General features: G+C 42.5%; 5 protein-coding genes across 6 annotated transcripts; all 5 read left to right on the top strand.

Annotated features, from left to right (window-relative positions):
• The first annotated feature begins 344 nt into the window (after positions 1–344).
• Positions 345–16453, top strand: LOC139288411 (interleukin-17 receptor D-like). Its single transcript, XM_070909696.1, has 11 exons — positions 345–543; positions 7334–7492; positions 8014–8132; positions 10522–10645; positions 10923–10961; positions 11697–11842; positions 11959–12033; positions 12526–12592; positions 13020–13166; positions 13356–13528; positions 14986–16453. The coding sequence occupies exons 1-11, from the start codon at positions 345–347 to the stop codon at positions 15529–15531; spliced, it is 1794 nt and encodes a 597-aa protein (XP_070765797.1). The 3' UTR covers positions 15532–16453.
• Positions 16454–22619: 6166 nt separating this feature from the next.
• On the top strand, positions 22620–38268 carry LOC139288409 (interleukin-17 receptor D-like). The gene is made up of 11 exons (XM_070909691.1): positions 22620–22860; positions 29149–29307; positions 29829–29947; positions 32337–32460; positions 32738–32776; positions 33512–33657; positions 33774–33848; positions 34341–34407; positions 34835–34981; positions 35171–35343; positions 36801–38268. The coding sequence occupies exons 1-11, from the start codon at positions 22620–22622 to the stop codon at positions 37344–37346; spliced, it is 1836 nt and encodes a 611-aa protein (XP_070765792.1). The 3' UTR covers positions 37347–38268.
• A 12758-nt stretch (positions 38269–51026) lies between these two features.
• On the top strand, positions 51027–82582 carry LOC139288629 (uncharacterized). The gene is given in 20 exon segments (XM_070909969.1): positions 51027–51187; positions 52134–52204; positions 52351–52431; positions 52590–52748; positions 53546–53689; positions 53779–53934; positions 56715–56936; positions 57236–57365; positions 60549–60706; positions 60781–61000; positions 73463–73621; positions 74143–74261; positions 76651–76774; positions 77052–77090; positions 77826–77971; positions 78088–78162; positions 78655–78721; positions 79149–79295; positions 79485–79657; positions 81115–82582. Coding segments are annotated over 20 exon segments (3072 nt in total). The 5' UTR covers positions 51027–51051; the 3' UTR covers positions 81661–82582.
• A 12758-nt stretch (positions 82583–95340) lies between these two features.
• On the top strand, positions 95341–108492 carry LOC139288641 (serine--tRNA ligase, cytoplasmic). The gene is made up of 11 exons (XM_070909990.1): positions 95341–95501; positions 96448–96518; positions 96665–96745; positions 96904–97062; positions 97860–98003; positions 98093–98248; positions 101029–101250; positions 101550–101679; positions 104863–105020; positions 105185–105314; positions 107600–108492. Exons 1-11 carry the CDS (start codon positions 95366–95368, stop codon positions 107755–107757), a joined length of 1545 nt encoding a protein of 514 aa, XP_070766091.1. The 5' UTR covers positions 95341–95365; the 3' UTR covers positions 107758–108492.
• A 3736-nt stretch (positions 108493–112228) lies between these two features.
• LOC139289073 (kin of IRRE-like protein 3) lies at positions 112229–121777 on the top strand. 2 transcript variants are annotated; one of them, XM_070910578.1, is made up of 3 exons: positions 112229–112458; positions 115871–115941; positions 119776–121777. In XM_070910578.1, the coding sequence occupies exons 2-3, from the start codon at positions 115894–115896 to the stop codon at positions 120250–120252; spliced, it is 525 nt and encodes a 174-aa protein (XP_070766679.1). In that variant the 5' UTR covers positions 112229–112458; positions 115871–115893; the 3' UTR covers positions 120253–121777. The 2 variants fall into 2 exon arrangements, with proteins under 2 accessions (XP_070766679.1, XP_070766678.1); XM_070910577.1 differs by having other exon boundaries at positions 112229–112751.
• The last annotated feature ends 119 nt before the right edge of the window (positions 121778–121896 follow it).

The following is a 121896-nucleotide window of genomic DNA, read 5'->3' as shown; positions in this document are numbered from 1 at the left end:
CAAAAGTCATCTCATGACACTTTACAAATAGAGCAGGTCTAGACCGACTCTTTATAATGTTATTACAGGAAGACTTCCGGATGTGCTTTGCCGTGTGAAGACGTGTGTGCGGAGGCTCCGTGTAAAAGTAGTCAAAAATATTAATATCGCCATATTTGTATCATTTTGGGGGGGCTGGACGAATAAGATTCTGTTTTGGGAGTGAACGAGTGCGTTCTCAGTGCAGTTTACGACCGAAAATGACCTCCAGATCGACTCGAACGGGCGGAGAAAAGCCGCCGGTGGTTAGCAACTTGACCTCCTCGGCTAGCAAGGGTGATATTAGCCTAACACGTGCCGACGACATGCCTCAGTGGGCTAAGGATATGATGTCCGAGATTAAAAACGGCAACGTTGAGAATACGAAATACAGGGAGGAGACAAAGACCGAGATCGTGAGGTGCAAAGAAGAAGTAGAGAAAGGAAGGAAAGAGACGAAGGCCGAGATGGAAAAATGGGCTAAGAGCGTGGAAGAGAATGCTAAAGCTCAGTTTGAGTTGCTACGTGGGGAGGTGAGGCTGATTAGCGATCATACTAGCAGTTTGGCTAATAGGATGGACGAACGGAAAAAAGAGGTGGATGAAATATTGAATGGTCAGTCTGACAGCATAACCAACATTGAGACAAAACTGAAAGAAATGGAGAAGGAGGTACTGAAGCTGAGGGGACGGAGTGAAGACCTCGAGGCACGATCACGACGCAACAACATACGTGTCGTGGGGGTAAGAGAAGGGGCCGAGACGGGCAAAAAGCCGTCAGACTTTATGGCGGGCTTGCTGAAAGACAAGTTGGGACTAGCAGTAACACCGACGCTTGATCGAGCACACCGGACACTCGGCGCGAGACGAGACGGGAACGGAGTTGCGCCGAGAGCGTTCGTCGTGAGATGTCACTACTTTACAGAGAAAGAGGAGATAATGAAGAAGGCGAGAGAAATGGAGAGAACACCGGAGGGTCGGAGCGGACAGATTCACATCTTCCCGGACTACACCAAGGAGGTAAACAGTAAGAGAGCAGCCTTCAAAGAAGCAAGAAGCCTCCTGCGGGCCTGCACGGGGATCAGATATGGGCTGCGTTACCCGGCAACCCTGGTGATTACGCCAGAAGGAGGGCAAACGAAAATCTTCGAGAGCCCAAAAGACGCCGTGGATTACATCAAGAAGAAACTGAACCCTGGGTGAAGCATATAGACTGGTTTCAGCTTGGCTAAGTAGAAATGTACACATGCTTACACTGTTGAAATGGGATGACTACTGCAAGCAGGATTTTGTTGACTAGATTTGACAATATTGACAAAGAAATATTTGTTTCAGTGTGTATTTAAGTGGGGATATGCACATGCACTCACATATATTGCTGGGTGTATGTATATATATATATATATATATATATATATTTTTTTTTTTTTTCTTTGTATATAGATATATAATTCTCATCCCATCCTAGGAGCTACGGTTGCCCTGTCATATTATTGTTTTGTCTTATTCAAGGTTTAAGAATTGATTTTTCCCCCTTGGCTATTGTTGCCTACTGCCTATGGTATTGCCTTTTATTTCTATTTTTAATATTTTACATTATTTAGGATCTTGCTCTTGAGAGCTCCCTCTGTTTGTTTTTCCCATGAGGTGATTAAGTCAAAGGGGTGATGTTATACTTTTAAGGTTAGGGGGTGATATACACGGAGCCGCACACGGTAGGCTTGGTGTGTAGGAGGATGATGGACCGGTTGGCCACGAGAGAGCTCGTTAAAGAGCACTGTGTTAGCGTTCATATATGTAATGTGTTATGTGTTAGCTGTGTCTGTGTGTGTGACACCCCCCCCTCCCTCCCCAGACCCTCTCCTTTTAACCTTTTTGTTTTTGCTGCCAAATCTTCAAGGTGTGATCCGGAAAGTGGGTATCATAGGGGTGCAATGGTGATTCCGGGCTGCGGACTCCTGACATGGCACCAAACATGGATGCGAGCAGAATGGACACAAAATTGATGAGCTGGAACGTAAGGGCGATCAATAAGCCGGCTAAACGGAGTAAGATATTTTCGCATTTGAGAGACCAGGGAGCGGAGATAGTTTACTTACAGGAGACGCATTTGTTGAACAAGGACCACCTCAAGCTTTGTAGGGGGGGATTCAATCAGATTTATCACTCAAATTTCAATAGTAAGAGTCGAGGAGTGGCCATCCTTATACACAGGAATGTACAATTCGTAGAAACAACTACTATAAAAGATAAACATGGTCGATATGTTATTGTGGTTGGAAAATTATTCAATATGCCAGTGGTGTTGGCAAACATATACGCACCCAATTGGGATAATGTTCAATTTTTTAAGGACTTATTCTCATTACTGCCTAATTTGGACGCTCATAATCTGATTCTAGGGGGAGACCTAAACTGTGTCCTAGACTCAACCTTGGACCGCTCTAGCCCAACATCCAATGTATTAAGTAAATCAGCACAATGCATTAACTCTTTTTGTAAAGCATATGGTGTGTTTGATCCATGGAGATTCATAAACCCAACCTCCAGACAGTACTCCTTTTACTCCCCACCACATCAAACATATACTAGAATTGACTATTTCTTATTAGATAATAAACTGACTTCTATAGTAACAGATGTAGAATACACTGGTATAGTAATATCTGATCACAGCCCGGTCATGTTGAAACTTCACTTTCCTGAGAATACGCCACCTCAGAGAATGTGGCGCCTTAATAGCAGGCTATTGGCAGATGATGATTTTACAAAATTCATAAACTCGCAAATAGTCTTTTTCTTAGAACTTAATGATACCCCTGATATAAGTAATGGCACTCTGTGGGAATCCTTAAAAGCTTATTTACGAGGACAAATAATTTCATACAGTGCTGGTGAAAGGAAGAGAAAGATGAAACGTACCACGGAATTAATAAAAGCAATAAAAGAAGTTGACCTGGCAAATTCTATGACTGCCTCTGAGGAGCTACATAGAAAGCGGATTTTGCTCCAAACTGAATATGATGTCTTGATAAGTCAATGTGAGGAGGATCTATATCTTAGGTCAAGACAGGATCTCTATGAGCATGGTGAGCGTGCGGGTAAGCTCCTGAGCTACCAGTTGAAGCAATCAGCAGCTGCTGGCAGGATAGTACAGATAGGAGATAACCTGGGAAACAAAATTATAGATCAGAAGGGTATTAACGACCAATTTAAATCTTTTTATAAGGATCTGTATACTTCAGAAACAGATGACAAGGAACGAGTGAAAATTTTTTTTGAAAATCTGGAAATACCATCCCTAGATGACGCAGATAGGGATAGATTAGAGGGACCCATGACGGCTAGGGAGATAGAGAATGCGATTCGGAATATGAAGACAGGCAAAGCGCCGGGCCCTGATGGGTTCCCAAGTGAGTTTTATAAAACATTCGCTTCTAAACTGATACCCCTGCTTTGTGGAGTATATAGGGAGGTCCTTGATAAAAAAGCTTTGCCTCAAACAATGTCACAGGCTTTGATCTCTGTACTCCTTAAGAAAAATAAAGACCCACTTAAATGTGAATCATACCGCCCAGTGAGTCTACTTGGCTGTGATTATAAGATATTGGCCAAAATATTGGCGGCTAGGATTGAGCTTGTTATAAGTAAAATAATTCATCCTGACCAGACAGGGTTTGTTGCTGGTAGACAACTTTCCAGTAATCTCCGTCGCTTGTTTAATGTGATATACACTGCTGAAGATAACATTGAGCCTGAGATTGTGATCTCCCTGGATGCCCACAAAGCCTTTGATAGAATAGAGTATTTCTATCTGTTCACGGCCCTCGAGAGATTCGGATTCGGTCCTAAATTTCGCTCGTGGATTGAGATAATTTATGCGAACCCCCAGGCTATGGTAAGAACAAACAATATAATATCTGAACCTTTTCCTCTGTTTCGGGGGACAAGGCAGGGTTGCCCCTTGTCGCCCATGCTCTTTGATGTGGCAATTGAGCCCCTCGCAATAATGCTGAGGCATGCTGCTGAGCTCGGGGGAATACACAGGGGCACGCAAATTCATAAGTTGTCTTTATACGCTGATGACCTCCTCCTCTTCCTGTCGAATCCTGTCACGAACATCCCGGTAGCTCTTGGTATTATCGAAGACTATGGGAGGGTGTCGGGTTATAAAATTAACCTGGGAAAAAGTGTCCTTTTCCCAATTAATAAACAGGCGAGGAAACTTTCATTCCAGGCCTATCCCTTTACAACAAATAAGGATAAGTTTACCTATTTAGGTATCAATGTAACGAGGAGGTATAAAGATTTATTTAATCATAATTTTAAAGTAACATTGGATACGGCAAAATTAGATATGGAAAGGTGGTCATCCCTCCCCCTATCATTAGCAGGGAAGATAAATTCTGTTAAAATGAACATAATGCCACGGTTCCTCTATTTATTCCAGACGGTACCAATTTTCATACCGAAGTCATTTTTTAAAGAACTGAATAAATGTACATCCACCTTTATCTGGGAAAAAAAAGTCCCCCGGATAAGAAGGGAGTTCCTTGAGAGACAGAGGGAAGAGGGAGGCCTGGCCCTACCAAATTATATGCACTATTATTGGGCTGCTAATATACATAAGGTGTTGTTTTGGGTCTCAAAGTTGGATGACGATGAAACTCCAGTGTGGGTACATATGGAAAGATATGCATCTAGCCCGGTGTCCCTATGCTCCCTGGTCTGCGCTCCTCTGCCCTTAAGCAAACACCTTTACACAAACAACCCTGTTGTATGTGACTCTATCAAAATCTGGGTCCAATTCAGAACACATTTTAAAAATAGAAACGCCCTCCTGTCTGCTCCCGTCTATGGCAATCACTTATTCTCCCCGGCCCTTGGGGGAACAGCATTTAGGGAATGGTATAGAGCTGGGGTGGAATGCGTCAAAAATCTTTTTAAAGGTGGTGTTTTCATGTCTGCTGCTCAGTTGGAGAAGGAATATGGAATCCCCTCAAAGACGAATTACTTAAGATATTTTCAGGTTCGAGATTTTGTGAAAAAGACATTCGCCTCATCCCTTGAGTTGCCGCGGAGTGGATGGATAGATGGGCTGCTAGACATGAATCCAACTCTTAAAGGGACGGTTTCCACGCTCTATGTGAGCATCCAGAAGGTGGCTTCCCCATCCCTTGATATCTTACAAAGGAAGTGGGAGGAAGAGTTAGAATTGGACATATCAGATGTTGACTGGAGACGGGCAGTGGAACTAATACACTCTTCTTCTGTATGTGTTAGACATGGATTGATACAGTTTAAGGTCTTACACAGACTTCATTTCTCAAGGGACAAACTGGCAAGAATGTATCAGGGGGCTGATCCGACTTGCCCTAGATGTAAACAGTTGCCAGCCAATATAGGTCATATGTTCTGGTCCTGTCCCAAGCTGAAAGAGTTCTGGGCCAGAATTTTTAGAACTTTCTCGTCAATCTATAACAAAGATATAGAGCCCGGCCCTCTGACAGCCATCTTTGGTGTGACACCAAGGGAAGCGCCACTAACAATCTCTCAAAGGAAAACAATAGCATTCTCTTCATTGCTGGCTAGGAGATTGATCCTACTTAACTGGATAAAGGCGACACCGCCATCCCATAAACGATGGGTAGAAGAGGTGATGGCACACCTTAAATTAGAACATATTAGATTCACCTTGCAGGGCAACACTAAGAAGTACTCTACGGTCTGGCAGCCTTTTATTTCCTACTTTGAACATGAGTTCTAATTAGCCCCAACATAGATGGCAGCTTTTGACCCCCCCCCCTCCTTCCCTTCCCTTCCCACATGGGTGATGGGTATGTCTGATGTCTGATATTAGTATGGTATGTCTTGTTACTGTTTTGTCTGTGGTTTAGACCTGTATTTGAGATGTATGTTTTGAGTCCTGCTGTCTTTTTTTTAATTTATTTTTTTATTTTATTTTATTTTATTTTTTTTATTTTATTTATTTTTTTTTTTTGAATGGGATGTTTGTTGTTTGAACAGAAAATTCAATAAAAACACTTTGATAATAATAATAATATAATGTTATTACAGAGACCCAACAGTTCCCACCATGAGCAAGCACTTTGGCGACAATGGCAAGGAAAAACTTCCTTTTAAGAGGCAGAAACCTCAAGCAGAACCAGACTCTAGGTGGGCGGTCATCTGCTTTGACCGGTTGGGTTTGAGAAAGAGAGAGAGAGGGAGAGAGAGAGAGACATAGAGAGGGAGGGAGAAAGAGAGAGGGGGAGAGACAGACAGACAGACAGAAAGAGACAGAGAGAGAGATAGACATAAAGACACAGATAGACAGACCGACAGACGGACTAGCAGTAGAAATAGCAGCTATAATTATAATAATAATGGAAATATGACTGATGATAGTAGTTACAGCTGTAATAATAGCTGTAATAATAGCACAGTAGATCAAAATGATTATCTGATATTAGCTTGTTTACTAATACAGCTTTAGATGACAGAGATCTGATATTTAACAGTCCACACTTAATTTTCCTATTGTTTTGTCCTATAGCAGTGGTGGTCTTAATTTTTATTAGGTTTTTATTAATGACTGCTCTCCTGTTTAATTTTGATTGAATTAATTTAAGTGGTCGGGGGGGAGACACAGTCATTATGGGGTTTTGGGTGGGTAACTGCTCTAATGGAAGCGCAGAGAAGCGTGTAGGACTGCGACTCTGCATCCTGGTCTGGACTCTGGGTTGTCACGGTTTTGGTTCACTAATAAAGTCGGTCAGATTTCTAGATATGAGAGCCGCTCCATCCAAAGTGGCATGAATGCCGTCTCTCCTCATCAGACCAGGTCTCCTCCAGAAAGTCCGCCAATTATCTACGAAGCCCACATCGTTTGCTGGACACCACCTCGACAGCCAGCGGTTGAATGATGACATGCGGCTAAACATGTCATCACTGGTCAAATTGGGAAGGGGCCCAGAGAAAACTACGGAGTCCGACATAGTTTTTGCAAACGAACACACCGACTCCACGTTAATTTTAGTGACCTCCGATTGGCGTAACCGGGAGTCATTACCGCCGACGTGAATAACAATCTTACTGTATTTACGCTTATCCATGCATGCTAACAAGTACAACCTCATAGCCGTTAGCATGACTGTAGCCCGGTCTTGCTAAAACATCCTGTTTCCTTTCATATTAGATATCCAGAAATGTATTGATTGCTGACTTGTGCACTGTCAAGAAATCATCATGTACTGAGAATGTCTTTTGCAGCAAAACACTTTGATATTCTATGTGTCATTGTTATTTCTCCTCAGGTTGTATTCCATGGCCATGTTTTGAGTTGCTAGGAGAAGGAGACCCTAAAATCTGTCAGCACTATGTCCAAGCACCAAATGATGTGAAGATTGAGTTTGTACATGAGCCAAACCCCAAATATGACACAATGGTTGTCTCCTGGAAGCCCAGTTACTATGGTATGTTGATACAGATTGACAACGAAATACTCTCATCCTATATTCTAAAGCCAATTTCTGTATGCGGTTGTGATAAGGATACATAGCATGTCTTTAAATTGGGGCGAAAGTCATACAGTTGTTTGGTCAGTTTTTAAGACTGTAGCCAGTTTTGAAATTAAAATACCATGTCAGGCAGGAGTTACGTCCCCCAAATAATTTGTCATATCAGGGTTTGACATAAAGAAGATTTACTTCAGGTGACATACAGTGAATTATTTTTGAAAGGCGAAAATTATGCCTTGCATTATGAGAATGCTTCTAAGTACAGGTATGAGAGACAGCTCGTTGAATTATTCCAGGCTTTGACAGGTGACAGTATAACAGACTTTCTTGTTAAAAGTTTAATTGAGCATGCACTGAACTGGTGTAACACAAGCAGCACACACATGCATTTGACTTTGGAGTTTGTATGCAACTTAGATGATGGCTTGCCGAGTCCGTGACACTGACTTCACGCTGTCCTTTTGTGTTTGCTGCAGGCATCGCCTTCCTGCGAGGCTTTCAGGTGTCCCTCCAGGCTTTGGGAGGGTCTGGTGTTGCCTGTCAGCTCTTTCTCTTCCACCGTAACCTCTCCATCCCGGCTTCACATGCTCAAAGGGTAGGAAGGGCCCCGCTCGCTTTGGTCTGTGCTTCTTTTTCTGCCTAGAATGCCACTTTTAACGCAAATTCTTGTTAAAAGCAGTTCTCAACAACAAACAACTAAGCAATACTTTGAATATAAATACATTTACATTTTGATTACAGATTATTTCATCAGGGAGTGGATCTTAAATCTTTCCCACCCCAAAGACCAAAGACTTTCCCCTGGGAAGACACACCAGCAGCCAGTATCTTTTAGCTTCTGGACATACTCTCACATTATGACCTGGTGTTTATGAAATTATGTTATATTTTGGGTGGGATAACAGTGACATCATCCTTCAGAAAAACTGAAAATATGCCCTTATGATTTTATCAAGCTCATCAAGATCATTCAAAAGCTGTAATTATCACACGAGAGGCAACGTCACAGGAAGTCTGTTATTTAGCCTTTTGTTATGAGAATGTCCTGAAGGACTATGACACCATACACCATTGGACATGCTCACAACGGTGGGAACTCCACATGCATACATTTAAACCACATTAACACTTAATCCAATGAAAGGAACACACATTACTGTGTTTGACTTGGTAAACGATGAAAACGGTGAGGTTTCTAATAACCCTTATTTTGATAACTATAGGTTGTATGGGGCTGATTTTGTTTTTGAAACAAATCATTTTTGCTCAACCCTGTGTACACAACTCATCTGTCTAATTTTATATGTAATCTGCCAGTTTCAAAGAAGAGATATTTGCGTCACTATGTCCCACGACGATGCATTTTATGTCTGACATATTAGAAACAGATTAGTGCAATTTGCCCATTACTAGGCAACAAGTTGCTATCCACCTGCTTCATTTCGGTTTCTGTAATCAGAATCAGAATCAGAATCAGAAACTGTTTATTGCCAAGTAACATACATTACAAGGAATTTGCTGTGGTCTGAAGGTGCTATTGTTTTGATAACAAATAAGTAGAATATAAAAGCTAAAATAAGAATAAGAATAAAAATAAAAATAAAAAATAAGATAAGATAAATAACAACAGTGCAGTGACCAGAATAAAGTAAAGTGTCCAGATAAAGTGTCCAGTAGGGGGTGGGTGCGTTAATGTAACGCAGTGGGGACAGGGGTGATGTACGTTAATATAACGTATATTGTGTTAATTGTTTTACATGTAAAAACTATGTCCTATAGCATCCCTGGCTGAATGATGGTCTAACTCTTCACAAAACCTTTATAGATGACACACAGTGCTGTAGCTCCAAAACTGTGGGAACCATGAAGGTTGAAAAGCACTATATATGTGAGACCATTTGAGTCCATTTACTTTAACATCCTGATGGAATATGTCACAATAGCTTTACAATTTTCCTTGGATTATATGCTTTAGATTGAAAATGAATTAGCATTACTATCATTTATACTCAAATACCACTTTTTAACCCTTTTAACTCAACTTAATGACAATCTCTAATGGAGTCCTATAGGTGAGCATTTGAACTCACCTATAGAATATGTATATGAAATATGTATTCGCATAAAGCATTGGAAAATAGCACAAATCACACATGAAATGCAGCTTTAATCTAGCATTACTTCACTAAAGCATGCTTCACCTTACATACAAGCTTTATAATTTAACTAACAGAACCAATAATAACACAGCTTTAAGAACAGACTCATGAAATCAACAGATTATTTAAGTATTCTGGACCATACCAAAGGTCATTAACACATCCATACATGTCCTTGAGGCGTCATCATACAATAAAGAAAAGTGTGAAATTGTTAAAGTGTAGCAAGTGTTAAACCAACAAGTGACTTTTAAGAACTGCAATGCATAAACACCATATTGTTGCCTATGAAAGACAGGGATCATGTTTTAAAAAACGTGATATCTATTTAATGGTAAATGTTTCATGAAAGAACCACAAGTTAGTACCAGAGCTACAGGCTGCAATGACCACTCTGTACTAGTATTCTGGTACTCTGGGAGGCAAATCTGACCATAACCAAGTCCAAGTCTCATATCCAAATCTGCATATGCTCAAATCAAATCATCCTACAAAAAAGTAAGTAAAAAGTTCAAATTCAATCAAAAACACACAACGTCACATCACATAAAATGGCAACTCGACTCAACAATTCTTTGGGGAAAGTGTTGATAAACATATGTCAGCTGGGATTGGCTGTAGCCCCCCTGTGACTCTCAAGGATAAGTGGGTATAGCAAATAGATGGATGAATATATATAATATATAACAGCAATATATATGAGACTTTGTATGAGAAAGCCGTTCTATTTAACCACTAATAAAGAATATGTCAAAAACTCTTATCTCAGCTTATCAGATAAGTGTGCAGTGTGTTTGAAGTCATAATTGCCACTGAATTCTGCAGGTGTACAAGTCAGACCCTTTCCCCGGCCTCTCCCTTGGGTCCCAGTATGCTGTTACCGTCATGGCTCTGCCAGTGCCTGAGGAGTGGGAGAGGTTCTACCACAGCAAGATCTTTTCCACACGCTGTAAGACTACTTTAAGCTCTAGACTAGATATTATCTCATAAAGCACACACACACACACACACACAGTTTCAGTGAACTTTGTGGTTGCTTCAGGGTAACCTTCAAAATCTAAATCCCTCCTTCTCTTGGCTTATTTACTGTACATATAATGACATCTCCTGCTCTGTCCCCAGAAAGCTCTCTGCTCTCTAAACTTTGCCCTTTTCATCATATATCTTTCAGTAAGACTATTGTCAAAACAATGGTGAATTTATAGTAATATGCGCTGGTTTTGCAGCATGTGCAGAGAAGAACGGTCTTGAGCAGTGCAAAAAAGGTGAGAATTTCTCATAGTTCCCAAATAAAGTCTGGTATAACAATAAATGTTTTCCTTCTTCGGTAATGCTTCAATTTACAGGTCCACAAATTTCATGGAAAGTAGGTGATAATTAGCAAGTTACGTATTTGAAATTTCTTTGAAATTATCCCCAAATTACCCCTAAATGTGTCCAAAATTACTGCAAAATTATTTAAGAATTATATTGTGCTCTTTCCTAATAAGCAGTTGCGGTTCGATTTTTCACAAAAGTTAAACTTGCTGAAAATCTATCAATCCATGAATAAATGCTGCAGCTCTTCAATAACCAAGAAATTCCTGCGTTTTGCTTCCCAGCTGTTGGGTAAAAGTGAAGGGGGTTAGCCCTGAAGTCGATCTGCCCAGGAGGAAAACAAAGTCTTCCCTGTGCTACCGACAAGGGTCTGGAAGCTAGCACAGGAGCTTTGGCCCTGCAGGAGGAGAAGGTTTTCAAGTCCGGGGTGGGGGGACCCAGTGGGGGAGTGGCGCCGGAATGGGCACCAGAACCGGAGACAGATGAGATGGCAACGGAACAGGGTTTAGCTAGTAGGAACTATCTAGATATCAGTTAACTTCGTATTACTTTCCTTGAAATGTATGTATGCATGTAATTATCACCTACTTATCATGAAATTTGCGGACCTGTAAAATGAAGCGTTACCGTTTCTTCTTATGATCAGCTTGACATCATGTCAATATTTTATGGTCTGGTTGTAGACTGGTATCCCAAATATATTGAGGTCCAACATGAAGGGACTGCCATCATAGTGACCTTTAACCTGGCTCCCCCGAACCTGGGCATCAGAAGCTACTTCTCACTGTGTTACGCAAACGGCATAATGAAATACACAGACATAACACCTGTGAGTTGTTTCAACTTCTGCAGCTTTATATTTTGCCAATGCCTTGCTTCTATTATGTGTATTACGGAACTATTTGATAATTAAGTGAACTGAATACTTGTATTTAATTTCCTTAGAATTCCACCAACAACAAAACTCATCACAGCTATCAGCTGAATGGCCTTCAAGAAGGAACCAATTACACTTGTGAGGTAAAATAAAAGTGGATTATAACTATTCTATCCTTAACACTGATTGCATAATATATAAAACTACAACTGTTTTCAACCTAATCTCAGGGGCTTTGTGTTTAATAAATTATATTGAAATACCAGTCTCAAAAAATATGTATTATATGGACTATCTATATATTTTATGCATTAATTTTCAACCATCGGCATTTAGCATTTAGCCAGATATTTCCCCTCAAGAGCTGGTGGAGAGCAAAACAGAGATAAAAGGAGAGTGAATATTGGACTTGCATTCATCATCACAACCCCAAATTAATGCTAATGTTGCTCCATGTCTTCTGGATAAATAGGCTGTTAGCCAACACAGTCGATATATCAACTTTATAAGGTGATGTGTCAGTGTTTTGTTTACAGCTTGTTGCGCTGCCCCCAAGTGGCCCCCAAAAGAAGTTTATTTTGTCAATCTACAAGGTCAAGAATGAACTGTCATGCTCAACATTTCTTGTTTCACAGATTGCAGCTAACGAAGTGGATGCAGTGAGGAAAACATTCAGTGTTCAAGTCATGCACATTCAAAAAGGTGGGGGAGGTTGTTTTATTGCTGCTGATCCACACAATCACTATGCATCATAGTAGGTGCTATGCAAACCTCTCTTTTCATTTTGTTGTGGAGATATAAGTGATATAATATTTAAGTGTCTGTTGGACCATGAATACAGTCTGTGTATATTTAATACATGTGTGATCAATCCCATCAGTCTTTCATCCCTTTAAGTAATACTTTGGAATTTGGGGAAATATTCTTATTATGCTTCCAGTCTTTATGCTAAACTAAAATAATCTACTCCCAGCTCTAGCTCCATAATTAGCACACAGGCATGACAGTGGTATCAATCATCTCATTTTAACTCTCGGCAGTAATTAGTAACGCATTTTCCAAAATGTCAAACTACTTCTTTAAGGTCTGTCACTGAATTATCATGTAATCACAACTCCCCACTCCTCAGAAGGTGCCTTGCAACTCTCTGTCACTCTCTCCTGGGCTTTGATGCTTCCACTGGGCCTGGCTGTGGTAGCCATACTTGTAGTCTTACTGGCTGCTCTCACCAGGAGGAGGCCCAAGCTGCAGATGAAGAAACTTGACATAAAACCAGGTGCGAAGACAAACCAAATACTTCATGTAAAATCACTGCTTGCATTTCATGAAAGCTAATCAAAATAAGTCATGATAATAATCCATTTTACACCATTTGACAGAGAACCTTTCTTGTACCTCTGTTCTGTCTTTTCCATTACTGGCATGATGTGAAATACAACCAGATTTCTTATTTTCATCCATTCAGATGTTATCAAGCAGCATCAAGAAAGCGGGACTCAGGAGGAAGTGATGGCATTGCCCAGAAACAGGCTGACCCCTCCTCGTCTTCTGATTTGCTACAGCAGTTATGATGGGCCCGCTCATGTCAAAGCTGTCATGCAGTTAGGGGCCTTCATACAACAACACATGGCCACTCAGGTAGTGGACATGACATGTCGTGGCTCTAATGCCTTTTCCTACAGGTGTGCTGATTCAGTGGAATCGGACAGGCAGAAACAAATTATGAATACATCCATCCATTCATTTTCTACTGCTTATCCGGGGCCGGGCACGCGGTGGGCAGCAGGCTAACCAAGGTGGTCCAGACATCCCTCTCCCTAGCAATGTTTTCTAGGGAGATCTCGAGGCGTTCCCAGGCCAGATGAGATATGTAATCCCTCCAACGTGTTCTGGGTCTAACCCGGGGTCTCCTACCAGTTGGACATGTCCAGAAATCCTCCAAAGGAAGGCGCTCAGGATTCATCCTGATCAGATGCCCGAACCACCTCAACTGGCTCCTTTCGATGCAAAGGAGCAGCGGCTCTACTCCGAGCTCCCTTCGGATCCCTTTTGAGGTCCTCCCCCTATCTCTAAGGCTGACCCCAGCCACCTTGATGAGGAAACTCATTTCGGTCGCTTGTATACCCAATCTCATTCTTTCGGTCCTTACCCAAAGCTCATGACCATAGCTAGGGGTTGGAAGGTAGATCGAGTGGTAAATCAAAAGCTTTGCCTTCCGGCTTAGCTCCCTCTTCACCACAACAGTTCAATACAACACCTGCATTAGTGCTGACACCGCATCAATCCGCTGGTCGATCTCACGCTCTATTTTACTCTCACTCGTGAACAAGACCCCGAGATACTTGAACTCCCTGCTTGAGGCAGTAACTCAGATTGCTCAGGCAGGGAGCAATCCACCTTTTTCCAGGAGAGAACCATGTCCTCGGACTTGGAGATGCTGACTCTCATCACGACCACTTTGCACTCGGCTGCAAACCGCCCCAGTGCATGCTGTGGGTCACAATCTGATGAAGCCAACAGAGCCACATCATCTGCAGAGAGCAGAGAAGCAATTCTGAAGTCCCCAAACCAAACACTCTCCTCTCCCGGCTGTGCCTTGAGATCCTGTCCATGAATATCACAAACAGAATCTGTGACAAGGGACACCCATCGAAAACGTATTTGACTTTTGTGCAGAATATACAGATACAGCTTGCACTATATATATATATATATACAGTATATATATATATATATATATATACACATATACATATAAGGACCAGGTGGCTTGTAGCAACGGCCCCGATGACCCCATACTCCCACAGTACCCCTCACAGGACCCCCCGGGGACACGGTCATAAGCCTTCTCCAAGTCCACAAAACACATGTAGACTGGATGGGAAACCCCACCCCCCACCCCAGTAAGCCCCCAAGGGTCCACTGTCCACAAGGCTAGGACGGAAATACAAAAAAGGATAACTGTCATCTTACAAAGCTAATTATTATATTGACAATTTCTGTGTTTCAATCTTTTCTTTAATATGAAATAGGGGTGTGTAAAATGTGTTATTAGAACACTTTGTCGTGACAGTGTTCTCCTTTGTTCTTCCCAGGTGTGCTTGGACCTGTGGGACTCTCTGAGCGTGGCTGAGGAGGGCAGTATGGCCTGGCACTGCCGTCAGATCCGGGAGAGCGACTTTATCTTGGTGATCTGTTCTTGGGGCTTCAATCGCAGACCTAAGCCAGAGCCAGAGGGTGACAACAAAGATGAGGCAGACAGAGGGCTGGACTTTGGGTCCAACGCCTTCAGCTCTGATGTAGCCATCAGACTTGTCGGAGAGGAGGTGGGACGAGCCAAAGCCAGGGGCCAGGACATGTCCAAATACATGGCGGCCATTTTTGAGTACTCTGAGGAAACAGACATTCCCACTGAGCTGAGGCTGGTATCTCACTACACGCTGACAAGTGACTTACCGCTGCTCTTCTCCCACCTCCATGGAGTGGCTCTGCATAGGCCGGGGGGTTACCTGAAGATAAACTACATCTCAGAGGAGGGCTTTTCTAAGTCACCAGCCGGAGCAGCTCTGCAGTTAGCAATCTACGAGGCTGGGATGGCAATGAGGGCAAAAAGGTATCACTCTGTGGAGGGAGGGAACTAAACACTAAAAAAAGCAATCCAATACGCCCTAACTTAATGGTGGTCCTCAGCCCAGTATAGGAGAATAGTTGGCTTACATAGCCAGACCTATCTCCACACTTCGGAGAAAGGTCTAGCTCAACCCATTATCATTCTGGGACAGGAGAAAAAAACGCTCTGGCTTGTTTGTATTTCTTTAAACCAATCACAATCGTCTTGGACAGCGCTAAGCCCAGGATGCAGTGACTGTGCCCTTGCAAAACGGTAACACGCAGACTGAAATAGTTGGCCAATGGCAGTCTTATCCCAACAGCCTACATCCGGTGAGTCAGACTACCTGAAGATAGACACTGATGATGGCCACAAACTTAACGGTTCCCTTAAATAATTGACCAACTAATCACCTCTGCCTCAGTTGTGCTGCAATGGCAGCAGCAGTGCACTTTGACCTCTAAAATGTGTTAACATGGTATATGTGTGTGTGTGTGTGTGTGTACAGGAAGGATTTGTTAAAAGAACGTCCAGTAATGTGTGTAATGGTCAAAAAAGCTATCTTAGTCTTACAAAAGACATTTTCTGTTTGTTTTCTTGCAGTGTCATGTGAAGTTATTATGAAATGAAAAACTTGTAATACAAGCATTGTACATAAATAAACAATTAATCTCATACGCGAGTTATTGAAGTTATCGTTTGAGAATGTTTGCCTTGAAGTACATACTGAACATTGTATACATGTATGTTTACAGTCATGCTTATAGTTTATGTATACATGTGCATATCTCATATATTCAAGAATGGATTAATAGGTCCCATCATTTGTAATGTTATGCTGATGTAAGGTGACGTGGATAAATGTGAGTTGTCTTGCATTTTGTGTTGTATTTTTGTGAAATTTAGATTTTCTTTTATGCATCTAATCATCTAATAAAATAAGATTAAAACAAGTTTTCTTTGGCTCATCAAATATGTCATATATGGCTTATTCATGACATTTGTGTATGACTGAATGGGAGGTATTGTCGATGCTGTAGGTTGCCAGGCTGCAGAAAAACCTCTATCTGTCTAGAGTAATTTTGGTAATCAACCATGTCTGAATACAGTTGATTAGATGCCATTTTAGTTTTTAAGTGAAGGATTGGTTTGTTAATTATGAACCTTTCGCGTGTATATATAATTAACAATTCAAATTGTAATTACAGTTTAGTGACTTGAGCAACAAGGTCTGGCAACCCGGTTGGAGGAGGCATCGTTGTGAGCCATAGACTGTTTAAAGCATATTGGGTTAAGTTAAAGGGATCTGATGAGGAACAACCTGCAACAAATGTGCTGTGTGGTTGTTGGGAATATTCACAACAACGTAAAGGACTTGGTTGGAATATTGATACAGTAGCAGTCGAATATGGTTTAAATGGGTTAGATTATGGGCTAAATATTGTGTGGGGTAATTTTCATCCCAATGTGGACTTGCCACTTGTGGAGCAGAAAAGAGAATGGACTGAAAGGAATGTGGATAACATTGGATATCAGAATCAGATTCAGAATCAGAAATACTTTATTGATCCCCAGGGGGAAATTGTACAGTACCGGTGCTCCCATTCAAGAGTAGAAAGCAGCATAAATTAGAAATGAAAGTATGTAAAAAATATAAAAATGAGAAATAGAAAATAAAAATATACACATTTACAATATTTTCAAATATGAAAAATAAAAGTAAAAAATATATACAATAGCAATGTATATGTATGTATGTGTATATATATATATATATATATATATATACATATGTACAGTGCATCCGGAAAGTATTCACGGCGCTTCACTTTTTCCACATTTTGTTATGTTACACCCTTATTCCAAAATGGATTAAATTAATTTTTTTCCTCAAAATTCTACACACAACACCCCATAATGACAATGTGAAAAAAGTTTTTTTGAAATTTTTGCAAATTTATTAAAAATAAAAAACTAAGAAATCACATGTACATAAGTATTCACAGCCTTTGCCATGAAGCTCAAAATTGAGCTCAGGTGCATCCTGTTTCCACTGATCATCCTTGAGATGTTTCTGCAGCTTAATTGGAGTCCACCTGTGGTAAATTCAGTTGATTGGACATGATTTGGAAAGGCACACACCTGTCTATATAAGGTCCCACAGTTGACAGTGCATGTCAGAGCACAAACCAAGCATGAAGTCAAAGGAATTGTCTGTAGACCTCCGAGACAGGATTGTCTCGAGGCACAAATCTGGGGAAGGTTACAGAAAAATTTCTGCTGCTTTGAAGGTCCCAATGAGCACAGTGGCCTCCATCATCCGTAAGTGGAAGAAGTTCGGAACCACCAGGACTCTTCCTAGAGCTGGCCGGCCATCTAAACTGAGTAATCGGGGGAGAAGGGCCTTAGTCAGGGAGGTGACCAAGAACCTGATGGTCACTCTGTCAGAGCTCCAGAGTTCCTCTGTGGAGAGAGGAGAACCTTCCAGAAGGACAACCATCTCTGCAGCAATCCACCAATCAGGCCTGTATGGTAGAGTGGCCAGACGGAAGCCACTCCTTAGTAAAAGGCACATAGCAGCCCACCTGGAGTTTGCCAAAAGGCACCTGAAGGACTCTCAGACCATGAGAAACAAAATTCTCTGGTCTGATGAGACAAAGATTGAACTCTTTGGTGTGAATGCCAGGCGTCACGTTTGGAGGAAACCAGGCACCGCTCATCACCAGGCCAATACCATCCCTACAGTGAAGCATGGTGGTGGCAGCATCATGCTGTGGGGATGTTTTTCAGCGGCAGGAACTGGGAGACTAGTCAGGATAGAGGGAAAGATGAATGCAGCAAAGTACAGAGACATCCTGGATGAAAACCTGCTCCAGAGCGCTCTTGACCTCAGACTGGGGCGACGGTTTATCTTTCAGCAGGACAACGACCCTAAGCACACAGCCAAGATATCAAAGGAGTGGCTTCAGGACAACTCTGTGAATGTCCTTGAGTGGCCCAGCCAGAGCCCAGACTTGAATCCGATTGAACATCTCTGGAGAGATCTGAAAATGGCTGTGCACCGACGCTTCCCATCCAACCTGATGGAGCTTGAGAGGTGCTGCAAAGAGGAATGGGTGAAACTGCCCAAAGATAGGTGTGCCAAGCTTGTGGCATCATATTCAAAAAGACTTGAGGCTGTAATTGCTGCCAAAGGTGCATCAACAAAGTATTGAGCAAAGGCTGTGAATACTTATGTACATGTGATTTCTCAGGTTTTTTATTTTTAATAAATTTGCAAAAATCTCAAATAAACTTTTTTCACGTTGTCATTATGGGGTGTTGTGTGTAGAATTTTGAGGAAAAAAATGAATTTAATCCATTTTGGTATAAGGCTGCAACATAACAAAATGTGGAAAAAGTGAAGCGCTGTGAATACTTTCCGGATGCACTGTATGTATTGCACTATTGTGTTTGACCATATATGTATTGCACTGACATTTAAGAATAAGTAATAGTGAGGTAGTATATGTAGAAGCAGGTCCAGATTTCCAGTCTGTTTCTTCTGAGTGTCTGACACTCTGAGGGAGGAGTTGAACAGTTTGATGGCCACAGGCAGGAATGATTTCCTGTGGCGCTCAGTTGTATATTTGGACTCTGGATCACTGTTACACCACAGTCATTAACGCTTTTCACGCCGTCACCCGCGCTGCATTGGGACACTCTGACCATGACATAGTCCACCTGATTCCTGCATACAGGCAGAAATTAAAACTTTCTAAGTCTGTTGCGAGAACTTCGAAGAAGTGGACCAGTGAAGCTGCAGAGGACCTGAAGGCGTGTTTGGACTGTACTGACTGGGATGTTTTCAGGACTGCTACCAACAGTCTGGATGAGTACACAGAGGTTGTGACTTCATATATCAGCTTCTGTGAGGACTGCTGCGTACCAACTCGGACCAGGGTGAGTTATAACAACGACAAACCCTGGTTCACAGAAAGACTGCGACAGCTGAGGTTGGAAAAGGAAGAGGCGTTTAAGAGTGGCAACAGAGCAGAGTTTAAGGAAGCCAAGTACAAGTTTAGCAAGGCGGTGAGGGAAGCTAAACGACTGTACTCAGAGAGACTACAAGACCAGTTCTCCTCCAACGACTCTGCTTCTGTGTGGAGGGGGCTCAGACAGATCACCAACTACAAGCCAAGAGCCTCTTCAACACCTCACTGGAGACATGCCACGTGCCAGCCTGCTTCAAGGCCTCCACCATCATCTCCGTCCCCAAAAAACCAGGGCCCACAGGATTAAATGACTACACACCCGTCGCCCTGACCTCTGTGGTCATGAAATCATTTGAACGCCTGGTTTTGTCCCACCTCAAATCCATCACCGACCCTCTGCTGGACCCCCTGCAGTTCGCCTACAGAGCCAACAGGTCTGTAGACGACGCCGTCAACTTGGCCCTACACTTCATCCTCCAGCACCTGGACTCCGCAGGATCCTATGCCAGGATCCTGTTCGTGGACTTCAGCTCTGCCTTCAACACGATCGTCCCGGCTCTTCTTCAGGACAAGCTCTCCCAGCTGAACGTGCCTGACCCCACCTGCAGGTGGATCACAGATTTCCTGTCTGACAGGAAGCAGCACGTGAAGCTGGGGAAACACGTCTCAGACTCGCGGACGATCAGCATCGGCTCCCCTCAAGGCTGTGTTCTTTCTCCTCTACTCTTCTCCCTGTACACCAACAGCTGCACCTCCAGTCACCAGTCCGTCAAGCTCCGTCAAGCTCCTGAGGGAGCTGAACATCATCTCTTCAGGACCTGTACTCCTCCAGGACCCTGAGGAGAGCAGGGAAGATCGCTGCTGACCCCTCCCACCCTGGACACCATCTGTTCGACCCCCTCCCCTCTGGCAGGAGGCTGCGGTCCATCAGGACCAAAACCTCCCACCACAAAAACAGTTTCTTCCCCTCTGCAGTCAACCTGACGAACTTACATTGACCCCCCCCCGAACACAAACACAAGTTATACGTTATATTAACGTACATCACCCCTGTCCCCCCTGCGTTACATTAACGCACCCACCCCCTACTGGACACTTTATTTTGGTCACTACACTGTTTGTTATTTATCTTATCTTATTTTTATTTTACCTTTTATATTCTACATATTTGTTGTCAAAACAATAGCACCTTCAGACCACGGCAAATTCCTTGTAATGTATGTTACTTAGTAATAAACAGTTTCTGATTCTGATATGCATCTTGTCACGACTGAGCAAGGCAAAAAATGAACCCACACACACGACTCAAACAAAGTACAAATATATAATAAAGAGTATTTATTTATAACAAAATATGAAGCTTGACAAAGCAAGAGATATCTACAAAGTTAACAACAGAAAATCACTCCCAAAAAGTGGAGGAACAAAACTAGGAAAAACAAGACAGTAAAGTGAACAAATTAACAAGAACACTGAAACAACTCACACAGGGACTAACAGGAAATCTTGACATGGAATTACCGCTGGTTATCATGGCACTGAGGACAAGACAAACTGCCACAAGACAAAGGGAGACGCAGACTATTTAAACATGAGGTGAGTGAACACAGGTGGAAACAATCAGGGGGACTGACAATCACAAAGGCGGGAAACACGAGGGCAGGAAGTAAAATGTTCTGAAACGAGAGGGCACACAATACTACAAAATAAAACAGGAAATGACAAGACAACATGACTAAACGAGACAAAAACGGTAACTTAACGTAAATGACGAGACATGACACATCCTGCCAAAAGTGTTTTAACAGAATGCTGGGAACATAATGAGACAAAAGTTTTGGGTGGATTGGTGATGCAAAGGCCATCAATTACAGTACAGCCCCACAGTTTCAATTTCTTCCATTCTTCCCTGGTTGTTCTCCTTGCCAAGTATAGACCTCAATATACAGCAGCAATTGAAGGACAAGTCAAAGCAACTTTCAGTATGCCGCAAAGTTTGATCAGCATTTTTCAGACTCTGTGTTCATATTCACAGATGGCTCCAAAGATCCTGTTACAGGGTGTGCAGGTGCAGCAGCTTATATCCGAGTGACTGAATCATATATTAGGAAAAGAGTGTCAGACCACTTGTCAGTATATACCTCAGAGCTATTGGCAATATTATTGGCCTTGCAGTGGATAGAAGAGAAGGAAATAAATAACACTGTTATTGCATCTGACAGCTTTGCAGCACTAACAAGCATGAGATCTGGCAGATCATCATTTAGGACAGATATTCTTAATGAAATATTTCTTTTCAATTCAATTCAATTCAATTTTATTTATATAGCGCCAAATCACAACAAAAGTCATCTCATGACACTTTACAAATAGAGCAGGTCTAGACCGACTCTTTATAATGTTATTACAAGAAGACTTCCGGATGTGCTTTGCCGTGTGAAGACGTGTGTGCGGAGGCTCCGTGTAAAAGTAGTCAAAAATATTAATATCGCCATATTTGTATCATTTTGGGGGGGCTGGACGAATAAGATTCTGTTTTGGGAGTGAACGAGTGCGTTCTCAGTGCAGTTTACGACCGAAAATGACCTCCAGATCGACTCGAACGGGCGGAGAAAAGCCGCCGGTGGTTAGCAACTTGACCTCCTCGGCTAGCAAGGGTGATATTAGCCTAACACGTGCCGACGACATGCCTCAGTGGGCTAAGGATATGATGTCCGAGATTAAAAACGGCAACGTTGAGAATACGAAATACAGGGAGGAGACAAAGACCGAGATCGTGAGGTGCAAAGAAGAAGTAGAGAAAGGAAGGAAAGAGACGAAGGCCGAGATGGAAAAATGGGCTAGGAGCGTGGAAGAGAATGCTAAAGCTCAGTTTGAGTTGCTACGTGGGGAGGTGAGGCTGATTAGCGATCATACTAGCAGTTTGGCTAATAGGATGGACGAACGGAAAAAAGAGGTGGATGAAATATTGAATGGTCAGTCTGACAGCATAACCAACATTGAGACAAAACTGAAAGAAATGGAGAAGGAGGTACTGAAGCTGAGGGGACGGAGTGAAGACCTCGAGGCACGATCACGACGCAACAACATACGTGTCGTGGGGGTAAGAGAAGGGGCCGAGACGGGCAAAAAGCCGTCAGACTTTATGGCGGGCTTGCTGAAAGACAAGTTGGGACTAGCAGTAACACCGACGCTTGATCGAGCACACCGGACACTCGGCGCGAGACGAGACGGGAACGGAGTTGCGCCGAGAGCGTTCGTCGTGAGATGTCACTACTTTACAGAGAAAGAGGAGATAATGAAGAAGGCGAGAGAAATGGAGAGAACACCGGAGGGTCGGAGCGGACAGATTCACATCTTCCCGGACTACACCAAGGAGGTAAACAGTAAGAGAGCAGCCTTCAAAGAAGCAAGAAGCCTCCTGCGGGCCTGCACGGGGATCAGATATGGGCTGCGTTACCCGGCAACCCTGGTGATTACGCCAGAAGGAGGGCAAACGAAAATCTTCGAGAGCCCAAAAGACGCCGTGGATTACATCAAGAAGAAACTGAACCCTGGGTGAAGCATATAGACTGGTTTCAGCTTGGCTAAGTAGAAATGTACACATGCTTACACTGTTGAAATGGGATGACTACTGCAAGCAGGATTTTGTTGACTAGATTTGACAATATTGACAAAGAAATATTTGTTTCAGTGTGTATTTAAGTGGGGATATGCACATGCACTCACATATATTGCTGGGTGTATGTATATATATATATATATATATATTTTTTTTTTTTTTTTTTTCTTTGTATATAGATATATAATTCTCATCCCATCCTAGGAGCTACGGTTGCCCTGTCATATTATTGTTTTGTCTTATTCAAGGTTTAAGAATTGATTTTTCCCCCTTGGCTATTGTTGCCTACTGCCTATGGTATTGCCTTTTATTTCTATTTTTAATATTTTACATTATTTAGGATCTTGCTCTTGAGAGCTCCCTCTGTTTGTTTTTCCCATGAGGTGATTAAGTCAAAGGGGTGATGTTATACTTTTAAGGTTAGGGGGTGATATACACGGAGCCGCACACGGTAGGCTTGGTGTGTAGGAGGATGATGGACCGGTTGGCCACGAGAGAGCTCGTTAAAGAGCACTGTGTTAGCGTTCATATATGTAATGTGTTATGTGTTAGCTGTGTCTGTGTGTGTGACACCCCCCCCTCCCTCCCCAGACCCTCTCCTTTTAACCTTTTTGTTTTTGCTGCCAAATCTTCAAGGTGTGATCCGGAAAGTGGGTATCATAGGGGTGCAATGGTGATTCCGGGCTGCGGACTCCTGACATGGCACCAAACATGGATGCGAGCAGAATGGACACAAAATTGATGAGCTGGAACGTAAGGGCGATCAATAAGCCGGCTAAACGGAGTAAGATATTTTCGCATTTGAGAGACCAGGGAGCGGAGATAGTTTACTTACAGGAGACGCATTTGTTGAACAAGGACCACCTCAAGCTTTGTAGGGGGGGATTCAATCAGATTTATCACTCAAATTTCAATAGTAAGAGTCGAGGAGTGGCCATCCTTATACACAGGAATGTACAATTCGTAGAAACAACTACTATAAAAGATAAACATGGTCGATATGTTATTGTGGTTGGAAAATTATTCAATATGCCAGTGGTGTTGGCAAACATATACGCACCCAATTGGGATAATGTTCAATTTTTTAAGGACTTATTCTCATTACTGCCTAATTTGGACGCTCATAATCTGATTCTAGGGGGAGACCTAAACTGTGTCCTAGACTCAACCTTGGACCGCTCTAGCCCAACATCCAATGTATTAAGTAAATCAGCACAATGCATTAACTCTTTTTGTAAAGCATATGGTGTGTTTGATCCATGGAGATTCATAAACCCAACCTCCAGACAGTACTCCTTTTACTCCCCACCACATCAAACATATACTAGAATTGACTATTTCTTATTAGATAATAAACTGACTTCTATAGTAACAGATGTAGAATACACTGGTATAGTAATATCTGATCACAGCCCGGTCATGTTGAAACTTCACTTTCCTGAGAATACGCCACCTCAGAGAATGTGGCGCCTTAATAGCAGGCTATTGGCAGATGATGATTTTACAAAATTCATAAACTCGCAAATAGTCTTTTTCTTAGAACTTAATGATACCCCTGATATAAGTAATGGCACTCTGTGGGAATCCTTAAAAGCTTATTTACGAGGACAAATAATTTCATACAGTGCTGGTGAAAGGAAGAGAAAGATGAAACGTACCACGGAATTAATAAAAGCAATAAAAGAAGTTGACCTGGCAAATTCTATGACTGCCTCTGAGGAGCTACATAGAAAGCGGATTTTGCTCCAAACTGAATATGATGTCTTGATAAGTCAATGTGAGGAGGATCTATATCTTAGGTCAAGACAGGATCTCTATGAGCATGGTGAGCGTGCGGGTAAGCTCCTGAGCTACCAGTTGAAGCAATCAGCAGCTGCTGGCAGGATAGTACAGATAGGAGATAACCTGGGAAACAAAATTATAGATCAGAAGGGTATTAACGACCAATTTAAATCTTTTTATAAGGATCTGTATACTTCAGAAACAGATGACAAGGAACGAGTGAAAATTTTTTTTGAAAATCTGGAAATACCATCCCTAGATGACGCAGATAGGGATAGATTAGAGGGACCCATGACGGCTAGGGAGATAGAGAATGCGATTCGGAATATGAAGACAGGCAAAGCGCCGGGCCCTGATGGGTTCCCAAGTGAGTTTTATAAAACATTCGCTTCTAAACTGATACCCCTGCTTTGTGGAGTATATAGGGAGGTCCTTGATAAAAAAGCTTTGCCTCAAACAATGTCACAGGCTTTGATCTCTGTACTCCTTAAGAAAAATAAAGACCCACTTAAATGTGAATCATACCGCCCAGTGAGTCTACTTGGCTGTGATTATAAGATATTGGCCAAAATATTGGCGGCTAGGATTGAGCTTGTTATAAGTAAAATAATTCATCCTGACCAGACAGGGTTTGTTGCTGGTAGACAACTTTCCAGTAATCTCCGTCGCTTGTTTAATGTGATATACACTGCTGAAGATAACATTGAGCCTGAGATTGTGATCTCCCTGGATGCCCACAAAGCCTTTGATAGAATAGAGTATTTCTATCTGTTCACGGCCCTCGAGAGATTCGGATTCGGTCCTAAATTTCGCTCGTGGATTGAGATAATTTATGCGAACCCCCAGGCTATGGTAAGAACAAACAATATAATATCTGAACCTTTTCCTCTGTTTCGGGGGACAAGGCAGGGTTGCCCCTTGTCGCCCATGCTCTTTGATGTGGCAATTGAGCCCCTCGCAATAATGCTGAGGCATGCTGCTGAGCTCGGGGGAATACACAGGGGCACGCAAATTCATAAGTTGTCTTTATACGCTGATGACCTCCTCCTCTTCCTGTCGAATCCTGTCACGAACATCCCGGTAGCTCTTGGTATTATCGAAGACTATGGGAGGGTGTCGGGTTATAAAATTAACCTGGGAAAAAGTGTCCTTTTCCCAATTAATAAACAGGCGAGGAAACTTTCATTCCAGGCCTATCCCTTTACAACAAATAAGGATAAGTTTACCTATTTAGGTATCAATGTAACAAGGAGGTATAAAGATTTATTTAATCATAATTTTAAAGTAACATTGGATACGGCAAAATTAGATATGGAAAGGTGGTCATCCCTCCCCCTATCATTAGCAGGGAAGATAAATTCTGTTAAAATGAACATAATGCCACGGTTCCTCTATTTATTCCAGACGGTACCAATTTTCATACCGAAGTCATTTTTTAAAGAACTGAATAAATGTACATCCACCTTTATCTGGGAAAAAAAAGTCCCCCGGATAAGAAGGGAGTTCCTTGAGAGACAGAGGGAAGAGGGAGGCCTGGCCCTACCAAATTATATGCACTATTATTGGGCTGCTAATATACATAAGGTGTTGTTTTGGGTCTCAAAGTTGGATGACGATGAAACTCCAGTGTGGGTACATATGGAAAGATATGCATCTAGCCCGGTGTCCCTATGCTCCCTGGTCTGCGCTCCTCTGCCCTTAAGCAAACACCTTTACACAAACAACCCTGTTGTATGTGACTCTATCAAAATCTGGGTCCAATTCAGAACACATTTTAAAAATAGAAACGCCCTCCTGTCTGCTCCCGTCTATGGCAATCACTTATTCTCCCCGGCCCTTGGGGGAACAGCATTTAGGGAATGGTATAGAGCTGGGGTGGAATGCGTCAAAAATCTTTTTAAAGGTGGTGTTTTCATGTCTGCTGCTCAGTTGGAGAAGGAATATGGAATCCCCTCAAAGACGAATTACTTAAGATATTTTCAGGTTCGAGATTTTGTGAAAAAGACATTCGCCTCATCCCTTGAGTTGCCGCGGAGTGGATGGATAGATGGGCTGCTAGACATGAATCCAACTCTTAAAGGGACGGTTTCCACGCTCTATGTGAGCATCCAGAAGGTGGCTTCCCCATCCCTTGATATCTTACAAAGGAAGTGGGAGGAAGAGTTAGAATTGGACATATCAGATGTTGACTGGAGACGGGCAGTGGAACTAATACACTCTTCTTCTGTATGTGTTAGACATGGATTGATACAGTTTAAGGTCTTACACAGACTTCATTTCTCAAGGGACAAACTGGCAAGAATGTATCAGGGGGCTGATCCGACTTGCCCTAGATGTAAACAGTTGCCAGCCAATATAGGTCATATGTTCTGGTCCTGTCCCAAGCTGAAAGAGTTCTGGGCCAGAATTTTTAGAACTTTCTCGTCAATCTATAACAAAGATATAGAGCCCGGCCCTCTGACAGCCATCTTTGGTGTGACACCAAGGGAAGCGCCACTAACAATCTCTCAAAGGAAAACAATAGCATTCTCTTCATTGCTGGCTAGGAGATTGATCCTACTTAACTGGATAAAGGCGACACCGCCATCCCATAAACGATGGGTAGAAGAGGTGATGGCACACCTTAAATTAGAACATATTAGATTCACCTTGCAGGGCAACACTAAGAAGTACTCTACGGTCTGGCAGCCTTTTATTTCCTACTTTGAACATGAGTTCTAATTAGCCCCAACATAGATGGCAGCTTTTGACCCCCCCCCCTCCTTCCCTTCCCTTCCCACATGGGTGATGGGTATGTCTGATGTCTGATATTAGTATGGTATGTCTTGTTACTGTTTTGTCTGTGGTTTAGACCTGTATTTGAGATGTATGTTTTGAGTCCTGCTGTCTTTTTTTTAATTTATTTTTTTATTTTATTTTATTTTATTTTTTTTATTTTATTTATTTTTTTTTTTTGAATGGGATGTTTGTTGTTTGAACAGAAAATTCAATAAAAACACTTTGATAATAATAATAATATAATGTTATTACAGAGACCCAACAGTTCCCACCATGAGCAAGCACTTTGGCGACAATGGCAAGGAAAAACTTCCTTTTAAGAGGCAGAAACCTCAAGCAGAACCAGACTCTAGGTGGGCGGTCATCTGCTTTGACCGGTTGGGTTTGAGAAAGAGAGAGAGAGGGAGAGAGAGAGAGACATAGAGAGGGAGGGAGAAAGAGAGAGGGGGAGAGACAGACAGACAGACAGAAAGAGACAGAGAGAGAGATAGACATAAAGACACAGATAGACAGACCGACAGACGGACTAGCAGTAGAAATAGCAGCTATAATTATAATAATAATGGAAATATGACTGATGATAGTAGTTACAGCTGTAATAATAGCTGTAATAATAGCACAGTAGATCAAAATGATTATCTGATATTAGCTTGTTTACTAATACAGCTTTAGATGACAGAGATCTGATATTTAACAGTCCACACTTAATTTTCCTATTGTTTTGTCCTATAGCAGTGGTGGTCTTAATTTTTATTAGGTTTTTATTAATGACTGCTCTCCTGTTTAATTTTGATTGAATTAATTTAAGTGGTCGGGGGGGAGACACAGTCATTATGGGGTTTTGGGTGGGTAACTGCTCTAATGGAAGCGCAGAGAAGCGTGTAGGACTGCGACTCTGCATCCTGGTCTGGACTCTGGGTTGTCACGGTTTTGGTTCACTAATAAAGTCGGTCAGATTTCTAGATATGAGAGCCGCTCCATCCAAAGTGGCATGAATGCCGTCTCTCCTCATCAGACCAGGTCTCCTCCAGAAAGTCCGCCAATTATCTACGAAGCCCACATCGTTTGCTGGACACCACCTCGACAGCCAGCGGTTGAATGATGACATGCGGCTAAACATGTCATCACTGGTCAAATTGGGAAGGGGCCCAGAGAAAACTACGGAGTCCGACATAGTTTTTGCAAACGAACACACCGACTCCACGTTAATTTTAGTGACCTCCGATTGGCGTAACCGGGAGTCATTACCGCCGACGTGAATAACAATCTTACTGTATTTACGCTTATCCATGCATGCTAACAAGTACAACCTCATAGCCGTTAGCATGACTGTAGCCCGGTCTTGCTAAAACATCCTGTTTCCTTTCATATTAGATATCCAGAAATGTATTGATTGCTGACTTGTGCACTGTCAAGAAATCATCATGTACTGAGAATGTCTTTTGCAGCAAAACACTTTGATATTCTATGTGTCATTGTTATTTCTCCTCAGGTTGTATTCCATGGCCATGTTTTGAGTTGCTAGGAGAAGGAGACCCTAAAATCTGTCAGCACTATGTCCAAGCACCAAATGATGTGAAGATTGAGTTTGTACATGAGCCAAACCCCAAATATGACACAATGGTTGTCTCCTGGAAGCCCAGTTACTATGGTATGTTGATACAGATTGACAACGAAATACTCTCATCCTATATTCTAAAGCCAATTTCTGTATGCGGTTGTGATAAGGATACATAGCATGTCTTTAAATTGGGGCGAAAGTCATACAGTTGTTTGGTCAGTTTTTAAGACTGTAGCCAGTTTTGAAATTAAAATACCATGTCAGGCAGGAGTTACGTCCCCCAAATAATTTGTCATATCAGGGTTTGACATAAAGAAGATTTACTTCAGGTGACATACAGTGAATTATTTTTGAAAGGCGAAAATTATGCCTTGCATTATGAGAATGCTTCTAAGTACAGGTATGAGAGACAGCTCGTTGAATTATTCCAGGCTTTGACAGGTGACAGTATAACAGACTTTCTTGTTAAAAGTTTAATTGAGCATGCACTGAACTGGTGTAACACAAGCAGCACACACATGCATTTGACTTTGGAGTTTGTATGCAACTTAGATGATGGCTTGCCGAGTCCGTGACACTGACTTCACGCTGTCCTTTTGTGTTTGCTGCAGGCATCGCCTTCCTGCGAGGCTTTCAGGTGTCCCTCCAGGCTTTGGGAGGGTCTGGTGTTGCCTGTCAGCTCTTTCTCTTCCACCGTAACCTCTCCATCCCGGCTTCACATGCTCAAAGGGTAGGAAGGGCCCCGCTCGCTTTGGTCTGTGCTTCTTTTTCTGCCTAGAATGCCACTTTTAACGCAAATTCTTGTTAAAAGCAGTTCTCAACAACAAACAACTAAGCAATACTTTGAATATAAATACATTTACATTTTGATTACAGATTATTTCATCAGGGAGTGGATCTTAAATCTTTCCCACCCCAAAGACCAAAGACTTTCCCCTGGGAAGACACACCAGCAGCCAGTATCTTTTAGCTTCTGGACATACTCTCACATTATGACCTGGTGTTTATGAAATTATGTTATATTTTGGGTGGGATAACAGTGACATCATCCTTCAGAAAAACTGAAAATATGCCCTTATGATTTTATCAAGCTCATCAAGATCATTCAAAAGCTGTAATTATCACACGAGAGGCAACGTCACAGGAAGTCTGTTATTTAGCCTTTTGTTATGAGAATGTCCTGAAGGACTATGACACCATACACCATTGGACATGCTCACAACGGTGGGAACTCCACATGCATACATTTAAACCACATTAACACTTAATCCAATGAAAGGAACACACATTACTGTGTTTGACTTGGTAAACGATGAAAACGGTGAGGTTTCTAATAACCCTTATTTTGATAACTATAGGTTGTATGGGGCTGATTTTGTTTTTGAAACAAATCATTTTTGCTCAACCCTGTGTACACAACTCATCTGTCTAATTTTATATGTAATCTGCCAGTTTCAAAGAAGAGATATTTGCGTCACTATGTCCCACGACGATGCATTTTATGTCTGACATATTAGAAACAGATTAGTGCAATTTGCCCATTACTAGGCAACAAGTTGCTATCCACCTGCTTCATTTCGGTTTCTGTAATCAGAATCAGAATCAGAATCAGAAACTGTTTATTGCCAAGTAACATACATTACAAGGAATTTGCTGTGGTCTGAAGGTGCTATTGTTTTGATAACAAATAAGTAGAATATAAAAGCTAAAATAAGAATAAGAATAAAAATAAAAATAAAAAATAAGATAAGATAAATAACAACAGTGCAGTGACCAGAATAAAGTAAAGTGTCCAGATAAAGTGTCCAGTAGGGGGTGGGTGCGTTAATGTAACGCAGTGGGGACAGGGGTGATGTACGTTAATATAACGTATATTGTGTTAATTGTTTTACATGTAAAAACTATGTCCTATAGCATCCCTGGCTGAATGATGGTCTAACTCTTCACAAAACCTTTATAGATGACACACAGTGCTGTAGCTCCAAAACTGTGGGAACCATGAAGGTTGAAAAGCACTATATATGTGAGACCATTTGAGTCCATTTACTTTAACATCCTGATGGAATATGTCACAATAGCTTTACAATTTTCCTTGGATTATATGCTTTAGATTGAAAATGAATTAGCATTACTATCATTTATACTCAAATACCACTTTTTAACCCTTTTAACTCAACTTAATGACAATCTCTAATGGAGTCCTATAGGTGAGCATTTGAACTCACCTATAGAATATGTATATGAAATATGTATTCGCATAAAGCATTGGAAAATAGCACAAATCACACATGAAATGCAGCTTTAATCTAGCATTACTTCACTAAAGCATGCTTCACCTTACATACAAGCTTTATAATTTAACTAACAGAACCAATAATAACACAGCTTTAAGAACAGACTCATGAAATCAACAGATTATTTAAGTATTCTGGACCATACCAAAGGTCATTAACACATCCATACATGTCCTTGAGGCGTCATCATACAATAAAGAAAAGTGTGAAATTGTTAAAGTGTAGCAAGTGTTAAACCAACAAGTGACTTTTAAGAACTGCAATGCATAAACACCATATTGTTGCCTATGAAAGACAGGGATCATGTTTTAAAAAACGTGATATCTATTTAATGGTAAATGTTTCATGAAAGAACCACAAGTTAGTACCAGAGCTACAGGCTGCAATGACCACTCTGTACTAGTATTCTGGTACTCTGGGAGGCAAATCTGACCATAACCAAGTCCAAGTCTCATATCCAAATCTGCATATGCTCAAATCAAATCATCCTACAAAAAAGTAAGTAAAAAGTTCAAATTCAATCAAAAACACACAACGTCACATCACATAAAATGGCAACTCGACTCAACAATTCTTTGGGGAAAGTGTTGATAAACATATGTCAGCTGGGATTGGCTGTAGCCCCCCTGTGACTCTCAAGGATAAGTGGGTATAGCAAATAGATGGATGAATATATATAATATATAACAGCAATATATATGAGACTTTGTATGAGAAAGCCGTTCTATTTAACCACTAATAAAGAATATGTCAAAAACTCTTATCTCAGCTTATCAGATAAGTGTGCAGTGTGTTTGAAGTCATAATTGCCACTGAATTCTGCAGGTGTACAAGTCAGACCCTTTCCCCGGCCTCTCCCTTGGGTCCCAGTATGCTGTTACCGTCATGGCTCTGCCAGTGCCTGAGGAGTGGGAGAGGTTCTACCACAGCAAGATCTTTTCCACACGCTGTAAGACTACTTTAAGCTCTAGACTAGATATTATCTCATAAAGCACACACACACACACACACACAGTTTCAGTGAACTTTGTGGTTGCTTCAGGGTAACCTTCAAAATCTAAATCCCTCCTTCTCTTGGCTTATTTACTGTACATATAATGACATCTCCTGCTCTGTCCCCAGAAAGCTCTCTGCTCTCTAAACTTTGCCCTTTTCATCATATATCTTTCAGTAAGACTATTGTCAAAACAATGGTGAATTTATAGTAATATGCGCTGGTTTTGCAGCATGTGCAGAGAAGAACGGTCTTGAGCAGTGCAAAAAAGGTGAGAATTTCTCATAGTTCCCAAATAAAGTCTGGTATAACAATAAATGTTTTCCTTCTTCGGTAATGCTTCAATTTACAGGTCCACAAATTTCATGGAAAGTAGGTGATAATTAGCAAGTTACGTATTTGAAATTTCTTTGAAATTATCCCCAAATTACCCCTAAATGTGTCCAAAATTACTGCAAAATTATTTAAGAATTATATTGTGCTCTTTCCTAATAAGCAGTTGCGGTTCGATTTTTCACAAAAGTTAAACTTGCTGAAAATCTATCAATCCATGAATAAATGCTGCAGCTCTTCAATAACCAAGAAATTCCTGCGTTTTGCTTCCCAGCTGTTGGGTAAAAGTGAAGGGGGTTAGCCCTGAAGTCGATCTGCCCAGGAGGAAAACAAAGTCTTCCCTGTGCTACCGACAAGGGTCTGGAAGCTAGCACAGGAGCTTTGGCCCTGCAGGAGGAGAAGGTTTTCAAGTCCGGGGTGGGGGGACCCAGTGGGGGAGTGGCGCCGGAATGGGCACCAGAACCGGAGACAGATGAGATGGCAACGGAACAGGGTTTAGCTAGTAGGAACTATCTAGATATCAGTTAACTTCGTATTACTTTCCTTGAAATGTATGTATGCATGTAATTATCACCTACTTATCATGAAATTTGCGGACCTGTAAAATGAAGCGTTACCGTTTCTTCTTATGATCAGCTTGACATCATGTCAATATTTTATGGTCTGGTTGTAGACTGGTATCCCAAATATATTGAGGTCCAACATGAAGGGACTGCCATCATAGTGACCTTTAACCTGGCTCCCCCGAACCTGGGCATCAGAAGCTACTTCTCACTGTGTTACGCAAACGGCATAATGAAATACACAGACATAACACCTGTGAGTTGTTTCAACTTCTGCAGCTTTATATTTTGCCAATGCCTTGCTTCTATTATGTGTATTACGGAACTATTTGATAATTAAGTGAACTGAATACTTGTATTTAATTTCCTTAGAATTCCACCAACAACAAAACTCATCACAGCTATCAGCTGAATGGCCTTCAAGAAGGAACCAATTACACTTGTGAGGTAAAATAAAAGTGGATTATAACTATTCTATCCTTAACACTGATTGCATAATATATAAAACTACAACTGTTTTCAACCTAATCTCAGGGGCTTTGTGTTTAATAAATTATATTGAAATACCAGTCTCAAAAAATATGTATTATATGGACTATCTATATATTTTATGCATTAATTTTCAACCATCGGCATTTAGCATTTAGCCAGATATTTCCCCTCAAGAGCTGGTGGAGAGCAAAACAGAGATAAAAGGAGAGTGAATATTGGACTTGCATTCATCATCACAACCCCAAATTAATGCTAATGTTGCTCCATGTCTTCTGGATAAATAGGCTGTTAGCCAACACAGTCGATATATCAACTTTATAAGGTGATGTGTCAGTGTTTTGTTTACAGCTTGTTGCGCTGCCCCCAAGTGGCCCCCAAAAGAAGTTTATTTTGTCAATCTACAAGGTCAAGAATGAACTGTCATGCTCAACATTTCTTGTTTCACAGATTGCAGCTAACGAAGTGGATGCAGTGAGGAAAACATTCAGTGTTCAAGTCATGCACATTCAAAAAGGTGGGGGAGGTTGTTTTATTGCTGCTGATCCACACAATCACTATGCATCATAGTAGGTGCTATGCAAACCTCTCTTTTCATTTTGTTGTGGAGATATAAGTGATATAATATTTAAGTGTCTGTTGGACCATGAATACAGTCTGTGTATATTTAATACATGTGTGATCAATCCCATCAGTCTTTCATCCCTTTAAGTAATACTTTGGAATTTGGGGAAATATTCTTATTATGCTTCCAGTCTTTATGCTAAACTAAAATAATCTACTCCCAGCTCTAGCTCCATAATTAGCACACAGGCATGACAGTGGTATCAATCATCTCATTTTAACTCTCGGCAGTAATTAGTAACGCATTTTCCAAAATGTCAAACTACTTCTTTAAGGTCTGTCACTGAATTATCATGTAATCACAACTCCCCACTCCTCAGAAGGTGCCTTGCAACTCTCTGTCACTCTCTCCTGGGCTTTGATGCTTCCACTGGGCCTGGCTGTGGTAGCCATACTTGTAGTCTTACTGGCTGCTCTCACCAGGAGGAGGCCCAAGCTGCAGATGAAGAAACTTGACATAAAACCAGGTGCGAAGACAAACCAAATACTTCATGTAAAATCACTGCTTGCATTTCATGAAAGCTAATCAAAATAAGTCATGATAATAATCCATTTTACACCATTTGACAGAGAACCTTTCTTGTACCTCTGTTCTGTCTTTTCCATTACTGGCATGATGTGAAATACAACCAGATTTCTTATTTTCATCCATTCAGATGTTATCAAGCAGCATCAAGAAAGCGGGACTCAGGAGGAAGTGATGGCATTGCCCAGAAACAGGCTGACCCCTCCTCGTCTTCTGATTTGCTACAGCAGTTATGATGGGCCCGCTCATGTCAAAGCTGTCATGCAGTTAGGGGCCTTCATACAACAACACATGGCCACTCAGGTAGTGGACATGACATGTCGTGGCTCTAATGCCTTTTCCTACAGGTGTGCTGATTCAGTGGAATCGGACAGGCAGAAACAAATTATGAATACATCCATCCATTCATTTTCTACTGCTTATCCGGGGCCGGGCACGCGGTGGGCAGCAGGCTAACCAAGGTGGTCCAGACATCCCTCTCCCTAGCAATGTTTTCTAGGGAGATCTCGAGGCGTTCCCAGGCCAGATGAGATATGTAATCCCTCCAACGTGTTCTGGGTCTAACCCGGGGTCTCCTACCAGTTGGACATGTCCAGAAATCCTCCAAAGGAAGGCGCTCAGGATTCATCCTGATCAGATGCCCGAACCACCTCAACTGGCTCCTTTCGATGCAAAGGAGCAGCGGCTCTACTCCGAGCTCCCTTCGGATCCCTTTTGAGGTCCTCCCCCTATCTCTAAGGCTGACCCCAGCCACCTTGATGAGGAAACTCATTTCGGTCGCTTGTATACCCAATCTCATTCTTTCGGTCCTTACCCAAAGCTCATGACCATAGCTAGGGGTTGGAAGGTAGATCGAGTGGTAAATCAAAAGCTTTGCCTTCCGGCTTAGCTCCCTCTTCACCACAACAGTTCAATACAACACCTGCATTAGTGCTGACACCGCATCAATCCGCTGGTCGATCTCACGCTCTATTTTACTCTCACTCGTGAACAAGACCCCGAGATACTTGAACTCCCTGCTTGAGGCAGTAACTCAGATTGCTCAGGCAGGGAGCAATCCACCTTTTTCCAGGAGAGAACCATGTCCTCGGACTTGGAGATGCTGACTCTCATCACGACCACTTTGCACTCGGCTGCAAACCGCCCCAGTGCATGCTGTGGGTCACAATCTGATGAAGCCAACAGAGCCACATCATCTGCAGAGAGCAGAGAAGCAATTCTGAAGTCCCCAAACCAAACACTCTCCTCTCCCGGCTGTGCCTTGAGATCCTGTCCATGAATATCACAAACAGAATCTGTGACAAGGGACACCCATCGAAAACGTATTTGACTTTTGTGCAGAATATACAGATACAGCTTGCACTATATATATATATATATACAGTATATATATATATATATATATATACACATATACATATAAGGACCAGGTGGCTTGTAGCAACGGCCCCGATGACCCCATACTCCCACAGTACCCCTCACAGGACCCCCCGGGGACACGGTCATAAGCCTTCTCCAAGTCCACAAAACACATGTAGACTGGATGGGAAACCCCACCCCCCACCCCAGTAAGCCCCCAAGGGTCCACTGTCCACAAGGCTAGGACGGAAATACAAAAAAGGATAACTGTCATCTTACAAAGCTAATTATTATATTGACAATTTCTGTGTTTCAATCTTTTCTTTAATATGAAATAGGGGTGTGTAAAATGTGTTATTAGAACACTTTGTCGTGACAGTGTTCTCCTTTGTTCTTCCCAGGTGTGCTTGGACCTGTGGGACTCTCTGAGCGTGGCTGAGGAGGGCAGTATGGCCTGGCACTGCCGTCAGATCCGGGAGAGCGACTTTATCTTGGTGATCTGTTCTTGGGGCTTCAATCGCAGACCTAAGCCAGAGCCAGAGGGTGACAACAAAGATGAGGCAGACAGAGGGCTGGACTTTGGGTCCAACGCCTTCAGCTCTGATGTAGCCATCAGACTTGTCGGAGAGGAGGTGGGACGAGCCAAAGCCAGGGGCCAGGACATGTCCAAATACATGGCGGCCATTTTTGAGTACTCTGAGGAAACAGACATTCCCACTGAGCTGAGGCTGGTATCTCACTACACGCTGACAAGTGACTTACCGCTGCTCTTCTCCCACCTCCATGGAGTGGCTCTGCATAGGCCGGGGGGTTACCTGAAGATAAACTACATCTCAGAGGAGGGCTTTTCTAAGTCACCAGCCGGAGCAGCTCTGCAGTTAGCAATCTACGAGGCTGGGATGGCAATGAGGGCAAAAAGGTATCACTCTGTGGAGGGAGGGAACTAAACACTAAAAAAAGCAATCCAATACGCCCTAACTTAATGGTGGTCCTCAGCCCAGTATAGGAGAATAGTTGGCTTACATAGCCAGACCTATCTCCACACTTCGGAGAAAGGTCTAGCTCAACCCATTATCATTCTGGGACAGGAGAAAAAAACGCTCTGGCTTGTTTGTATTTCTTTAAACCAATCACAATCGTCTTGGACAGCGCTAAGCCCAGGATGCAGTGACTGTGCCCTTGCAAAACGGTAACACGCAGACTGAAATAGTTGGCCAATGGCAGTCTTATCCCAACAGCCTACATCCGGTGAGTCAGACTACCTGAAGATAGACACTGATGATGGCCACAAACTTAACGGTTCCCTTAAATAATTGACCAACTAATCACCTCTGCCTCAGTTGTGCTGCAATGGCAGCAGCAGTGCACTTTGACCTCTAAAATGTGTTAACATGGTATATGTGTGTGTGTGTGTGTGTGTACAGGAAGGATTTGTTAAAAGAACGTCCAGTAATGTGTGTAATGGTCAAAAAAGCTATCTTAGTCTTACAAAAGACATTTTCTGTTTGTTTTCTTGCAGTGTCATGTGAAGTTATTATGAAATGAAAAACTTGTAATACAAGCATTGTACATAAATAAACAATTAATCTCATACGCGAGTTATTGAAGTTATCGTTTGAGAATGTTTGCCTTGAAGTACATACTGAACATTGTATACATGTATGTTTACAGTCATGCTTATAGTTTATGTATACATGTGCATATCTCATATATTCAAGAATGGATTAATAGGTCCCATCATTTGTAATGTTATGCTGATGTAAGGTGACGTGGATAAATGTGAGTTGTCTTGCATTTTGTGTTGTATTTTTGTGAAATTTAGATTTTCTTTTATGCATCTAATCATCTAATAAAATAAGATTAAAACAAGTTTTCTTTGGCTCATCAAATATGTCATATATGGCTTATTCATGACATTTGTGTATGACTGAATGGGAGGTATTGTCGATGCTGTAGGTTGCCAGGCTGCAGAAAAACCTCTATCTGTCTAGAGTAATTTTGGTAATCAACCATGTCTGAATACAGTTGATTAGATGCCATTTTAGTTTTTAAGTGAAGGATTGGTTTGTTAATTATGAACCTTTCGCGTGTATATATAATTAACAATTCAAATTGTAATTACAGTTTAGTGACTTGAGCAACAAGGTCTGGCAACCCGGTTGGAGGAGGCATCGTTGTGAGCCATAGACTGTTTAAAGCATATTGGGTTAAGTTAAAGGGATCTGATGAGGAACAACCTGCAACAAATGTGCTGTGTGGTTGTTGGGAATATTCACAACAACGTAAAGGACTTGGTTGGAATATTGATACAGTAGCAGTCGAATATGGTTTAAATGGGTTAGATTATGGGCTAAATATTGTGTGGGGTAATTTTCATCCCAATGTGGACTTGCCACTTGTGGAGCAGAAAAGAGAATGGACTGAAAGGAATGTGGATAACATTGGATATCAGAATCAGATTCAGAATCAGAAATACTTTATTGATCCCCAGGGGGAAATTGTACAGTACCGGTGCTCCCATTCAAGAGTAGAAAGCAGCATAAATTAGAAATGAAAGTATGTAAAAAATATAAAAATGAGAAATAGAAAATAAAAATATACACATTTACAATATTTTCAAATATGAAAAATAAAAGTAAAAAATATATACAATAGCAATGTATATGTATGTATGTGTATATATATATATATATATATATATATATACATATGTACAGTGCATCCGGAAAGTATTCACGGCGCTTCACTTTTTCCACATTTTGTTATGTTACACCCTTATTCCAAAATGGATTAAATTAATTTTTTTCCTCAAAATTCTACACACAACACCCCATAATGACAATGTGAAAAAAGTTTTTTTGAAATTTTTGCAAATTTATTAAAAATAAAAAACTAAGAAATCACATGTACATAAGTATTCACAGCCTTTGCCATGAAGCTCAAAATTGAGCTCAGGTGCATCCTGTTTCCACTGATCATCCTTGAGATGTTTCTGCAGCTTAATTGGAGTCCACCTGTGGTAAATTCAGTTGATTGGACATGATTTGGAAAGGCACACACCTGTCTATATAAGGTCCCACAGTTGACAGTGCATGTCAGAGCACAAACCAAGCATGAAGTCAAAGGAATTGTCTGTAGACCTCCGAGACAGGATTGTCTCGAGGCACAAATCTGGGGAAGGTTACAGAAAAATTTCTGCTGCTTTGAAGGTCCCAATGAGCACAGTGGCCTCCATCATCCGTAAGTGGAAGAAGTTCGGAACCACCAGGACTCTTCCTAGAGCTGGCCGGCCATCTAAACTGAGTAATCGGGGGAGAAGGGCCTTAGTCAGGGAGGTGACCAAGAACCTGATGGTCACTCTGTCAGAGCTCCAGAGTTCCTCTGTGGAGAGAGGAGAACCTTCCAGAAGGACAACCATCTCTGCAGCAATCCACCAATCAGGCCTGTATGGTAGAGTGGCCAGACGGAAGCCACTCCTTAGTAAAAGGCACATAGCAGCCCACCTGGAGTTTGCCAAAAGGCACCTGAAGGACTCTCAGACCATGAGAAACAAAATTCTCTGGTCTGATGAGACAAAGATTGAACTCTTTGGTGTGAATGCCAGGCGTCACGTTTGGAGGAAACCAGGCACCGCTCATCACCAGGCCAATACCATCCCTACAGTGAAGCATGGTGGTGGCAGCATCATGCTGTGGGGATGTTTTTCAGCGGCAGGAACTGGGAGACTAGTCAGGATAGAGGGAAAGATGAATGCAGCAAAGTACAGAGACATCCTGGATGAAAACCTGCTCCAGAGCGCTCTTGACCTCAGACTGGGGCGACGGTTTATCTTTCAGCAGGACAACGACCCTAAGCACACAGCCAAGATATCAAAGGAGTGGCTTCAGGACAACTCTGTGAATGTCCTTGAGTGGCCCAGCCAGAGCCCAGACTTGAATCCGATTGAACATCTCTGGAGAGATCTGAAAATGGCTGTGCACCGACGCTTCCCATCCAACCTGATGGAGCTTGAGAGGTGCTGCAAAGAGGAATGGGTGAAACTGCCCAAAGATAGGTGTGCCAAGCTTGTGGCATCATATTCAAAAAGACTTGAGGCTGTAATTGCTGCCAAAGGTGCATCAACAAAGTATTGAGCAAAGGCTGTGAATACTTATGTACATGTGATTTCTCAGGTTTTTTATTTTTAATAAATTTGCAAAAATCTCAAATAAACTTTTTTCACGTTGTCATTATGGGGTGTTGTGTGTAGAATTTTGAGGAAAAAAATGAATTTAATCCATTTTGGTATAAGGCTGCAACATAACAAAATGTGGAAAAAGTGAAGCGCTGTGAATACTTTCCGGATGCACTGTATGTATTGCACTATTGTGTTTGACCATATATGTATTGCACTGACATTTAAGAATAAGTAATAGTGAGGTAGTATATGTAGAAGCAGGTCCAGATTTCCAGTCTGTTTCTTCTGAGTGTCTGACACTCTGAGGGAGGAGTTGAACAGTTTGATGGCCACAGGCAGGAATGATTTCCTGTGGCGCTCAGTTGTATATTTGGACTCTGGATCACTGTTACACCACAGTCATTAACGCTTTTCACGCCGTCACCCGCGCTGCATTGGGACACTCTGACCATGACATAGTCCACCTGATTCCTGCATACAGGCAGAAATTAAAACTTTCTAAGTCTGTTGCGAGAACTTCGAAGAAGTGGACCAGTGAAGCTGCAGAGGACCTGAAGGCGTGTTTGGACTGTACTGACTGGGATGTTTTCAGGACTGCTACCAACAGTCTGGATGAGTACACAGAGGTTGTGACTTCATATATCAGCTTCTGTGAGGACTGCTGCGTACCAACTCGGACCAGGGTGAGTTATAACAACGACAAACCCTGGTTCACAGAAAGACTGCGACAGCTGAGGTTGGAAAAGGAAGAGGCGTTTAAGAGTGGCAACAGAGCAGAGTTTAAGGAAGCCAAGTACAAGTTTAGCAAGGCGGTGAGGGAAGCTAAACGACTGTACTCAGAGAGACTACAAGACCAGTTCTCCTCCAACGACTCTGCTTCTGTGTGGAGGGGGCTCAGACAGATCACCAACTACAAGCCAAGAGCCTCTTCAACACCTCACTGGAGACATGCCACGTGCCAGCCTGCTTCAAGGCCTCCACCATCATCTCCGTCCCCAAAAAACCAGGGCCCACAGGATTAAATGACTACACACCCGTCGCCCTGACCTCTGTGGTCATGAAATCATTTGAACGCCTGGTTTTGTCCCACCTCAAATCCATCACCGACCCTCTGCTGGACCCCCTGCAGTTCGCCTACAGAGCCAACAGGTCTGTAGACGACGCCGTCAACTTGGCCCTACACTTCATCCTCCAGCACCTGGACTCCGCAGGATCCTATGCCAGGATCCTGTTCGTGGACTTCAGCTCTGCCTTCAACACGATCGTCCCGGCTCTTCTTCAGGACAAGCTCTCCCAGCTGAACGTGCCTGACCCCACCTGCAGGTGGATCACAGATTTCCTGTCTGACAGGAAGCAGCACGTGAAGCTGGGGAAACACGTCTCAGACTCGCGGACGATCAGCATCGGCTCCCCTCAAGGCTGTGTTCTTTCTCCTCTACTCTTCTCCCTGTACACCAACAGCTGCACCTCCAGTCACCAGTCCGTCAAGCTCCGTCAAGCTCCTGAGGGAGCTGAACATCATCTCTTCAGGACCTGTACTCCTCCAGGACCCTGAGGAGAGCAGGGAAGATCGCTGCTGACCCCTCCCACCCTGGACACCATCTGTTCGACCCCCTCCCCTCTGGCAGGAGGCTGCGGTCCATCAGGACCAAAACCTCCCACCACAAAAACAGTTTCTTCCCCTCTGCAGTCAACCTGACGAACTTACATTGACCCCCCCCCGAACACAAACACAAGTTATACGTTATATTAACGTACATCACCCCTGTCCCCCCTGCGTTACATTAACGCACCCACCCCCTACTGGACACTTTATTTTGGTCACTACACTGTTTGTTATTTATCTTATCTTATTTTTATTTTACCTTTTATATTCTACATATTTGTTGTCAAAACAATAGCACCTTCAGACCACGGCAAATTCCTTGTAATGTATGTTACTTAGTAATAAACAGTTTCTGATTCTGATATGCATCTTGTCACGACTGAGCAAGGCAAAAAATGAACCCACACACACGACTCAAACAAAGTACAAATATATAATAAAGAGTATTTATTTATAACAAAATATGAAGCTTGACAAAGCAAGAGATATCTACAAAGTTAACAACAGAAAATCACTCCCAAAAAGTGGAGGAACAAAACTAGGAAAAACAAGACAGTAAAGTGAACAAATTAACAAGAACACTGAAACAACTCACACAGGGACTAACAGGAAATCTTGACATGGAATTACCGCTGGTTATCATGGCACTGAGGACAAGACAAACTGCCACAAGACAAAGGGAGACGCAGACTATTTAAACATGAGGTGAGTGAACACAGGTGGAAACAATCAGGGGGACTGACAATCACAAAGGCGGGAAACACGAGGGCAGGAAGTAAAATGTTCTGAAACGAGAGGGCACACAATACTACAAAATAAAACAGGAAATGACAAGACAACATGACTAAACGAGACAAAAACGGTAACTTAACGTAAATGACGAGACATGACACATCCTGCCAAAAGTGTTTTAACAGAATGCTGGGAACATAATGAGACAAAAGTTTTGGGTGGATTGGTGATGCAAAGGCCATCAATTACAGTACAGCCCCACAGTTTCAATTTCTTCCATTCTTCCCTGGTTGTTCTCCTTGCCAAGTATAGACCTCAATATACAGCAGCAATTGAAGGACAAGTCAAAGCAACTTTCAGTATGCCGCAAAGTTTGATCAGCATTTTTCAGACTCTGTGTTCATATTCACAGATGGCTCCAAAGATCCTGTTACAGGGTGTGCAGGTGCAGCAGCTTATATCCGAGTGACTGAATCATATATTAGGAAAAGAGTGTCAGACCACTTGTCAGTATATACCTCAGAGCTATTGGCAATATTATTGGCCTTGCAGTGGATAGAAGAGAAGGAAATAAATAACACTGTTATTGCATCTGACAGCTTTGCAGCACTAACAAGCATGAGATCTGGCAGATCATCATTTAGGACAGATATTCTTAATGACATATTTCTTTTCAATTCAATTCAATTCAATTTTATTTATATAGCGCCAAATCACAACAAAAGTCATCTCATGACACTTTACAAATAGAGCAGGTCTAGACCGACTCTTTATAATGTTATTACAGGAAGACTTCCGGATGTGCTTTGCCGTGTGAAGACGTGTGTGCGGAGGCTCCGTGTAAAAGTAGTCAAAAATATTAATATCGCCATATTTGTATCATTTTGGGGGGGCTGGACGAATAAGATTCTGTTTTGGGAGTGAACGAGTGCGTTCTCAGTGCAGTTTACGACCGAAAATGACCTCCAGATCGACTCGAACGGGCGGAGAAAAGCCGCCGGTGGTTAGCAACTTGACCTCCTCGGCTAGCAAGGGTGATATTAGCCTAACACGTGCCGACGACATGCCTCAGTGGGCTAAGGATATGATGTCCGAGATTAAAAACGGCAACGTTGAGAATACGAAATACAGGGAGGAGACAAAGACCGAGATCGTGAGGTGCAAAGAAGAAGTAGAGAAAGGAAGGAAAGAGACGAAGGCCGAGATGGAAAAATGGGCTAAGAGCGTGGAAGAGAATGCTAAAGCTCAGTTTGAGTTGCTACGTGGGGAGGTGAGGCTGATTAGCGATCATACTAGCAGTTTGGCTAATAGGATGGACGAACGGAAAAAAGAGGTGGATGAAATATTGAATGGTCAGTCTGACAGCATAACCAACATTGAGACAAAACTGAAAGAAATGGAGAAGGAGGTACTGAAGCTGAGGGGACGGAGTGAAGACCTCGAGGCACGATCACGACGCAACAACATACGTGTCGTGGGGGTAAGAGAAGGGGCCGAGACGGGCAAAAAGCCGTCAGACTTTATGGCGGGCTTGCTGAAAGACAAGTTGGGACTAGCAGTAACACCGACGCTTGATCGAGCACACCGGACACTCGGCGCGAGACGAGACGGGAACGGAGTTGCGCCGAGAGCGTTCGTCGTGAGATGTCACTACTTTACAGAGAAAGAGGAGATAATGAAGAAGGCGAGAGAAATGGAGAGAACACCGGAGGGTCGGAGCGGACAGATTCACATCTTCCCGGACTACACCCAGGAGGTAAACAGTAAGAGAGCAGCCTTCAAAGAAGCAAGAAGCCTCCTGCGGGCCTGCACGGGGATCAGATATGGGCTGCGTTACCCGGCAACCCTGGTGATTACGCCAGAAGGAGGGCAAACGAAAATCTTCGAGAGCCCAAAAGACGCCGTGGATTACATCAAGAAGAAACTGAACCCTGGGTGAAGCATATAGACTGGTTTCAGCTTGGCTAAGTAGAAATGTACACATGCTTACACTGTTGAAATGGGATGACTACTGCAAGCAGGATTTTGTTGACTAGATTTGACAATATTGACAAAGAAATATTTGTTTCAGTGTGTATTTAAGTGGGGATATGCACATGCACTCACATATATTGCTGGGTGTATGTATATATATATATATATATATATATTTTTTTTTTTTTTTTTTTTTTCTGTGTATATAGATATATAATTCTCATCCCATCCTAGGAGCTACGGTTGCCCTGTCATATTATTGTTTTGTCTTATTCAAGGTTTAAGAATTGATTTTTCCCCCTTGGCTATTGTTGCCTACTGCCTATGGTATTGCCTTTTATTTCTATTTTTAATATTTTACATTATTTAGGATCTTGCTCTTGAGAGCTCCCTCTGTTTGTTTTTCCCATGAGGTGATTAAGTCAAAGGGGTGATGTTATACTTTTAAGGTTAGGGGGTGATATACACGGAGCCGCACACGGTAGGCTTGGTGTGTAGGAGGATGATGGACCGGTTGGCCACGAGAGAGCTCGTTAAAGAGCACTGTGTTAGCGTTCATATATGTAATGTGTTATGTGTTAGCTGTGTCTGTGTGTGTGACACCCCCCCCTCCCTCCCCAGACCCTCTCCTTTTAACCTTTTTGTTTTTGCTGCCAAATCTTCAAGGTGTGATCCGGAAAGTGGGTATCATAGGGGTGCAATGGTGATTCCGGGCTGCGGACTCCTGACATGGCACCAAACATGGATGCGAGCAGAATGGACACAAAATTGATGAGCTGGAACGTAAGGGCGATCAATAAGCCGGCTAAACGGAGTAAGATATTTTCGCATTTGAGAGACCAGGGAGCGGAGATAGTTTACTTACAGGAGACGCATTTGTTGAACAAGGACCACCTCAAGCTTTGTAGGGGGGGATTCAATCAGATTTATCACTCAAATTTCAATAGTAAGAGTCGAGGAGTGGCCATCCTTATACACAGGAATGTACAATTCGTAGAAACAACTACTATAAAAGATAAACATGGTCGATATGTTATTGTGGTTGGAAAATTATTCAATATGCCAGTGGTGTTGGCAAACATATACGCACCCAATTGGGATAATGTTCAATTTTTTAAGGACTTATTCTCATTACTGCCTAATTTGGACGCTCATAATCTGATTCTAGGGGGAGACCTAAACTGTGTCCTAGACTCAACCTTGGACCGCTCTAGCCCAACATCCAATGTATTAAGTAAATCAGCACAATGCATTAACTCTTTTTGTAAAGCATATGGTGTGTTTGATCCATGGAGATTCATAAACCCAACCTCCAGACAGTACTCCTTTTACTCCCCACCACATCAAACATATACTAGAATTGACTATTTCTTATTAGATAATAAACTGACTTCTATAGTAACAGATGTAGAATACACTGGTATAGTAATATCTGATCACAGCCCGGTCATGTTGAAACTTCACTTTCCTGAGAATACGCCACCTCAGAGAATGTGGCGCCTTAATAGCAGGCTATTGGCAGATGATGATTTTACAAAATTCATAAACTCGCAAATAGTCTTTTTCTTAGAACTTAATGATACCCCTGATATAAGTAATGGCACTCTGTGGGAATCCTTAAAAGCTTATTTACGAGGACAAATAATTTCATACAGTGCTGGTGAAAGGAAGAGAAAGATGAAACGTACCACGGAATTAATAAAAGCAATAAAAGAAGTTGACCTGGCAAATTCTATGACTGCCTCTGAGGAGCTACATAGAAAGCGGATTTTGCTCCAAACTGAATATGATGTCTTGATAAGTCAATGTGAGGAGGATCTATATCTTAGGTCAAGACAGGATCTCTATGAGCATGGTGAGCGTGCGGGTAAGCTCCTGAGCTACCAGTTGAAGCAATCAGCAGCTGCTGGCAGGATAGTACAGATAGGAGATAACCTGGGAAACAAAATTATAGATCAGAAGGGTATTAACGACCAATTTAAATCTTTTTATAAGGATCTGTATACTTCAGAAACAGATGACAAGGAACGAGTGAAAATTTTTTTTGAAAATCTGGAAATACCATCCCTAGATGACGCAGATAGGGATAGATTAGAGGGACCCATGACGGCTAGGGAGATAGAGAATGCGATTCGGAATATGAAGACAGGCAAAGCGCCGGGCCCTGATGGGTTCCCAAGTGAGTTTTATAAAACATTCGCTTCTAAACTGATACCCCTGCTTTGTGGAGTATATAGGGAGGTCCTTGATAAAAAAGCTTTGCCTCAAACAATGTCACAGGCTTTGATCTCTGTACTCCTTAAGAAAAATAAAGACCCACTTAAATGTGAATCATACCGCCCAGTGAGTCTACTTGGCTGTGATTATAAGATATTGGCCAAAATATTGGCGGCTAGGATTGAGCTTGTTATAAGTAAAATAATTCATCCTGACCAGACAGGGTTTGTTGCTGGTAGACAACTTTCCAGTAATCTCCGTCGCTTGTTTAATGTGATATACACTGCTGAAGATAACATTGAGCCTGAGATTGTGATCTCCCTGGATGCCCACAAAGCCTTTGATAGAATAGAGTATTTCTATCTGTTCACGGCCCTCGAGAGATTCGGATTCGGTCCTAAATTTCGCTCGTGGATTGAGATAATTTATGCGAACCCCCAGGCTATGGTAAGAACAAACAATATAATATCTGAACCTTTTCCTCTGTTTCGGGGGACAAGGCAGGGTTGCCCCTTGTCGCCCATGCTCTTTGATGTGGCAATTGAGCCCCTCGCAATAATGCTGAGGCATGCTGCTGAGCTCGGGGGAATACACAGGGGCACGCAAATTCATAAGTTGTCTTTATACGCTGATGACCTCCTCCTCTTCCTGTCGAATCCTGTCACGAACATCCCGGTAGCTCTTGGTATTATCGAAGACTATGGGAGGGTGTCGGGTTATAAAATTAACCTGGGAAAAAGTGTCCTTTTCCCAATTAATAAACAGGCGAGGAAACTTTCATTCCAGGCCTATCCCTTTACAACAAATAAGGATAAGTTTACCTATTTAGGTATCAATGTAACGAGGAGGTATAAAGATTTATTTAATCATAATTTTAAAGTAACATTGGATACGGCAAAATTAGATATGGAAAGGTGGTCATCCCTCCCCCTATCATTAGCAGGGAAGATAAATTCTGTTAAAATGAACATAATGCCACGGTTCCTCTATTTATTCCAGACGGTACCAATTTTCATACCTAAGTCATTTTTTAAAGAACTGAATAAATGTACATCCACCTTTATCTGGGAAAAAAAAGTCCCCCGGATAAGAAGGGAGTTCCTTGAGAGACAGAGGGAAGAGGGAGGCCTGGCCCTACCAAATTATATGCACTATTATTGGGCTGCTAATATACATAAGGTGTTGTTTTGGGTCTCAAAGTTGGATGACGATGAAACTCCAGTGTGGGTACATATGGAAAGATATGCATCTAGCCCGGTGTCCCTATGCTCCCTGGTCTGCGCTCCTCTGCCCTTAAGCAAACACCTTTACACAAACAACCCTGTTGTATGTGACTCTATCAAAATCTGGGTCCAATTCAGAACACATTTTAAAAATAGAAACGCCCTCCTGTCTGCTCCCGTCTATGGCAATCACTTATTCTCCCCGGCCCTTGGGGGAACAGCATTTAGGGAATGGTATAGAGCTGGGGTGGAATGCGTCAAAAATCTTTTTAAAGGTGGTGTTTTCATGTCTGCTGCTCAGTTGGAGAAGGAATATGGAATCCCCTCAAAGACGAATTACTTAAGATATTTTCAGGTTCGAGATTTTGTGAAAAAGACATTCGCCTCATCCCTTGAGTTGCCGCGGAGTGGATGGATAGATGGGCTGCTAGACATGAATCCAACTCTTAAAGGGACGGTTTCCACGCTCTATGTGAGCATCCAGAAGGTGGCTTCCCCATCCCTTGATATCTTACAAAGGAAGTGGGAGGAAGAGTTAGAATTGGACATATCAGATGTTGACTGGAGACGGGCAGTGGAACTAATACACTCTTCTTCTGTATGTGTTAGACATGGATTGATACAGTTTAAGGTCTTACACAGACTTCATTTCTCAAGGGACAAACTGGCAAGAATGTATCAGGGGGCTGATCCGACTTGCCCTAGATGTAAACAGTTGCCAGCCAATATAGGTCATATGTTCTGGTCCTGTCCCAAGCTGAAAGAGTTCTGGGCCAGAATTTTTAGAACTTTCTCGTCAATCTATAACAAAGATATAGAGCCCGGCCCTCTGACAGCCATCTTTGGTGTGACACCAAGGGAAGCGCCACTAACAATCTCTCAAAGGAAAACAATAGCATTCTCTTCATTGCTGGCTAGGAGATTGATCCTACTTAACTGGATAAAGGCGACACCGCCATCCCATAAACGATGGGTAGAAGAGGTGATGGCACACCTTAAATTAGAACATATTAGATTCACCTTGCAGGGCAACACTAAGAAGTACTCTACGGTCTGGCAGCCTTTTATTTCCTACTTTGAACATGAGTTCTAATTAGCCCCAACATAGATGGCAGCTTTTGACCCCCCCCCCTCCTTCCCTTCCCTTCCCACATGGGTGATGGGTATGTCTGATGTCTGATATTAGTATGGTATGTCTTGTTACTGTTTTGTCTGTGGTTTAGACCTGTATTTGAGATGTATGTTTTGAGTCCTGCTGTCTTTTTTTTAATTTATTTTTTTATTTTATTTTATTTTATTTTTTTTATTTTATTTATTTTTTTTTTTTGAATGGGATGTTTGTTGTTTGAACAGAAAATTCAATAAAAACACTTTGATAATAATAATAATATAATGTTATTACAGAGACCCAACAGTTCCCACCATGAGCAAGCACTTTGGCGACAATGGCAAGGAAAAACTTCCTTTTAAGAGGCAGAAACCTCAAGCAGAACCAGACTCTAGGTGGGCGGTCATCTGCTTTGACCGGTTGGGTTTGAGAAAGAGAGAGAGAGGGAGAGAGAGAGAGACATAGAGAGGGAGGGAGAAAGAGAGAGGGGGAGAGACAGACAGACAGACAGAAAGAGACAGAGAGAGAGATAGACATAAAGACACAGATAGACAGACCGACAGACGGACTAGCAGTAGAAATAGCAGCTATAATTATAATAATAATGGAAATATGACTGATGATAGTAGTTACAGCTGTAATAATAGCTGTAATAATAGCACAGTAGATCAAAATGATTATCTGATATTAGCTTGTTTACTAATACAGCTTTAGATGACAGAGATCTGATATTTAACAGTCCACACTTAATTTTCCTATTGTTTTGTCCTATAGCAGTGGTGGTCTTAATTTTTATTAGGTTTTTATTAATGACTGCTCTCCTGTTTAATTTTGATTGAATTAATTTAAGTGGTCGGGGGGGAGACACAGTCATTATGGGGTTTTGGGTGGGTAACTGCTCTAATGGAAGCGCAGAGAAGCGTGTAGGACTGCGACTCTGCATCCTGGTCTGGACTCTGGGTTGTCACGGTTTTGGTTCACTAATAAAGTCGGTCTTATAATGTACAGGATCGAAATTAAGGTTATATCTACACGCTTCCTTTGGGTTCCTGCTCATGTTGGTGTGGCGGGAAATGAGCAGGTGGATGTTCTGGCCAAACAAACGCAACAAGTGCCATTAAGCAAAGACGAAGCTAAGACATTCATTCAGGACATATGCACAATCAGTATGGCAGGAGTATTGGGATGATAATGAAACTGGAAGACATCTATATAATATACAAAGACATGTCGGTGCTGGGAGGAGGGTGGGCTGGAAACAAAGGGAAGAAAATGTCATCACTCGTCTGAGAATAGGTCATACAGGTCTCAGCCACAGCCTCAGAATCAACGTCTTCAGTCGCTCAGGAAGTCAAAACACCTTGACTTTTCATTGTCAGGTCTCTTGGGGAAAACAGCAGGCACGATTTACAATGACATTAAGTTTTTTAATGAAACTGGTTCAGTTAAAAGAATGTAGAAGTTTTTTTGTTTTGTTTTGTTTGTTAGTTTCGTTTTCTGCATAATCTCTTCCACACTCCAGTCCAGTTGGTGGCGGTAATGCGCCTCTACGCTGGTTTGCCAACCGCCAATAAACGCCAAAGATTTAGCTCTAACTGTCAGACAACGTGGAAAGATGGTGCTCGACTTGGACCTGTTTCGGACCGACAAAGGCGGCGATCCAGAAGTCGTCCGTGAGACCCAAAGGAAGAGGTTTAAAGATGTAACACTCGTTGACAAACTGGTCTCCGCAGATACAGAGTGGAGGAAATGTAAGTGCCTTTTTATTTCTGTTGTTTCGATCATAGAAGCTAACGTTAGCGCGGTTGCTAATGATGCCAATATTAGCGTAGCGTCCGTGTATTTTCCACTGGAGGGGAGCTCACGTCATACTCAAATTGTAAAAATCTGGCATATGCATTGTTAGTATGAGAATACAGCCCAATGTTGGATCCCATCTAGGGCATTTAAAGACATCGCGCAAATGTATATCTTGAAATGCTTTAAAGAATATACTTGAATTCGCTTGTTATCTCCACGCTCTGCAATCGCAAGTTAACGCTAACGTTAACCACTGCGAAAAATTATTCGCAAATTATTATTGAAATAGTCACCCTGGTGCATTCTATTCAAGCCGTATTTACCAGTGGGCATTGTTTTAACAGGATGTAAAATATTTTATCTTGTCAATTCGTGAATGTTTGTAATTTTGCTAACGCTAGGAATTTATTGCCAGATTCGAATGGAGTTTGGTATGATCTCACAGGAGAGAATAGCACGCAATGGGGCTAATGTTAGCGCAACTACCACATCCACATGAGCCATTTGGTTATCCTCCACGTAGTTAAAGGTAATTGCTTAATATCAAGTGTGTAATAGATAGACGACAAGCACTAGTTAACCACACGTTCCCATAATCAAGTCAAATATAACGTTAAAACAAGTTGTTGGCTAACGCCGGGTTAGCTTACCGATGCCGAGTAAGAGCGTGCAATCTGATGCAATCCCAGCCAACAGCATACGTCAACCTCGCCCTGCAGCCAGTACAGTACAGCTGCTACTATTAAAGTAACAAAGGTAGTTTGTTTACATTTTTTATCTTATCTCGTTTTTTGACAGCACAAGAGTGAGCTGAACACCTGCCACCAGCTCACACACTTTGTACTTTGTACAAGTACAGTCCCATGCACTGACTGACTGTGATTTATCCCCTAACAGGCCGCTTCACTGCAGACAACCTCAACAAAGCTAAGAACCTCTGCAGCAAGAGCATTGGGGAGAAAATGAAGGTGAGGAAGCATCGGGACACTGACTCACTGGTCGTTGTCTCTTGTAACAGAGTGAGAGGGGTTAAATAACACTGCCAGTATGTGTCCAGCAACCAGACCTGTAATTTTTTTTCTTTTTGTAATACCTTTCTATGTTGTGAATGTAGAGGAAGGAGCAAGTTGGGGAGGATGAGTCTTTACCTGATGAAGCGCAGAACTTGGAGTCCCTAACAGCTGAAACACTATCGGTATAACTGTCCGTGCTCCTAAGCGCTTGTCCCCACCGATAGGGCAGCATTTTTGCATTTTGTTCAATGAATCTCTAAAAAGACAGAACTTAAAGCTAACAAATTGCTTGTTTTTTTTCTTTCCTTGCTTCTCCTCTCCTCTCATTTTTCTGCCTCAGGCCCTGACAGTAACCCAGATCAAGAGGGTGCGTTTGTTGGTGGATGAGGCAGTGGAGAAATCCGACAGTGAGAGGATAAAGCTCGAGGCCGAGCGCTTTGAGTACCTGAGGGAGATTGGCAATCTTCTGCACCCATCTGTACCCATCAGCAATGATGAGGTGGGTGCTTTGATACAGGCAGATCTGGTTAAAAAAGGAGCTGATTACATTGCTGTAAATCCATTGTCATTTCACATATTGTCACATTGATTGACATGATCTTTACCAATAAAGTCGATTAGATAACACACGACCCAGCAATTATCATGACATGTCAAAGTATTTTCAAGGCATTGTGACCTACTATTAAGGCATTGTGACCTACTATTAACTGTATTAAAAGTTGTTGGTACCAGAAACAAAAACTAAAATATTGCTCTTACTGTATAGAGTTTTGGGTATTAAATGTCTCGGCATGCTTTGTCTGCAGTACTACTGGACTGCCAGAACCAAGACGTTATAGGTAGACATTTTGGGAAATGCACTTACTCACTTTCTCGCTGAGAGTGAGATGAGCGGATCAATACTACTATCATGTCTGTACGCTAAATATGAAAGCTAGCAGCTGGTTAGCGTAGCTATTTATCTCCTGGCTCCAGCTCCATATTTGGTGTACAACTATACGAGAGCGATATCGATCTTCTTGTGTATCTCGGCAGGAAAGGACATCAGGAAATTTCCCAAAACTTCTCTGTCCTGTAATTTTTAGCTGGAGTGACATAAATTAACTTTTTTGTTTGTCTGACCAACAGGTCCAAACCCAAAGATATTCAGTTTAAATGATATAAAACGAAAAGGAGAAAAATATATAAGCATTTTTTGACTAATTTAATTTCTTATCAAATTGTTGCATATTAATTGTCTGTCAGTCGACTAATCAGCTCAATCTAATATTTCCTCTGGTTTCCCCCTTACAGGATGCAGACAACAAGGTGGAGCGTACCTGGGGCGACTGCACCGTCCAGAAGAAGTACTCCCATGTTGACCTGGTGGTCATGATTGATGGCTTTGATGGAGAGAGGGGGGCTGTTGTGGCTGGGAGCAGAGGTTACTTTCTGAAGGTGAGTTCTTTGAATTGAAGGACAGAAAATGGTAAATCACTGCAAGAAACAAGCTGTTGAGTTGTTTCCCTCTCTTCTGTTGTATTCAGGGACCGCTGGTGTTCCTGGAGCAGGCCCTGATCAATTATGCCTTAAGGATCCTCCACGGCAAGAAGTACACCATGCTCTACACACCCTTCTTCATGAGGAAAGAGGTCATGCAGGAAGTCGCCCAACTCAGCCAGTTTGATGAAGAGCTTTACAAGGTATGGAAGCTTTTACTGAACTGAGCCTTTACCTCAACATCTTCTGTTAACTTGTATTTAACTTAAGAAGTTGCTGTCACGGATCTGACTCGAGTGAAACCTTAAGGGTGGAGAGGGATATTCTGTCCTTATAGAAATATATGCATATTGGATATTGGTATAAGAATGAAATGAGATTATTTTATGAAGTTTGTCTGGAAGATGAGAAAGCACAAAGAAACGGGAAGATATAAAGTCGATAGCAGCATAACTAGGGGCTGGTCCAGGCAGCCCTAACTATGATTTCTTATCAAAAAGCAAAGTTTAAAGCCTCCTCTTAAAAGTAGAGAGTGTGTCTGCCTCCCGCACCCAAACTGGGAGCCGATTCCACAGGAGAGGAGCTTGATAGCTGAAGGCTCTGGCTCCTGTTCTGCTTTTGGAGACTCTAGGAACCACAAGCAACCTTGCATTCTGGGAGCGCAGTGCTCTAGTGGGGTAATAGGGTACTATGAGCTCTTTAAGATCTGATGGTACCTGACCAGTAAGAACTTTGTAGGGTGAGGAGAAGGATTTTAAACTCTATTCTGGATTTTACAGGGAGCCAGTGCAGCGAAGCTAATACTTGAGAAATATGATCTCTTTTCCTGGTTCCTCTCAGTACATGTGCCGCAGCATTACGGATCAGCTGGCGTGTCCTCAGGGACTTATTTGGACAGCCTGATAATAAGGAATTGCACTAATCCAGCCTAGACGTAAAAAATGCATGGACAAATTTTTCTGCATCTGTTTGAGACAGGATCTTCCTGATGTTTGCAATGTTACGGAGATGAAAGAAGGCAGTCCTTGAAGTTTGTTTTACGTGGGAGTTAAAGGACATGTCCTGATCAAAGACAACTCTGAGATTCCTCACGGTGGCGCTGGAGGACAGGGCAATGCCATCTAGAGTAAGAATATTGAAGAGGTTCTTAGATGTTACAACCGATACCCCCACCCAACGCGAATATCACATTGAGTGACGGCTGTTCTACGACCTAATCTTTAGGTTTTCGAACGGACTCCCAAAATCTACACGCAAGACCGCTTTAGCCTGCTTAGGGAGTCTGGTTACGTTCCCGGAATATCATAACACTAGGGCCTATATAGTTGACTATGTGCCAACGACCGGATATTAGCAGGAATATCTGCGTGTGATAGGTGTTTGAAGATTGGTGGTACCCCAGTAAGACCTTGAAGGAAAAGATCAATACTGGGGGATGTCCACACGGAAGGGTGGCGGACACTCGCCTGATTTCACACTGGGTCGCCTCAAATGCCCAAATCCCTAATTCACAATTTAGAGATAAAATTTAGGAAAACCCTCCGTGTCCCAACTATTTACAAACTTCAACAGTAACCACCAAACAATCCACAGCAGCAGCAAAACATCAGACAACTGAGTTAAACCTATTCAACATGTCCTTCCATGTTAAACATCATCATATACACATAGCAGCTTTCTTAGAATTCATCAGTCAAAGCCAAATTATTATCTACTGTCGGCCTATCTCAAGGAGAGGAGTCTTCTTACCTGAGGGAGGCTACTTAGATGATCTCAGAGAGGAGCAACACAGGACTTTGGTTGGAATGTACAAAGTACAACCCAATTTTATTGGAGTCTTATCAAAAAGAGTTAATGGATACAAAATGTCCAAAAAGAAGAAAATAAAACCAATCAAGTAACAAAGTCTCACAAACAACTAAGGCAAGAGCCCAAGCAGTCAGTCAGTCAGAGGTGACAGGTCTCTGGCATGCACGCAGCAGCACGCACTCGCACCCCGATGTCTTCTTCTGCATTCCCTTTTATAACCCTTGCCCCCTTCCAGGGGGTTGGGGGTTCAACAGAGGTCCAGTTTATGTAGTAGAATATGATGGTCAATGGTGTCGAATGCAGCACTAAGGTCTAACAAAACAAGTATATGATGGTCAATTTGTCTGATGCAGTTAGGTCATTTGTAACTTTTACCAGTGCTGTCTCTGTGCTATGGTGCGCTCTGAAACCTGACTGAAAGTCCTCAAGCAACTTATTGTCATGCAGAAAGTCACACAGCTGGTTGGCGACTGCTTTCTCAAGGATCTTGGCAAGAAAGGGAGGGTTAGATATAGATCTATAGTTGGCTAAAACCTCTGGATCAAGAGTGGGCTTTTTAAGAAGTGGTTTAATTACAGCTACTTTAAAGGACTGTGGTACACAGCCTGTTTAATAAAGACAGATTAGATGAAGAAATGGTTCTAGTAGGTGAAGGTCGATGGGAGAAAAGGTTTTACAGCTGATTCCTGATAACACGGATCATCATCAAAAGGGCTTAAAAAAGAGAAAAAAGGGAGAGAAAGTGGCGGAAAAAAGACAAAAGGGCAACAAAAACTTTTTTTTGTGTTTGCTCTCCTTTTTCGCCCTCCTCTCTTTTTTTCTCTTTTGGCCTAGTTCTCTTTTTTTGCATTTCCTCTCTTTTTTTTCACCTTTTCTCCCCTATTTTCGCCGTTTTCTCTTTGCGCCGTTTGCTCTTCTCTTTCATTTTGTCGCCTTTCTCTTTCCTCTATTCTTGTCTTTCTCTTCTCTTTTCTGCGTTGGCTCTTTTTTTGCCTTTTCTATCCTTTTTTTCACCCTTTTCTTTATATTCGCCTTTCTCTCCCTTTTCACCTTTTTTTCCTCTCTTTTATCGCCTTTTTCTCTAAAACCTTATTGATACCCATCCCTAATGTGACAGCGGATTTCTGTCTGTTGTTCCTCCTTCTGACCCACAGTGTGTGTCTGTTTACTTCAGGTCATTGGGAAGGGAAGTGAGAAGTCAGACGACAATTCCATAGATGAGAAGTACCTCATCGCCACCTCCGAGCAGCCCATTGCGGCCTTCCTGAGGGACGAGTGGCTCAAGCCCGAGGACCTGCCTGTCCGCTACGCCGGCTTCTCCACCTGCTTTCGACAGGAGGTGGGCTCCCATGGCAGAGACACCCGCGGGATCTTCAGGGTGCACCAGTTTGAGAAGGTACGTTGCAGTACAAAAGGAGTGTTTCATATTACTTTTCATTGTCAGTTAAATACAACGTTACATACATGGCCACTTTTTGTTATCACTTATCTAATTACTAGATTTGTTAAATTATCTAGAACTACATGCCAGGCACACACTAAAGTAGTCTAAATGACAATAATGATTAACAATACAAGTAAATTGGGGATTGGTATACATAATTGATATACCCTTTTTTGTTTTGGTATTTTTGGGGGGAAAAAAAGTAATGATGTGGTGGTTTTCTCTCCTTCTCCTTGCTCCTCTTCTTGTAGATTGAGCAGTTCGTCTATGCTTCCCCACATGATGGCAAATCCTGGGAGATGTTTGATGAGATGATAGAGACTGCAGAAGAATTATACCAGTCACTAGGGATTCCTTATCGCATCGTAAACATCGTCTCTGGTAGGTCCAACACACGTGCAGTTGTAGCTGAATCGCTTCTGAGTCTATTGGAAAGTATCTAATAAACAAAAAGCTCTACCTGTTAATATTCTTTCCAACCAAATAGCAGCACATTCTTTAAGCCCTGGGAACAGCAAGAGGAAGAATTACTCTTGAAATAAACGTTTTTAATGTTTCCTCCATTACACTTTACAGTGGTGTACTGTATAGTAGCGTGGATCTATTCTTTTCAGTTTCATTTCTCTTGTTTGCTGTTTTTCTCTTCCACTCTTTCATAATCTTGATTTATTCTTTAAAACTAATAAGGCGGTGTTAACATTTGGTTAACATTAACCCTTTGAAAACGGATCCTGTTCAAATCGATCTAAAATGAAAACCGTAATAGCTAGAGCATTTATTTTCTGTCTTGAGAGTCATCAAGTTGTAGCTCGTGATAATCAGAAGCAGAGCAGCAGGTTGGAAAGTCAGATTGAGATTGAGAAAAATAATCAGTTGTCTTTTTTTGGGGGGTCTTTTGTGTGTCTTTTTTTGCCTTTGATGGCAAGAAAAAGATTCTCAACTGAGGAGGTACTGGACATTTTGTTAGCGAGCAATAGCTACTGGACTCCTCCTTCAGTGAGGATGAAGACCGTTTTGCTGAAGGCAACGATCCGTTTCAATTTTAGATTTTTTTTTATTTACCACACAATTTCAATACTTTTATCAATTATTATGGTTTACTGACTTACATAAGCTTTTAGCTTTGGTTGTACAGATTTATAGGGATATGAAGCATTTGAAGATACTCCAAGAAATGACATCACAATAAGCACAAATACCAATGTAGGCACTGGCGGACCATTTCTATTTCAGAGTTCAAAGGGTTCAACCAATTTCCCATCCCCAGTCCTTCTTGTTTGCTGTGGAAGAATACTGTGCACAAATAGAAGCATTTGAGAGGCTTGTGCAGTATTGCAAAACTAACCCTGATTCAATTCAATTCAATTCAATTTTATTTATATAGCGCCAAATCACAACAAAGTCATCTCATGACACTTTACAAAATAGAGCAGGTCTAGACCGACTCTTTATAATGTTATTACAGAGACCCAACAGTTCCCACCATGAGCAAGCACTTTGGCGACAGTGGCAAGGAAAAACTTCCTTTTAAGAGGCAGAAACCTTGAGCAGAACCAGACTCTAGGTGGGCGGTCATCTGCTTTGACCGGTTGGGTTTTAGGGAGAGAGAGAGAGAGAGAGAGAGACAGAGACAGAGAGATAGACAGAGAGATAGACATAGAGATAGACATAGAGACACAGATAGACAGACCGACAGACAGACAGATAGGTAGGCAAAGATGTATGGCAGCACTAACAGTAGAAATAGCTGTAATATTAGCTGAGATTAATAATAGGAGCTTTAATAGTGACAGAACTACGACTAAACATAATAACTGTAGTGATGAGAGTCAGGCAGGCCCATGGCGGCAGCAGCACCCAGGCGTACCAGGACCACGATCCACAGCGACCTACGAGTCGACAAAGCACAAAGAAACTCCGGGGAAGAAATAAAGTTAGTAACATGCATTGGACTGTGATGAATGTGCAAAGATGACCCTGATCATTCCTGGTCGTTCAAACGTCATATCTTAGGAGCAGGAACTTTTGGCAGGGCAGAAAATATGACCCAGCAACCAAAACGGATTCTCTTGAAAGGCTCCTGGTTAGAAATTCCTGCTATTAGTTTACTTGCTGTTAAGGCACTAAATTACTTGGCACAGGAAGAACTCAGTTGAGCTCACAATCAATTGGTCGATTGACAAAGAAAATTATCAACAACTATTTTGATAATATATTAATCATTTGTCTTTTTTTCATTAAAAAATGCCAGAAATTCCCCAGCTCTAGCTTCTTAAATGTGAGAATATGCTGATTTTCTTTGTCTGTGTGAATCTTTTTGGGCTTTGGACTGTTGGTTGGACTAAACAAGAACACTTTAGATGTTACCTTGGGCTTTAGGAAGTTTCATGACATTTTAGAGTCAATTAATGGAGAAAAGAATGTGCAGACAAATCGATAATGAAAATAACGAATTGCATTATTCTTTTACTAGTACAACACACTCCATGGTTATTTTTAATATAATACATCTACTGTTTTCAAAAAGCCTGTCTGTTGAGGCAATGACTCTCTGGTACAGTATAGTACTGGAAGTACGTGCTGAGGACGCTGTAGTAGTGTGCTTGTCGGAAACTCTAGCTTCGTTCCACATTTGTATCCAGTTTTTAAGCCTCATTTTACACTACATTTTTATGTCCCAGTTTTTTTTTTTTAAATCTATCGGCAAATGTACAAGGCAGGGGGGTGTTTAGACTTTTTATATTTTTGTTGTACGACAGCCTGCCGAGCCCAACACAACCCGGTTTGTTTCTAGTCTTGGAAGCCTGGGAGGACGGCCATGTGTCAAGACGCTTCAAACTGCATACCGAAGCCTAATCTCCGCAGGGAGTCCACTTGTTGGACCCGTGTTAGTAAATTCTGCCTCTTGCTTTCCAGTCTGTGACCTCGGTCACTGCTGCCATCGCTTTAGCCGCACTCTTAGCTTCCACACCTGGCTGCAGTTAACTTGTGCGGCCCGAAACATACCTTTTTTTTTGTGTGGACAATTTTAATATTTTCTGGAAACTCCCAGCTTTCTTTGGGATGGCATTCACCCAAATGGTCTGGGCTCACACACTCTAACCGACAATTTGTTTTTCACAATCCTGAACTCCCCCTCACCTTGACGACCCGCCAGCCACCTCATGTCCACTCCTGGTCACTTCTGGTCTACACCAGCAAACCTCTCCCTCCCCTGCAAACCACAGTAGCTCCACCTTGTGGTTAGGTCTGTCTTCAGGTACATCCAATTTAATACCAATTAAGTGCGTTCCTCTGCCAACTCCCAAGCAATTGAGGTTGGCTCCTCTTAATGTAAGATCACTTGTAAATAAATCTTTTTTTATGTGACGATTTTTTCAAATAGCCTAGAGCTCTTCATGATCACAGAATCTTGGCTGACACCAAATTATCATGCTCCCCTACTTGAAAGATAGCCCACCTGGCTACTGTTTTTTAAACCAGCCTAGACTAACCTGAGCCAGCCCTAACTATAAGCGTCAATATCCGCTAACTACTTATACTAACTACTGTATGTCATCACAGGTGCCCTAAATCATGCAGCTAGTAAGAAGCTGGATCTGGAGGCCTGGTTCCCTGGCTCCGGTGCTTTCAGAGAGCTGGTCTCCTGCTCAAACTGCACCGACTACCAGGCCAGACGCCTCCGCATCCGCTACGGACAGACCAAAAAGATGATGGACAAGGTGAGTGCTCTGTTCCAGCTGTACAGCTCGATAAAGATCTGTTTGATAATGCAGCCGAGGCTACTGTTGGGCAGCTGATTGAATGCAGGAATGCCTCTCACTTTCCTTGGCAGACGTTTTATCCTGTCTGTACTCAACTTGCTTCCTCTTTGTTTGTTATATAGGCAGAGTTTGTGCACATGCTGAATGCGACCATGTGCGCCACCACACGTGTGATGTGTGCCATCCTAGAGAATTACCAAACCGAAGAAGGCATCGTTATTCCAGAGAAGCTCAGGGAGTTCATGCCTCCTGGTAAGCTGTGCTGAGTTGATTCACATCTGGTGTGTGCTGTGTTCATTCAAAAACATAACAAATGGCTGCCATGAAGCATTTGGTCAATGAAGAATTACAGGCCAAGTGGAGTAAGTTGTTTTACAAACTACTTAGTCCAAGGTGACTTCAGACCAGTCAGGAGGGCTGTAGGCAGTTCACTCCATGTCATGCAACGACACCTGTCTGCTGCTCTGAAATCATGACAGCAGCATGTATACCACTCATGTCTGTACACTAAATATGACGCTGCAGCCAGATGCCAGGGGCGACACAGCACATTATAAACATGTTTGTATTGTGCTGGTGGCTTTAGAGGTGTTGGTAGCACAAAGAGTGGAAACGGGGAAATAGCTAGCCTCGCCCTGTCTGTGCTTACGTATGGGCTGTAGTTTAATACTTAGTGTACGAGAGATGTGTGGGATCTTCTCATCTCACTCCACAAGAAAGCGTTTAAGTGTAAGCACTGTCGTAATGATTTTATGGTGTTTCCTTGGCTCGCTATTTTCCAGGAAATTTTAAAATGTTTTACATTCATATGGAAGACCTTTTGAGTGTTGTTTTTTTATTTGTTTGAAGGCTTAAATACAGTGCATCCGGAAAGTATTCACAGCGCTTCACTTTTTCCACATTTTGTTATGTTACACCCTTATTCCAAAATGGATTAAATTAATTTTTTTCCTCAAAATTCTACACACAACACCCCATAATGACAATGTGAAAAAAGTTTTTTTGAAATTTTTGCAAATTTATTAAAAATAAAAAACTAAGAAATCACATGTACATAAGTATTCACAGCCTTTGCCATGAAGCTCAAAATTGAGCTCAGGTGCATCCTGTTTCCACTGATCATCCTTGAGATGTTTCTGCAGCTTAATTGGAGTCCACCTGTGGTAAATTCAGTTGATTGGACATGATTTGGAAAGGCACACACCTGTCTATATAAGGTCCCACAGTTGACAGTGCATGTCAGAGCACAAACCAAGCATGAAGTCAAAGGAATTGTCTGTAGACCTCCGAGACAGGATTGTCTCGAGGCACAAATCTGGGGAAGGTTACAGAAAAATTTCTGCTGCTTTGAAGGTCCCAATGAGCACAGTGGCCTCCATCATCCGTAAGTGGAAGAAGTTCGGAACCACCAGGACTCTTCCTAGAGCTGGCCGGCCATCTAAACTGAGTAATCGGGGGAGAAGGGCCTTAGTCAGGGAGGTGACCAAGAACCTGATGGTCACTCTGTCAGAGCTCCAGAGTTCCTCTGTGGAGAGAGGAGAACCTTCCAGAAGGACAACCATCTCTGCAGCAATCCACCAATCAGGCCTGTATGGTAGAGTGGCCAGACGGAAGCCACTCCTTAGTAAAAGGCACATAGCAGCCCACCTGGAGTTTGCCAAAAGGCACCTGAAGGACTCTCAGACCATGAGAAACAAAATTCTCTGGTCTGATGAGACAAAGATTGAACTCTTTGGTGTGAATGCCAGGCGTCACGTTTGGAGGAAACCAGGCACCGCTCATCACCAGGCCAATACCATCCCTACAGTGAAGCATGGTGGTGGCAGCATCATGCTGTGGGGATGTTTTTCAGCGGCAGGAACTGGGAGACTAGTCAGGATAGAGGGAAAGATGAATGCAGCAAAGTACAGAGACATCCTGGATGAAAACCTGCTCCAGAGCGCTCTTGACCTCAGACTGGGGCGACGGTTTATCTTTCAGCAGGACAACGACCCTAAGCACACAGCCAAGATATCAAAGGAGTGGCTTCAGGACAACTCTGTGAATGTCCTTGAGTGGCCCAGCCAGAGCCCAGACTTGAATCCGATTGAACATCTCTGGAGAGATCTGAAAATGGCTGTGCACCGACGCTTCCCATCCAACCTGATGGAGCTTGAGAGGTGCTGCAAAGAGGAATGGGTGAAACTGCCCAAAGATAGGTGTGCCAAGCTTGTGGCATCATATTCAAAAAGACTTGAGGCTGTAATTGCTGCCAAAGGTGCATCAACAAAGTATTGAGCAAAGGCTGTGAATACTTATGTACATGTGATTTCTCAGGTTTTTTATTTTTAATAAATTTGCAAAAATCTCAAATAAACTTTTTTCACGTTGTCATTATGGGGTGTTGTGTGTAGAATTTTGAGGAAAAAAATGAATTTAATCCATTTTGGTATAAGGCTGCAACATAACAAAATGTGGAAAAAGTGAAGCGCTGTGAATACTTTCCGGATGCACTGTATGTATTGCACTATTGTGTTTGACCATATATGTATTGCACTGACATTTAAGAATAAGTAATAGTGAGGTAGTATATGTAGAAGCAGGTCCAGATTTCCAGTCTGTTTCTTCTGAGTGTCTGACACTCTGAGGGAGGAGTTGAACAGTTTGATGGCCACAGGCAGGAATGATTTCCTGTGGCGCTCAGTTGTATATTTGGACTCTGGATCACTGTTACACCACAGTCATTAACGCTTTTCACGCCGTCACCCGCGCTGCATTGGGACACTCTGACCATGACATAGTCCACCTGATTCCTGCATACAGGCAGAAATTAAAACTTTCTAAGTCTGTTGCGAGAACTTCGAAGAAGTGGACCAGTGAAGCTGCAGAGGACCTGAAGGCGTGTTTGGACTGTACTGACTGGGATGTTTTCAGGACTGCTACCAACAGTCTGGATGAGTACACAGAGGTTGTGACTTCATATATCAGCTTCTGTGAGGACTGCTGCGTACCAACTCGGACCAGGGTGAGTTATAACAACGACAAACCCTGGTTCACAGAAAGACTGCGACAGCTGAGGTTGGAAAAGGAAGAGGCGTTTAAGAGTGGCAACAGAGCAGAGTTTAAGGAAGCCAAGTACAAGTTTAGCAAGGCGGTGAGGGAAGCTAAACGACTGTACTCAGAGAGACTACAAGACCAGTTCTCCTCCAACGACTCTGCTTCTGTGTGGAGGGGGCTCAGACAGATCACCAACTACAAGCCAAGAGCCTCTTCAACACCTCACTGGAGACATGCCACGTGCCAGCCTGCTTCAAGGCCTCCACCATCATCTCCGTCCCCAAAAAACCAGGGCCCACAGGATTAAATGACTACACACCCGTCGCCCTGACCTCTGTGGTCATGAAATCATTTGAACGCCTGGTTTTGTCCCACCTCAAATCCATCACCGACCCTCTGCTGGACCCCCTGCAGTTCGCCTACAGAGCCAACAGGTCTGTAGACGACGCCGTCAACTTGGCCCTACACTTCATCCTCCAGCACCTGGACTCCGCAGGATCCTATGCCAGGATCCTGTTCGTGGACTTCAGCTCTGCCTTCAACACGATCGTCCCGGCTCTTCTTCAGGACAAGCTCTCCCAGCTGAACGTGCCTGACCCCACCTGCAGGTGGATCACAGATTTCCTGTCTGACAGGAAGCAGCACGTGAAGCTGGGGAAACACGTCTCAGACTCGCGGACGATCAGCATCGGCTCCCCTCAAGGCTGTGTTCTTTCTCCTCTACTCTTCTCCCTGTACACCAACAGCTGCACCTCCAGTCACCAGTCCGTCAAGCTCCGTCAAGCTCCTGAGGGAGCTGAACATCATCTCTTCAGGACCTGTACTCCTCCAGGACCCTGAGGAGAGCAGGGAAGATCGCTGCTGACCCCTCCCACCCTGGACACCATCTGTTCGACCCCCTCCCCTCTGGCAGGAGGCTGCGGTCCATCAGGACCAAAACCTCCCACCACAAAAACAGTTTCTTCCCCTCTGCAGTCAACCTGACGAACTTACATTGACCCCCCCCCGAACACAAACACAAGTTATACGTTATATTAACGTACATCACCCCTGTCCCCCCTGCGTTACATTAACGCACCCACCCCCTACTGGACACTTTATTTTGGTCACTACACTGTTTGTTATTTATCTTATCTTATTTTTATTTTACCTTTTATATTCTACATATTTGTTGTCAAAACAATAGCACCTTCAGACCACGGCAAATTCCTTGTAATGTATGTTACTTAGTAATAAACAGTTTCTGATTCTGATATGCATCTTGTCACGACTGAGCAAGGCAAAAAATGAACCCACACACACGACTCAAACAAAGTACAAATATATAATAAAGAGTATTTATTTATAACAAAATATGAAGCTTGACAAAGCAAGAGATATCTACAAAGTTAACAACAGAAAATCACTCCCAAAAAGTGGAGGAACAAAACTAGGAAAAACAAGACAGTAAAGTGAACAAATTAACAAGAACACTGAAACAACTCACACAGGGACTAACAGGAAATCTTGACATGGAATTACCGCTGGTTATCATGGCACTGAGGACAAGACAAACTGCCACAAGACAAAGGGAGACGCAGACTATTTAAACATGAGGTGAGTGAACACAGGTGGAAACAATCAGGGGGACTGACAATCACAAAGGCGGGAAACACGAGGGCAGGAAGTAAAATGTTCTGAAACGAGAGGGCACACAATACTACAAAATAAAACAGGAAATGACAAGACAACATGACTAAACGAGACAAAAACGGTAACTTAACGTAAATGACGAGACATGACACATCCTGCCAAAAGTGTTTTAACAGAATGCTGGGAACATAATGAGACAAAAGTTTTGGGTGGATTGGTGATGCAAAGGCCATCAATTACAGTACAGCCCCACAGTTTCAATTTCTTCCATTCTTCCCTGGTTGTTCTCCTTGCCAAGTATAGACCTCAATATACAGCAGCAATTGAAGGACAAGTCAAAGCAACTTTCAGTATGCCGCAAAGTTTGATCAGCATTTTTCAGACTCTGTGTTCATATTCACAGATGGCTCCAAAGATCCTGTTACAGGGTGTGCAGGTGCAGCAGCTTATATCCGAGTGACTGAATCATATATTAGGAAAAGAGTGTCAGACCACTTGTCAGTATATACCTCAGAGCTATTGGCAATATTATTGGCCTTGCAGTGGATAGAAGAGAAGGAAATAAATAACACTGTTATTGCATCTGACAGCTTTGCAGCACTAACAAGCATGAGATCTGGCAGATCATCATTTAGGACAGATATTCTTAATGAAATATTTCTTTTCAATTCAATTCAATTCAATTTTATTTATATAGCGCCAAATCACAACAAAAGTCATCTCATGACACTTTACAAATAGAGCAGGTCTAGACCGACTCTTTATAATGTTATTACAGGAAGACTTCCGGATGTGCTTTGCCGTGTGAAGACGTGTGTGCGGAGGCTCCGTGTAAAAGTAGTCAAAAATATTAATATCGCCATATTTGTATCATTTTGGGGGGGCTGGACGAATAAGATTCTGTTTTGGGAGTGAACGAGTGCGTTCTCAGTGCAGTTTACGACCGAAAATGACCTCCAGATCGACTCGAACGGGCGGAGAAAAGCCGCCGGTGGTTAGCAACTTGACCTCCTCGGCTAGCAAGGGTGATATTAGCCTAACACGTGCCGACGACATGCCTCAGTGGGCTAAGGATATGATGTCCGAGATTAAAAACGGCAACGTTGAGAATACGAAATACAGGGAGGAGACAAAGACCGAGATCGTGAGGTGCAAAGAAGAAGTAGAGAAAGGAAGGAAAGAGACGAAGGCCGAGATGGAAAAATGGGCTAGGAGCGTGGAAGAGAATGCTAAAGCTCAGTTTGAGTTGCTACGTGGGGAGGTGAGGCTGATTAGCGATCATACTAGCAGTTTGGCTAATAGGATGGACGAACGGAAAAAAGAGGTGGATGAAATATTGAATGGTCAGTCTGACAGCATAACCAACATTGAGACAAAACTGAAAGAAATGGAGAAGGAGGTACTGAAGCTGAGGGGACGGAGTGAAGACCTCGAGGCACGATCACGACGCAACAACATACGTGTCGTGGGGGTAAGAGAAGGGGCCGAGACGGGCAAAAAGCCGTCAGACTTTATGGCGGGCTTGCTGAAAGACAAGTTGGGACTAGCAGTAACACCGACGCTTGATCGAGCACACCGGACACTCGGCGCGAGACGAGACGGGAACGGAGTTCCGCCGAGAGCGTTCGTCGTGAGATGTCACTACTTTACAGAGAAAGAGGAGATAATGAAGAAGGCGAGAGAAATGGAGAGAACACCGGAGGGTCGGAGCGGACAGATTCACATCTTCCCGGACTACACCCAGGAGGTAAACAGTAAGAGAGCAGCCTTCAAAGAAGCAAGAAGCCTCCTGCGGGCCTGCACGGGGATCAGATATGGGCTGCGTTACCCGGCAACCCTGGTGATTACGCCAGAAGGAGGGCAAACGAAAATCTTCGAGAGCCCAAAAGACGCCGTGGATTACATCAAGAAGAAACTGAACCCTGGGTGAAGCATATAGACTGGTTTCAGCTTGGCTAAGTAGAAATGTACACATGCTTACACTGTTGAAATGGGATGACTACTGCAAGCAGGATTTTGTTGACTAGATTTGACAATATTGACAAAGAAATATTTGTTTCAGTGTGTATTTAAGTGGGGATATGCACATGCACTCACATATATTGCTGGGTGTATGTATATATATATATATATATATATATATATTTTTTTTTTTTTTTTTCTGTGTATATAGATATATAATTCTCATCCCATCCTAGGAGCTACGGTTGCCCTGTCATATTATTGTTTTGTCTTATTCAAGGTTTAAGAATTGATTTTTCCCCCTTGGCTATTGTTGCCTACTGCCTATGGTATTGCCTTTTATTTCTATTTTTAATATTTTACATTATTTAGGATCTTGCTCTTGAGAGCTCCCTCTGTTTGTTTTTCCCATGAGGTGATTAAGTCAAAGGGGTGATGTTATACTTTTAAGGTTAGGGGGTGATATACACGGAGCCGCACACGGTAGGCTTGGTGTGTAGGAGGATGATGGACCGGTTGGCCACGAGAGAGCTCGTTAAAGAGCACTGTGTTAGCGTTCATATATGTAATGTGTTATGTGTTAGCTGTGTCTGTGTGTGTGACACCCCCCCCTCCCTCCCCAGACCCTCTCCTTTTAACCTTTTTGTTTTTGCTGCCAAATCTTCAAGGTGTGATCCGGAAAGTGGGTATCATAGGGGTGCAATGGTGATTCCGGGCTGCGGACTCCTGACATGGCACCAAACATGGATGCGAGCAGAATGGACACAAAATTGATGAGCTGGAACGTAAGGGCGATCAATAAGCCGGCTAAACGGAGTAAGATATTTTCGCATTTGAGAGACCAGGGAGCGGAGATAGTTTACTTACAGGAGACGCATTTGTTGAACAAGGACCACCTCAAGCTTTGTAGGGGGGGATTCAATCAGATTTATCACTCAAATTTCAATAGTAAGAGTCGAGGAGTGGCCATCCTTATACACAGGAATGTACAATTCGTAGAAACAACTACTATAAAAGATAAACATGGTCGATATGTTATTGTGGTTGGAAAATTATTCAATATGCCAGTGGTGTTGGCAAACATATACGCACCCAATTGGGATAATGTTCAATTTTTTAAGGACTTATTCTCATTACTGCCTAATTTGGACGCTCATAATCTGATTCTAGGGGGAGACCTAAACTGTGTCCTAGACTCAACCTTGGACCGCTCTAGCCCAACATCCAATGTATTAAGTAAATCAGCACAATGCATTAACTCTTTTTGTAAAGCATATGGTGTGTTTGATCCATGGAGATTCATAAACCCAACCTCCAGACAGTACTCCTTTTACTCCCCACCACATCAAACATATACTAGAATTGACTATTTCTTATTAGATAATAAACTGACTTCTATAGTAACAGATGTAGAATACACTGGTATAGTAATATCTGATCACAGCCCGGTCATGTTGAAACTTCACTTTCCTGAGAATACGCCACCTCAGAGAATGTGGCGCCTTAATAGCAGGCTATTGGCAGATGATGATTTTACAAAATTCATAAACTCGCAAATAGTCTTTTTCTTAGAACTTAATGATACCCCTGATATAAGTAATGGCACTCTGTGGGAATCCTTAAAAGCTTATTTACGAGGACAAATAATTTCATACAGTGCTGGTGAAAGGAAGAGAAAGATGAAACGTACCACGGAATTAATAAAAGCAATAAAAGAAGTTGACCTGGCAAATTCTATGACTCCCTCTGAGGAGCTACATAGAAAGCGGATTTTGCTCCAAACTGAATATGATGTCTTGATAAGTCAATGTGAGGAGGATCTATATCTTAGGTCAAGACAGGATCTCTATGAGCATGGTGAGCGTGCGGGTAAGCTCCTGAGCTACCAGTTGAAGCAATCAGCAGCTGCTGGCAGGATAGTACAGATAGGAGATAACCTGGGAAACAAAATTATAGATCAGAAGGGTATTAACGACCAATTTAAATCTTTTTATAAGGATCTGTATACTTCAGAAACAGATGACAAGGAACGAGTGAAAATTTTTTTTGAAAATCTGGAAATACCATCCCTAGATGACGCAGATAGGGATAGATTAGAGGGACCCATGACGGCTAGGGAGATAGAGAATGCGATTCGGAATATGAAGACAGGCAAAGCGCCGGGCCCTGATGGGTTCCCAAGTGAGTTTTATAAAACATTCGCTTCTAAACTGATACCCCTGCTTTGTGGAGTATATAGGGAGGTCCTTGATAAAAAAGCTTTGCCTCAAACAATGTCACAGGCTTTGATCTCTGTACTCCTTAAGAAAAATAAAGACCCACTTAAATGTGAATCATACCGCCCAGTGAGTCTACTTGGCTGTGATTATAAGATATTGGCCAAAATATTGGCGGCTAGGATTGAGCTTGTTATAAGTAAAATAATTCATCCTGACCAGACAGGGTTTGTTGCTGGTAGACAACTTTCCAGTAATCTCCGTCGCTTGTTTAATGTGATATACACTGCTGAAGATAACATTGAGCCTGAGATTGTGATCTCCCTGGATGCCCACAAAGCCTTTGATAGAATAGAGTATTTCTATCTGTTCACGGCCCTCGAGAGATTCGGATTCGGTCCTAAATTTCGCTCGTGGATTGAGATAATTTATGCGAACCCCCAGGCTATGGTAAGAACAAACAATATAATATCTGAACCTTTTCCTCTGTTTCGGGGGACAAGGCAGGGTTGCCCCTTGTCGCCCATGCTCTTTGATGTGGCAATTGAGCCCCTCGCAATAATGCTGAGGCATGCTGCTGAGCTCGGGGGAATACACAGGGGCACGCAAATTCATAAGTTGTCTTTATACGCTGATGACCTCCTCCTCTTCCTGTCGAATCCTGTCACGAACATCCCGGTAGCTCTTGGTATTATCGAAGACTATGGGAGGGTGTCGGGTTATAAAATTAACCTGGGAAAAAGTGTCCTTTTCCCAATTAATAAACAGGCGAGGAAACTTTCATTCCAGGCCTATCCCTTTACAACAAATAAGGATAAGTTTACCTATTTAGGTATCAATGTAACGAGGAGGTATAAAGATTTATTTAATCATAATTTTAAAGTAACATTGGATACGGCAAAATTAGATATGGAAAGGTGGTCATCCCTCCCCCTATCATTAGCAGGGAAGATAAATTCTGTTAAAATGAACATAATGCCACGGTTCCTCTATTTATTCCAGACGGTACCAATTTTCATACCGAAGTCATTTTTTAAAGAACTGAATAAATGTACATCCACCTTTATCTGGGAAAAAAAAGTCCCCCGGATAAGAAGGGAGTTCCTTGAGAGACAGAGGGAAGAGGGAGGCCTGGCCCTACCAAATTATATGCACTATTATTGGGCTGCTAATATACATAAGGTGTTGTTTTGGGTCTCAAAGTTGGATGACGATGAAACTCCAGTGTGGGTACATATGGAAAGATATGCATCTAGCCCGGTGTCCCTATGCTCCCTGGTCTGCGCTCCTCTGCCCTTAAGCAAACACCTTTACACAAACAACCCTGTTGTATGTGACTCTATCAAAATCTGGGTCCAATTCAGAACACATTTTAAAAATAGAAACGCCCTCCTGTCTGCTCCCGTCTATGGCAATCACTTATTCTCCCCGGCCCTTGGGGGAACAGCATTTAGGGAATGGTATAGAGCTGGGGTGGAATGCGTCAAAAATCTTTTTAAAGGTGGTGTTTTCATGTCTGCTGCTCAGTTGGAGAAGGAATATGGAATCCCCTCAAAGACGAATTACTTAAGATATTTTCAGGTTCGAGATTTTGTGAAAAAGACATTCGCCTCATCCCTTGAGTTGCCGCGGAGTGGATGGATAGATGGGCTGCTAGACATGAATCCAACTCTTAAAGGGACGGTTTCCACGCTCTATGTGAGCATCCAGAAGGTGGCTTCCCCATCCCTTGATATCTTACAAAGGAAGTGGGAGGAAGAGTTAGAATTGGACATATCAGATGTTGACTGGAGACGGGCAGTGGAACTAATACACTCTTCTTCTGTATGTGTTAGACATGGATTGATACAGTTTAAGGTCTTACACAGACTTCATTTCTCAAGGGACAAACTGGCAAGAATGTATCAGGGGGCTGATCCGACTTGCCCTAGATGTAAACAGTTGCCAGCCAATATAGGTCATATGTTCTGGTCCTGTCCCAAGCTGAAAGAGTTCTGGGCCAGAATTTTTAGAACTTTCTCGTCAATCTATAACAAAGATATAGAGCCCGGCCCTCTGACAGCCATCTTTGGTGTGACACCAAGGGAAGCGCCACTAACAATCTCTCAAAGGAAAACAATAGCATTCTCTTCATTGCTGGCTAGGAGATTGATCCTACTTAACTGGATAAAGGCGACACCGCCATCCCATAAACGATGGGTAGAAGAGGTGATGGCACACCTTAAATTAGAACATATTAGATTCACCTTGCAGGGCAACACTAAGAAGTACTCTACGGTCTGGCAGCCTTTTATTTCCTACTTTGAACATGAGTTCTAATTAGCCCCAACATAGATGGCAGCTTTTGACCCCCCCCCCTCCTTCCCTTCCCTTCCCACATGGGTGATGGGTATGTCTGATGTCTGATATTAGTATGGTATGTCTTGTTACTGTTTTGTCTGTGGTTTAGACCTGTATTTGAGATGTATGTTTTGAGTCCTGCTGTCTTTTTTTTAATTTATTTTTTTATTTTATTTTATTTTATTTTTTTTATTTTATTTATTTTTTTTTTTTGAATGGGATGTTTGTTGTTTGAACAGAAAATTCAATAAAAACACTTTGATAATAATAATAATATAATGTTATTACAGAGACCCAACAGTTCCCACCATGAGCAAGCACTTTGGCGACAATGGCAAGGAAAAACTTCCTTTTAAGAGGCAGAAACCTCAAGCAGAACCAGACTCTAGGTGGGCGGTCATCTGCTTTGACCGGTTGGGTTTGAGAAAGAGAGAGAGAGGGAGAGAGAGAGAGACATAGAGAGGGAGGGAGAAAGAGAGAGGGGGAGAGACAGACAGACAGACAGAAAGAGACAGAGAGAGAGATAGACATAAAGACACAGATAGACAGACCGACAGACGGACTAGCAGTAGAAATAGCAGCTATAATTATAATAATAATGGAAATATGACTGATGATAGTAGTTACAGCTGTAATAATAGCTGTAATAATAGCACAGTAGATCAAAATGATTATCTGATATTAGCTTGTTTACTAATACAGCTTTAGATGACAGAGATCTGATATTTAACAGTCCACACTTAATTTTCCTATTGTTTTGTCCTATAGCAGTGGTGGTCTTAATTTTTATTAGGTTTTTATTAATGACTGCTCTCCTGTTTAATTTTGATTGAATTAATTTAAGTGGTCGGGGGGGAGACACAGTCATTATGGGGTTTTGGGTGGGTAACTGCTCTAATGGAAGCGCAGAGAAGCGTGTAGGACTGCGACTCTGCATCCTGGTCTGGACTCTGGGTTGTCACGGTTTTGGTTCACTAATAAAGTCGGTCAGATTTCTAGATATGAGAGCCGCTCCATCCAAAGTGGCATGAATGCCGTCTCTCCTCATCAGACCAGGTCTCCTCCAGAAAGTCCGCCAATTATCTACGAAGCCCACATCGTTTGCTGGACACCACCTCGACAGCCAGCGGTTGAATGATGACATGCGGCTAAACATGTCATCACTGGTCAAATTGGGAAGGGGCCCAGAGAAAACTACGGAGTCCGACATAGTTTTTGCAAACGAACACACCGACTCCACGTTAATTTTAGTGACCTCCGATTGGCGTAACCGGGAGTCATTACCGCCGACGTGAATAACAATCTTACTGTATTTACGCTTATCCATGCATGCTAACAAGTACAACCTCATAGCCGTTAGCATGACTGTAGCCCGGTCTTGCTAAAACATCCTGTTTCCTTTCATATTAGATATCCAGAAATGTATTGATTGCTGACTTGTGCACTGTCAAGAAATCATCATGTACTGAGAATGTCTTTTGCAGCAAAACACTTTGATATTCTATGTGTCATTGTTATTTCTCCTCAGGTTGTATTCCATGGCCATGTTTTGAGTTGCTAGGAGAAGGAGACCCTAAAATCTGTCAGCACTATGTCCAAGCACCAAATGATGTGAAGATTGAGTTTGTACATGAGCCAAACCCCAAATATGACACAATGGTTGTCTCCTGGAAGCCCAGTTACTATGGTATGTTGATACAGATTGACAACGAAATACTCTCATCCTATATTCTAAAGCCAATTTCTGTATGCGGTTGTGATAAGGATACATAGCATGTCTTTAAATTGGGGTGAAAGTCATACAGTTGTTTGGTCAGTTTTTAAGACTGTAGCCAGTTTTGAAATTAAAATACCATGTCAGGCAGGAGTTACGTCCCCCAAATAATTTGTCATATCAGGGTTTGACATAAAGAAGATTTACTTCAGGTGACATACAGTGAATTATTTTTGAAAGGCGAAAATTATGCCTTGCATTATGAGAATGCTTCTAAGTACAGGTATGAGAGACAGCTCGTTGAATTATTCCAGGCTTTGACAGGTGACAGTATAACAGACTTTCTTGTTAAAAGTTTAATTGAGCATGCACTGAACTGGTGTAACACAAGCAGCACACACATGCATTTGACTTTGGAGTTTGTATGCAACTTAGATGATGGCTTGCCGAGTCCGTGACACTGACTTCACGCTGTCCTTTTGTGTTTGCTGCAGGCATCGCCTTCCTGCGAGGCTTTCAGGTGTCCCTCCAGGCTTTGGGAGGGTCTGGTGTTGCCTGTCAGCTCTTTCTCTTCCACCGTAACCTCTCCATCCCGGCTTCACATGCTCAAAGGGTAGGAAGGGCCCCGCTCGCTTTGGTCTGTGCTTCTTTTTCTGCCTAGAATGCCACTTTTAACGCAAATTCTTGTTAAAAGCAGTTCTCAACAACAAACAACTAAGCAATACTTTGAATATAAATACATTTACATTTTGATTACAGATTATTTCATCAGGGAGTGGATCTTAAATCTTTCCCACCCCAAAGACCAAAGACTTTCCCCTGGGAAGACACACCAGCAGCCAGTATCTTTTAGCTTCTGGACATACTCTCACATTATGACCTGGTGTTTATGAAATTATGTTATATTTTGGGTGGGATAACAGTGACATCATCCTTCAGAAAAACTGAAAATATGCCCTTATGATTTTATCAAGCTCATCAAGATCATTCAAAAGCTGTAATTATCACACGAGAGGCAACGTCACAGGAAGTCTGTTATTTAGCCTTTTGTTATGAGAATGTCCTGAAGGACTATGACACCATACACCATTGGACATGCTCACAACGGTGGGAACTCCACATGCATACATTTAAACCACATTAACACTTAATCCAATGAAAGGAACACACATTACTGTGTTTGACTTGGTAAACGATGAAAACGGTGAGGTTTCTAATAACCCTTATTTTGATAACTATAGGTTGTATGGGGCTGATTTTGTTTTTGAAACAAATCATTTTTGCTCAACCCTGTGTACACAACTCATCTGTCTAATTTTATATGTAATCTGCCAGTTTCAAAGAAGAGATATTTGCGTCACTATGTCCCACGACGATGCATTTTATGTCTGACATATTAGAAACAGATTAGTGCAATTTGCCCATTACTAGGCAACAAGTTGCTATCCACCTGCTTCATTTCGGTTTCTGTAATCAGAATCAGAATCAGAATCAGAAACTGTTTATTGCCAAGTAACATACATTACAAGGAATTTGCTGTGGTCTGAAGGTGCTATTGTTTTGATAACAAATAAGTAGAATATAAAAGCTAAAATAAGAATAAGAATAAAAATAAAAATAAAAAATAAGATAAGATAAATAACAACAGTGCAGTGACCAGAATAAAGTAAAGTGTCCAGATAAAGTGTCCAGTAGGGGGTGGGTGCGTTAATGTAACGCAGTGGGGACAGGGGTGATGTACGTTAATATAACGTATATTGTGTTAATTGTTTTACATGTAAAAACTATGTCCTATAGCATCCCTGGCTGAATGATGGTCTAACTCTTCACAAAACCTTTATAGATGACACACAGTGCTGTAGCTCCAAAACTGTGGGAACCATGAAGGTTGAAAAGCACTATATATGTGAGACCATTTGAGTCCATTTACTTTAACATCCTGATGGAATATGTCACAATAGCTTTACAATTTTCCTTGGATTATATGCTTTAGATTGAAAATGAATTAGCATTACTGTCATTTATACTCAAATACCACTTTTTAACCCTTTTAACTCAACTTAATGACAATCTCTAATGGAGTCCTATAGGTGAGCATTTGAACTCACCTATAGAATATGTATATGAAATATGTATTCGCATAAAGCATTGGAAAATAGCACAAATCACACATGAAATGCAGCTTTAATCTAGCATTACTTCACTAAAGCATGCTTCACCTTACATACAAGCTTTATAATTTAACTAACAGAACCAATAATAACACAGCTTTAAGAACAGACTCATGAAATCAACAGATTATTTAAGTATTCTGGACCATACCAAAGGTCATTAACACATCCATACATGTCCTTGAGGCGTCATCATACAATAAAGAAAAGTGTGAAATTGTTAAAGTGTAGCAAGTGTTAAACCAACAAGTGACTTTTAAGAACTGCAATGCATAAACACCATATTGTTGCCTATGAAAGACAGGGATCATGTTTTAAAAAACGTGATATCTATTTAATGGTAAATGTTTCATGAAAGAACCACAAGTTAGTACCAGAGCTACAGGCTGCAATGACCACTCTGTACTAGTATTCTGGTACTCTGGGAGGCAAATCTGACCATAACCAAGTCCAAGTCTCATATCCAAATCTGCATATGCTCAAATCAAATCATCCTACAAAAAAGTAAGTAAAAAGTTCAAATTCAATCAAAAACACACAACGTCACATCACATAAAATGGCAACTCGACTCAACAATTCTTTGGGGAAAGTGTTGATAAACATATGTCAGCTGGGATTGGCTGTAGCCCCCCTGTGACTCTCAAGGATAAGTGGGTATAGCAAATAGATGGATGAATATATATAATATATAACAGCAATATATATGAGACTTTGTATGAGAAAGCCGTTCTATTTAACCACTAATAAAGAATATGTCAAAAACTCTTATCTCAGCTTATCAGATAAGTGTGCAGTGTGTTTGAAGTCATAATTGCCACTGAATTCTGCAGGTGTACAAGTCAGACCCTTTCCCCGGCCTCTCCCTTGGGTCCCAGTATGCTGTTACCGTCATGGCTCTGCCAGTGCCTGAGGAGTGGGAGAGGTTCTACCACAGCAAGATCTTTTCCACACGCTGTAAGACTACTTTAAGCTCTAGACTAGATATTATCTCATAAAGCACACACACACACACACACACAGTTTCAGTGAACTTTGTGGTTGCTTCAGGGTAACCTTCAAAATCTAAATCCCTCCTTCTCTTGGCTTATTTACTGTACATATAATGACATCTCCTGCTCTGTCCCCAGAAAGCTCTCTGCTCTCTAAACTTTGCCCTTTTCATCATATATCTTTCAGTAAGACTATTGTCAAAACAATGGTGAATTTATAGTAATATGCGCTGGTTTTGCAGCATGTGCAGAGAAGAACGGTCTTGAGCAGTGCAAAAAAGGTGAGAATTTCTCATAGTTCCCAAATAAAGTCTGGTATAACAATAAATGTTTTCCTTCTTCGGTAATGCTTCAATTTACAGGTCCACAAATTTCATGGAAAGTAGGTGATAATTAGCAAGTTACGTATTTGAAATTTCTTTGAAATTATCCCCAAATTACCCCTAAATGTGTCCAAAATTACTGCAAAATTATTTAAGAATTATATTGTGCTCTTTCCTAATAAGCAGTTGCGGTTCGATTTTTCACAAAAGTTAAACTTGCTGAAAATCTATCAATCCATGAATAAATGCTGCAGCTCTTCAATAACCAAGAAATTCCTGCGTTTTGCTTCCCAGCTGTTGGGTAAAAGTGAAGGGGGTTAGCCCTGAAGTCGATCTGCCCAGGAGGAAAACAAAGTCTTCCCTGTGCTACCGACAAGGGTCTGGAAGCTAGCACAGGAGCTTTGGCCCTGCAGGAGGAGAAGGTTTTCAAGTCCGGGGTGGGGGGACCCAGTGGGGGAGTGGCGCCGGAATGGGCACCAGAACCGGAGACAGATGAGATGGCAACGGAACAGGGTTTAGCTAGTAGGAACTATCTAGATATCAGTTAACTTCGTATTACTTTCCTTGAAATGTATGTATGCATGTAATTATCACCTACTTATCATGAAATTTGCGGACCTGTAAAATGAAGCGTTACCGTTTCTTCTTATGATCAGCTTGACATCATGTCAATATTTTATGGTCTGGTTGTAGACTGGTATCCCAAATATATTGAGGTCCAACATGAAGGGACTGCCATCATAGTGACCTTTAACCTGGCTCCCCCGAACCTGGGCATCAGAAGCTACTTCTCACTGTGTTACGCAAACGGCATAATGAAATACACAGACATAACACCTGTGAGTTGTTTCAACTTCTGCAGCTTTATATTTTGCCAATGCCTTGCTTCTATTATGTGTATTACGGAACTATTTGATAATTAAGTGAACTGAATACTTGTATTTAATTTCCTTAGAATTCCACCAACAACAAAACTCATCACAGCTATCAGCTGAATGGCCTTCAAGAAGGAACCAATTACACTTGTGAGGTAAAATAAAAGTGGATTATAACTATTCTATCCTTAACACTGATTGCATAATATATAAAACTACAACTGTTTTCAACCTAATCTCAGGGGCTTTGTGTTTAATAAATTATATTGAAATACCAGTCTCAAAAAATATGTATTATATGGACTATCTATATATTTTATGCATTAATTTTCAACCATCGGCATTTAGCATTTAGCCAGATATTTCCCCTCAAGAGCTGGTGGAGAGCAAAACAGAGATAAAAGGAGAGTGAATATTGGACTTGCATTCATCATCACAACCCCAAATTAATGCTAATGTTGCTCCATGTCTTCTGGATAAATAGGCTGTTAGCCAACACAGTCGATATATCAACTTTATAAGGTGATGTGTCAGTGTTTTGTTTACAGCTTGTTGCGCTGCCCCCAAGTGGCCCCCAAAAGAAGTTTATTTTGTCAATCTACAAGGTCAAGAATGAACTGTCATGCTCAACATTTCTTGTTTCACAGATTGCAGCTAACGAAGTGGATGCAGTGAGGAAAACATTCAGTGTTCAAGTCATGCACATTCAAAAAGGTGGGGGAGGTTGTTTTATTGCTGCTGATCCACACAATCACTATGCATCATAGTAGGTGCTATGCAAACCTCTCTTTTCATTTTGTTGTGGAGATATAAGTGATATAATATTTAAGTGTCTGTTGGACCATGAATACAGTCTGTGTATATTTAATACATGTGTGATCAATCCCATCAGTCTTTCATCCCTTTAAGTAATACTTTGGAATTTGGGGAAATATTCTTATTATGCTTCCAGTCTTTATGCTAAACTAAAATAATCTACTCCCAGCTCTAGCTCCATAATTAGCACACAGGCATGACAGTGGTATCAATCATCTCATTTTAACTCTCGGCAGTAATTAGTAACGCATTTTCCAAAATGTCAAACTACTTCTTTAAGGTCTGTCACTGAATTATCATGTAATCACAACTCCCCACTCCTCAGAAGGTGCCTTGCAACTCTCTGTCACTCTCTCCTGGGCTTTGATGCTTCCACTGGGCCTGGCTGTGGTAGCCATACTTGTAGTCTTACTGGCTGCTCTCACCAGGAGGAGGCCCAAGCTGCAGATGAAGAAACTTGACATAAAACCAGGTGCGAAGACAAACCAAATACTTCATGTAAAATCACTGCTTGCATTTCATGAAAGCTAATCAAAATAAGTCATGATAATAATCCATTTTACACCATTTGACAGAGAACCTTTCTTGTACCTCTGTTCTGTCTTTTCCATTACTGGCATGATGTGAAATACAACCAGATTTCTTATTTTCATCCATTCAGATGTTATCAAGCAGCATCAAGAAAGCGGGACTCAGGAGGAAGTGATGGCATTGCCCAGAAACAGGCTGACCCCTCCTCGTCTTCTGATTTGCTACAGCAGTTATGATGGGCCCGCTCATGTCAAAGCTGTCATGCAGTTAGGGGCCTTCATACAACAACACATGGCCACTCAGGTAGTGGACATGACATGTCGTGGCTCTAATGCCTTTTCCTACAGGTGTGCTGATTCAGTGGAATCGGACAGGCAGAAACAAATTATGAATACATCCATCCATTCATTTTCTACTGCTTATCCGGGGCCGGGCACGCGGTGGGCAGCAGGCTAACCAAGGTGGTCCAGACATCCCTCTCCCTAGCAATGTTTTCTAGGGAGATCTCGAGGCGTTCCCAGGCCAGATGAGATATGTAATCCCTCCAACGTGTTCTGGGTCTAACCCGGGGTCTCCTACCAGTTGGACATGTCCAGAAATCCTCCAAAGGAAGGTGCTCAGGATTCATCCTGATCAGATGCCCGAACCACCTCAACTGGCTCCTTTCGATGCAAAGGAGCAGCGGCTCTACTCCGAGCTCCCTTCGGATCCCTTTTGAGGTCCTCCCCCTATCTCTAAGGCTGACCCCAGCCACCTTGATGAGGAAACTCATTTCGGTCGCTTGTATACCCAATCTCATTCTTTCGGTCCTTACCCAAAGCTCATGACCATAGCTAGGGGTTGGAAGGTAGATCGAGTGGTAAATCAAAAGCTTTGCCTTCCGGCTTAGCTCCCTCTTCACCACAACAGTTCAATACAACACCTGCATTAGTGCTGACACCGCATCAATCCGCTGGTCGATCTCACGCTCTATTTTACTCTCACTCGTGAACAAGACCCCGAGATACTTGAACTCCCTGCTTGAGGCAGTAACTCAGATTGCTCAGGCAGGGAGCAATCCACCTTTTTCCAGGAGAGAACCATGTCCTCGGACTTGGAGATGCTGACTCTCATCACGACCACTTTGCACTCGGCTGCAAACCGCCCCAGTGCATGCTGTGGGTCACAATCTGATGAAGCCAACAGAGCCACATCATCTGCAGAGAGCAGAGAAGCAATTCTGAAGTCCCCAAACCAAACACTCTCCTCTCCCGGCTGTGCCTTGAGATCCTGTCCATGAATATCACAAACAGAATCTGTGACAAGGGACACCCATCGAAAACGTATTTGACTTTTGTGCAGAATATACAGATACAGCTTGCACTATATATATATATATATATACAGTATATATATATATATATATATACACATATACATATAAGGACCAGGTGGCTTGTAGCAACGGCCCCGATGACCCCATACTCCCACAGTACCCCTCACAGGACCCCCCGGGGACACGGTCATAAGCCTTCTCCAAGTCCACAAAACACATGTAGACTGGATGGGAAACCCCACCCCCCACCCCAGTAAGCCCCCAAGGGTCCACTGTCCACAAGGCTAGGACGGAAATACAAAAAAGGATAACTGTCATCTTACAAAGCTAATTATTATATTGACAATTTCTGTGTTTCAATCTTTTCTTTAATATGAAATAGGGGTGTGTAAAATGTGTTATTAGAACACTTTGTCGTGACAGTGTTCTCCTTTGTTCTTCCCAGGTGTGCTTGGACCTGTGGGACTCTCTGAGCGTGGCTGAGGAGGGCAGTATGGCCTGGCACTGCCGTCAGATCCGGGAGAGCGACTTTATCTTGGTGATCTGTTCTTGGGGCTTCAATCGCAGACCTAAGCCAGAGCCAGAGGGTGACAACAAAGATGAGGCAGACAGAGGGCTGGACTTTGGGTCCAACGCCTTCAGCTCTGATGTAGCCATCAGACTTGTCGGAGAGGAGGTGGGACGAGCCAAAGCCAGGGGCCAGGACATGTCCAAATACATGGCGGCCATTTTTGAGTACTCTGAGGAAACAGACATTCCCACTGAGCTGAGGCTGGTATCTCACTACACGCTGACAAGTGACTTACCGCTGCTCTTCTCCCACCTCCATGGAGTGGCTCTGCATAGGCCGGGGGGTTACCTGAAGATAAACTACATCTCAGAGGAGGGCTTTTCTAAGTCACCAGCCGGAGCAGCTCTGCAGTTAGCAATCTACGAGGCTGGGATGGCAATGAGGGCAAAAAGGTATCACTCTGTGGAGGGAGGGAACTAAACACTAAAAAAAGCAATCCAATACGCCCTAACTTAATGGTGGTCCTCAGCCCAGTATAGGAGAATAGTTGGCTTACATAGCCAGACCTATCTCCACACTTCGGAGAAAGGTCTAGCTCAACCCATTATCATTCTGGGACAGGAGAAAAAAACGCTCTGGCTTGTTTGTATTTCTTTAAACCAATCACAATCGTCTTGGACAGCGCTAAGCCCAGGATGCAGTGACTGTGCCCTTGCAAAACGGTAACACGCAGACTGAAATAGTTGGCCAATGGCAGTCTTATCCCAACAGCCTACATCCGGTGAGTCAGACTACCTGAAGATAGACACTGATGATGGCCACAAACTTAACGGTTCCCTTAAATAATTGACCAACTAATCACCTCTGCCTCAGTTGTGCTGCAATGGCAGCAGCAGTGCACTTTGACCTCTAAAATGTGTTAACATGGTATATGTGTGTGTGTGTGTGTGTGTACAGGAAGGATTTGTTAAAAGAACGTCCAGTAATGTGTGTAATGGTCAAAAAAGCTATCTTAGTCTTACAAAAGACATTTTCTGTTTGTTTTCTTGCAGTGTCATGTGAAGTTATTATGAAATGAAAAACTTGTAATACAAGCATTGTACATAAATAAACAATTAATCTCATACGCGAGTTATTGAAGTTATCGTTTGAGAATGTTTGCCTTGAAGTACATACTGAACATTGTATACATGTATGTTTACAGTCATGCTTATAGTTTATGTATACATGTGCATATCTCATATATTCAAGAATGGATTAATAGGTCCCATCATTTGTAATGTTATGCTGATGTAAGGTGACGTGGATAAATGTGAGTTGTCTTGCATTTTGTGTTGTATTTTTGTGAAATTTAGATTTTCTTTTATGCATCTAATCATCTAATAAAATAAGATTAAAACAAGTTTTCTTTGGCTCATCAAATATGTCATATATGGCTTATTCATGACATTTGTGTATGACTGAATGGGAGGTATTGTCGATGCTGTAGGTTGCCAGGCTGCAGAAAAACCTCTATCTGTCTAGAGTAATTTTGGTAATCAACCATGTCTGAATACAGTTGATTAGATGCCATTTTAGTTTTTAAGTGAAGGATTGGTTTGTTAATTATGAACCTTTCGCGTGTATATATAATTAACAATTCAAATTGTAATTACAGTTTAGTGACTTGAGCAACAAGGTCTGGCAACCCGGTTGGAGGAGGCATCGTTGTGAGCCATAGACTGTTTAAAGCATATTGGGTTAAGTTAAAGGGATCTGATGAGGAACAACCTGCAACAAATGTGCTGTGTGGTTGTTGGGAATATTCACAACAACGTAAAGGACTTGGTTGGAATATTGATACAGTAGCAGTCGAATATGGTTTAAATGGGTTAGATTATGGGCTAAATATTGTGTGGGGTAATTTTCATCCCAATGTGGACTTGCCACTTGTGGAGCAGAAAAGAGAATGGACTGAAAGGAATGTGGATAACATTGGATATCAGAATCAGATTCAGAATCAGAAATACTTTATTGATCCCCAGGGGGAAATTGTACAGTACCGGTGCTCCCATTCAAGAGTAGAAAGCAGCATAAATTAGAAATGAAAGTATGTAAAAAATATAAAAATGAGAAATAGAAAATAAAAATATACACATTTACAATATTTTCAAATATGAAAAATAAAAGTAAAAAATATATACAATAGCAATGTATATGTATGTATGTGTATATATATATATATATATATATATATATACATATGTACAGTGCATCCGGAAAGTATTCACGGCGCTTCACTTTTTCCACATTTTGTTATGTTACACCCTTATTCCAAAATGGATTAAATTAATTTTTTTCCTCAAAATTCTACACACAACACCCCATAATGACAATGTGAAAAAAGTTTTTTTGAAATTTTTGCAAATTTATTAAAAATAAAAAACTAAGAAATCACATGTACATAAGTATTCACAGCCTTTGCCATGAAGCTCAAAATTGAGCTCAGGTGCATCCTGTTTCCACTGATCATCCTTGAGATGTTTCTGCAGCTTAATTGGAGTCCACCTGTGGTAAATTCAGTTGATTGGACATGATTTGGAAAGGCACACACCTGTCTATATAAGGTCCCACAGTTGACAGTGCATGTCAGAGCACAAACCAAGCATGAAGTCAAAGGAATTGTCTGTAGACCTCCGAGACAGGATTGTCTCGAGGCACAAATCTGGGGAAGGTTACAGAAAAATTTCTGCTGCTTTGAAGGTCCCAATGAGCACAGTGGCCTCCATCATCCGTAAGTGGAAGAAGTTCGGAACCACCAGGACTCTTCCTAGAGCTGGCCGGCCATCTAAACTGAGTAATCGGGGGAGAAGGGCCTTAGTCAGGGAGGTGACCAAGAACCTGATGGTCACTCTGTCAGAGCTCCAGAGTTCCTCTGTGGAGAGAGGAGAACCTTCCAGAAGGACAACCATCTCTGCAGCAATCCACCAATCAGGCCTGTATGGTAGAGTGGCCAGACGGAAGCCACTCCTTAGTAAAAGGCACATAGCAGCCCACCTGGAGTTTGCCAAAAGGCACCTGAAGGACTCTCAGACCATGAGAAACAAAATTCTCTGGTCTGATGAGACAAAGATTGAACTCTTTGGTGTGAATGCCAGGCGTCACGTTTGGAGGAAACCAGGCACCGCTCATCACCAGGCCAATACCATCCCTACAGTGAAGCATGGTGGTGGCAGCATCATGCTGTGGGGATGTTTTTCAGCGGCAGGAACTGGGAGACTAGTCAGGATAGAGGGAAAGATGAATGCAGCAAAGTACAGAGACATCCTGGATGAAAACCTGCTCCAGAGCGCTCTTGACCTCAGACTGGGGCGACGGTTTATCTTTCAGCAGGACAACGACCCTAAGCACACAGCCAAGATATCAAAGGAGTGGCTTCAGGACAACTCTGTGAATGTCCTTGAGTGGCCCAGCCAGAGCCCAGACTTGAATCCGATTGAACATCTCTGGAGAGATCTGAAAATGGCTGTGCACCGACGCTTCCCATCCAACCTGATGGAGCTTGAGAGGTGCTGCAAAGAGGAATGGGTGAAACTGCCCAAAGATAGGTGTGCCAAGCTTGTGGCATCATATTCAAAAAGACTTGAGGCTGTAATTGCTGCCAAAGGTGCATCAACAAAGTATTGAGCAAAGGCTGTGAATACTTATGTACATGTGATTTCTCAGGTTTTTTATTTTTAATAAATTTGCAAAAATCTCAAATAAACTTTTTTCACGTTGTCATTATGGGGTGTTGTGTGTAGAATTTTGAGGAAAAAAATGAATTTAATCCATTTTGGTATAAGGCTGCAACATAACAAAATGTGGAAAAAGTGAAGCGCTGTGAATACTTTCCGGATGCACTGTATGTATTGCACTATTGTGTTTGACCATATATGTATTGCACTGACATTTAAGAATAAGTAATAGTGAGGTAGTATATGTAGAAGCAGGTCCAGATTTCCAGTCTGTTTCTTCTGAGTGTCTGACACTCTGAGGGAGGAGTTGAACAGTTTGATGGCCACAGGCAGGAATGATTTCCTGTGGCGCTCAGTTGTATATTTGGACTCTGGATCACTGTTACACCACAGTCATTAACGCTTTTCACGCCGTCACCCGCGCTGCATTGGGACACTCTGACCATGACATAGTCCACCTGATTCCTGCATACAGGCAGAAATTAAAACTTTCTAAGTCTGTTGCGAGAACTTCGAAGAAGTGGACCAGTGAAGCTGCAGAGGACCTGAAGGCGTGTTTGGACTGTACTGACTGGGATGTTTTCAGGACTGCTACCAACAGTCTGGATGAGTACACAGAGGTTGTGACTTCATATATCAGCTTCTGTGAGGACTGCTGCGTACCAACTCGGACCAGGGTGAGTTATAACAACGACAAACCCTGGTTCACAGAAAGACTGCGACAGCTGAGGTTGGAAAAGGAAGAGGCGTTTAAGAGTGGCAACAGAGCAGAGTTTAAGGAAGCCAAGTACAAGTTTAGCAAGGCGGTGAGGGAAGCTAAACGACTGTACTCAGAGAGACTACAAGACCAGTTCTCCTCCAACGACTCTGCTTCTGTGTGGAGGGGGCTCAGACAGATCACCAACTACAAGCCAAGAGCCTCTTCAACACCTCACTGGAGACATGCCACGTGCCAGCCTGCTTCAAGGCCTCCACCATCATCTCCGTCCCCAAAAAACCAGGGCCCACAGGATTAAATGACTACACACCCGTCGCCCTGACCTCTGTGGTCATGAAATCATTTGAACGCCTGGTTTTGTCCCACCTCAAATCCATCACCGACCCTCTGCTGGACCCCCTGCAGTTCGCCTACAGAGCCAACAGGTCTGTAGACGACGCCGTCAACTTGGCCCTACACTTCATCCTCCAGCACCTGGACTCCGCAGGATCCTATGCCAGGATCCTGTTCGTGGACTTCAGCTCTGCCTTCAACACGATCGTCCCGGCTCTTCTTCAGGACAAGCTCTCCCAGCTGAACGTGCCTGACCCCACCTGCAGGTGGATCACAGATTTCCTGTCTGACAGGAAGCAGCACGTGAAGCTGGGGAAACACGTCTCAGACTCGCGGACGATCAGCATCGGCTCCCCTCAAGGCTGTGTTCTTTCTCCTCTACTCTTCTCCCTGTACACCAACAGCTGCACCTCCAGTCACCAGTCCGTCAAGCTCCGTCAAGCTCCTGAGGGAGCTGAACATCATCTCTTCAGGACCTGTACTCCTCCAGGACCCTGAGGAGAGCAGGGAAGATCGCTGCTGACCCCTCCCACCCTGGACACCATCTGTTCGACCCCCTCCCCTCTGGCAGGAGGCTGCGGTCCATCAGGACCAAAACCTCCCACCACAAAAACAGTTTCTTCCCCTCTGCAGTCAACCTGACGAACTTACATTGACCCCCCCCCGAACACAAACACAAGTTATACGTTATATTAACGTACATCACCCCTGTCCCCCCTGCGTTACATTAACGCACCCACCCCCTACTGGACACTTTATTTTGGTCACTACACTGTTTGTTATTTATCTTATCTTATTTTTATTTTACCTTTTATATTCTACATATTTGTTGTCAAAACAATAGCACCTTCAGACCACGGCAAATTCCTTGTAATGTATGTTACTTAGTAATAAACAGTTTCTGATTCTGATATGCATCTTGTCACGACTGAGCAAGGCAAAAAATGAACCCACACACACGACTCAAACAAAGTACAAATATATAATAAAGAGTATTTATTTATAACAAAATATGAAGCTTGACAAAGCAAGAGATATCTACAAAGTTAACAACAGAAAATCACTCCCAAAAAGTGGAGGAACAAAACTAGGAAAAACAAGACAGTAAAGTGAACAAATTAACAAGAACACTGAAACAACTCACACAGGGACTAACAGGAAATCTTGACATGGAATTACCGCTGGTTATCATGGCACTGAGGACAAGACAAACTGCCACAAGACAAAGGGAGACGCAGACTATTTAAACATGAGGTGAGTGAACACAGGTGGAAACAATCAGGGGGACTGACAATCACAAAGGCGGGAAACACGAGGGCAGGAAGTAAAATGTTCTGAAACGAGAGGGCACACAATACTACAAAATAAAACAGGAAATGACAAGACAACATGACTAAACGAGACAAAAACGGTAACTTAACGTAAATGACGAGACATGACACATCCTGCCAAAAGTGTTTTAACAGAATGCTGGGAACATAATGAGACAAAAGTTTTGGGTGGATTGGTGATGCAAAGGCCATCAATTACAGTACAGCCCCACAGTTTCAATTTCTTCCATTCTTCCCTGGTTGTTCTCCTTGCCAAGTATAGACCTCAATATACAGCAGCAATTGAAGGACAAGTCAAAGCAACTTTCAGTATGCCGCAAAGTTTGATCAGCATTTTTCAGACTCTGTGTTCATATTCACAGATGGCTCCAAAGATCCTGTTACAGGGTGTGCAGGTGCAGCAGCTTATATCCGAGTGACTGAATCATATATTAGGAAAGGAGTGTCAGACCACTTGTCAGTATATACCTCAGAGCTATTGGCAATATTATTGGCCTTGCAGTGGATAGAAGAGAAGGAAATAAATAACACTGTTATTGCATCTGACAGCTTTGCAGCACTAACAAGCATGAGATCTGGCAGATCATCATTTAGGACAGATATTCTTAATGAAATATTTCTTTTCAATTCAATTCAATTCAATTTTATTTATATAGCGCCAAATCACAACAAAAGTCATCTCATGACACTTTACAAATAGAGCAGGTCTAGACCGACTCTTTATAATGTTATTACAGGAAGACTTCCGGATGTGCTTTGCCGTGTGAAGACGTGTGTGCGGAGGCTCCGTGTAAAAGTAGTCAAAAATATTAATATCGCCATATTTGTATCATTTTGGGGGGGCTGGACGAATAAGATTCTGTTTTGGGAGTGAACGAGTGCGTTCTCAGTGCAGTTTACGACCGAAAATGACCTCCAGATCGACTCGAACGGGCGGAGAAAAGCCGCCGGTGGTTAGCAACTTGACCTCCTCGGCTAGCAAGGGTGATATTAGCCTAACACGTGCCGACGACATGCCTCAGTGGGCTAAGGATATGATGTCCGAGATTAAAAACGGCAACGTTGAGAATACGAAATACAGGGAGGAGACAAAGACCGAGATCGTGAGGTGCAAAGAAGAAGTAGAGAAAGGAAGGAAAGAGACGAAGGCCGAGATGGAAAAATGGGCTAGGAGCGTGGAAGAGAATGCTAAAGCTCAGTTTGAGTTGCTACGTGGGGAGGTGAGGCTGATTAGCGATCATACTAGCAGTTTGGCTAATAGGATGGACGAACGGAAAAAAGAGGTGGATGAAATATTGAATGGTCAGTCTGACAGCATAACCAACATTGAGACAAAACTGAAAGAAATGGAGAAGGAGGTACTGAAGCTGAGGGGACGGAGTGAAGACCTCGAGGCACGATCACGACGCAACAACATACGTGTCGTGGGGGTAAGAGAAGGGGCCGAGACGGGCAAAAAGCCGTCAGACTTTATGGCGGGCTTGCTGAAAGACAAGTTGGGACTAGCAGTAACACCGACGCTTGATCGAGCACACCGGACACTCGGCGCGAGACGAGACGGGAACGGAGTTCCGCCGAGAGCGTTCGTCGTGAGATGTCACTACTTTACAGAGAAAGAGGAGATAATGAAGAAGGCGAGAGAAATGGAGAGAACACCGGAGGGTCGGAGCGGACAGATTCACATCTTCCCGGACTACACCCAGGAGGTAAACAGTAAGAGAGCAGCCTTCAAAGAAGCAAGAAGCCTCCTGCGGGCCTGCACGGGGATCAGATATGGGCTGCGTTACCCGGCAACCCTGGTGATTACGCCAGAAGGAGGGCAAACGAAAATCTTCGAGAGCCCAAAAGACGCCGTGGATTACATCAAGAAGAAACTGAACCCTGGGTGAAGCATATAGACTGGTTTCAGCTTGGCTAAGTAGAAATGTACACATGCTTACACTGTTGAAATGGGATGACTACTGCAAGCAGGATTTTGTTGACTAGATTTGACAATATTGACAAAGAAATATTTGTTTCAGTGTGTATTTAAGTGGGGATATGCACATGCACTCACATATATTGCTGGGTGTATGTATATATATATATATATATATATATATTTTTTTTTTTTTTTTTTTTCTGTGTATATAGATATATAATTCTCATCCCATCCTAGGAGCTACGGTTGCCCTGTCATATTATTGTTTTGTCTTATTCAAGGTTTAAGAATTGATTTTTCCCCCTTGGCTATTGTTGCCTACTGCCTATGGTATTGCCTTTTATTTCTATTTTTAATATTTTACATTATTTAGGATCTTGCTCTTGAGAGCTCCCTCTGTTTGTTTTTCCCATGAGGTGATTAAGTCAAAGGGGTGATGTTATACTTTTAAGGTTAGGGGGTGATATACACGGAGCCGCACACGGTAGGCTTGGTGTGTAGGAGGATGATGGACCGGTTGGCCACGAGAGAGCTCGTTAAAGAGCACTGTGTTAGCGTTCATATATGTAATGTGTTATGTGTTAGCTGTGTCTGTGTGTGTGACACCCCCCCCTCCCTCCCCAGACCCTCTCCTTTTAACCTTTTTGTTTTTGCTGCCAAATCTTCAAGGTGTGATCCGGAAAGTGGGTATCATAGGGGTGCAATGGTGATTCCGGGCTGCGGACTCCTGACATGGCACCAAACATGGATGCGAGCAGAATGGACACAAAATTGATGAGCTGGAACGTAAGGGCGATCAATAAGCCGGCTAAACGAAGTAAGATATTTTCGCATTTGAGAGACCAGGGAGCGGAGATAGTTTACTTACAGGAGACGCATTTGTTGAACAAGGACCACCTCAAGCTTTGTAGGGGGGGATTCAATCAGATTTATCACTCAAATTTCAATAGTAAGAGTCGAGGAGTGGCCATCCTTATACACAGGAATGTACAATTCGTAGAAACAACTACTATAAAAGATAAACATGGTCGATATGTTATTGTGGTTGGAAAATTATTCAATATGCCAGTGGTGTTGGCAAACATATACGCACCCAATTGGGATAATGTTCAATTTTTTAAGGACTTATTCTCATTACTGCCTAATTTGGACGCTCATAATCTGATTCTAGGGGGAGACCTAAACTGTGTCCTAGACTCAACCTTGGACCGCTCTAGCCCAACATCCAATGTATTAAGTAAATCAGCACAATGCATTAACTCTTTTTGTAAAGCATATGGTGTGTTTGATCCATGGAGATTCATAAACCCAACCTCCAGACAGTACTCCTTTTACTCCCCACCACATCAAACATATACTAGAATTGACTATTTCTTATTAGATAATAAACTGACTTCTATAGTAACAGATGTAGAATACACTGGTATAGTAATATCTGATCACAGCCCGGTCATGTTGAAACTTCACTTTCCTGAGAATACGCCACCTCAGAGAATGTGGCGCCTTAATAGCAGGCTATTGGCAGATGATGATTTTACAAAATTCATAAACTCGCAAATAGTCTTTTTTTAGAACTTAATGATACCCCTGATATAAGTAATGGCACTCTGTGGGAATCCTTAAAAGCTTATTTACGAGGACAAATAATTTCATACAGTGCTGGTGAAAGGAAGAGAAAGATGAAACGTACCACGGAATTAATAAAAGCAATAAAAGAAGTTGACCTGGCAAATTCTATGACTCCCTCTGAGGAGCTACATAGAAAGCGGATTTTGCTCCAAACTGAATATGATGTCTTGATAAGTCAATGTGAGGAGGATCTATATCTTAGGTCAAGACAGGATCTCTATGAGCATGGTGAGCGTGCGGGTAAGCTCCTGAGCTACCAGTTGAAGCAATCAGCAGCTGCTGGCAGGATAGTACAGATAGGAGATAACCTGGGAAACAAAATTATAGATCAGAAGGGTATTAACGACCAATTTAAATCTTTTTATAAGGATCTGTATACTTCAGAAACAGATGACAAGGAACGAGTGAAAAATTTTTTTGAAAATCTGGAAATACCATCCCTAGATGACGCAGATAGGGATAGATTAGAGGGACCCATGACGGCTAGGGAGATAGAGAATGCGATTCGGAATATGAAGACAGGCAAAGCGCCGGGCCCTGATGGGTTCCCAAGTGAGTTTTATAAAACATTCGCTTCTAAACTGATACCCCTGCTTTGTGGAGTATATAGGGAGGTCCTTGATAAAAAAGCTTTGCCTCAAACAATGTCACAGGCTTTGATCTCTGTACTCCTTAAGAAAAATAAAGACCCACTTAAATGTGAATCATACCGCCCAGTGAGTCTACTTGGCTGTGATTATAAGATATTGGCCAAAATATTGGCGGCTAGGATTGAGCTTGTTATAAGTAAAATAATTCATCCTGACCAGACAGGGTTTGTTGCTGGTAGACAACTTTCCAGTAATCTCCGTCGCTTGTTTAATGTGATATACACTGCTGAAGATAACATTGAGCCTGAGATTGTGATCTCCCTGGATGCCCACAAAGCCTTTGATAGAATAGAGTATTTCTATCTGTTCACGGCCCTCGAGAGATTCGGATTCGGTCCTAAATTTCGCTCGTGGATTGAGATAATTTATGCGAACCCCCAGGCTATGGTAAGAACAAACAATATAATATCTGAACCTTTTCCTCTGTTTCGGGGGACAAGGCAGGGTTGCCCCTTGTCGCCCATGCTCTTTGATGTGGCAATTGAGCCCCTCGCAATAATGCTGAGGCATGCTGCTGAGCTCGGGGGAATACACAGGGGCACGCAAATTCATAAGTTGTCTTTATACGCTGATGACCTCCTCCTCTTCCTGTCGAATCCTGTCACGAACATCCCGGTAGCTCTTGGTATTATCGAAGACTATGGGAGGGTGTCGGGTTATAAAATTAACCTGGGAAAAAGTGTCCTTTTCCCAATTAATAAACAGGCGAGGAAACTTTCATTCCAGGCCTATCCCTTTACAACAAATAAGGATAAGTTTACCTATTTAGGTATCAATGTAACGAGGAGGTATAAAGATTTATTTAATCATAATTTTAAAGTAACATTGGATACGGCAAAATTAGATATGGAAAGGTGGTCATCCCTCCCCCTATCATTAGCAGGGAAGATAAATTCTGTTAAAATGAACATAATGCCACGGTTCCTCTATTTATTCCAGACGGTACCAATTTTCATACCTAAGTCATTTTTTAAAGAACTGAATAAATGTACATCCACCTTTATCTGGGAAAAAAAAGTCCCCCGGATAAGAAGGGAGTTCCTTGAGAGACAGAGGGAAGAGGGAGGCCTGGCCCTACCAAATTATATGCACTATTATTGGGCTGCTAATATACATAAGGTGTTGTTTTGGGTCTCAAAGTTGGATGACGATGAAACTCCAGTGTGGGTACATATGGAAAGATATGCATCTAGCCCGGTGTCCCTATGCTCCCTGGTCTGCGCTCCTCTGCCCTTAAGCAAACACCTTTACACAAACAACCCTGTTGTATGTGACTCTATCAAAATCTGGGTCCAATTCAGAACACATTTTAAAAATAGAAACGCCCTCCTGTCTGCTCCCGTCTATGGCAATCACTTATTCTCCCCGGCCCTTGGGGGAACAGCATTTAGGGAATGGTATAGAGCTGGGGTGGAATGCGTCAAAAATCTTTTTAAAGGTGGTGTTTTCATGTCTGCTGCTCAGTTGGAGAAGGAATATGGAATCCCCTCAAAGACGAATTACTTAAGATATTTTCAGGTTCGAGATTTTGTGAAAAAGACATTCGCCTCTTCCCTTGAGTTGCCGCGGAGTGGATGGATAGATGGGCTGCTAGACATGAATCCAACTCTTAAAGGGACGGTTTCCACGCTCTATGTGAGCATCCAGAAGGTGGCTTCCCCATCCCTTGATATCTTACAAAGGAAGTGGGAGGAAGAGTTAGAATTGGACATATCAGATGTTGACTGGAGACGGGCAGTGGAACTAATACACTCTTCTTCTGTATGTGTTAGACATGGATTGATACAGTTTAAGGTCTTACACAGACTTCATTTCTCAAGGGACAAACTGGCAAGAATGTATCAGGGGGCTGATCCGACTTGCCCTAGATGTAAACAGGTGCCAGCCAATATAGGTCATATGTTCTGGTCCTGTCCCAAGCTGAAAGAGTTCTGGGCCAGAATTTTTAGAACTTTCTCGTCAATCTATAACAAAGATATAGAGCCCGGCCCTCTGACAGCCATCTTTGGTGTGACACCAAGGGAAGCGCCACTAACAATCTCTCAAAGGAAAACAATAGCATTCTCTTCATTGCTGGCTAGGAGATTGATCCTACTTAACTGGATAAAGGCGACACCGCCATCCCATAAACGATGGGTAGAAGAGGTGATGGCACACCTTAAATTAGAACATATTAGATTCACCTTGCAGGGCAACACTAAGAAGTACTCTACGGTCTGGCAGCCTTTTATTTCCTACTTTGAACATGAGTTCTAATTAGCCCCAACATAGATGGCAGCTTTTGACCCCCCCCCCTCCTTCCCTTCCCTTCCCACATGGGTGATGGGTATGTCTGATGTCTGATATTAGTATGGTATGTCTTGTTACTGTTTTGTCTGTGGTTTAGACCTGTATTTGAGATGTATGTTTTGAGTCCTGCTGTCTTTTTTTTTATTTATTTTTTTATTTTATTTTATTTTATTTTATTTTTTTTATTTTTATTTTTTTTTTGAATGGGATGTTTGTTGTTTGAACAGAAAATTCAATAAAAACACTTTGATAATAATAATAATATAATGTTATTACAGAGACCCAACAGTTCCCACCATGAGCAAGCACTTTGGCGACAATGGCAAGGAAAAACTTCCTTTTAAGAGGCAGAAACCTCAAGCAGAACCAGACTCTAGGTGGGCGGTCATCTGCTTTGACCGGTTGGGTTTGAGAAAGAGAGAGAGAGGGAGAGAGAGAGAGACATAGAGAGGGAGGGAGAAAGAGAGAGGGGGAGAGACAGACAGACAGACAGAAAGAGACAGAGAGAGAGATAGACATAAAGACACAGATAGACAGACCGACAGACGGACTAGCAGTAGAAATAGCAGCTATAATTATAATAATAATGGAAATATGACTGATGATAGTAGTTACAGCTGTAATAATAGCTGTAATAATAGCACAGTAGATCAAAATGATTATCTGATATTAGCTTGTTTACTAATACAGCTTTAGATGACAGAGATCTGATATTTAACAGTCCACACTTAATTTTCCTATTGTTTTGTCCTATAGCAGTGGTGGTCTTAATTTTTATTAGGTTTTTATTAATGACTGCTCTCCTGTTTAATTTTGATTGAATTAATTTAAGTGGTCGGGGGGGAGACACAGTCATTATGGGGTTTTGGGTGGGTAACTGCTCTAATGGAAGCGCAGAGAAGCGTGTAGGACTGCGACTCTGCATCCTGGTCTGGACTCTGGGTTGTCACGGTTTTGGTTCACTAATAAAGTCGGTCTTATAATGTACAGGATCGAAATTAAGGTTATATCTACACGCTTCCTTTGGGTTCCTGCTCATGTTGGTGTGGCGGGAAATGAGCAGGTGGATGTTCTGGCCAAACAAACGCAACAAGTGCCATTAAGCAAAGACGAAGCTAAGACATTCATTCAGGACATATGCACAATCAGTATGGCAGGAGTATTGGGATGATAATGAAACTGGAAGACATCTATATAATATACAAAGACATGTCGGTGCTGGGAGGAGGGTGGGCTGGAAACAAAGGGAAGAAAATGTCATCACTCGTCTGAGAATAGGTCATACAGGTCTCAGCCACAGCCTCAGAATCAACGTCTTCAGTCGCTCAGGAAGTCAAAACACCTTGACTTTTCATTGTCAGGTCTCTTGGGGAAAACAGCAGGCACGATTTACAATGACATTAAGTTTTTTAATGAAACTGGTTCAGTTAAAAGAATGTAGAAGTTTTTTTTGTTTTGTTTTGTTTGTTAGTTTCGTTTTCTGCATAATCTCTTCCACACTCCAGTCCAGTTGGTGGCGGTAATGCGCCTCTACGCTGGTTTGCCAACCGCCAATAAACGCCAAAGATTTAGCTCTAACTGTCAGACAACGTGGAAAGATGGTGCTCGACTTGGACCTGTTTCGGACCGACAAAGGCGGCGATCCAGAAGTCGTCCGTGAGACCCAAAGGAAGAGGTTTAAAGATGTAACACTCGTTGACAAACTGGTCTCCGCAGATACAGAGTGGAGGAAATGTAAGTGCCTTTTTATTTCTGTTGTTTCGATCATAGAAGCTAACGTTAGCGCGGTTGCTAATGATGCCAATATTAGCGTAGCGTCCGTGTATTTTCCACTGGAGGGGAGCTCACGTCATACTCAAATTGTAAAAATCTGGCATATGCATTGTTAGTATGAGAATACAGCCCAATGTTGGATCCCATCTAGGGCATTTAAAGACATCGCGCAAATGTATATCTTGAAATGCTTTAAAGAATATACTTGAATTCGCTTGTTATCTCCACGCTCTGCAATCGCAAGTTAACGCTAACGTTAACCACTGCGAAAAATTATTCGCAAATTATTATTGAAATAGTCACCCTGGTGCATTCTATTCAAGCCGTATTTACCAGTGGGCATTGTTTTAACAGGATGTAAAATATTTTATCTTGTCAATTCGTGAATGTTTGTAATTTTGCTAACGCTAGGAATTTATTGCCAGATTCGAATGGAGTTTGGTATGATCTCACAGGAGAGAATAGCACGCAATGGGGCTAATGTTAGCGCAACTACCACATCCACATGAGCCATTTGGTTATCCTCCACGTAGTTAAAGGTAATTGCTTAATATCAAGTGTGTAATAGATAGACGACAAGCACTAGTTAACCACACGTTCCCATAATCAAGTCAAATATAACGTTAAAACAAGTTGTTGGCTAACGCCGGGTTAGCTTACCGATGCCGAGTAAGAGCGTGCAATCTGATGCAATCCCAGCCAACAGCATACGTCAACCTCGCCCTGCAGCCAGTACAGTACAGCTGCTACTATTAAAGTAACAAAGGTAGTTTGTTTACATTTTTTATCTTATCTCGTTTTTTGACAGCACAAGAGTGAGCTGAACACCTGCCACCAGCTCACACACTTTGTACTTTGTACAAGTACAGTCCCATGCACTGACTGACTGTGATTTATCCCCTAACAGGCCGCTTCACTGCAGACAACCTCAACAAAGCTAAGAACCTCTGCAGCAAGAGCATTGGGGAGAAAATGAAGGTGAGGAAGCATCGGGACACTGACTCACTGGTCGTTGTCTCTTGTAACAGAGTGAGAGGGGTTAAATAACACTGCCAGTATGTGTCCAGCAACCAGACCTGTAATTTTTTTTCTTTTTGTAATACCTTTCTATGTTGTGAATGTAGAGGAAGGAGCAAGTTGGGGAGGATGAGTCTTTACCTGATGAAGCGCAGAACTTGGAGTCCCTAACAGCTGAAACACTATCGGTATAACTGTCCGTGCTCCTAAGCGCTTGTCCCCACCGATAGGGCAGCATTTTTGCATTTTGTTCAATGAATCTCTAAAAAGACAGAACTTAAAGCTAACAAATTGCTTGTTTTTTTTCTTTCCTTGCTTCTCCTCTCCTCTCATTTTTCTGCCTCAGGCCCTGACAGTAACCCAGATCAAGAGGGTGCGTTTGTTGGTGGATGAGGCAGTGGAGAAATCCGACAGTGAGAGGATAAAGCTCGAGGCCGAGCGCTTTGAGTACCTGAGGGAGATTGGCAATCTTCTGCACCCATCTGTACCCATCAGCAATGATGAGGTGGGTGCTTTGATACAGGCAGATCTGGTTAAAAAAGGAGCTGATTACATTGCTGTAAATCCATTGTCATTTCACATATTGTCACATTGATTGACATGATCTTTACCAATAAAGTCGATTAGATAACACACGACCCAGCAATTATCATGACATGTCAAAGTATTTTCAAGGCATTGTGACCTACTATTAAGGCATTGTGACCTACTATTAACTGTATTAAAAGTTGTTGGTACCAGAAACAAAAACTAAAATATTGCTCTTACTGTATAGAGTTTTGGGTATTAAATGTCTCGGCATGCTTTGTCTGCAGTACTACTGGACTGCCAGAACCAAGACGTTATAGGTAGACATTTTGGGAAATGCACTTACTCACTTTCTCGCTGAGAGTGAGATGAGCGGATCAATACTACTATCATGTCTGTACGCTAAATATGAAAGCTAGCAGCTGGTTAGCGTAGCTATTTATCTCCTGGCTCCAGCTCCATATTTGGTGTACAACTATACGAGAGCGATATCGATCTTCTTGTGTATCTCGGCAGGAAAGGACATCAGGAAATTTCCCAAAACTTCTCTGTCCTGTAATTTTTAGCTGGAGTGACATAAATTAACTTTTTTGTTTGTCTGACCAACAGGTCCAAACCCAAAGATATTCAGTTTAAATGATATAAAACGAAAAGGAGAAAAATATATAAGCATTTTTTGACTAATTTAATTTCTTATCAAATTGTTGCATATTAATTGTCTGTCAGTCGACTAATCAGCTCAATCTAATATTTCCTCTGGTTTCCCCCTTACAGGATGCAGACAACAAGGTGGAGCGTACCTGGGGCGACTGCACCGTCCAGAAGAAGTACTCCCATGTTGACCTGGTGGTCATGATTGATGGCTTTGATGGAGAGAGGGGGGCTGTTGTGGCTGGGAGCAGAGGTTACTTTCTGAAGGTGAGTTCTTTGAATTGAAGGACAGAAAATGGTAAATCACTGCAAGAAACAAGCTGTTGAGTTGTTTCCCTCTCTTCTGTTGTATTCAGGGACCGCTGGTGTTCCTGGAGCAGGCCCTGATCAATTATGCCTTAAGGATCCTCCACGGCAAGAAGTACACCATGCTCTACACACCCTTCTTCATGAGGAAAGAGGTCATGCAGGAAGTCGCCCAACTCAGCCAGTTTGATGAAGAGCTTTACAAGGTATGGAAGCTTTTACTGAACTGAGCCTTTACCTCAACATCTTCTGTTAACTTGTATTTAACTTAAGAAGTTGCTGTCACGGATCTGACTCGAGTGAAACCTTAAGGGTGGAGAGGGATATTCTGTCCTTATAGAAATATATGCATATTGGATATTGGTATAAGAATGAAATGAGATTATTTTATGAAGTTTGTCTGGAAGATGAGAAAGCACAAAGAAACGGGAAGATATAAAGTCGATAGCAGCATAACTAGGGGCTGGTCCAGGCAGCCCTAACTATGATTTCTTATCAAAAAGCAAAGTTTAAAGCCTCCTCTTAAAAGTAGAGAGTGTGTCTGCCTCCCGCACCCAAACTGGGAGCCGATTCCACAGGAGAGGAGCTTGATAGCTGAAGGCTCTGGCTCCTGTTCTGCTTTTGGAGACTCTAGGAACCACAAGCAACCTTGCATTCTGGGAGCGCAGTGCTCTAGTGGGGTAATAGGGTACTATGAGCTCTTTAAGATCTGATGGTACCTGACCAGTAAGAACTTTGTAGGGTGAGGAGAAGGATTTTAAGCTCTATTCTGGATTTTACAGGGAGCCAGTGCAGCGAAGCTAATACTTGAGAAATATGATCTCTTTTCCTGGTTCCTCTCAGTACATGTGCCGCAGCATTACGGATCAGCTGGCGTGTCCTCAGGGACTTATTTGGACAGCCTGATAATAAGGAATTGCACTAATCCAGCCTAGACGTAAAAAATGCATGGACAAATTTTTCTGCATCTGTTTGAGACAGGATCTTCCTGATGTTTGCAATGTTACGGAGATGAAAGAAGGCAGTCCTTGAAGTTTGTTTTACGTGGGAGTTAAAGGACATGTCCTGATCAAAGACAACTCTGAGATTCCTCACGGTGGCGCTGGAGGACAGGGCAATGCCATCTAGAGTAAGAATATTGAAGAGGTTCTTAGATGTTACAACCGATACCCCCACCCAACGCGAATATCACATTGAGTGACGGCTGTTCTACGACCTAATCTTTAGGTTTTCGAACGGACTCCCAAAATCTACACGCAAGACCGCTTTAGCCTGCTTAGGGAGTCTGGTTACGTTCCCGGAATATCATAACACTAGGGCCTATATAGTTGACTATGTGCCAACGACCGGATATTAGCAGGAATATCTGCGTGTGATAGGTGTTTGAAGATTGGTGGTACCCCAGTAAGACCTTGAAGGAAAAGATCAATACTGGGGGATGTCCACACGGAAGGGTGGCGGACACTCGCCTGATTTCACACTGGGTCGCCTCAAATGCCCAAATCCCTAATTCACAATTTAGAGATAAAATTTAGGAAAACCCTCCGTGTCCCAACTATTTACAAACTTCAACAGTAACCACCAAACAATCCACAGCAGCAGCAAAACATCAGACAACTGAGTTAAACCTATTCAACATGTCCTTCCATGTTAAACATCATCATATACACATAGCAGCTTTCTTAGAATTCATCAGTCAAAGCCAAATTATTATCTACTGTCGGCCTATCTCAAGGAGAGGAGTCTTCTTACCTGAGGGAGGCTACTTAGATGATCTCAGAGAGGAGCAACACAGGACTTTGGTTGGAATGTACAAAGTACAACCCAATTTTATTGGAGTCTTATCAAAAAGAGTTAATGGATACAAAATGTCCAAAAAGAAGAAAATAAAACCAATCAAGTAACAAAGTCTCACAAACAACTAAGGCAAGAGCCCAAGCAGTCAGTCAGTCAGAGGTGACAGGTCTCTGGCATGCACGCAGCAGCACGCACTCGCACCCCGATGTCTTCTTCTGCATTCCCTTTTATAACCCTTGCCCCCTTCCAGGGGGTTGGGGGTTCAACAGAGGTCCAGTTTATGTAGTAGAATATGATGGTCAATGGTGTCGAATGCAGCACTAAGGTCTAACAAAACAAGTATATGATGGTCAATTTGTCTGATGCAGTTAGGTCATTTGTAACTTTTACCAGTGCTGTCTCTGTGCTATGGTGCGCTCTGAAACCTGACTGAAAGTCCTCAAGCAACTTATTGTCATGCAGAAAGTCACACAGCTGGTTGGCGACTGCTTTCTCAAGGATCTTGGCAAGAAAGGGAGGGTTAGATATAGATCTATAGTTGGCTAAAACCTCTGGATCAAGAGTGGGCTTTTTAAGAAGTGGTTTAATTACAGCTACTTTAAAGGACTGTGGTACACAGCCTGTTTAATAAAGACAGATTAGATGAAGAAATGGTTCTAGTAGGTGAAGGTCGATGGGAGAAAAGGTTTTACAGCTGATTCCTGATAACACGGATCATCATCAAAAGGGCTTAAAAAAGAGAAAAAAGGGAGAGAAAGTGGCGGAAAAAAGACAAAAGGGCAACAAAAACTTTTTTTTGTGTTTGCTCTCCTTTTTCGCCCTCCTCTCTTTTTTTCTCTTTTGGCCTAGTTCTCTTTTTTTGCATTTCCTCTCTTTTTTTTCACCTTTTCTCCCCTATTTTCGCCGTTTTCTCTTTGCGCCGTTTGCTCTTCTCTTTCATTTTGTCGCCTTTCTCTTTCCTCTATTCTTGTCTTTCTCTTCTCTTTTCTGCGTTGGCTCTTTTTTTGCCTTTTCTATCCTTTTTTTCACCCTTTTCTTTATATTCGCCTTTCTCTCCCTTTTCACCTTTTTTTCCTCTCTTTTATCGCCTTTTTCTCTAAAACCTTATTGATACCCATCCCTAATGTGACAGCGGATTTCTGTCTGTTGTTCCTCCTTCTGACCCACAGTGTGTGTCTGTTTACTTCAGGTCATTGGGAAGGGAAGTGAGAAGTCAGACGACAATTCCATAGATGAGAAGTACCTCATCGCCACCTCCGAGCAGCCCATTGCGGCCTTCCTGAGGGACGAGTGGCTCAAGCCCGAGGACCTGCCTGTCCGCTACGCCGGCTTCTCCACCTGCTTTCGACAGGAGGTGGGCTCCCATGGCAGAGACACCCGCGGGATCTTCAGGGTGCACCAGTTTGAGAAGGTACGTTGCAGTACAAAAGGAGTGTTTCATATTACTTTTCATTGTCAGTTAAATACAACGTTACATACATGGCCACTTTTTGTTATCACTTATCTAATTACTAGATTTGTTAAATTATCTAGAACTACATGCCAGGCACACACTAAAGTAGTCTAAATGACAATAATGATTAACAATACAAGTAAATTGGGGATTGGTATACATAATTGATATACCCTTTTTTGTTTTGGTATTTTTGGGGGGAAAAAAAGTAATGATGTGGTGGTTTTCTCTCCTTCTCCTTGCTCCTCTTCTTGTAGATTGAGCAGTTCGTCTATGCTTCCCCACATGATGGCAAATCCTGGGAGATGTTTGATGAGATGATAGAGACTGCAGAAGAATTATACCAGTCACTAGGGATTCCTTATCGCATCGTAAACATCGTCTCTGGTAGGTCCAACACACGTGCAGTTGTAGCTGAATCGCTTCTGAGTCTATTGGAAAGTATCTAATAAACAAAAAGCTCTACCTGTTAATATTCTTTCCAACCAAATAGCAGCACATTCTTTAAGCCCTGGGAACAGCAAGAGGAAGAATTACTCTTGAAATAAACGTTTTTAATGTTTCCTCCATTACACTTTACAGTGGTGTACTGTATAGTAGCGTGGATCTATTCTTTTCAGTTTCATTTCTCTTGTTTGCTGTTTTTCTCTTCCACTCTTTCATAATCTTGATTTATTCTTTAAAACTAATAAGGCGGTGTTAACATTTGGTTAACATTAACCCTTTGAAAACGGATCCTGTTCAAATCGATCTAAAATGAAAACCGTAATAGCTAGAGCATTTATTTTCTGTCTTGAGAGTCATCAAGTTGTAGCTCGTGATAATCAGAAGCAGAGCAGCAGGTTGGAAAGTCAGATTGAGATTGAGAAAAATAATCAGTTGTCTTTTTTTGGGGGGTCTTTTGTGTGTCTTTTTTTGCCTTTGATGGCAAGAAAAAGATTCTCAACTGAGGAGGTACTGGACATTTTGTTAGCGAGCAATAGCTACTGGACTCCTCCTTCAGTGAGGATGAAGACCGTTTTGCTGAAGGCAACGATCCGTTTCAATTTTAGATTTTTTTTTATTTACCACACAATTTCAATACTTTTATCAATTATTATGGTTTACTGACTTACATAAGCTTTTAGCTTTGGTTGTACAGATTTATAGGGATATGAAGCATTTGAAGATACTCCAAGAAATGACATCACAATAAGCACAAATACCAATGTAGGCACTGGCGGACCATTTCTATTTCAGAGTTCAAAGGGTTCAACCAATTTCCCATCCCCAGTCCTTCTTGTTTGCTGTGGAAGAATACTGTGCACAAATAGAAGCATTTGAGAGGCTTGTGCAGTATTGCAAAACTAACCCTGATTCAATTCAATTCAATTCAATTTTATTTATATAGCGCCAAATCACAACAAAGTCATCTCATGACACTTTACAAAATAGAGCAGGTCTAGACCGACTCTTTATAATGTTATTACAGAGACCCAACAGTTCCCACCATGAGCAAGCACTTTGGCGACAGTGGCAAGGAAAAACTTCCTTTTAAGAGGCAGAAACCTTGAGCAGAACCAGACTCTAGGTGGGCGGTCATCTGCTTTGACCGGTTGGGTTTTAGGGAGAGAGAGAGAGAGAGAGAGAGACAGAGACAGAGAGATAGACAGAGAGATAGACATAGAGATAGACATAGAGACACAGATAGACAGACCGACAGACAGACAGATAGGTAGGCAAAGATGTATGGCAGCACTAACAGTAGAAATAGCTGTAATATTAGCTGAGATTAATAATAGGAGCTTTAATAGTGACAGAACTACGACTAAACATAATAACTGTAGTGATGAGAGTCAGGCAGGCCCATGGCGGCAGCAGCACCCAGGCGTACCAGGACCACGATCCACAGCGACCTACGAGTCGACAAAGCACAAAGAAACTCCGGGGAAGAAATAAAGTTAGTAACATGCATTGGACTGTGATGAATGTGCAAAGATGACCCTGATCATTCCTGGTCGTTCAAACGTCATATCTTAGGAGCAGGAACTTTTGGCAGGGCAGAAAATATGACCCAGCAACCAAAACGGATTCTCTTGAAAGGCTCCTGGTTAGAAATTCCTGCTATTAGTTTACTTGCTGTTAAGGCACTAAATTACTTGGCACAGGAAGAACTCAGTTGAGCTCACAATCAATTGGTCGATTGACAAAGAAAATTATCAACAACTATTTTGATAATATATTAATCATTTGTCTTTTTTTCATTAAAAAATGCCAGAAATTCCCCAGCTCTAGCTTCTTAAATGTGAGAATATGCTGATTTTCTTTGTCTGTGTGAATCTTTTTGGGCTTTGGACTGTTGGTTGGACTAAACAAGAACACTTTAGATGTTACCTTGGGCTTTAGGAAGTTTCATGACATTTTAGAGTCAATTAATGGAGAAAAGAATGTGCAGACAAATCGATAATGAAAATAACGAATTGCATTATTCTTTTACTAGTACAACACACTCCATGGTTATTTTTAATATAATACATCTACTGTTTTCAAAAAGCCTGTCTGTTGAGGCAATGACTCTCTGGTACAGTATAGTACTGGAAGTACGTGCTGAGGACGCTGTAGTAGTGTGCTTGTCGGAAACTCTAGCTTCGTTCCACATTTGTATCCAGTTTTTAAGCCTCATTTTACACTACATTTTTATGTCCCAGTTTTTTTTTTTTAAATCTATCGGCAAATGTACAAGGCAGGGGGGTGTTTAGACTTTTTATATTTTTGTTGTACGACAGCCTGCCGAGCCCAACACAACCCGGTTTGTTTCTAGTCTTGGAAGCCTGGGAGGACGGCCATGTGTCAAGACGCTTCAAACTGCATACCGAAGCCTAATCTCCGCAGGGAGTCCACTTGTTGGACCCGTGTTAGTAAATTCTGCCTCTTGCTTTCCAGTCTGTGACCTCGGTCACTGCTGCCATCGCTTTAGCCGCACTCTTAGCTTCCACACCTGGCTGCAGTTAACTTGTGCGGCCCGAAACATACCTTTTTTTTTGTGTGGACAATTTTAATATTTTCTGGAAACTCCCAGCTTTCTTTGGGATGGCATTCACCCAAATGGTCTGGGCTCACACACTCTAACCGACAATTTGTTTTTCACAATCCTGAACTCCCCCTCACCTTGACGACCCGCCAGCCACCTCATGTCCACTCCTGGTCACTTCTGGTCTACACCAGCAAACCTCTCCCTCCCCTGCAAACCACAGTAGCTCCACCTTGTGGTTAGGTCTGTCTTCAGGTACATCCAATTTAATACCAATTAAGTGCGTTCCTCTGCCAACTCCCAAGCAATTGAGGTTGGCTCCTCTTAATGTAAGATCACTTGTAAATAAATCTTTTTTTATGTGACGATTTTTTCAAATAGCCTAGAGCTCTTCATGATCACAGAATCTTGGCTGACACCAAATTATCATGCTCCCCTACTTGAAAGATAGCCCACCTGGCTACTGTTTTTTAAACCAGCCTAGACTAACCTGAGCCAGCCCTAACTATAAGCGTCAATATCCGCTAACTACTTATACTAACTACTGTATGTCATCACAGGTGCCCTAAATCATGCAGCTAGTAAGAAGCTGGATCTGGAGGCCTGGTTCCCTGGCTCCGGTGCTTTCAGAGAGCTGGTCTCCTGCTCAAACTGCACCGACTACCAGGCCAGACGCCTCCGCATCCGCTACGGACAGACCAAAAAGATGATGGACAAGGTGAGTGCTCTGTTCCAGCTGTACAGCTCGATAAAGATCTGTTTGATAATGCAGCCGAGGCTACTGTTGGGCAGCTGATTGAATGCAGGAATGCCTCTCACTTTCCTTGGCAGACGTTTTATCCTGTCTGTACTCAACTTGCTTCCTCTTTGTTTGTTATATAGGCAGAGTTTGTGCACATGCTGAATGCGACCATGTGCGCCACCACACGTGTGATGTGTGCCATCCTAGAGAATTACCAAACCGAAGAAGGCATCGTTATTCCAGAGAAGCTCAGGGAGTTCATGCCTCCTGGTAAGCTGTGCTGAGTTGTTTCACATCTGGTGTGTGCTGTGTTCATTCAAAAACATAACAAATGGCTGCCATGAAGCATTTGGTCAATGAAGAATTACAGGCCAAGTGGAGTAAGTTGTTTTACAAACTACTTAGTCCAAGGTGACTTCAGACCAGTCAGGAGGGCTGTAGGCAGTTCACTCCATGTCATGCAACGACACCTGTCTGCTGCTCTGAAATCATGACAGCAGCATGTATACCACTCATGTCTGTACACTAAATATGACGCTGCAGCCAGATGCCAGGGGCGACACAGCACATTATAAACATGTTTGTATTGTGCTGGTGGCTTTAGAGGTGTTGGTAGCACAAAGAGTGGAAACGGGGAAATAGCTAGCCTCGCCCTGTCTGTGCTTACGTATGGGCTGTAGTTTAATACTTAGTGTACGAGAGATGTGTGGGATCTTCTCATCTCACTCCACAAGAAAGCGTTTAAGTGTAAGCACTGTCGTAATGATTTTATGGTGTTTCCTTGGCTCGCTATTTTCCAGGAAATTTTAAAATGTTTTACATTCATATGGAAGACCTTTTGAGTGTTGTTTTTTTATTTGTTTGAAGGCTTAAATACAGTGCATCCGGAAAGTATTCACAGCGCTTCACTTTTTCCACATTTTGTTATGTTACACCCTTATTCCAAAATGGATTAAATTAATTTTTTTCCTCAAAATTCTACACACAACACCCCATAATGACAATGTGAAAAAAGTTTTTTTGAAATTTTTGCAAATTTATTAAAAATAAAAAACTAAGAAATCACATGTACATAAGTATTCACAGCCTTTGCCATGAAGCTCAAAATTGAGCTCAGGTGCATCCTGTTTCCACTGATCATCCTTGAGATGTTTCTGCAGCTTAATTGGAGTCCACCTGTGGTAAATTCAGTTGATTGGACATGATTTGGAAAGGCACACACCTGTCTATATAAGGTCCCACAGTTGACAGTGCATGTCAGAGCACAAACCAAGCATGAAGTCAAAGGAATTGTCTGTAGACCTCCGAGACAGGATTGTCTCGAGGCACAAATCTGGGGAAGGTTACAGAAAAATTTCTGCTGCTTTGAAGGTCCCAATGAGCACAGTGGCCTCCATCATCCGTAAGTGGAAGAAGTTCGGAACCACCAGGACTCTTCCTAGAGCTGGCCGGCCATCTAAACTGAGTAATCGGGGGAGAAGGGCCTTAGTCAGGGAGGTGACCAAGAACCCGATGGTCACTCTGTCAGAGCTCCAGAGTTCCTCTGTGGAGAGAGGAGAACCTTCCAGAAGGACAACCATCTCTGTAGCAATCCACCAATCAGGCCTGTATGGTAGAGTGGCCAGACGGAAGCCACTCCTTAGTAAAAGGCACATAGCAGCCCGCCTGGAGTTTGCCAAAAGGCACCTGAAGGACTCTCAGACCATGAGAAACAAAATTCTCTGGTCTGATGAGACAAAGATTGAACTCTTTGGTGTGAATGCCAGGCGTCACGTTTGGAGGAAACCAGGCACCGCTCATCACCAGGCCAATACCATCCCTACAGTGAAGCATGGTGGTGGCAGCATCATGCTGTGGGGATGTTTTTCAGCGGCAGGAACTGGGAGACTAGTCAGGATAGAGGGAAAGATGAATGCAGCAAAGTACAGAGACATCCTGGATGAAAACCTGCTCCAGAGCGCTCTTGACCTCAGACTGGGGCGACGGTTTATCTTTCAGCAGGACAACGACCCTAAGCACACAGCCAAGATATCAAAGGAGTGGCTTCAGGACAACTCTGTGAATGTCCTTGAGTGGCCCAGCCAGAGCCCAGACTTGAATCCGATTGAACATCTCTGGAGAGATCTGAAAATGGCTGTGCACCGACGCTTCCCATCCAACCTGATGGAGCTTGAGAGGTGCTGCAAAGAGGAATGGGTGAAACTGCCCAAAGATAGGTGTGCCAAGCTTGTGGCATCATATTCAAAAAGACTTGAGGCTGTAATTGCTGCCAAAGGTGCATCAACAAAGTATTGAGCAAAGGCTGTGAATACTTATGTACATGTGATTTCTCAGGTTTTTTATTTTTAATAAATTTGCAAAAATCTCAAATAAACTTTTTTCACGTTGTCATTATGGGGTGTTGTGTGTAGAATTTTGAGGAAAAAAATGAATTTAATCCATTTTGGTATAAGGCTGCAACATAACAAAATGTGGAAAAAGTGCAGCGCTGTGAATACTTTCCGGATGCACTGTATATATATATTTTTCCCCCTACTTGTCTTTCTCACATCCAGGTTGGACTGAGATCATTAAGTTTGTCAAGCCCGCTCCTATTGATCAGGGGCTGGCTAAGAAAGCAAAGAAACAGCATGAAGGAGGGAAGAAGAAGCAGGGAAAAGGAGACCAGAACCTGCCCAACGCCATGGAGAGCATGTCCGTCAACGACTCATAGAATCCAATGTCGCATCACCACAACCGCAGATAGAAACTGATGGAATAGAGCCTGGTGTATAATGATCGGGTGTCAGTTTTGCCATTTCTCCCAAACTAAAATTGTTGGAAAATGAGAAGACAAATCTCTCAAATTGGCACTTAATGTTATCTCTCTGCTCTCACCCATCTACACTTCACTTCAGAGTCCATTGGCCACCTGTCTCTGTCTTTCCCTTCCTCACGTCTGCAGCCACACTGAGCCTAAGACCAACAGATAAGACTACTAGAGCGTGTTGATATATTCAGAATCTGCAGCTAAATTTCTGTAGTGCAGATAAACTACAGGTTATTTACAGGTACATGTTTGTCCAGCTTTTTGGGATCTGTAATTATCATCGAAGTGTGGTTTCCAAATGCATTTAGTATAACTGATCACTGACTTTAAATCGTCGTTCTTTGGCTCTGTGTTGAGACTAAAACCCGCATTTCTTCTGTAAAACATGGTTGATTACTTAATGTCTGAAATGGCTTTAAAGAAATCCATCTATCCATCCATCCGTTTTAGGCTTCCTGTCATGCTGTCTTCTGACCACAATCATCATCTCTGGCCATTGTTGCTGCTTGCTAGCTTACAATTGAGACATTGACATTGTCTGTATGCACTTGCTAATATGAAGATATATATGTATGATTGAGGCTTGATGAAGTGGCACACGCTGTAAACAAATCTTAAATACAGTTGGTAAGGAAGTTCTTTTTTGTGTGTTTTTTAATGAGTCTTAGTACTACTGTTGATCAACTCTTGACCTAAACCGGATTATAACTCATTTGAAAGCCTTGTTCTGAGTCTCTCATTCCCAACCTGGAAAACACTGAAGCCAGTTTTATTCGTTATAGTCTATCGCGCTCCAGGTCCATACTCTGAATTCTTATCTGAATTCTCAGAGTTTTTATCAGGTTTGGTCCTTAAAACAGACAAAGTAATTATCGTATCGATTTTAATATTCATGTGGATGTTGATAAGGATAGCCTTGGTACTGCATTTATCTCTTTATTGGATTCGATTGGCTTCTGTCAGAGGGTACAGAAACCCACTCACTGTTTTAATCACACCCTCGACCTGGTTCTGACATATGGACTTGAAATTGAACATCTAATTGTCTTTCCACAGAATCCTTTGTTATCGGACCATTATTTAGGAACTTTTGAATTCCTATTATTGGACTACACGCCATTTGTCAAAAAAGTCTACACCGGAAATCTATCTGATAGTACTGTAGCTAAATTTAAGGAAGTGATTCCATCGGCATTTAATTCAATGCCATGTCTCAATAAAACTGAGGACTCCTATGCTATCCTTCGTCTCTCCCAAATGGACGATCTTGTTGACAGTGCTGCAGGCTCAATGCAACTGACACTTGACTCTATTGCCCCTCTTAAAAAGAAGATAATAAAACAAAGACAGTCAGCTCCATGGTATAACACCCAAACCCGCAAATTAAAGCAAACAGTGCAGAAACTTGAAAGGAAATGGCGCTCCACCAAACTGGAGGAATCACGTTTAATTTGGCAAGATACTCTTAGAACTTATAGGAAGGCCCTCTGTAAAGCCAGATCAGCCTATTACTCATCATTAAGAGAAGAGAACAAGAACAACCCCAGGTTTCTCTTCAGCACTGTAGACAGGCTGACAGAGAGTCACAGCTCTATTGAGCCATGTATTCCTATAACCCTCAGCAGTAATGACTTCATGAGCTTATTAGAGACAGAATTGATCACCTTGTGTGTTCAGGTGGTACCTTACCTTCAAACACAGGAATCTCAGAAACAGCTGTAAAACCTGATATATATTTAGATTGCTTTTCTCCCATTGACCTTCACCAAATTACTAAAACCATTTCTTCATCTAAGCCATCAACTTGTCTCTTAGACCCTATCCCTAACCCCATACCTGAAAAGAAGAATTTTGGCATCAACACTTTATTCACACCCTCCCAGCTCACTCCTTCCTATTGGACGACACTCTTTGGACGATATCTCCCGGACCGAACGTCGGAGAGACTTGGAACCATGATCCGTCTGCCATAATTTGACCACGCTGAACACACCAGTCTTGGTTCCATGTCTCTACGACCTTCCGTTCCCGAGATACAACCACTTACAATACTAGTACTTACCTGATGCTCCAGATTTTCAAAAAACCTCACTCCAGAAGTGGTACCAATCGACTCAAAATGTCCTGAAACATGCTCCTATACATACCTGAAAAGAAAATATTCACACCCTCCCAGCCCACTCCTTCCTTTGGACGATATCTCCCTAACTGAACGTCGGAGAGACTTGGAACCATGATCCATCCAATGTCTCTACGACCTTCCGTTCAAAGACAGGAAATGACGTATCTCAGGAACGGACAGAGTCGGGGGTGGTACCGTTGGAAAGGCCATACCCGAATTATATCAGACAGATCATAGTTTCAGGTCTCTACGACCTTCCTATCGAAAGTTATTCAACAAAAACGGTAAGTTAATGGGTAACAAGGTATTAATTAAATGTATAATGTTGTTTCTTACATGTTATATGGATGTAGAAACTTCTTTTTGCTGTCATTTCACCTCTGAGCCTCCTAGAGACAAGCCGTTTTTTGCGTGCTGCTCCGTCAAGCCGTCTTTTGGTTTATATCACTTTCCAACTACACAAATAACTGCTTCTTTTTCAGTAGTATTTACCTGTAACTGACAGTGAATCTGAAAAGAACAAGAATAATGGATTTGCCTGATGAACTTTTTGCATTTGAAAAGTTCAGCAGTGTGGAAGACTTCATGCATGCTGATTTGTATGTGGGACTACATTCTACAACAGTGTCCTATCCCCATCATTTTCTGAAATACATGTTTAATGTGGATGGACTGGTCATAGAGTTTGACAAACTGCAAGGGCTGCTGGATGGGCTGCACCACATCTTTCTCCCACGTTTCAAATCACCTTTACTGAAGTCACATTACCACATGCTGAAGAAACATGAGGACTTGACCAAATCCAGTCCAGATCAAAAATGCTGTGGGACACACACTTGGATATGTAGATGGTGGGTACTATCTGAGTCATTCTACCAGACGAGTGCCATTTGGGTCCACAACGTTTGATGAAGTGTATAAGGCACAAAAAATGTGCCAAAGTGTGTTTCTGAAGCTTAAAGCTTTTAATTTCATTGTTCTTGTTAACATGATATATGAGTAAATACTATATTTTTTGAGAGTGACATACTATTTTTAATCATTTTCATGAGTACATGGCCATTTTCACATGTCCATATTGACCAACATAACATTTGCATCCAAAATATCACCAAATACATTTCAGATTTTTATCAAACCTTTATTATTTCCACGAGTATAAGTGTGTCACTGATTCCATAAAATATATTTATTCAAAATAAAAACATTATTTTTGGTAAAAATGTTATTATTTGTGTGCGTCCCTCAGTTTGTCTTACCACCCTGTCACACTCACCAGTTTTGCCTATAAATAACTGACTGTTGCTTTAAGTGACATCACAAAGAGGAAGTGACATCATTTGGACCTCTGGAGCAGCCAGGAACAAAGAAGGCAAGTTCTGACATTCTTTTTCATTGGTTTTTTGTTGTTTTTTCATGTTAGATGAGGTCCGTCAAGCTCAACCCATCCACCCCGTCACGCAATATTGATAGGGAAAACTGTTTTTTATTAAAAAATTTACACTATTAATGTAAAGAAAACAATATTTTCAATTGAAAGTATACTCACTTAGGTCAGGAACTTGACCACATGGAGAACAACGGCCATTTTAGGATGAAATTTACCACCCCGTCACATACCACCCCGTCACAATAAAACATGTGACGGGGTGGTAAGTCAAAAATAAAAACATTCTTCACCCGAGATGACATCAGTCGGATAACGACAGGAAGAAAGCAAACAATTACCAGGAACAAGGTGAAGAAGCAGAAAAGGTTTCTGGTTGACACAATGAAAAATCTCCACAAGAAATTTCTTGCTGAAAACACACATAACATATCGTACTCCCTTTTCTGTAAGCTTCGGCCATTTTGGGTTGTACATCCCACTCTTTCTGATTAAATTACATACTGTCTATTGATGGTTTCCAAAAAAGGACATTTTACTAGCAGCAAAACATTAGATTTTTTAAATTTATTTAATGTACCATCACTCAAATAGTGTACATATTGTCCGTGACGGGGTGGTACAAAAATGGCTAGAGGTCTCAATAAAAAAGGATATTATTAATAAGGATTTTATGCCTGAGGTGGGAAAATATGTTTTCTTGGAGGATTAACATGTCTTTCATGTTGTGGATTTTGAAAAAAGGAGTTTGCTCTGCATGAAAATTTTACAAATTGCAAAGTGGAAATGGCACCTGTTTCGGAGAATGACTCATCTACTGTTGACTGTTGCCCCGTCTGACAGTACAGCACCAGACACAAGGCTGTTCAAAAAAGACCTGTACAACATTCTGGCCACAGAGTTGCTTAATGAAGTGACTGACAACTTCAGACAGTTACTTGCCAACCTGTCCCCAAAGGATATGAGCAGACCCACTATCCAAAAGCAGGTCTCTCATGACATGAGTAATTACCACGTGTTGTTGCAGGATTCCCTGTTCAACCTGAACCTACTTGACCAGGCAATTGAGAAGGCCAACACCTGCTACTTCATAAAGGTGAAGGTCTTTCTTAATCAGTTTGGCCAAAAAGATACCGAGACCCTGGAAATGTATGCACGCTGTCTTTTAAACTTACTAACAATGATTGAATTTTTTTTGTTTTGTATTAATTGTTTATACGTATTCAGCATGGGTTTTATGATTATATTTATAAAGCACTTTTTCATCCATATGAGGAGGAGCCTTCTTCTTTTATCTTTCTATTTTATAATCCTACCCCGAACCCAATCCTGACCCTAACCCCCGTTGGTGACGTCATTTTTTGGGACTGAGTTGACTGGTCTGATACGGTTGGTTCTTTTAGTTTTTATTTCTTTTATACATTTTAAAACTGATATAAATAATGCATACATATTGTTTTTTTACTAACTTGTGTGGGTTTTTACTAACATAATTTTATCGGTTTGTGGATATATTGATGATTTCTTTCTTTTAAATAAATATATAAATTTTTGCACTTTCTTTTAGATTTTATCCTGGCACTTATTTCTTTATATATACGATTTATTCTAGCACTTATTGTTTGTTTGTTTTTTTAATTTGATAACCTATTTTAACCATATGTGTCAGGGGGAGAGTCCCCCCCACACAGAGATCAGTGTGGGTGGCGCGAGGGGGGGGGGGGTCACTCCCGCTGACACCCCTGGTCCTCCACTCCTCCAGGACAGGGGCCTGGTAGTGTCACAAGTTAAGCCCAGAGAAGGCCACTCGACCTCGGGGGAGCTTACTGACCCCCCCCACAAAAAAAAAAAAAAAAACGAAAACTCCTTTAAAAAAAAAATAGGTAATAGGAATGATCAGGACACCCCTGGTCCCCCTGGTCCTCCACTCCTCCAGGACATGGCCCTGGGGATCCGTAACTGCTTGCCCAGGATGAGACTCTCTGTGTGGGGGGGACTCTCCCCCTGACACCCCTGGTCCCCCACTCCTCCAGGACAGGAGGCTGGTAGTGTCACATGTTGAGCCCAGAGAAGGCCACTCGACCTCGGGGGAGCTTACTGCGCCCCCCCCCCCCCCCCCCCCCAAGAAAAAAATGAAAACTACTTAAAAAAAAAAAAGAATGAACAGGGCGACAAAAGGCAACGAGGCAGTAATATTTCTGGAAGCCTTCTCTACAACATCAGTAACTGAGGAGGGTAAATAGCCTCCAGACCTCTGTGTGGCCCCCATGTTTGCCCAGGATGAGACTCTCTGTGTGGAGGGGACTCTCCCCCTGACACACCTGGTCCTCCACTCCTCCAGGACATGGCACTGGTATCCGTAACTGCTTGCCCAGGATGAGACTCTCTGTGTGGGTGGCGCGAGGGGGGGGGGGTCACTCCCGCCGACACCCCTGGTCCTCCACTCCTCCAGGACAGGGGCCTGGTAGTGTCACAAGTTAAGCCCAGAGAAGGCCACTCGACCTCGGGGGAGCTTACTGACCCCCCCCCACAAAAAAAAAAAAAGAAAAAAAAAGAAAAACGAAAACTACTTTAAAAAAAATAATAGGAATGATCAGGGCGACAAAAGGCAATGAGGCAGTAATATTTCTGGAAGCCTTCTCTACAACATCAGTAACTGAGGAGGGTAAATAGCCTCCAGACCTCTGTGTGGCCCCCATGTTTACCCAGGATGAGACTCTCTGTGTGGGGGCACTCTTCCACTGACACCCCTGGTCCCCCACTCCTCCAGGACATGGCCCTGCTACTCCGTAACTGCTTACCCAGGATGAGACTCTCTGTGTAGGGGGGACTCTCCCCCTGACACCCCTGGTCCTCCACTCCTCCAGGACATGGCCCTGGTATCCGTAACTGCTTGCCCAGGATGAGACTCTCTGTGTGGGGGGACTCACCCCTGACACCCCTGGTCCCCCTGGTCCTCCACTCCTCCAGGACAGGGGGCTGGTAGTGTCACATGTTAAGCCCAGAGAAGGCCACTCGACCTCGGGGGAGCTTACTGACCCCCCCCCCCCCCCCACAAAAAAAAAACAAACAAAAAAAAAAACGAAAACTACTTTAAAAAAAATAATAATAATAGAAAGAATGAAGGAATGAAGGCAACAAGGCAGTAATATTTCTGGAAGCCTTCTTTACAACAAAAGTAACTGAGGAGGGTAAATAGCCTCCAGACCTCTGTGTGGCCGCCATGTTTGCCCAGGATGAGACTCTCTGTGTGGGTGGGACTCTCCCCCTGACACCCCTGGTCCTCCACTCCTCCAGGACATGGCCCTGGTATCCGTAACTGTTTGCCCAGGATGAGACTCTCTGTGTGGGGGCACTCTTTCCCTGACACCCCTGGTCCCCCTGGTCCTCCACTCCTCCAGGATAGGAGCCTGGTAGTGTCACATGTTAAGCCCAGAGAAGGCCACTCCACCTCGGGGGAGCTTACTGACCCCCCCCCCCCCCCCCTCCACAGAAGGAAAAAAAAAAAACGAAGACTACTTTAAAAAAAAAAAAAATAGGAATGAACAGGGCCACAAAAGGCAACGAGGCAGTAATATTTCTGGAAGCCTTCTCTACAGTAGAGTAACTGAGGAGGGTAAATAGCCTCCAGACCTCTGTGTGGCCCCGCTGGCCCAACTGTTTGCCCAGGATGAGACTCTCTGTGTGGGGGGACTCTTCCACTGTCACCCCTGGTCCCCCACTCCTCCAGGACATGGGCCTTCTTTACAACAAAAGTAACTGAGGAGGGTAAATAGCCTCCAGACCTCTGTGTGGCCCCCATGTTTACCCAGGATGAGACTCTCTGTGTGGGGGGACTCTCCCGCTGACACACCTGGTCCTCTACTCCTCCAGGACAGTAGTCCTGGTAGTGCCACACATCTTTTTTCTTGTATGCCAGAATAACAGCATATTTAGAGGTTTAAAATGGGACTGAAGAACTTAATTAGTTTTATTAATATTTTTACAATATTTACAATATATTTCTCCATTATTGTAGGAGGTAATCTAAGATTTTATTTCAGATGTTCTTGATATTCCATAAAGGGTATCTTTAACACTCTTGTGTTTCCTATAACGCAATATGTCAGTCTCACTCATGATTGGTTGCCCATCAGCCAATGACAGATGAGCTTGTCTTGGCTATATATAAAGCTGCCCTGAGGGTTCCTCATCATTGATTGCACACCAGAGATCATGCAACGTCAAGTTTGAATTCCAATGCTTTGCATTGTAGTTACTAATATTGAATATAAATCACTAATGATTCCAAGTTTAGCATCCAAAGTACGTAATATTCCAAATATTCAATATAAATAAATATTTCTTCCACATTTAGCATCCAAAGTACTTAATGATCCATATATTAAATATAAATCACTAATGCTTCCAAGTTTAGCATCCAAAGTATGTAATATTCCATATATTAAATATAAATCAATATTGCTTCCAAGAAATATCCATTGCCTGTTGCTTTCCTTTATTTCAAGGTGGTTATTCTTGGGGTGATTCCATGGATTGTTCCGGGGCACCACAACCCAAATCTGAGGAAACACAAACTGTAAGTAGAAATATTATTAGAAATACGTACACATATACGTACATAATAGCACAACGCTACAAGTGCTGTGAATTGCATTGCACTGCGACCACCTTTGATCCCAAAAATGGCCAGAAATGGACAGGGCTGACATATGCATTAGAGCTCTCCGGTGATGTTTGTCCTGTATCCCTCGCTGCTTCTGTTAAGGAGCTAGAGGGTTGTGCTGTAGGAGGCATCACATATGCAATGTGCCATGGCAGTTTTTCACAGGCAAAGTCCTGCAGGGCAGGGCAGGTCGTTTGATGACACCAGGCGGGGCAAATGATAACCTCTGATAGTCCTCAATGTGTTGAACCCAATGGTGCCCACACTGTCTCCCCTCCTTGAGGATTTGAGGAGTTATGCAGCCACAAATACATTCCAAATTCTCATCTATTGTAAAGGCCATAGATTAGAATTTGGAATATTTCCAGATTTTAATCTATTAAATGGAGGCAGTTCCCGTGATCCTTTAGCATGACACAGAGGTCATAGGTCAGTGTCAGCCATATTGATTTAATCTCCATGAAAGCTGCATCAGCATTTATAGATGTGTGTATATATATATATATATATATATATATATATATATACACATACATTGTACTGTTGTGTATGACTATATATGTATTGCACTGAAATGTTTAAAGAATAAATAATAGTGAGGTAGTATGTGTCAAAGCAGGAATCAGTCTGTTTCTTCTGAGTGTCTGACACTTAAACAGTTTGATGGCCACAGGCAGGAATGATTTCCTGTGGCGCTCTGTTGTACATTTGGGAGGAATGAGTCTCCCACTGAAGGTGCTCTTTTGCCTGACCAGTATGTCATGGAGAGGATGTGAGACATTGTCCAAGTTGACCCCTAGCTTGGACAGCATCCTCCTCTCTGACACCACCGTCAGAGAGTCCAGATCCACCCCCACAACGTCACTGGCCTTGCGGATCAGTTTATTGAGTCTGTTGGTGGCCGCCACCCTCAGCCTGCTGCCAAACAGTTAAACAGTTACAATTCCAAATTTTAACACTGTTTTTCGTTCTAAATTTTGACTTTTGACCTATGTCAGAATCAGAAACTGTTTATTGCCAAGTAACATACATTACAAGGAATTTGCTGTGGTCTGAAGGTGCTATTGATTCGATAACAAATAAGTAGAATATAAAAAGTAAAATAAAATAGAATAAAAATAAAAGATAAAAACAAGATAAATAACAAACAGTGCAGATAACAAACAGTGCAGTTTTGACCAGAATAAAGTAAAGTAAAGTGTCCAGATAAAGTGTCCAGTAGGGGGTGGGTGCGTTAATGTAACGCAGGGGGGACGGGGGTGATGTACGTTAATATAACGTATAGCTTGTGTTTGTGTTCTGGGGGGGGGGGGGGGGGGGGGGGGGGTGTCAGTGTGAGTTTGTCAGGTTGACTGCAGAGGGGAAGAAACTGTTTTTGTGGCGGGAGGTTTTGGTCCTGATGGACCGCAGCCTCCTGCCAGAGGGGAGGGGGTCGAACAGATGGTGTCCGGGGTGGGAGGGGTCGGCAGCGATCTTCCCTGCTCTCCTCAGGGTCCTGGAGGAGAACAGGTCCTGAAGAGACGGGAGGTTGCAGCCAATCACCCTCTCTGCAGAGCGGATGATACGCTGCAGTCTGCGTCTGTCCTTGGTGGAGGCAGCAGCGTACCAGACGGTGATGGAGGAGGTGAGGATGGACTCTATGATGGCAGTGTAGAAGTGAACCAGCATTTTTTGTGGCAGGTTAAACTTCCTCAGCTGCCTCAGGAAGTACATCCTCTGTTGGGCTTTCTTGATGAGGGAGCTGATGTTCAGCTCCCACCGGAGGTCCTGGCTGATGATGGAGCCCAGCAGTCTTGCTGTGAACCAGGGTTTGTCGTTGTTATAACTCACCCTGGTCCGAGTTGGTACGCAGCAGTCCTCACAGAAGCTGATATATGAAGTCACAGCCTCTGTGTACTCATCCAGACTGTTGGTGGCAGTCCTGAAAACATCCCAGTCAGTACAGTCCAAACACGCCTTCAGGTCCTCTGCAGCTTCACTGGTCCACTTCTTCGATGTTCTCGCAACAGGCTTGGAAAGTTTTAATTTCTGTCTGTATGCAGGAATCAGGTGGACCATGTCGTGGTCAGAGTGTCCCAGTGCAGCGCGGGTGACGGCGTGAAAAGCGTTACTGACTGTGGTGTAACAGTGATCCAGAGTGTTCCCCTCCCTGGTGGGGCATTTAATAAACTGTTTGTATTTGGGGAGTTCGTGTCTGAGATTACCTTTGTTAAAGTCACCGAGGACAATAACTACGGAGTCCGGGTTGGTCCGCTCCGTTTCCAGTATCTGGTCGGCGAGTGCGCGCTGTGCGTCCTGCACGTTGGCCTCCGGTGGAATGTAAACACCGACCAGAATGAATGAAGCGAACTCACGGGGGGAGTAGTAAGGTTTACAGTTTATAAAAAAAGTTTCCAGGGAAGGAGAGCAATGCCGTCGGATCACTGTCACGTCGTTACACCAGCTGCTGTTAATGTAGAAACAAATACCTCCACCCTTTGTCTTGCCGGAGAGGTGCGCGTCGCGGTCCGCTCGGAGAAGCTGGAATCCGTCCAGCTGCAGCGCCGCGTCGGGAGTTCTTTCCCCCAGCCATGTCTCCGTGAACACAAAACAGCAGATGAATAAAAGTCCTTGTTTCTCCTCATCAGCAGCTGGAGTTCGTCCATCTTATTCCCCAGTGAGCGCACGTTAGAGAGAAATATTCCGGGTAGCGGTGTGCGTTGTCCTCGCCGGCGAAGACGCACGAGCGCACCGGCACGTTTCCCTCTACGTCGGCGTTGAGCTGCAAAGGTGAGAGCACCTTTGACCAGAATGTCCCATAAAACAGTTAAAGGTGCGAGAAATTCGGGAAACAAATCCACTGGAGATGTTCCCCTGATGTTCATGAGCTCTTCTCTGGTGAAAGAGCTCCGTGAACCAAAACAAAAAACACTGTTTACAAACAAAACAAGGCAAAACAATGCGCTCCAACAGACCGAGGCAGCCATCCGCGGCGCCATCTTGCAATATACTTCTACTGCCTCAAAGTAATTTAAAGCTCAGCACAGTCAGATCTTAATCATCACAAAGAAATCCAGTTTATTAGGCCGAGGCCTATCCATGCTTCCATGGAGATTTTTATCCACAGATGAGATATTTGTTTTCCAACACACCTCTCTATGTTCCACCTGCTAATAATGTTCTTCCTAGTTGATTTACTTTTTACATATATATTCTGCCACCATAAAACCAAATTTTTACTGTCGTCCCTCCTTTTCCACATTCAGTTTATGTCAGTGATGGTATTAAAAAAAGAGAGAGAGCAATGACAGACAATGCTGTGCAGTTTTGCAATTAATTTGACAGACAATAAAATGTATTAACAAATCTAGCAATATACACTGCACAAGTGGTGGATACTGCAGAGCATTGATTAACTAAGTGGGTTTTCACAAGTCAGTCACAAGCAGATGACTCACACCACGAAAGAATGTTACCTGCTATTTCATGTTGCACAAATTAGCCTGTTTATTAATTCCTTGTATTGATCATCCTATTTCCTAATTACTGTTTGAATGTCTACTTTTCCCTTCAGAGTGAAAGTGAGAGATTAGAAAACCTAGAAAAAGTATTTTTGGTGCTGAGTTTTATAGATGCACTGTGTTTCAGAAATAGCTTTCAATAACTGTAGTTGCAAGTAAAGGAAGGCATTGATTCACTAATAAGAGGCAACATAAAAAGGTTTGTTTATTTTCTCACTGCAAATTTTGCTTATTTTGCATGTAAAAGGACCCCACCAATGGTTACTACACTGTCAACACCTTCAACGAGCACCACGCCACTCCCACCATGTCCCTGGCCCCCAGCCAGACACCCGACGCAGTCCGAAGCCCACCTGCTGGAACTATGACTATCGGCAAGCAGCGTGTGCCCACCGGCATGTCCTTCACCAACATCTACAACACACTAGGAGCCGGTCCAAACCGCCTGTACGACTATAGCCAGCGCTTCGTCCTGGGCATGGGCAGCAGCTCCATTGAACTATGCGAGCGAGAGTTTCAGCGTAGCTCACTCAGCGACTCTAGCTCCTTCATCGACACGCAGTGTGACAGCAGCATCAGCAGCTACAGCAAGCAGGACACCTACGTGCAGTTTGACAAGGACAGCAAGACCTCAGCCTCATCCTCTTCCCACTATTCTCAGTCCTCCTCCCAGAACTCAGACCTCACAAGGCCTCTGCAGAAACGCATGCAGACCCACGTCTAACAGCTTGTGGGACCTTGACTGGTGTAACGAGGAGGAAAGGGATGTTCCAAAGAGCCATCTTACCTACACAGATGAGATCATTTTTCAGTGCTTCATTGGTATTCCAACAGAGGGACATAACATGGTTTGTAAATGCCAACTTTTGAAGCTATACACTACTAAAGACTTCTTAATCATGAGCCAACTTCAAAAAAAGAATTGACATAAAAGAAAAAAAATTAAAATCTCTGAACGTTGTGAGCTCAGCTGCCCCTCTGTCATTCAGAGCACTGAGGGCATTGTTAAAATAAGAAAATGGCTTTTCTCGTGAGCACCTTATGTGAGCTGGCACAGCAGCACGCTCTGTACATCAGTTACCAGAACACCTTGGTGACTTTTAATGCTAGTTGCATTAGAAATGGGTTTATCTTTTGTATCATGTGCTGTACATTGTTTTGGCTCTTTGTTGTTTTTCGGAGAATTGTGAGAATTTCTTTTCTAGTGAATGCTTTGCGAAGGATCTTTCCTCATGAACTGATCACAGAATGCATGGAGAAGTGGATGTGCCATCTTGAGCAATACACTCAAAGGCAATTTTCAGATGCTTTTGTTCAGTCACCTGCTGCTTACGGAAGGTATCTTTTTCCTTTTTCCTCCTGAAAGGACCTTATGATGTTTACAAGTGTGGCGCAAGGGTATTGAGATCTGTACTTTTCCCATTTAATGTGAGACACTTTCAGCTTGTGTGTGTACTGTATCTCTGGGGGGCACTTTGTAGCTGCCAGAGCAGGTTTCTAATTTCCATATTTGGCTGATATCATGTTGTTTACACTAGAGCTCTGTAAAACCCAGCATTTTGTTTACTGTAATTTGACTACTGAATGACAGTATAGATGAAGTGAAATTATTGCAGTTTGATATTTCTGATCTTCTGGGGACTTTGATGCCCACTGTTTTAAGTGAGCAAGAATGTTAGAGCTCGAGACAAAATGCTATCATGAAGTCTGACAATTAGACTGCTGCACTCAAGAAGAATGTCTAAAAAAGGATGAGCTACATGTACTACCACAATTTTCTGTTTGAGTACTTTTATGAGGAAATTAAAATAAGCCTATCTATGTGAGTGCCTGGGGTGGTTTAATAGGCAATCAGTCAAAGCAGCCACACATTAAAATCATGCTGTAATATGGATCCAAAGGGCAATCAGCCAATACAAGCATGATACAGCTGAGGAACACAAATAATAAGGTTAAAAATTGTCAGGAAGGGATGTGAATAGAGTGAAGAAAGCACAAAGTGGTACATTGCATCGCAACTCATGTTCTACAAATGAATATAACTGAATAGCATGGGTTGATGTACTGCCATAACTAAGCACTTACAGATGTATTAGGCTCACTCTTACTGTGTATTAAAATGAATCTCATCACTGTTATGTTTAGCAATGCTACCTTATATTTGGGGATTTCTGTTGTGACCATACATTACTGTACAGAAAGAAAGATGTTGTGTTGTGTGTGTTTTTATTAAAGAAAACTACAATATATGTCAATGCTACTTGATTGGAGGCATTTTTGTTCTCTAACTACAAACACAAACCCACACATTTGTAATGATATCTCTATTTGTTGAAGAAGTAAAGTGGGCCAACTCAGACTAGATCTT

This window comes from Enoplosus armatus, chromosome 8 (assembly GCF_043641665.1).
Source record: "Enoplosus armatus isolate fEnoArm2 chromosome 8, fEnoArm2.hap1, whole genome shotgun sequence".
NCBI classification, from domain to species: Eukaryota; Metazoa; Chordata; class Actinopteri; order Centrarchiformes; family Enoplosidae; genus Enoplosus; species Enoplosus armatus.
This window is presented reverse-complemented; position numbering and strand designations above follow the sequence as displayed.

Bases quoted from the DNA above. Each gene is read 5' to 3' on its own strand.
- LOC139288411 (XM_070909696.1), top strand. From the start codon at position 345: ATGCCTCAGTGGGCTAAGGATATGATGTCCGAGATTAAAAACGGCAAC. The intron at 10,646-10,922 runs GTAAGACTACTT...CTGGTTTTGCAG, and splicing joins CAAGATCTTTTCCACACGCT to CATGTGCAGAGAAGAACGGT. The intron at 10,962-11,696 runs GTGAGAATTTCT...GTCTGGTTGTAG, and splicing joins TCTTGAGCAGTGCAAAAAAG to ACTGGTATCCCAAATATATT.
- LOC139288409 (XM_070909691.1), top strand. From the start codon at position 22,620: ATGGCGGGCTTGCTGAAAGACAAGTTGGGACTAGCAGTAACACCGACG. The intron at 32,461-32,737 runs GTAAGACTACTT...CTGGTTTTGCAG, and splicing joins CAAGATCTTTTCCACACGCT to CATGTGCAGAGAAGAACGGT. The intron at 32,777-33,511 runs GTGAGAATTTCT...GTCTGGTTGTAG, and splicing joins TCTTGAGCAGTGCAAAAAAG to ACTGGTATCCCAAATATATT.
- LOC139288641 (XM_070909990.1), top strand. From the start codon at position 95,366: ATGGTGCTCGACTTGGACCTGTTTCGGACCGACAAAGGCGGCGATCCA. The intron at 96,519-96,664 runs GTGAGGAAGCAT...TTGTGAATGTAG, and splicing joins GCATTGGGGAGAAAATGAAG to AGGAAGGAGCAAGTTGGGGA. The intron at 98,249-101,028 runs GTATGGAAGCTT...TGTTTACTTCAG, and splicing joins TTGATGAAGAGCTTTACAAG to GTCATTGGGAAGGGAAGTGA.
- LOC139289073 (XM_070910578.1), top strand. From the start codon at position 115,894: ATGGATTGTTCCGGGGCACCACAACCCAAATCTGAGGAAACACAAACT. The intron at 115,942-119,775 runs GTAAGTAGAAAT...TGCATGTAAAAG, and splicing joins AATCTGAGGAAACACAAACT to GACCCCACCAATGGTTACTA.